The sequence below is a fragment of the Cucurbita pepo genome, chromosome 12 (genome assembly GCF_057944985.1).
Source record: "Cucurbita pepo subsp. pepo isolate OVF chromosome 12, ASM5794498v1, whole genome shotgun sequence".
NCBI classification, from domain to species: Eukaryota; Viridiplantae; Streptophyta; class Magnoliopsida; order Cucurbitales; family Cucurbitaceae; genus Cucurbita; species Cucurbita pepo.
This window is the reverse complement of record NC_141809.1, coordinates 11,253,288-11,397,466: the sequence shown is the minus strand read 5'-3', so window position 1 is coordinate 11,397,466 and position 144,179 is coordinate 11,253,288. Positions and strand designations below refer to the sequence as shown.

Here is a 144,179-nt window from a genome sequence, read left to right as displayed (position 1 = left end):
ACCTAGCATTCTTCTTACCTTGTTTGTTGGGTTGGGTAATGGCTTGCAGCTCCCCAGGTTCGTTTGGGTTGAGAATCCATGAGCGGTACATCGAGGAAAACTGAAAGGTAGAGTGAAAGAGTGCCATTTTTCAATTTTTGCAATGTCCTTTGGGTCGTTAGCTCCTTATAAATGGACTCCGTCTCCCAAAGAGAATCCATTATTTTGACTAACTTATGCATCAAAAATTTTTTTTTTGGTAGATTACTCTCTTTCCCTCGGCAATTTGTAAGACATGTCATCCCCAACAATATTGTTTCGGGATTTACTACAACATCATCCTTCAACATAAATATTTTGAAATTTTACGAAATAACTCAATAAAATGTACCATTAAGCTCAATTTATGCAAATTGATTTTCTTTTCGTGCTGAACTATTTCATGGTTACTAATTAGAATAAATGGAGCAACTAGTGAGAAAATGGTGAGTATATAAATCTATTTTCGGAGAGTTGTCAATTGCTTATGAAATTGTAATGGATGGTCTAATATCACATAACAAGAACTTATTTGAAGTTTGATAGACATACGAGCATGTTTACGAGAATATGAAACACTTTGTTGTTAGACGCTATATTACATTTGTTTAGAATCATCATTTTTATGGGGACGTAAATTGTAATGATTCAAGTTTATTTGATGCGGACAATAGAGAGAACAAATTCCTAATTATTTTTGTTGGTCGTGTGGGTAATGTACAATCGGGTGGCCTAGTTTGCCACATCCATTATGAAACACTCACTCTCGTGGTTTAAGAATTGAGGCACCGAGAAACCTTGGATTTCCTCTCGTAGACCTAAAGTAAGTTGATATTTCTACTCCTTGATATCAACAAACTTGGGAGCAAACATGGTAAGCTTGTTAGGTATAAAGATAATTGTGATCATGTTAATCTAGATTTTGTGTGTGTATTTATTATTTTCATTCGTCAGATTTGGAAGGTGAAAACATTGGAGCCCTGCGCATCTTGTCCAATAGTCTTTCTGATTATGATCAAGGTCGAGGACTGCGTGCAGGAGTTGCTCAAGTTCGTTTTGCAATCTTCCATTAACCAAACCCTAGACTTTGATTTGGGTCTCTCCACTGCCTTCTGCTCTGGTCTCCTTAAACATGATCCATCCACTTCCAATTCGTTACCAGACTCCACAGCGGGTAAAAATACACAACTCGCTGTTTATTTTCAGTATATTCTCTGTTTGTTTTGCTATGAAGAATGTGGATTAGTATGATCTTTTCTGGAAGCACCGTGGATTCTTTTGCTTAATTCAAACTTGAAATGCGTAATGTACGCTTGTGTAGCCTTCATTTATGTTTTCCCTTCAACTGCTATTGCAAGATTTGTGTGGTTTTATGAAGAAATTAGCGAAGGAAGATCGTTGAGAAGCTTTTTATAACTCTATGTCGGGCTCACTTGTTGCATTATGCTTATGAACCATCCCCCAACAAGAGTTTTAAGTTAGTAACTCGTCTTCATTTATCCCATGTAGTTTAAATTTTGTAATAACGTATTGGTCGTTTTGGTTTAAGATTAATAACGATTAGTTCTTGTTCTAGAAAATCCCACTAAGGTGCAAAAGGATTGTTTTCCATATGTAGATGAAGAAATCGATCAAGGACTACGCGTGTTTTAATTGCTACGTATTGAAGGTCGGTATTTCACCTAGATGGATTTTCTCAAATAAGGGTTTAATTGTAAAAATTTTAAACTATAGGGGATGATACAAAAGTTTATGGAGCAGATCATTGTTTCAATGCAAGTACAGGGACCAAATATGTTTTTTAATCCAGTCTGAACCAGTTCTAAAAGTTGAGGACGTTGATAATGTTTGTTCTTTAATGATTCGTGCGAAAGAAAATCCTACGGTTCTACGAATGAATTGAGCTCCCTCCTACTTTCCCTATTCAGGTGGGGATGGGATTGATGGAGGAGAATGGAGACGCTTACTTAAAAGAACATATTTCATGGCCTGTTCATATTGGCAATAACTCGTTATGATGACTTTTTGATTTAGCTCGATCGCACCACTATAAAATTGTATGGTTCTTTTTAATGAAGGAGTTCCTCCATATCCTTTATACAAGCGTTTATCATCAGCTTTGTGGGATTCCATCTGTTATGGCTCCTTCTGTCCAATGTATAAGAGAATGTTGATGACGAATGGAGAAAGTTCTTTAAAGCAGAAAGAGGAAGAATGGCTGAAGCTGATTATGGATAAGGGGTCTGAAATGGTAGAGGTAAATGAGATATGGAATTTCCTTTTTGTTAGTAACCGATAAGATTGACTTTATCCTTCATTAAAAGACCTTTTATTTCAGCAGATACTTAAAACTCTTACCCTTGAACTTCATGTCGATGAACATTTCTTTATGCAGCTAAAAGGTATTGTGAATTGAAAGCCAATGTTATTAGTCTAGAGCAATAGGTATATCCAAGCTTCTTAGTTTGTTGATTCATTACTTCGACATGGATTGTCTTCTAAATTTGTTTGTAGATGGCCAAAAATCAATCGAAGGAAAGTACGCTTTGGCCAAATATGATAGGTATTTATTTTTAATCACATGTTATCATACAATTTTGATTTCAACTCTCCCCTTAAATATGACAAAGTTAGTATGGTACCGTACCATTAATTATCCTAGACTATTTATTCTTTTTAATATTGCCAATTTCTAGTTTTGATTTTCCCTTTTCCTTTTTGGCTGCAGACTTGAACCAGGAATGCTGATTATCTTCAATAAGTGTCTTGTATTTGAAATCTCGGTAACTTGTGTTCTTGCTTTCTATTTTGTTTCCCTTTAGCATTATTCTTTGTAACTTGTTAAACTATTGAGTATTGAAGGATGTTCGTCGGTATGTGTCAATTTATGATATGTTGGAGTCTGAAAATCTTCAATGCATCCTGCCTGGAGTTGAAAGCATTGACGAAGGTAATTCTTGTAAATCTATACAGCTTTTCTTGACTATTTGAATATTTATTCAACATTTTCTATATCGGAAACTGTACTACTTTGTTATCTAATACAAACTTCTTGAAATTTTGATAAGATTTAAAATGATATATGAATCTCCGTTTGGTTCCTGATCTATAAACAGATTGTATTTCTTCAATCTGAATATACATTTGATAGCAGAGTTTGAAAGTAGTTTTTTTTTTTTTTTTTAAAAAAAAAAAACAAAATTTAAAAGACGAGAACTGTGTTTGTGATTGAATTTTGAAAAGGTAGAAAACGGAACATTTGTTTTCTACGATCTATTTTTCTTTAAGTAATGAAATGAATTCTATTTTTGAGGGGAGGTGGAGATTAGAGAGAAAATTTTATGCTGTTCGCCACAATTTAAAAATATTGAACTCGAAAACGAAGAAAATATTAAAAAATGAAGTATTAAAATATTGACTTACCTAGATTACTGTTTCTGGAAATATTTGGTGAAAAAAAGCATGCCAAATGCAAATTTAGGATACTTTTAGTATTTATTGTTTCCCGAACTTAAAAACAGAAGCTGATTAGATACCGAACAGTCACCGAGTTTTTGTAGAAACAGAAAAAGTGTTGCTTAGGACATGTTTGGTAGTTATTCTTATTGACTCAGATATAACAGGTTAACTGGATGAAGAAATTCATTAAAGAAACAACTTTTTTTGAGTTGCTCCTTTGATGAATTTCATGTTCTTCTCAAAATCCTGATTGTTGACTGGTCTGTTTAGTTCTACCGTTATTTGAGATGGAGAAATTGTTAAGAATTAAAACAGTGAATTAGCATAGTGAACGATTATGATGGACATATTTTCAGGTCTGCAAATATTGAACTTTTTGAACGAAGAAGAGGAAGAAATAGCTGACGGTGTTCTTGCTATATGTATTTCAAGTGTGCCACTTCAGCCTTACATTTCTTTAGCTGCAATAATCTCAGTGAGTTTTCTTTCTTGCTAAAATGCATGATCGAATACCGATATTTAAAAAATTTTCGTCATGTAGTCACAATTTCGTAGTTTTTGGACTAAATCTTGATTTGAACTAAATTCTTCATTCCAATGCTATACATCAATGCTACAATCCAGTCACCAAAGTTGTAGGATTTATAATATGAAGTTAACCGATTTATGACCTCGAGAGCACAAGTTTAACATAAGAACTTTTTAAGTGATAAGGAATATTAGAGTAGTATCAGTACACGTGATCAAATGGTACGAATTGCATTCAAGAAGCCCTTCAATTATATGTTGTGAACATTAAAGTTTTCGGTTCGTTGGCTGACATGAGACATGTTTCTGCATGGTATCTAGTTTGTATTGATTATCTAATTCTCTAGTCCAGGAGTTGAGTTATGAAGGCCTTCAAGGTCTTCTTGGTTTGACACATACCGCAGGAACGGTTCCTGATGTTCTTCCCCCACCAAGATCAGCTCTTTTATCTTCATTTATTCTTCCATATAAACCTGAGGTTAGTTTCTGTATTCCATGATGAGTTACATATAAACCGAAGTTTAAATAAGATATGATTCGATAATATTTTTAGCATTTTCAAACTATCTGAAAGACTCGTGTGGTCGATAAATATTGTCCTACCCTTTTTTCTTGTATGCGTTAAGTTTGCATTTATCGCAAACTTTAAAATTGACATGAAGATTAACTTTGGTGATTTGCTATGATTTGCTATGAGGGCAAGAGCTTATTCTTGTATTTTCTTCAGTTGGGTAGAGGGAATTTTTTTTTGTATATTCCTTAAAGGTAGTTCCTTACATTGTAACATTTGGTGAAAAAGTTTGTTTCTTTTTGAAAAGGAAACATTGAATCATGCTTCTCCTGCTGTTCCCTTGCCTCTAGTTGCATCCTCGTAATTCCTATGTCGCCCAGTTATGAAGGTTCGCTTTTTTTTATCAATCAAGGGCAAAGGCATAAAGTTAACTCATGGAGCTAAGGCATTGGCAAAGCATCACCATCGATCTAGTAGTAAATATTGGGGTACTTTTCATGGAAACGGTGAGCAGTTTCTTTCTTCTATATATGAAAGGGAAAAGATTGAAAGTTGATTTGATGTTAAATTTTTTTGACAGTGTACTTGACTGATCATCCTTTGTAAAACTCTTTCGCCAGATTCGGATAAGAATCGGCTTGCCATGAATACGATTGTTCACTTGATAGCTCATAGTTGCTGGTTGAATATTCATATGGTTGCACCACATGGAATAGTCTTTGAGATAAGGATAGCAGAAGGGTACGGTGCCAGGTGGTCGAATGATGGAAACAAGGTATCGTTATTATATGAGGCCCCGTTCTCTTATCTATAGATCTGGAAGTAATTGATATATACCAACTCAATTTGATGCATATTACTTGGTTTCACTGTTTTCTGCCCCTCTCCCTATCGGTCGAGCTGCTTCGCCCCTCTCCTCTTTGAGTTGATCTCCTTATTCCCTCTCCTCCTCTCCTCTTCTCCTCTCGCTACTTATACTTACTCCCTCTCCTACATTACAACAACAAAGAATTGTTTGAGGAGTGATAGTTTTTCCAACAACAAAGAATTGTTTGAGGAGTGATAGTTTTTCCATGGAGAAAGTTGAGTACTTTGGGAGATTTACAGTGTTGCTGTACTTTTTGCATCATTTCAGTTCATTGGATTTCTAGAGCCATACATGGAAGATGGGCATTGGAAGAGATGGAAGCACTAATATTTTCTTCTGGTAATGAACTAACTATAAATTACATTTTAATATTTACACACTGTTCTACTGATGTTCTTGGTCCGCTTAGCTACAGGAAATGAGATTCTTGTTGGGAAGCGGATCAAATACTTTGGTTAAAGTAGAATCTTTATATCACATGATCAGATTTTTATGCACAGTGTATGTATGCAATAATTCAACTGTGGAACTAATTATTGTGTCAGCTCAACTATATGAACACCATTTACATTCTTGCATTGTATGCATTCGTTTGTTCTCATACTTCATAGCTCGTATGTACCTTCAGTTTCTGGAAGCTGTTTCGATTTCGTACGATACGACTGTTTCAGCACGGTAACAATCTGCTGATCTTAGCTGTATTTAAAGAGTCCAGGTTCTTTTCATTACAATAACTGTTAATTGTCACAGTTTCAAATGGGTTAGATGCATCTCTTTCATGTAGTTGTTTCGATGTTATTTCGTTCTGGTTTATGAACCTTCAAATAGGGCTGTTCGACCCCAGAACAACAATATCAGATGTTCGGCTGGTGGCGTAACTTTGATCATAAACTTCAACATGAAACTCAGACCCATAAACTTTAAAATTTTGGCTTCATCATGATTTCATTGCTGGATTTTTCACCGATCTACATATATTGTTGCTTTTGAATATTAATTGTGACCTTCCGAGATTCTTCAGGCTCTTTCTGTATGATGATTGGTCGTGTCCTGCCAGCCTTTTACTGCTATAATGGGCATACTCGGATACGACGATTCGAGATTCTCAAGCTACTTGCAACAGTCTTGGTCAATTTTAGTCGATTGAGTAGTTTGCCCATTTTCTTAATCCTCTCATTCTTATTTTATTTCGGTTGAAGTAGAAACTCTTTTAACTCATCTTAATCAAAGCAGCTCCGTTTGATCACTCAACGATGTCTTTTTCTAATTTCAACAACACTATTACTAGTATAGGATGATATCTCTGTCAAACACTATACTTTTGATGTTTGAATTGTTACTTAGAATCATTTTTTTCGAGTTGTGATAACGTAGCTTGTAAAGACCGAGTTAATGGTCTTCGGGGGGGAAAAGAAAAGAAACAAACTTCAAATCTTCATGTACTAGAGGAAAAACAAGTTCTTAGAAGCATGTCATTGTGTCAAATATGTTTAAATCTCATATTGAATATTGTGTACTGGGAGGGTAAGGCAGCTGATTTGTCACAATCTGTTTCTTAAGTGGGCTTCAAATAATGTTGATCATGATGCACCAACTTTGGTAATTTCCACAAATTAGCCTTTAATATTATGTGTTCTTGGCTTATAACATCTTATCCAACTTGTTAATTCAAAATTTATAGAACAATACAAAAGAGAACAACTCATTAAGAAACAAGTTGATATTTAGTTAGCTCGCTGATGGGACGTATTCTTAATCTGTGCTAACTTTAAGAAACACCAACCAACAATGGTGAAAACAACCATTGGAGTTGGATATTTAGTATTGTGATTATTGTACTTTCATCTTGCCATTATTATTGCTTTGGGCGTGATTGGACTTGCAAACCAATCCTCAATTGCTTTGGTTTAGCTTAAAACACGCTCTTTCAAGTTTTCCTCGACTTACTTTTAAGTGATTATGGCGTAAATCTACTTTACAACAAGGTTTGTGTTTGGTAAATCTTATGGGTGTGTATTTAAAACATTTTAGTCATATCGAAAACAAAACTAACTACGAACTTACCTTACTACGGAGATGAAGAAGGCACACATATGCAAATATATTTTTATCTAACGGGATTTGAAATGATATATGAACTCTAATTTCATTTTCAATGAATTTGAATGCATTGTAGTTCTCTATATATGGCACATGCATACGTACGTGAATCTACTAGATGAATATCGTTCACAAAAACTCTAGGCTTACCTATGGGTTTGTGCACTCTCACACTACCAAAACCATATAATCAAATAGAACGTGAAGTAATATATCATAGGTATACGTCTATACAATACATATTGGAGAAGTAAATCCTTGATCTTATGAGTATATAACATACATGTGGATGTACATAAAACTTTCGTATATAATGTCTTGAATTCCTTATAAGACTAAAATACTTTTTCATGGTATAAATCATACATAGTCATAATAGTGAAGAACGAGTATATATGGAAGCACATACATTAAATAAATCATACATCATCTTAAAAACCATAAGAGACACTTAAAACTTAGACTATCTCTAGGGCCACTTGCTCGTTGACATCTAAAAAATAATAAAGAATTAGAGTGGGAATTAAAATTTTTAGTAAGTCACCTACTTATAGTTTCTTAATCGTGTCCATGGGCGCAACATCTAAGGTACTTTACACTTGATCATAAGCCATATGTATGATTTTTTTTTTCTCGGGTCTAGTTTTGAGGCCTTGATTAGTCTATTGCCTAAGCCCTAACTTATGTACCTATGTGGTTCCTCGTACCTTTCTAGACAAATTTAAGGATAGTGGATCCTATTAGGTTGTCTACTTCCTTTTACACACAAGACAAAACTCTAAACCCCTCGGTTTGTTTGATTTATTTCAGAAAAGTAGAACCTAAGTACTCTTCTGAATGGATCACAAGGTCACATGGCAGGTATTAAAATCATGAACCTAGTAAAACCTATATCTAGGATTCAAATTAGGTTTTAAAATCCATATTCGGTCTCTAATTGCCCTAACGTTCTTCTACATCTCCTATGACACAGTCATGTCTCATACCAAAGATTTGGATCAAGATTCAAAATTTGAATATGACATTTGTCGGTTACGACATTCTCTTGCATTCTTTACATAGTTTGAGCCTGAAATCCTGCTATTAAGAGTAGGGCAGCCCACCAGAGGTGACGAAAATATGTAACTACGGTGTGTCGTATGGTGTATCGAATAAGTGGGAGGTCTAAAGTGACTTAGTTACGTTCTAACCAAATTGAGTCTGTCTCATGGAGTTATACATAACTATCGAGTGTAATATTATATATATACACACCCCACTTTTTTTACTCTCCACAATTACCTCCATTTTCTATCATTTCTTCCCCTCTCCAATTTCCTCCCTTAACGATATATATTATATTATCCTCAATATATGATATATATTCTCACATCATAAAAAATTTTGGGTCGTTATAAATAGTATCAGAGTCAGACACTAGACGATGTGTCAGCCTTCTCGCTGTTCCACGAAGGGGATAGACATGAGTCAGTGTGCCAATAAGGATGCTGGCCCCAAAGGGGTGGATTTGGTGGGGTCCCACTTCGATTAGAGAAAGGAACGAATGCCAGCGAGGACGTTTGATCCCGAAAGGGGGTGGATTGTGATGTCCCATATTGTTTGGGGAGGAGAACAAAACACTTTTTATAAGGGTGTGGAAACCTTCTCCTAGCAGCGTTTTAAAGCCTTGAGGTGAATCAGCCAATTAAGTTCTTAAACATTAAAATTTCCTTTATGGCGGAATCAGCGAATTCTAGCTTCAAAACGTCAAATGTTGATTCCACACATCCTTATTTCATTCATTACTCTAATCAGCCACGATATTCACTTGTTCCAATCAAATTAAATGGGACAAATTAGCTTGGAGTAGATAAGTTATGCATTCCACACGAATCAAATTAAATGGACAAATTAGCTTCGAGTAGATAAGTTATGCATTCCACACAAATCAAATTAAATGAGACAAATTAGCTTCGAGTAGATAAGTTATGCATTCCACACAAATCAAATTAAATGGGACAATTTAGGTTGGAGTAGATCAGTTATGCATTCCACACATCCTTATTTCATTCATTATGCATTCCACACATACTTATTTCATTTATTACTCTGATCAGCCACGATATTCACTTGTTCCAATCAAATGAATTTTTCTGGAATTAATGCAACAATATGATATCTTGGTTAACTCATTCCGTTGAAATAGATATTGCTAAAGGTATTATTCACGCCAAGACAGCTTATTAAGTGTGGGTTGTTCTTCACGATCAATTCTCACAAAAGAATGCTCCAGCAATTTTTCAGATACAAAAGTCAATAGCAATGATGTCACCGGGAACCATGACACTGTTAGCATATTTCACCAAGCTCAAAGCACTTTGGGATGAATTGGAAGTGCACCGCACGCCATTTACTTGTAATCAACGTCAAATACATGTTGATCAACGCGAAGAAGACAAGTTGATGCAACTACTCATGGGGCTCAATGAGTCTTATAAAACGGTGAGATCTAACATATTGATGATGACTCCATTCCTTAATGTGAGGCAAGCCTATTCATTACTTGTACAAGAAGAGATGCAGCGTCAGGTAACTCCTTAACCTACCGAGAATTTCTCAATTGCAGCAGCAATGTAGAAGAAGACAACATATTCAAAATTCATCAAGGACAAATCATGTAAGCACTGCAATAGAAGTGGTCATACAATTGATGAGTGTCGAATTCTTAAGTTTCCTTGTAAATTTTGAGATAAAAGGGGACATACAGAAGATTCGATGTCGCCAGAAAAATAATTCTGAAAGGGCAGTACAAGTCAATCAACACAGAAATCATGGATATCAATCACCTGCAAATATGGCGATGTTTCTTAGCTAAATACAGAAGAACAGTCACCTAATTCCATTTCAAAATTTTCTTCTGAACAATTATAATAGATAGCACACACCTTATTTGTACTCAATCATCGTCCTTCTAGTAATTTTGACTGTTACATCAATGCGATAGGTTTTGTTTCCAGCAGTATTTGCATTATTCATTAACTCTATTATTAGTAATATGACACTAGGCCTTTATTTTTTATATCCACCCACCTAAAAGCTAGTTAGGAGTCATTCCTTATTCATTTGTGAAGCATATCAACCATTCTCTTTCGTCTTCAAGCTAGATATTACGTATCATTTTTTAAATGGCCTATCTTGAAGATAAACTCAACCACAAATTGCGCCATTGAAATAACAAGTTTTGTATCAATATTTATCACACTCTTAACATTCCTTCTCTTAGAACAATGATCTATTTGAGCCTTCTTTTAAGAATATTTTTGCTGAAGAATCTCGCTTATTTAATCGAGTTTTATTCAACCAAATATTGTTAAGCATTTTGCTTTATTCATGTAACTATGTCGGTGATTCTCGCAACCTAAAATTCTTTTCCATGCAACTTAAATTTGATATGTGGCTCTACTACCATTTTGTGATGCATGTTGCCCACCCACCAATATACTTATCCACTAATTATGATATCCGAGTAAAGGAGAGGTATATGAATAAACTAAAATCACATTTGAATGAGAGGGATTTTGAGGATAGAATGGTTAAAAAAGACTTTAAAAAATTGAAAATCACTATCTATACCAAGGTGCACCTTTCTATTTAGTAACTCTATCCAGAACTTCATAGTTAAGCGTGTTTTGTTTGGAGCAATTCTATATTGGGTGACCTCCTAAATATTTTTCTAGGATACATATGAGTGAGAACAAAAAAATCTAGAAGGATTCATACTAGTTTGTGGGGAATGCCACAACAGACATATGTTGTATCCAAATTTTAAATTCAGATCTAAATCCTAGATATGGGTCGTTCCCAAATAAAGTGGTTGTTATACTATCATTTTCACCGCCATTAGAGTTATTGTCCTATATCTATGTGTGGATAAAATATACATATTTACTTGAAATTTTTTCAGCCAACCAAAAATTTTCCCACAAACAATTAGGAATTTCTTTTGTTTGTATTGTAAATGGATTAATTATTGAGTGGGTCTCAGCTAAGTGTTTTGCATAACATCAACTCCATCTTTTCGATACCAATTTTACATTCATTCTAATCTAAAAACAATATGCAATGAATAATAGCTTGGTTGTTATGGAATTTTAGACACGACTTGTTTTAATGACTTAAGTTATAGTCAAACTTAGTCAGTAAAGTACTCAATCAACAACAATGAGTATATTCAAATTACAAACGAAAAAAAATGAAATATGAACATAATATGCCACTAGAATATAGAGTGTTGAAGACAATGCAACAAACTAGCAAACAACGTTGGAGCAAGCAGTCCAAATCAGTCTCCTATTTATAACTTTTAGCTTATGTTTTGATGTCCAAACAATTGGCCACCAAATTAGGGTTTCTTTGTGTATCAATAGCTAGAATTTGCTAATTTTGAAGAATGTCAAATAACTTATTATGTAACGTAACAGTCTAAGTCCACGCTAGTAGATATTGTCTTCTTTGAATTTTTTGGGTTTTCCCTCCAGATTTTAAAAACGCATATGATAGGAAGAGGTTTCTACACCCTTATAAAGAATGCTCGTTCTTCTTACCAACCAATGTGAGATCTCACAATCCACCTCTTTCGAGACCCAACATTCTCGCTGGTACTCGTTCCTTTTTCCGATTATAATTGAACATTTTTTTTTTTTTTGTTAATATTTGGTTGAAATTGAATAATATGATATAAGTTATTATAAAGTGATAAAAGAAGAGATGAGAGTGAATTATATATACGAAATGGAAAAAATGGAAAAACTAAGGATGGAGAGAGTTGTATGATTTGATGATATTATTTTGAGTGGAAGAATGTAACATCAAAGTGTGAAAGAAGAAATATATTCAAACCATTAATAATGGGTTTGGGGGACTGTCGATGCATTGCATCTCTCTTTCTAATAATTCTTCTCATTTATGGAACCAATCATTTGACCCATCATACCCTACTTTTTAACTCTAAATATTATTCTCATCTCTTATTTTAACTCAACCCTACTTGTTTTTTTTTTTTTTTTTTTGTTTTTTTTTTCAATGAGCAATTTAATCAACTTTATCTCAATTCTTTACCCATTTGAATAAATTCAAACTTGAAGACTATTCAATTTTGATTAGACCATTTATGACGAAAGTGGTCTTATTATGGGTTCGGTTATAATTGTATGTTTTGTGATGACACATGCTCGTAGCTTCACACTTATCATATTCTCGTATGTTTGAACGGTTATAAAATGATATGTGAATGTTATGCTATATGTGATGAAATGGTATATTTACGATATGATATATTGAGATATAATATGTTTGACGATGTACTCATGATATGATATGTGAACATTATGATATATGATATGACATGATATGTGTGCCTAATATGATTTGGCTTATGTTTGACATGATTGACATACAAAAAAAAAAAGATGAATTGGTACAAGATACAACCCCGATATACGCATGACAAGTTATGATAAAATGATATGATACAAAGGAAAACGCTAAGGGGTTGTTGTACACGATAATGAAAGGAATAATGAAAGGAAAAATGTTGGGAACTCATACATCATTCTGTGCTCATGCATCGGGGGATACCCCTTCTCCATTTACGATACGGACAGGAAAATGATCATTATATTATTATAATGCTACGACGGTCGCAATTCCTAAATGGGTGTCCGACATCAACAACTACCAGATAATGCTCGTTCGACAAGAAAGGGGCCCATGAGGTGTGTGAACCGACGGGTGAATCCATACTCGCACTTGTGGGTCAGTCTAGAATAGTAAATACACATCCAATTACCCTCTTAGGATATCTGCATAAGGAATATAGACTTATATGATAAGTCTTACTCACGATTGTATGTGCTTGCTTCTAACCCCAATAGTGGGGTCACTTACGAGTATTTCTTAAAATACTCAAGACACGTGCTACTTCTATTTTAGATAAAGGCAAGACAATTTTGTACAGCTGACGACAACATCGCAACTCGAGATCATCACACATGCATAGGGTAGTTGTATTTATTTTTATTATTTATTTATTTCATTTAGTATTTTGTTGTTTCGTTTTAAAGATATTTTCGAACACGTAAGTCCATGAAAGCGTTTTAAGATGAAGTTTAAATGCTTATTCACACAAATGATTACATTATAAGGACGATAGTGACTTTAGGTAAGTAGAAATTTAGAGTTGGGTTAGAAAATGAAGAATTGGGTTACAAAATGAGACCTTAAACTTTAAAGAGTAACAATTTAGCATTTGTATTTTATAATGTGTAATGATTTATTCTCTATGATGCAAAATATTACTAAGATTTAATGAAATTTACATATGTAAATTGATGGTAAGGATCAAAAAAAAAAAAAAAAAAAGGTTGTTGAGAAACATGGGCAAGAATTCTTATGACTCGCCAAAACTCTAGCACCCTCATCGTACACATTTCCCACGATGCCAAGAATACGCCAACGACCTTCAGCCTCACCTCATAGAATCCACCTGCAAGGAAAAATAACATGATATAGAGGGGAAACGAGGTAGAAGAATAAAAGATTGTTGAGTTACCTCACGATGAGCACGACGCCGACAATCACCCCGCTGAGACTCATGGCGCCGTATAGTGTAGATAACACCATGGAAGAGAGGATTAACAAGCTAGGAACACCATGACGCACATGAGTGATTATTATCGAATGGTGTTGTAGCTTTGCCGGCCAAGAGGATGAATTGATTGTCGTGCAACTCTTCGTGCCCAGGTTTGAACCTTAGTAGGCATAGAGGGAGATGAAGGGATATCAAAAGAAGAAATACTCTTTTTGAGCTAAAGGCAAGACATCCCGGCTGACAACGACAACATCGAAATCGGAGACCATGACACATATCATGGGATAGTTGTACTTGTTAAAACAAGGTCTTTTAATTTTAACGTTATTTATTTAGTTTTTCTTATGTCATTTAAAAGATGAATGTTTAATTCCGTACATGAATGTAGATGATGACGACGGAAGCGACTCTAGGTAAGTAGAAATTTAGGGTCGTTACATTGATAGTCCGATTAGGAATCAAATTTGTTTATAAACAATTAAGATTAGGATGTCATGTAATAAAAATTGATACTTAATTTTGATGAAATTTAGTACGATAGCTACTAAATTATTATAATTTTAAAAGTATAGATACTATAAATTGATAATTTGATTAGGAATTCTTGAATCTCACGTTCCCTCAGTTGTAACCACTAGATATCTTCTCCATTCGACTCCTAGCCTCGTATATTTCCCGAGAGAGAAGCCATTAATCCAAGATCTCCTTCATGAAACTTGTTGGCAAATCTTGGATCGTATGTAGTGATACTAATGTCTCGCCAAAAATCTCGAGTTTTCTAGCAGTTGATAAGCACCTGACTCTTTCGCTAGACAGTTAGAAACCACGACCCTCCACAATGGTATGATTATTGTCCACTTTGAACATAAACTCTCGTGACTTTACTTTTGGTGGAGATAGTATTCCTTACTTATAAATCATGTTCATCCTCTTAATTAATCAATGTGGGACTCCCTCCAAACAATCCTCAACACAGACGGCCAACTTGAAGTTTTAAGGAGGAGGGCATGTTCTTATTTTCCTTCACCGCTATTACGGTTGCTGTTGTGTAAGGGTTTTTGTGGTCATGCTCAACAAGGAGAATACATTCGAGTGAGTGGATGAATTTTTTGAAATATGAATGACACGTGCTTTGTTGTCCCTGCACGTACCATTCCTTAGGATTGTTTAATACATTTTTATTTTGTTAATATTGTGATGTGAATATGTTATGCTATAGAGCTAAATATATTATGTTATGTTGTAATTATGAGATATACTATGTTCTAGAATATCATATTGACATGTTATGATATGTAAAATTATGTTAGGGAAAGTGTTATACCATAGTATACCTTACATTATGAGATTATGAGATTATGAGATGACATGAAATTATTAAGTTATGTATGAAATGAACGAAGATATAACATGGATCATAGATACATATCATAATTTAAAGCTCTGGGACCTCATGAATCTTATATGTTCATGTGCATCGAAATGCTTTCCCGCTTTGATTAGTACAGACGCATACACCGATGTTATATTATGGTATTATGTACACCATATTACTATGTGCTCTCTTCCCTTCGTGATATTTTAGCAACGTGAGTATACGCTAGTCAAAGGTCAGGTCTAGCAGTACATATACAAGCCCACTTAGGGGTCCATGTCTGTATACGTGGGCTATGAAGAGAGAAGTATCACACATCCAACACGACTTAGACTACTTCACTAGAAGTAGGGACCAAGGTCATGTCATGATGTTTTTACTAAAGTAATAGTTCCAATATGATTGCTTGTATTTGCATTTCCCCAACCCAGAAGTGGGGCGGCATATTCAGTACTTTTAACTACTCAAGCCACGTGCTACTTCTTTTCAGGCAAAGGTAAGTATCCCTACACGGATGATAGTGTCGCACAATTGAGGCCATGAAGCCAAAGTTAGAGTATTTGCATTTTTTATTCAAATCATAGCCATTAGTATAAACCGGGCAATTTCATTGCACTGAATTTGATATTATGTCACTTCTGATATGCTTACCTTTAATTCAAAATGGATTTATGAACGTTTAAGTCCATGATATATTAGGCATGCAGTAACGACCTTGATTTTAATAAAAAAATTAGAGTCGTTACAAACTCGTTAGTATTTTAAATTACATTAATATCCTAATAAAATAAGCAAAATTACCTTTAAAAATAAATATTAGTTTTTTTCTAATTTTAAAACTAATATTGTTTTCTAATAATATTTTCTTCTTTTAAGATTCCTTCCTTGGTATCGAACATTATACACATGTGCGAGTAATTTTACTATATCACTCATTATAAATGTCATGTCACAGCTGAATATTTTGTAATATAGTTAGTATATGTATAATACTATATATTATAATGGATTGTTATCGTGTAGCCTTTTTAATAATACCTTGTGAAAGTTTCAAAGGGGGTTGATACCCTGTTGTATTGTTATTGGCATATGATTTCTTACACCATTGGCTTTAGCGACCACCTTAGCGGTATAAACGATCGTGCCGTACACTGTTCTTTTCATGTTCGATTTGAGCTTGTTTGTTTGATTGTTTGTATACATGAATGTGTTAATTTATGTTTACCGATGTTTACAGTTTTAGGTGGTTGATAGGATGTGTCCCTAATAAGCTGCCACAAATGTTTATAATATGTATATCATATTCTGGACGATCGATATGATAACCTCCCTATGCACAAGAAAACCAAGCTAAGCTTAGACTACTATAGTTAGAGCGGTTTACATGTTGACTTAGGTATGTATGTTTTCGATAAACTTTGCATCCCAAGATTGTTAGTGATCAGATGTTTAGAACTGTGTGCATCTAGAGATTGGTTTACTCCCGAGAAGCTAACCCCTGAACATCCAAAAAATGAGAGATGAGATTTTAACCACCTAAACGCCCTTAAGAACCTAATAGACATCTACATCAAGTAGGAATGACAAAGGTAGCTTTCTAAGTCATTAGCTGTATGTATGATGTCATTAGTTTAACGGAGCCATCAGAGTCTCTACTACCCTTTCCACTTTGATACCCGTATAGTTGAGTTTTACCTTCGTACCCGTATCATCAAGCTACGCATGAGGCAAGTTAGGATTGTGTAATCTAAAAATTTAGTTGGACCACATAGGTAATGCAAATTCGTTTATGGGGAGACATGGATCATGCATGTAGTTCTTGAGCTGGCACACACATGGGGTCTCACCCTAACTTTGGATGACTATATGGCCTTGTGGTATGATTTCCCAACTAACCTTCTATAGATGACAAGCATGCTAACCCACATCATACTTCCCCACGAGAGAGAGAGTTTTATGAGATATCGTCTTGACTTGGGACACCAGTTTCACACTGCATAAGCAAAGAAAGCTACCCAAAATCAAATAAATAAAAAAAAAAAGAAGAAAAAAGTGAACCACCTTCTCCAAACCCAAGGTGAGTTTGTGAGCAGCTAAAGTACCACTCGAAATTTTGAGACACGCTAGGTGCTAAGATAACAAGGCTCACTTTTTAGAGGACATGATAAAGTCCATGAATACTACTAGGTTAAGGATGCGACGAGAGCTTACAAGTAGGTAAGTAGGTTGATTACTGAATATTTCATTTTGTAATTCTATCCTAACCATTTTTTCTGATTTTATAAAAAGATTTTATTTTGTATTTGATATATGATTTTATTTTATGTTCGATCCTAGATATCAATTAATTTAGAGCATTGTACACTATCGCATTAAACCCTTTTTCGGTAACTTTTCATGAGTGACGATCATCTTAAAATTTTTCTATTTGGTTAAAACCCTTCGATCGAGTTTGGAATCATTCTAGGGATAGTTTCAATCTAAAAAACAAATGCTTAATGGTAGCTTGGAGAAAATAATTGCAAGGTTTGGACTGTTTTAATGTAAAAAAGATGAATTTGAATCAGAAATTAGTATGATGAAATTTTTAGCGGCCTCTTAGAATAAATTTTGAGCACCTAATTTAGTCGAACGTTTATATTTTAGCATTAGTACAAGTCGGTTTGATAGGTTTGATTTATACTATGTGATAAGTGATTGTTGAGGTATGTCATATGAGAATGCAATGTTAGTGCATGTACTATTATATGCATAGAAAAGCTAGTCATGCAACTATATCTTTGAATAATTATTACAACTAGGGTGAAATTACGCATTTAATATCATGAGGTGCTATGACACGATCTGACCTTACTACTAATTCTCATTAATTAGGGTGAAGTCTCCTAGAACTCTTACTTATTCGCCATCAGATTATTGGAGTATTTTAGTAGAATGAGTAAATTGTCTGCATTAGTCTCCAAAAAAATATAATATATTTTAAATATAAAAGTTTAGGTTCTAAAGATGCATGTTGTATATACACACACGACTAATCCTTTAAAAAAATTCTTTAATAAAAGCCCGAACATACAAAATGATTGGTTTGAGTATTTGATAATAATTTCGCGGGGTCTACGTCAAAATGCTTATGATTTGTATGGTTATGTGTTAGAACTTTATACTTTATTTTATCTTGAAATTATGTATTAAATGTCTTAAATTGAACCGTATTTCACTTTATTCAAATCTATGTTACCAAAATTGAAGCTTATAAAAATTCGTAGTGCATTATTTTATTTTACTTTTTTAAATAAAATTAATTTCAAAAAAAAAAAAAAAAGCTTTGAATAAGCCCAAGTATTAAAAAAAAAAAAAAGTGTTTATATAAATTTATTTTATTTTATTTTATTTATTTTTTATAATTTATTTTTGGGTTCAAAAGGGTGCTCCTTCCATCAATCAAAATTGTGAAACATAGCCTTTTTTAAATTTTTTTATTTTCTCCATAAGAAATTATGGACATAACTTTTTTCACAGCCAAAGAAGCCCCCACAACCTTCTTCAACCAAAGCCATGATCATCATCATCATCTTCACTTCTCCAACTTAGACATGCAAAGCTCCACCAGCCATTCCTCCGAGTACTCGCCCGAACAATCTCCGTCCGCTGCTGCTGCTGCTGCTGCTACTACTTTGGCCGCCACCGGAAAATGGTCCTCCACCCTTCTCAAGGAGTGTGCTAGAGCCATCTCTGAAAAAGACTCCAACAAAATCCACCATTTTCTTTGGATGTTGAACGAGCTAGCTTCCCCTTATGGTGACTCCGATCAGAAAATGGCTTCCTACTTTCTCCAAGCTCTCTTCTGCAAGGCCACTGAAACTGGCCTCACTTGCTATAAAACCCTTGTCGCCATCGCCGACAAGAATCATTCCTTCGACTCTTCTCTCAAGCTCATCCTCAAATTCCAAGAGGTTTGTTCCAATTCGATTAGGTTAACGTAAATTTAATATCTTGTTCGATTCTTCTTTCTATCGGTGAGTTATGTTATGATCAGGGGTTGAGTGAGAATTTGAACCTTCAAATTTAAAAGAAAAAGGTCGAATTTTTATGTCAAAAAATTTAAGTTAAGCTAATGGGTTATGGTAAATTTGAATTTTATGTCAGGCAAGTCCATGGACAACATTCGGGCACGTCGCATCGAACGGTGCGATTCTCGAAGCTCTCGAGGGAGAAACCAAGCTCCATATCATTGACATAAGCAACACCCTTTGCACCCAATGGCCAACCCTACTAGAATCCCTAGCCACGCGCAATGATGACACTCCACATCTCAAGCTCACCGTGGTCACAACAACAACCATTGTTAAGTCTCTAATGAAGGAAATAGGGCAAAGAATGGAGAAATTCGCAAGGTTAATGGGAGTCCCGTTCGAGTTTAACCCGATAACGAATCTCGAAAACTTAACCGACCTTACAAAAGAAGCACTCAAAGTAGAAGAAGATGAAGCCATTGCCATAAATTGCATTGGAGCTTTAAGAAGAGTGAGAATTGAAGAAAGAAACAATGTGATATCAATGTTGAAATCATTAAAGCCTCGAGTTTTAACAATTGTAGAGGAAGAAGCGGATTTCATTAGCTCAAAAAACAACTTCTTGAAGTGTTTTGAAGAATGTCTTCGATTCTACACTCTTTACTTTGACATGTTGGAAGATAGCTTTGTGACAACAAGCAATGAGAGATTGGTATTAGAAAGAGAATGTTCAAGAAGCATTGTGAGGCTTTTGGGGTGCGATGAAAGTGAAGAACAAATGGGGAGTGAGAGAAGAGAAAAAGGAAAACAATGGAGCAAAAGGCTGAAAGAATCAGCCTTTTCATTAGCTGAATTTAGTGAAGATGTATTGGATGATGTTAAGGCTTTGCTCAAAAGGTACAAACCCGGTTGGGCGCTTCTGCGTCGAGCCACCATCACCACCACTGCCACCGCCACTGCCACCGGAGAAGTACACGAAAGAGACGACCATTCATGTGGAGTTTACTTGACATGGAAGGAAGAACCAGTGGTGTGGGTTTCAGCATGGAAACCCTAGAGGAATATGTCATCTACTATTATAATACCACTCTATATTCATAAAGGAGTTCTTCATTTTGTATGAAAATTGTTATATATATGTCTAGATTTTGTATTCAAATTCTTAATTTCTTGGGGTGTTTTTTTAATGGTTTGCTTGGTTCTTCTTTTTTGTTTATGGATGGACTTTGCTTAGTTTCATATGAGTAGCAACTTCATACATTGTATGATACCAATATCAAGCAATAGGAATATTCTATGGAGTTCATATATAGACATACATATAAATTTAATCAACTTCAATATTTCAAGATTCCTTTGGTAATAATAACCCAAACCCATTTTATTTTTAGTATAATAATACACAAATTTAACCTAGGGCTTTGAAATTTCCTTTTTCTTAAAAAATAGAAACAAAAGAGAGAAGCTAACCAAACAAAATTGGTTTAAGCAAAAATGTAAAGTGGGATAATCATTATGTTTTTAAAAAAAAAAGTAAACTCGCTTAACCATAATTTATCTAATATATTATTATCGAACCAAATCTTTAAACAATCGAAACAAAATATCAGAGTTTGGTCGTTCGTGGAGGACAAAGGCTTGAAATTAGTGGTTGAAATGGGAAGATATATACACAAAACTTTATGATTCTTTTGTAGGTAGCAAATGAAAGGTGGTATGAATTTTTGTGGTTGGATTTATCAGTTTGGGAGATGGGAAAACAACATTCATATCCATATATATTAGAGAGAACAAGAGAGAGATCTAATAGCTTTCAAGTGTTTATAATATATGTTCTTCAATTATATGATATTAGTGCTGACATGTCATAAAAAGGGAAAGTTTGGGAACAGGGTTTCAATCATACATGTTTTGAGTTCTTCACTTTTACATATTTTAAATCAATTATTTCTTTTTCTTTTATTTATTTATTTATTGAGAAATATAAAAATATTTTCTTCCCAATTTTGAAAATATATTTGTAATATGTAACCATGTACCCAAAAAAAAAGTTAAAAAGATACCTTTTTTTAAAAGAAAAAAGGGGGAAAAAATAAAAAGGCAAATTTATATTAAATTTAAAACATGGTGATATATATTTAATATGTTACCAAAAACTATAATATTTGTAGATGAAATGAAAATTGGAGCATTCTTAAAGCTAAATTATTAATGATTGAGTAAATAATGTTGAAGTTAATGAATTTGGAAGCAAACTTTATAGAACAAATGGCTAATCATAATTTTCACTTTATGATCCAATAATGCACGAGTTGGGCGAGGCATCCAAGCAATTCCTTTAGGAACCCAAACACGTAAAAATGGGCGAAGAGATGACCAAGCTCACCGCTAGCCCGCAAATATTCTTTGTTTTGGCCTGTTATGTATTGTCGTTAGTCTTATGATTTTAAAATGCGTCTTCTAGGGAGAGGTTTTCATATCCTTGTAGAGAATGTTTTGTTCCCCTCTCCGACCAATGTGAGATCTCACAATCGACTCTTTTAAGGGCCAACGTCCTAACTGACACACTGCTCAGTGTCTGGCTCTGATACCATTTGTAACAGTCCAAGCCCACCGTTAGTAGATATTGTCCGCTTTGACCTGTTACGTATTGTCGTCAGCCTCACGGTTTTAAAACGAGTCTACTAGGGAGAGGTTTCCACACCCTTATAGAGAATGTTTTGTTCCCCTCTCCAACCAATGTGAGATCTCACCATCGACTCCCTTGGGGGCCAGCGTCCTCGTTGGCACACAACCCAGTGTCTGACTCTGATACCATTTGTAGTAGCTCAAGCCCGCTGTTAATAGATATTGTCCGCTTTAGCCCGTTACGTATCGAGTCAGTCTTACAGTTTTAAAACGCGTATACTAGTGAGAGGTTTCCACACCCTTATAGAGAATGTTTTGTTCCCCCTCCAACCAATGTGAGATCTCACAATCGACCCCCTTGGGGGCTAGCGTCCTCGTCGGCACATCGACTGGTGTCTGATTCTAATACCATTTGTAGTAGCTCAAGCCCGCCGTTAGTAGATATTGTCCGCTTTAGCCCGTTACGTATCGCGTCAGCCTTACAATTTTAAAACGCGCATGCTAGTGAGAGGTTTCCACAACCTTATAGATAATGTTTTGTTCCCCTCTTCAACCTATGTGAGATCTCACAATCAACCCCCTTGGGGGCTAGCGTCCTCGTTGGCACACGCCCGATGTCTAACTCTGATACGATTTGTAACAGCCCAAGCCCACCATTAGTAGATATTGTCCGATTTGGCCCGTTACGTATCGCCATCAGTCTCATGATTTTAAAACATGTATGCTAGGGAGAGGTTTTCACACCCTTTGAAAGAATGTTTTGTTCCCACCATTGATGGGTTAACAAAATAGGGTATATAAGTAAATTTTTGAAAGGAGAAAAAAGTGGGAGGTGGGGGTGGTGGGGGGCTAAGGCTCCAAGGGGAAGAAGTTGAATAGATTACTGAGAAAGGCAAATTGAAAATAAGTTGACATAAAGATGGGAAATGGACCCAAAAGGAAGGCTTTGTGGGAAGCATAAGTCCTACCGACTTGATCCCATGTTTGCCTTTTGGTCCATTGATTGGAATAGCATATTTCGCTTCAATTACCACACATTTGTATTGCCTTTAACCCAACATTATATAGTGGGAACCCAACTTTTTGTAGCTTTCTCTCAGATAAGGATTGGTACTACGACCAACCCTTTTCCCCCCCCTCTCCTAACTTTGCTTTGCTTTATCAAATTATATATACACATAATGTGCATTCTATATCTTTCCTCTCTTTATACCTACGCAAAACCCTTTACTTTTGGCTTTTTACTTCCATACTTTGCCCTTTCACTTCCCTCCCTTTTCATTTTTGTTGCTACATCTTGTTTTTTGGTTCGTGGAGTTTCATCATTTTTTGTTCCTTCATGTTTTCAAATGTGTTTGGTTTCAACTTAGTGGTAAATGAGAAGAATGCAAGAAAGAATGCAAGAAAGAGAAATTAATTACGCCCAAAGGCTTACGCTTGATTGAGTTAGGTCTTGCATAGTATATGGTCCGACTCTCTAAATTTTGATTAAGAATGAAGATTTGAATATACTGAGCTTGATTTTGTGTTCGAGTCATAGATAAAGGAAGTTCATTATGGGTTGTTGGGTCATTCTTTTCTGTCGAGAGAGATTTCACAAGGTAAGATTTATGGGTATTTTGACTCGATTTTTCCCTATATTTGAGAGTAATCTTTAGAGTTAAGAGTCCAAATTTTTTTTATATGATACCCTAATGGTGATTTCTCACAAGTTTCATTAAGAAACTCGACAAAGATTCAAGTCAAAACTTGAATTTTTTGGAAGTTTGAACCTTCGGTTAAGAACTCAATTTCATTTAAGTTTGTTTTAAAATATCTTAGTTTGCAATGAGTTTAACGTTATAAGAAAAATGCTTTGATGAAGATGAATAAAAACTCTTCAAACTTTTGAACCAAGTCGACTTGAGTATGATACAAGAAGATACAAATTTGTAAGATAAGAAAAATAGATTAAATCAAAATTTTGATGATTTTTGGAAAATCGAATGCAAGGGAGAGAAGTCGGAGCCATGTGTTGAATGGCAGATGACGTAGCGTGCTTAAACCAAGAGCAGACACATGTCAAACACAAAGAGTAGAGTTGCGTATGGTGATAGTTGGAGATCGATCCTACCTGATCCACATCCAACCTTCGGAAGAACCAAACCACACGCCACTACTTTAACCCATGGTCCAAAAGCCGCAAAGACGTTACATGAATCTCACGTTATGAACCAATGATAGAGACCACAGGATATGTTGACACATTTCAATTTCCCATTTACTATAAATATTTTCTCAAGAGATTCACCTTGATATTACCTCATGCAACCACATCCTCTAGGTCAATATCAGGGTGAACTCTTGAGAATAATTAGATAGTAATTTTATTTCCAATATTTGACCTACCCTTGTTGGAATAAAACTACAAGATTTAAGATAATAGGTTACATTTACAAATAGATCATTAAGGTTGTTAATGATGTTCTTGACCCAACTAATGGTAACTAAATATTATAAGAGTAAGAATTATTTTGGTATAATGTTTGATTGAAATTGTCTCATTTTAGTTAAGTAACACTTGACATATCATACAATGGTACTTGTTCTAAATCACTAAAATATCATAGCATTAGAAACGATAGGAGTCATTTTATAAAATTGTTTGTTATCTACGCTGAAATTGAAGAGATAGTTGATTTGTTTGTAATTATATATTTCAAATGTTAAGTTCATTTTCTCTCCATGGCTTAATTTTCAAAACTAATAAGTTAAGATTGAGAAAATTTTACTATATGATTGATCCGGTAACCAAAAAAGATAAGAAAATGAGAAAACATATGAGATGTTAAGTTAATAAAAGCTAAATTTAGATAATTATCTAAATGATTTAAAAATTAAGCTATAATTGGAAATGATTCCTAATAAGCTAGGACAGCAATCTTTTTATATATATATATATATATATATTGAATATTGAAATTATTCATGTAAATTTGATTTACTAGATTAGGTCTGTACTTAGTGAAAGGTTAGGTCTATACTTAGTGACTTGCACTTTATCCACAAATCCATAGACTTATCATATATGTGGGTCACGAAAATTAACTAAGTATGCACAGAGCTATCATTTAGCATCATCATATTCACGCAAAGTAAACATATATGCTCAACGGGGCGATAACATCCATCAAGCTCCCGAAGTGTAGAGTTCACAAATTATCATCCTCCTTTCGACATGAATTAAACATCTACATAGATAGCGAAAGCTTAAAACATAATTGAAAAACTAAGATAATTCTCATAATACTTCACATATTACATCAATACTCAAAACAATCAAATTACCTACATTCAATCATGGAAAGCTACCATCTAAGGTAAATACACTAGCATGCATGCATTTCAAGCGATCCCTACAAGTATTTCTTCCTAAAAATACGTACAGTGACTTACTTGATTGACGTGTGCCCTTCCGTTAAGCGTTAATACACAGGGTGTCCAAAAATATTGATTTTCCTCGATGAGGTCCTAAATCACACAAAAATATTATTAGAATTGAAATCAGGATGAAAATCGGGCAAACAGAACTTAAACGGGTTAAAAAATGCCATACACGTGCCTGCCACGCACTGTTCACGCGCCAGGAGTGTCCACTCATAGGTTCCACACGTGAGTGCCAAAGAGTAGATTTCTGCAGTCGCGGGTCACGGACCGGGTGTCAGGCGGCGTTTCGGGTTGGAGTCTGCTGCCTTGCTTGGTTGCGGGTCGGTACACGGGTTTGTGGGTCGGGTCAGTCACGTGTAATGAAAAGGACAAAGCTGCATTGCTCCACGTGGCGTACGAATCCACCCAAACTCGACATGTGTCCCTCTCTGGTCGAAACGTATTTCTCCTATCGCCGGCGGACACGTGGCTCATCGAAAAAACTCTCTTCTCTCCTAGCAGAATGCGAAATTCGATTTTCGATTAGATTTCTTTCCATTTTCTCTTTTTCATATCTTTTGATCCAGAATCCAAATCGATATAGTTTTTTCGGCAAAATTATAGATCGTGGTTCAAACTACATCTCGATATTTGATGAATTTTACTTCAATACAAACCGAAATATGAGCATTCAAAATAGGTCGTTCACCTCGTTACAGTTCTTGGAAAGAGCTCTCAGAATACCAATATTAGTCACGTTTTTCAACCAAATTTCTTCACCGATCTTTTAGAGTAATCCCCCTAGATGAACATATTAAAATATTAGATCACGAGTCACAAAAGATGGTCTCGAATCTGAAGAATACCCAAGAAATGGAAGAAATGGGACTCCAATCTCTTGAACCTCACTATTCCTCGAAGAAAGGGGTCAATGCAACTAGATCGAGGCTGAGGGCGAATTCCGGCGCCAGTCCGGTGAGTACTCCGGCGACTTTTTCTTTCTTCTCTCTTCTACTTCTCTCAATTTTCTCTCTCTTTTCTTTCTTTTGCATGATTCTGTCAAGACCACTCAAGAACCCCATGATGGGGAGAGGGGCAAAATGACTCGGCCATCACTACTCACTCGATCATGCCATCAAGAACCGACGCTCGCGTCGCTCATCCTATCGGGATATCTCAAACATTCATCCATCCGAGTTTTACCAAGGCATTGGCCCTCTAATGCCCATTTCATGTCATTTATAGATATCGTACCAGTTAGCGGGTGCATATATCAACTTCTGACATGGGGTTGAGGTTCAATACTGGAATACCCGTGCCACCCGGTGTGGTCCTTGAAAAACCTATTTCAAAGAAAGTTGTCCAAGACACTCATCTCGACATGCTCACCCTCACACATAGACGTGAGTCATGCCTCCCCTATAGTATATTTTGAGCCATTTTCAATACTCCACACATATACGTGATCTTGGCGAATGGTCATGCGATATCATGGAGCGTCCGTCCAAGGTTCAATTGACACCAAATTTGGCAAGCATTCATATGGACGGACTTAACTCCACAACTGCATGCCCAAATTCCTTCTAGATCTCTAACTTTCGAGGTTAAAGCCCGAGACCCTACCCGACCCTTCAACAAGCTTATCTTTTCCACTCTTGTCTATTCGATATCTCTATATTGCTTATGCCTCGACTAGTTTCAATGCCCATTGCACCATCCTTGTTGGTCGCATCATAATACTCATCTAAACCCTCGTATGGCCAAATGGACGCCACTTGAGAATTATCGCTTCTCTTGTCACAACCTGAATACCACAACCTACTCTTTTCATAATTGGGCTATGACACTAGTCAACCAGAGAAAGTTAAAGTGACTTTAGCCTTCGGAAAGTAAGGTCGACCTTTGCCTTGGGCAACCCTGCACATTTGTCATTGACCCAAGTTACATCTTCACTTAGGCCAAAATGAGCCCAAGGTATAATGAAACTTGGCCCAAATCGTTGGTCACATCAACTTGGGTTTATTAATAGTAGGCACAAGTTTCATTATTTTGGATATATATGGAAAGGAATTATTACTTTAGGAGCATTTTATTGTATACTATATTATATTTTTAGGACTTTCCAAATATTTTAGAGTTTAATTTGGAAATTTATAAGGCTTTCCAAATTTTCGTTATGGAACAATAAATAAAAAGAAGCCCTAAGTGCATCTTCTCCCACCACGTGCTAACATTTGGGAGTGTTCTTTTTGTAGCTATAGAGACCACAATTCAAATGGAGATGTAAAGGGATGAGGCTTTTGAGTTATCAAGCGACTTTCGGGAGAAAATGAAATTGAAACTCAAAGTGGCTCTGCCTCTAAAGCATTGGATGTATCGAACAAGAGAAACTTTGAAGCATTGCTTAAGCGTCATAAGCTTCAGTTAGACCTATTTACGCTATCTAATTTGAATGCAATAAAAAAGGAAGTGGATTGAATTGTTTCGTGTTCAAAATCAATACTCCTTAATCAAAGCTAACTTGAAGGCACAACTTGCTCAACTAAAGCATGACATAATTTGCGAAAATCATAAATGTTTTAGTGATGTTCTTATTCCTCATTATGTTTCCAAACATTTATGTATTTCATCATGCTTCCATGTTTCTTATTTCTTTCTTTATATTTTTAGTGGTCTTTATTTAATATATTTTCACTTTCGTCTGCCCATTAGGGGAAGAAATCGAACTAATTGAGATCTTGATTATTTTACATTTTATGTTTTATAAGCTCAACTTGTTCAAAATCAAACATTAAGTATGACATTGAATCATAAGATATGGTGCTGATGCATTCTTAACTGCTTAAAATATTGTAACTATTCAAACAGTTATCATATTGACCTCAAATACTTCCAATAATATCAAACAACCTTGTGCATGCGTTTGGAGGCAAACGACCTTGGCTAGTCTTGGCTTAACCTAGAAACGGGATGGACTCGCTGGGTTGCTTGGCTTCTGGGTGTGTGATGTCCGAGCCTACTTTACTTCCCACATGGACCAGCGGTTGAGGCTGGAAGATATGGGGAAGAGAGGAGATATTTTAGCGAAGGTGGGAGTATAATCTAACGGTTTCTAAACCTGTATTGTTATTAATGTCATTTGTGACTTTGTAGATTTTCCAAGCAGAGCTGAGTGTGTAGACTAGAAGTTAACAACTCGATAGGATCTGCTCTCCTTAAACATGTCCAAAGGTGAGGAATCACAGAGGTGCATTAGTCCAACACTAAGCATCAAACTCACCATGCTTTATGACCTCACAATATATCACAACCTAGGACTAAGGTTATGCCTTTTGCTCAAGTTTTAGGAGAGCCCATAGAATAAAATTTTCGGAAAAAATTTAAGATTAAATTCATAATGTTTACGATCAAATCTCTATATATTTTTTTAGATACTAAATTTAAATCTTTTGAAAATTCAAAAAAGAGCCATTAATATCATTGAAGAAATTTCCTGTGTGGTGAAGAAATTAAAGTCCTCAACCTTTTATTATAGAATTAAATTCAACAAGTTTTAGCAGAATCATCATATATGATCAAATGCCAACATCAACTTAAATAATAATTTTGGTCTTTGAGCTTCTTGTTGTACATAGTTTAAGCAGTTAACCATGCTTACTTCTATAAGTCCATTAAAAATTTCAAATAATGAAAGATACTGTCATTGTTCCATAAGGAAAACGAAATTAGTTTCAGCAATTTATGATTGGTATTAAATTCAACCAACTCTTTTAATTTTTCAAATCCTAATAATAATGATACCCTGGCAATGAAAAAAAAGTAACAATAAGAAGATAAGTGTTGAAAAGTAATTATTTGGATGTTAAATTATTAATTGTCAATACATAGTAACAAAAACTAATATAGAAGGAATAAAACACGATTTTAATAATTGCATGCGAGCACCATATAAATGTATACACCATTTAGACTATTTATTAATGTGTTTAATAGAATATTAGGTAAGAATAGAATTCAAGATAAGCATGTATACTCATGACAATTTCCAAGATTCAAACAAAATAGTATTTCTAAACTTAGGAGATGGAAGCCCAAAACTCATAAATTTGGCAAGTCTATGCAACATGAATGTAAGTTTGGAGAATTACAATAAAATTTCGTACAATTTAAGATTATTCGTCATTTTTAAAATTAATGAAAAATCGATTACATGTACATACGTTCAATTTGATCTTTTAAGAGGAAATGTGTCCTGACCCAATTTTCGAGGCTTCAAAATTTGGATAGTGACTAAAAAGACGAAGGCCAAAGCAATTAAAAAGAAATTAGAAGAGAGGTAAAATAAAAGATAAAAATATGGTTTAATTAAGAGAGAAGAAAGAGAAGTTTAATTTTAAATATTACAAAGGGGTTACAAATATAAACCGAAATACAAAAGACTCCAAAACAACTTAAAATCGACTCACGCTCCGGAATGACCCCCTCTGTGATCGCACAACTCTCGTATGCTCCTCCACCTCGACCGGCAGCCTATGAACACCTGAGAAAGATAGGTAAACAGGGAGGAGTACAAAAATTATACTTAATAAATCACCTACTCCTCGATGACTTGTCACTCTAACCACAAATTCATAGACTTATCATACACGTGGGTCATGGAAATTAACAAAGTGTGCACATAACTATCTTCTAGCATCTTCATATTCATGCAAAGTAAACATACATGCTCAACAGGGCAATAACATCCATCAAGCTCCCGGAGCGCAGAGTTCACAAATTATCATCCTCCTTTTGGCATGAATTAGACATCTACATATATAGTGAAAGCTTAAAGCATAATTGAAACACTTAGATAGTTCTCATAATACTTCACATATTACATCCATAACTCGTAACAATCAAATTACCTGCATTCAATCACGGAAAGCTACCATCTAAAGTAAATACACTAGCATGCATGCATTTCAAGCTATCCCTACAAGTATTGCTTCCAAAAAATACGTGCGGTGACTTACTTGATTGACACGTGCCCTTCCGTTTAGTGTTAATACACAGTTAGGGTGTCCAAAAATATTGATTTTCCTCAGTTACGTCCTAAATCACATAAAAATATGATTAAAAATGAAATCATGATGAAAATTGGGCAAACAGAACTGGGACAGGTCAAAAAATGCCTTACACACACCTGCCACACACTATTCACGTGCTAGGAGTCTCCACTCATAGGTTCCACACGCGAGTGCCACACGCGGAGTAGATTTCTGCAGTCGCGGGTCACGAACCAGGTGTCAGGAGACGATACGAGTTGGACCAGTCGGCTGCTTCGCTTGGTCGTGGGTCGGTGCGCGGGTTTCTGGGTCGGGTCAGTCACATGTCATGAAAAGGACAAAGCTACATTGCTCCACATGGCGTACGAATCCACACAAAACTTGACATGTGTCCCTGGTCGAGACGTGTTTCTCCTATCGCCAGCGGACACATGGCTCATCGGAAAAACTCTCTCTCTCTCTGTAACGCCCCGTTGGGTTTAATTATATATATATATATGTGTGTGTGTGTTAAAATAAAAATAACAACAAAATAAAGAAAAAGAAAAAAAAAACCTGACCACCTCCTTTAATCTGTCCATCCCCTAAAATACCTCCCTCAGTATCAATAACTCAGCCAAAAAAACAAAAAAAACAAAAACAGAAAGAAAATATTTTTCTGGAGGAAACCAGAAGGAAGGCAGATAATGGAGAGATGGTAGACAGAGGAAGAGAGATGTCATTTGAAAAGGTTAGTAGTGAGATTTACCTTTTTTATTTTTCTCCTTCTTCCTACAAAGCATATTAGCAATTATTAGAAATTTAGAAATTATCTGTTGCAATGATCTGAATTAGAAATTATCTATCCTAGCGAGGGTCCATGAAAATTGATCAAGAAAAATGAATAGATAGATAAGGAGGAGAGAAAGATAGAGAAAACATATTCAAATAAAAATAAAATCTGGCAATAGAATTAAAATATGAGACAGACAAGGAAAAGAGAAAGAGAGAAAGATTGGAAGACAGATAAAATAAAAAAATAAAAATAAAATCTGTCAATAGAATTAAAATATGAGACAGAGAAGGAAAAGAGAAGAGAGAAAGATTGGAAGACAGATCAAATAAAAATAAAAAAATAAACATAAAATCTGACAATAAAATTAAAATATGAGACAGAGAAAGGAAAAGAGAAGAGAGAAAGGAAAAGAGAAGAGAGAAAGATTGGAAGACAGATCAAATAAAAATAAAACATAATCAAAAGAGATTTTCACGGAAACAGAGGAAGATTAGATTTGGAAATAGTAAAGCTAAAGAAAATTTGGTGAGTAGAATTTTACTAAAGAAAATTTGGTGGGTAGAATTAAACCCCTTGTAATAAACTGCCTAGAATGAAACTAATTAAAAGAATTAAATTTAAATTGCTTAAAATAATTAGATATGGAAGTAGAATGGAAAGAAAAGAAAGTTAGAACAGTTTGAAGATGACAAGTATTGTTCATATAGCAATGGCAAAATTGAAAGGCTAAACAGAATTAGAGTTAAAAGAAAGAAGAAAAAAAAAACAAAAGAGAAAGGATTTTAGGAAAGAAAAGAAAGTTAGAACTGTTTCAAAATGGCAAATACAGTAAATAGAGTTAAAATATGACATAGAAGAGAAATAAGTGAAAGAAGAAGATATGAGAAATTGTTATAGTTGTATCTATAGGATATAACATTAAATGTTGAATTATCCAAGCCACTTGAAATATTAATAATATTGACATATTATTAATTTAAGTTTTAAGTTTTATTATCCTATATAATTTAGAAACAATGAAAACATGGAATTCGATTTTTAGAGCAGTTTTTCACACGGTTAGTTGAATTATTAATTAAAATGTGAAATACTAACAAAATGTGACGAATGATGCGATAGGAAGCAAACCTTGGCAACATTTGGTGTAGTTCTCGAAGAATGGGAGCTTACGTAAATAAATTAGGGAATTCTTCGGCTAAGGCCAACTAGGTAAGTGGTCTTACTATAGTATACGCTAAAAATTGTATGAGTTACGATGTTGTATGAACTATGTCGTACGATGCGGTATATGAGTTATGATGATATATGAGTTATGATGATGTGTGAGTTATGATGCTTGATGATATGCGTATTATATATATATTTCAATGATTGACGTACTTGATATGTTTGATGCACTTTGTGGCAATATGATGAGTATGATGATTGCGTGACGTTTACCTTAATATGATGATGTATTCCATATTGAGCATGTTATATGATGATGAGTGCCATATTGCATCATGTCGTTAGATCGACATAGGACACAACCCTTAGAGCGTGAAAATGATATTAATATAAATATCCACGAGTATGTGTTACCTAGAGTAACAAAGAGATGAGACTAGAGGGTTGTGTCAGAAGAGACATTATGATGGATTTAGAGGGACCTCATGCATATTGTATGTTCATAAGCATAGGGCTACTTCCCCTAGAGATGATGAGTGCGGACGCGCACCGTATGATGAGCGCGTATGCGCACAGGTGCGAAAGCACACAGATGAGGGTGTTCATGAGGTGCATGACACTATGGGGTTCCGCTGACCTCCGGACGTCGCTACAGATTAGCTTGACCAGAGGGTCCAGGGGGTGTGCGAGCGCCCTGGAGATTCACACTCGCACATGTGAGTCGTGTGTAGGGAAGTACTACACATCCAATTTGTCCGAGACTGAAGGCCACCCCTAAGATGATTAGAGATAGGTCCTTAAATCATGATTGCATGTGTTTGCATTTGCATGGCCCCCTATAGTGGGGCCACTTACTGAGTATTCCTTGAAATACTCAGGCCGTGTGCCACATCATTTTTTTTTTTAGGTAAAGGCAAGGCGCACTTGTACGGAGGACGGCGGCATCGCGAGCAGAGACTGTGGCACGTGCATAGGGTAGACTCATATTTGAATTTCTAGTCTTAAGTTGGTTGTTTTGCATTTTATTGTCTTAAATTATTTTGTATTTGTTTTCTCTAAATTTCAGTATTTCATATTTAAACACGTAAGACCATGGCTGTGTTTTTCAGAGAAGAAGTTGTTTTAAACGTTTTTTTTGAAGTTTACGTTATCAGTTATATTCATGTAAGAGTTATATTTCCGTATTATAGATGAGCATGAGACGTTAGTAGCGACTCTGAGTATGTAGAAATTAGGGTCGTTACACTCTCTCTCTCTCTCCTGGCAGAATGCGAAATTCGATTTTCGATTAAATTTCTTTCCATTTTCTCTTTTTCATATCTTTTGATCCAGAATCCAAATCGATATAGTTTCTTTGGCAAAGTCATAGATCGTGATTCAAACTACCTCGATATTTGATGAATTTTACTTCGACATAGACCGAAATATGAGCGTTCAAAATAGGTCGTTCACCTCGTTACAGTTCTTGGAAAGAGCCCTCAAAATACCGATATCAGACACGTTTTTCGACCAAGTTTCTTCATCGATCTTGTAGAGTAATCTCCTAGATGAACATATTAAAATATTAGATCACGAGTCACAAATGATGGTCTCAGATCTGAAAAATACCCAAGAAATGAAAGAAATGGGACTCTGATCTCTTGAACCTCACTATTCCTCCAAGAAAGGGGTCAATGCAACTAGATCGAGGCTGAGGGAAAATCTAGGCGGTAGTCCGGTGAGTACTACGGCCACTCTTTCTTTCTTCTCTCTTCTACTTCTCTCAACTTTCTCTCTCACTTGTCTTTCTTTTGCAGTGTGAAGACCACTCAAGAACCTCACAATGGACAGGGGCAAAATGTCCCATTTGCCCGTCCGGTGACTTTGACTCTTCGTTTTTTTTTTTTATTCGGGTGCTATAGAATGGGTTGTGGTCGACACTCCTCCAATCGAATACATATACGCCCTAGTTCGACACCCCTCTATGTTTACTCAATTTTGTCTCGATCTAGTTTTATATTACGTTCCCTTTATATCTTTACGCTCAAACTTATATATCTATGTATTTTGTAATATTTTCTGTGTTTAAATTCTTCTAAGTCTCTTGGTTTAAAAGAAAAATTTTTTACAGTGTTTTTACTCCTATAAATTAGCTCACGTCGGGATGCATGCTCGAGACAAGCTAAAAAAATAAACAAGTAATAACATAGGTGGTTGTAGTTCGAAGGTTGAAAAAAATGATTCATTCAAACCAATTGAGATTTCAGTTCAATTAAACTAGACTGGTTTGGTCGGATTAAATTTAAGTGATTTGGTTCAACAATTCTTTATTGCCTTCCATTAACGAGATGAATTGATCCTCAATTTCCCTTGTTTCAAGCTTAAATTTCATAGATTTAACTTATTTTACTATGTTTTGGTTAGTATTTGGGAGTAGCTCTAGCTAAAGGGATATTTTGAATGATTAGGAGGTTTCCTAGAATTGGACTAAGGCAAGGGATTTATCCGTAGGACTAAAGTCTTTTGTTTTTTTGTTTTTAAATGTTAGGTACGGTTGCTCATGTGATTCTATTTTATTTTCTTTGGATGAGATGATTACTATGATGAAAATTAATTTTATGGTAACTACACAATGTGCATTAGCCACTAAGGTTACAAGAAACGGTGATCCACGTCATCCAATGGAATGGACCTTAGTTGTATTGCTTAATTATGTAAGGGGAATCCACGCGTTGTCTTAGACCATTATTGATAGTCCATAATTTTTGAAAACTACTCATCAACAGATGATTTGGGTGATGAGTATCTCTACATGCAGCTCAGAATTGAGCTAGACAATTTTGATATAGGATAGGTCATGAATTAGTGACCCTACTTTAAAAATAAAATCAGTCGGGTGATTTTGGTCACAAAGTGCCATTTAAGTCGTTAGTTTCAAAATATCAAAGTATTTGGAAAGCTATATCATTGTTGTGTTATGTTCTTGGAGTTGTTGGAGGTAGCAAAACAAATTTGCCATCCGTGACTCCAATTTGTCTTCAATGGTAATTTTCTTTTTCCTTTTCTTTTTCTTTTTCTACGAAAAGTACTAAATAATTAACAAAGTTCCTTTTATTAATTTGTGCTATGTTCTATCATATTCACGAAATGAATGATAAGCATGCATAATATGCAAATTTATAGATAACGAGAATAAGAACTTTAGATCTAAAATATCAAAAAACTTCAAAGCGATAAGGAATCATCCTAAAGAAAATTAAGATTCAAATAATTTTGTTGATCAAATATCTCACGGTAGAAAACGTCTTTGAAACTCGAATCATTTCACAAGTAAGATTGATCATGTCAAACTTAAATGATTCTAAGCCTACAAATGCAACATACATGATCTTATAGAGCTTCAATATGAAACGAGGTGTAACTCTCCTGCTTTATGACCATAATTAATCATTATACAAATGTAACCTTGAAATAAATAAAATCTTCAGATATGTTAAAAAAAAAAAAAAAAAAAACATTATAACTCTAATTTGTAAACCTGCCGGAATAAATAAAGTCAATTAGAGTAGTTTGAATAATATTCTTCTTTAATATGGCATTAATTACTGTCTCAGTTTATCTTCTAGTAGTCTTCTTTGAAGTTCATATTAGATGATTGAGATATCTTAATTCATATCATGTTCTTTTTTTCTCAATGCCTATGTGATAAGATAGATGAAGATATTCATATCAATTTGAACATATTTCAACTATTTAAATTATTTTATTTTCTACCAAAAAATTACTCGTCACAATCTAATTCAAAAAGAAAAGTCTGTACATTAAATGAAAGTAAAAGAAAAACCGGTGTAAATGATGTTATGATCACACAATAATGCACATACTCAATATAGATCAACACAAGAAAATTCAATTAGTAATATTGGCTAAGAGAAAATCTTCAAAGCAGTACCTCACCCATATATATATATACCGTTTTAGTTTACTATATATAACTTAGGGTATATGTATGGTTTCAGTTTACTATATATACCTTCAACCCATATAACCATCTTCGGTATATAAATATCTATCAAATATATTTATTTTTACGGCATCAGGCTCCATATCCCAACAATTCTCTACTTGTTGACTATCCAGTCAACCAAAAATTTCATTCTCAAACGACTATAAGCATCTTCACTGCACTATACCAATTGAGATTTTGCACAAGCTCAATGTTCCAACATCAACACATTTTGTCATGGATTTTTTGCACCCTCTATCTTCTCTAAACACATCACCATCTTCCACTAACATGCTAGTAAAATGGTATCACCTTCTGTGTTTTGTCTTTGAATGATAGACTGGGTTCTTCGCCAATGATATGGCACTCTAACTATTTGTAAAGAATCTTCTTGTGCTGCTTCTTGCCCAATTCTTCTAGATAGTCTGTCATGTATATCATCTTCTTTCCAGCTTTAGCTATTGCCACGTACTCAACCTTAGTAGATGAAAAAGCAACACATTTTTTAAGCCTAGACATTCATCATCCATGACTTGCTTCCACTTGGTTGTATCCTCCCACTGTAGAGCCTCATTAAAGGGCTCTAGTTCCCCTTCATCAGTCAGCAACAATAGTGTAATGAAAGTACATACCTATCTAGTACTCTAATAGCTTTGGATGATCTTTTCAATGCCTGCTCAAGTGTCACTTGCACCACCTCTAGTTCCTTATCAACACTCTCAGAAGTTCCTTGAGTACCTGTTACAACATCACTAAGTGAATTTTTCCGCAACTCAACTTCAACTCTCACTTGCTTCGTTGTCCCAAAACCTTTCTTCTCTTTGTTCTTGTACATAACATTTTCATTAAAATTCACGTCACAATGTCTCAGGACGCTCTTGTTCTTAGTATCCCAAAACTTGTACCCGAACATGTCACATCATAGCCTATGAGGTAGCATTTCACAGGCTTAGCGTCAAGATTGTCACTCTTATTTGGATTAACACGAACATACGTAGTACATCCAAAAGTTCTCAAGTGATAGTACTTGAGTTCTTTTCCTGTTCATACTACTTCAAGCAACTTGAACTCGAAGGGTACTAACGACCTTCTATCGATCAAGTAGACTGCGTATCTATAGCATCGACCCAGAATGTCTTTGGCAGTCCAGAATGAATCTCATACTCTTTGTGCACTCATTCAATTTTCTTTTCATCCTTTCAACAACACCATTTTGTCTTGCTTCACTGGGAACTGTCCTCATAATCGAATTTCTTCAGCTGAACAAAATGCTTTGAATTCTAACTTGTCGTACTCTCCTTCATTGTTAGACCTCAGGAATTTGATCTTCAAGTCGGTCTGATTTTCAACTTCAGCTTTCTACTTCTTAAAGGTGACAAACACATCTGACTTGTGTTTCAGGAAATAAATTCATACCTTCCTACTGAAATCATCGATGAAGGAGATATAGAACTTTGATCCTCCAAATGATGGAATTGGAGATGGTCCCCAAACGTCTGTATGGATCATTTCCAATCGCACTTTCTTCAGTTCTCTAGCAGTCTTTGTGAAGCTAACTCGTTTCTGTTTGCTTATAACGTAGTTCTCACAAGGACCTATATCAACAGATTTCAAACCTTCCAAAACTTCTTTCGCAGCCAGCATCTTCATTCCTTTGATGCTCATATGTCCAAGTCTATTGTGCCATAGACTTGAATTTGAATAACTCTCAGCAACAGCAGCCATGTTCATGCACCCTGTAATGGTGTATAAGGTTCTAGATTTTGTGTCATGTGCTACCACCATAGCACCCTTCACAATCTTCCACGAACTCTTCTCAAACTTTGTTGCATAACCTGTGCTATCCAACTGACCAATAGAGATTAGGTTCTTCTTAAGACAAGAAATATATCTAATATCCTTTTAATGTCCACTGATTTTCTGCAAGAGTTTTTATGCAGACATCCCCATTTCCTTCAATCTCCAACGCTTTGTTGTTGGCAAGATATGCCTTCTAAAAATTTTTAGACTTGAAATTCTGGAACAACTCTTTATTGGGAGACAAATGAAAAGATGCACCTGAATCAAAAATTCAGAATTCAATAGGATTGTCTACGCTGAGGATTAGAGCATCCACAATGTCTTCTGCTATAGAATCATCATCCTCATATTTGTGATTCTGCTCCCTCTTTGGTCTTGTACAATATGTCAGAAAGTGACTTTTTTCTCCACAACTACAACACGTTATTTGGTTAGTTTGGAACATTTTCATGGTTCTTTGATTTTGATTGACCTTTCTTTGGGTCCTTCGATTTACTTCTTCCCCTTTGGTCAATACTGAGAGCACTACCAGATGATTCTCCAGTTTCTTGTTTGCGAAAAACTGATGATCCTTGAGACCTAATGTACCCCCTAAGACCTGATGATCCTTGAGCTTCCTCTGCTCCGTGGTCATAGTATCCGGCTTCACCCCAACAGAGATTCGTGAAGATCTTTCTAGTACAAATAATCTTCAATCTACATCTTCCAGAAACTGAAATCGAATCCATAAACTTCTCATTCCAATCTTTGAACTTTCAATTTTCACGGATCGTGATGACTCTCGCCTAGCTCTAATCCCAGTTGTTAGGATTGCACAACAACGCATACACTCGATCTAGATGAATACAAAAATTAGGAGAGAGAAATATTAGCTAAAGGTTTATATTGATGACTTCAGGTATGTACAGCAAGAGAGAATACAGTTAACATAGTAAGTACATCTTCAAAGCACTGCCTAAGTATGTATAGTTTCAGTTTGTTATAATTGCTTGGATAGATATAATCATCTCTATATATAAATATCTACCAAATATATTTCTTTTAGAGGCATCACGCTCTATATCAATTATTGAAATATCTCTGCTAGATATTTTATAGGCATCAGCTGTTGAAATATAATTTACTTTTACATCTAACAAAAGGGTAAATTTGAAAAAGGAAAACACATGTCAAAGATTAAATATTGTGAAAAAAAAAAAAAAAGGATTCACATAGCTAGCTGTTTTTAAAAACCACAACTCGAGCTCCTCCAATGGCATCCTAAGCGATCGAGTGGGAAAGATGAATAGACTCTCAGTGCTGTCTTTGCTAATTCTCACCATCTTCCATGAAGGCCACACTGCTGTAGGCGATAATCTCAGCTTCAGCTTGTCGGGTTCAAGTTCCAAATCTTACAGCAAATTCATTACATCTCTGAGGAACGCTCTTCCAAATGCTGGAAAAGTCTACAATATACCTCTATTACTTCCCACTCTCAAGGGCTCAGCACGCTACACACTAATGAAACTCTCCAACTATGAGGAGAAAACTATCACGGTGGCTATAGATGTAACCAACGTTTACATTATGGGGTATCTTGTCAATACAACATCCTACTTTTTCAACGAGCCTGCCGCTCAGTTAGCTTCTGAGTTCGTATTCCAAGGTACTAAGCACATTCTTCTTCCATACTCTAGCAATTACCAAAAGCTTCAAATTGCTGCAGACAAGGATAGAGATTCAATTCCTCTGGGATTCCTTGCCTTGGACACTGCAATTTCCGCTTTGTATCATTATGACACCAAAGCTGCTCCGGCGGCATTCCTCGTACTCATTCAGACCACTGCCGAGGCTTCAAGATTTAAATACATTGAGAAACAAATTATCGATAGAATTGGCAGAAACGAGGTCCCAAGTTTAGCAGCCATAAGTTTGGAAAACGAATGGTCTCTTCTGTCCAAACAAATTCAGATAGCGAACTCCAACAATGGAACATTTCAAACTCCTGTCAAGCTTATTAATGATAAAGGCCTTTCAGTGGAGGTTACTAACGTTAGCTCTCTTGTTGTAACCAATAACATCAAGCTGCTGCTAAACAAGCAAAATGTTGCAACTTTTAAGCCTGAAGCTATTACAATTCCTTAGACAACTTTCTGCTATGAAAATAAAAGCATGTTCATGTGACCTTACTATGTGAGTGCTTAATGTAACTGTGTTTTATTTCATTTCAATAATGAACCGAGTCTTTTCAGTTTTATACCCGCCCATGAGAGAGTTATTAATGTTAGATGAACACGACTCTCCACAATGGTATGATATTGTCCACTTTGAGCATAAACTGTCGTGACTTTGCTTTGGGATTCCACTAAAGGCCTCATACCCATGGAGTGTTATCTTTGACGGAGCGAATGTGAGGAAATCGCTATGGAGGAAAAAACGAAGAAATTGTTGGCAGAAGAAAATAAATGAGAGAGATAATATTTGCTCGGAAATGGAAATATGTGGGCAACTTAATTAAAAAAGATAGTAACTAAACATTAGGAATGATTTTCAACCTACAAATTTATCTAACATGGAAATAATATTTTTTTATTATAAACCCACGATCAATCAGTATTCTTAGATTATTAACTCATGATTATTCCCTAAATTAACGGACGTGAGACTTTCATCCAACAATTAATACGTGTAGTTTTGGCCGCTGCAACTATAATCTATGTTTGGGTTTATCAATTGGACAATTTTGTATGAGCTTTATATAGATGTTGACATATTGTCCTTTAATTATTATAAATCCTATTATTGGATATTAATACAAGCTTAAAGGAAGTTGACTCAAAAGCTATATGGTTCAATTTAAATAAAATTGAAAAAAATCCAATAGAAACAATTGCCAATTGAATCGTGCTACAAAAATAAAAACATATTCATGTGATAACATAGAAATATTCATTTAAACGTATTCATAAAACAATGTCATGAACTTACATGTTTAACAACAACAACAACAAAAAAAAAAAAAAAAAAAAAAAAAAAAAAAAAAAGTCTTCGAACAATACAACCGAAAAATTAAAATAGACATAAGAAGAAAGAAAACAGCAATGCCCTATACTAACCAAAACTTTTCGTACTTCATTGGTTTGGTGAAGGGAGTGTAGCTCATATGATAGAGCGTTTGCTTCACATGTGAGAGGGGTAGTTGTATTTAATTTCGTAAACTTTAGGTTAGTATACGACATTGTTGTTTTATTTCTACTTATGTCTATTTTACTTTTTCCGTTGTAATGTTTTAAGACCTTTTTTTCTTAAATATGTAAGTCCATGACATTGCTTTATGAAAACGTTTTAAATTAATATTTCCACACAATATGTTACGTCAGGCATGGGATAGCAACTTTAGATTAGTAGAAAACTAGGGTCATTACAGTTGGTATCAGAGCTAGACACCAAGTGGTGTAACAACAAGAACGCTAAGCCCCGAAGTGGGTGGACACTAGGTGGTGTGGAAATCTCAAGAAAGACAATAGAGCCGACTCTAGGATTCAGGTCTAGTTGGAATTTGTTCGGATTTATGCACTTGAACCTCGTAATTAATAATTTTTTTCTACATCTGTTAAGACTTTTTTCTTCGATTTTGATAGTAATCCTATTTTTACTCGAATAGGACCTACTAGAGAAGTTTGAGAAATTTTGTAGCTTCTAACACATGGTAAAACAAATTCAGGATGACACACATCATTCAAGTAACTACATGGATTCTAGAAAGTAATACTTGTAGGGATAATGGTTGGATAAAAGACAATAGTCACACTTGTTAATGACATGACTGGTCTATTCCTCATATGATGTGGTAAACTATTTTTCAAATACTTGCACATAATCGTGCTGAAACAGAGGATGAAATATCTACCCTTCGGGTGCTTGTCGGATAATATCACATCGTCGAGCATGTGTGACTATATGCATGATTGACTGTGCATTAGCTCCAGGTGATTGAATGTGTGATTCTCCCTATCAAGAATAGGTAGTAGAAACAATTTAAAACTAGGATGAGAGTGTCAGTTTGGCTACACTGTGACATATGACTCTAGTAGTTCGAATACAATAGAATCGTGAGAGATGACAAGAGGATGAGGCAGCTAGTGCTCTTAACTAATCTAGTGCTCTTAACTAATCCAGACAATGGGAGTCAAAACATAGAAACATGTGGGTACTTATCTCGTAATTAATTATTTAATTTTTTAATAAAAAAATATTTTTTTATTTATAATGTAATATTTATCAATTGTATGAAAAAACGAAGGTTATTAATGTAATCTTCAACGGTTGACATAAGGATCATTTTCCGATATAACTAAAGGGTTTATAGTATATGGATAAAGTTGGATGTGGCTCAACAAATCTTGGCTCAACCGAATATGTGTTCAAGTTCAATTCGAGAACAATTTCTTGACGTAGCAAAAGACAACCAACCGTATTGTTGTCAACTAGAGAAGCAAAGTACAGAGTAACAACTTGAGCCGCTCAAATGGTTCAGACAAGCTATTTACCGCCACTCATGTTCAAATTTTTCTTTGGTTTTTGAACCTTAGACTTGGATATGAGCTAACTTCTTTTTGTGTTATTTTGATTTGATTGATTATTGGCCTCTTTTTATGATGGATTTGTGACGCAAGTAGAACACAAAAACCATTTATTATTTATTTTTCTAACCCAAATCGAAACAAACAAAATAAAATTGATGGCTTTTTAAAATTCAAAATAGGACTTATCGGACATCGCTTGATTTTTATGGCGATTCTTGGTTCACTGATGGATTTACGTGATGTCAGAAAAGCTGTTTTGCAATTGGACTAATTGGGGAAGAGAGGAGATATCTTAGAGAAGGTGGGAGTATTCTGACCGTTTCTAAACCTGTTATTATTGTCGTTTTCTTAGGTTGTTACATTTACCAATCATGTGACTTTGTAGATCTTCCAAGCCAAGTTGAGTGTGTAGACTAGAAGTTAACAACTCGAAAGTATCTGCTCTCCTTAAACATGTTCAAATATGAGGAATCACACAAGTGCATTAGTCAACACTACGCATCAAACTCACCGTGCTTTATGACCTCACAACCTAGGACCAAGGTTCATGCCTTTTGCTCAAGTTTTAGAGGAGTTTATTAATGCGATTGAAGAAATTTTCATTGTTTGGGGAAAAATTAAAAAACAAATTCATGATGTTTACTATGAAATCTCTATAAAAAAATTTTAGATAGTGTATTTAGATCGGTTGAAAATTCAAAGAGGAGTCCATTAATATCATTGAAGAAATTTCCATTGTTTGGTGAAGAAATTAAAGTCCTCAACAGTTTATTATAGAATTAAAGTCAACAAGCTTTGGCTCAATCATCATATATGATTAAATGCCAACAATAAAAATAAAAAGAACATAATGATAAGAAGAAGAAGATAAGTGTTGAAAAATAATTATTTGGGTACCTCAAGTTAAATTATTAATTGTCAATACATAGTAACAAAAACTAATATAGAAGGAATAAAACACGTTTTCAATAATTGTATGCGCATAAATTTATATACTGTTTAGATTATTTATTTATGTGTTTAGTAGAATATTAGGTAAGAATAGAATTCAAGATAAGCATGTATCTCAACTAAGTTAGATCATGGCAATTTCCAAGATTCAAACAAAATAGTATCTCTAAACTTAGGAAATGGAAGCCCAAAACTCATAAATTTGACAAGTCTGTTAAATCTGCATGTAAAATAGGAAAAATGCATGGTAGCTAAAGATTTTTCTTGCAAGTGCAAATAAGATAAGAAATAAAAAACCAAGTGTCAAACTCCTCAAGCCAGGTTGAGACCAAAACATAATGGTATGCAACATGATTGTGCGTTTGGAGAACTACAATGAAATTTGGTACGATATAAAATTATTAGTCATTTTCAAAACCAATGAAAAGTTGAATACATGTACATATGTTGAGTTTGATCTTTTAAGAGAGAATGAGTCCTGACCTAATTTTCAACGCTTCAAAATTAGGATAGTGACTAAAAAGAAGAAAGCAAAAGCAATTAAAAAGAAATTAAAAGAGACTTAAAATAAAAGATCAAAATATTGTCTAATTAAGAGAGAAGAAAGAGAAGTTTAATTTTTAAATATTCCAAAAGGGTTCCAAATATAAAAAGAAATACAAAAGACACTGAAAACGGACTGACACTTCGAAACGACCCCGTCTGACTGCACAGCTCTCGAATGCTCCTCCACCTCGACCGACAGTCTGTGAACACTTGAAAAAGATAGGAAAACAGGGATGAGTATAAAAATTATACTTAATAAATCATCTGCTTGTAGTCTCTCATCGCATCCGAGGCTTAACAGATTCCCACGGACTTCTCATTGGCTCTAGGACGTATGATCAGGAACCCCCTGATCCCCCACGAAGCTATGACATCGTTCATACACTTGCAGCCTAAGGTACTCCTAAGGTGGTTCGTATGTGTGGTGGTTTGTTAGGCTTCTAAGGGAAAGGTTAGGTCTTTACTTAGCGACTTCCACTTTATCCACGAATCCATAGACTTATCATAAATGTGGGTCATGAAAATTAACTAAGTGTGCACAGAACTATCATCTAGCATCATCATATTCATGCAAAGTAAACATATATGCTCAACGGGGCGATAACATCCATCAAGCTCTCGGAGTGTAGAGTTCACAAATTATCATCCTCCTTTCGACATGAATTAAACATCTACATAGATAGCGAAAGCTTAAAACATAATTGAAACACTAAGATAATTCTCATAATACTTCACATATTACATCCATACTCAAAACAATCAAATTACCTACATTTAATCATGGAAAACTACCATCTAAGGTAAATACACTAGCATGCATGCATTTCAAGCGATCCCTACAAGTATTGCTTCCTAAAAATACGTACGATGACTTACTTGATTGACGTGTGCCCTTCCGTTAAGCGTTAATACACAGGGTGTCCAAAAATATTGATTTTCCTCGATGAGGTCATAAATCACATAAAAATATTATTAGAATTGAAATCAGGATGAAAATCAGGCAAACAGAACTTGAACGGGTCAAAAAATGCCATACACGTGCCTGCCACGCACTATTCACGCGCCAGGAGTGTCCACTCATAGGTTCCACACGTGAGTGCCACAGAGCAGATTTCTACAGTCGCGGGTCACAGACCGGGTGTCAAGCGGCGTTTCGGGTTGGAGTCTGCTGCCTTGCTTGGTTACGGGTCTGTACACGGGTTTGTGGGTCGGGTCAGTCACGTGTCATGAAAAGGACAAAGCTGCATTGTTCCACGTGGCGTACGAATCCACCCAAACTCGACGTGTGTCCCTCTCTGGTCGAAACGTATTTCTCCTATCGCCGGCGGACACGTGGCTCATCGAAAAAACTCTCTTCTCTCCTGGCAGAATGCGAAATTCGATTTTTGATTAGATTTCTTTCCATTTTCTCTTTTTCATATCTTTTGATCCAGAATCCAAGTCGATATAGTTTTTTCGGCAAAGTTATAGATCGTGGTTCAAACTACATCTAGATCTTTGATGAATTTTACTTCCATACAAACCGAAATATGAGCATTCAAAATAGGTCGTTCACCTCGTTACAGTTCTTGGAAAGAGCCCTCAGAATACCGATATTAGTCACGTTTTTCGACCAAATTTCTTCACCGATCTTGTAGAGTAATCCCCCTAGATGAACATATTAAAATATTAGATCACGAGTCACAAAAGATGGTCTCGAATCTGAAGAATACCCAAGAAATGGAAGAAATGGGACTCCAATCTCTTGAACCTCACTATTCCTCGAAGAAAGGGGTCAATGCAACTAGATCGAGGCTGAGGGCGAATTCCGGCGGCAGTCCGATGAGTACTCCGGCGACTCTTTCTTTCTTCTCTCTTCTACTTCTCTCAATTTTCTCTCTCACTTTTCTTTCTTTTGCATGATTCTGTCAAGACCACTCAAGAACCCCATGATGGGGAGAGGGGCAAAATAACTCGGCCATCACTACTCACTCGATCATGCCATCAAAAACTGACGCTCGCGTCGCTCATCCTATCGGGATAGCTCAAACATTCACCCATCCGAGTTCTACCAAGGCATTGGCCCTCTAGTGCACATGTCATGTCATTTACAGATATCGTACCAGTTAGCGGGTGCATATATCAACCTTTGACTTGGAGTTGAGGTTCAATACTGGAATACCCGTGCCACCCGGTGTGGTTCTTGAAAAACCTATTTCAAAGAAAGTTGTCCAAGACACTCATCTTGACATGCTCACCCTCACACATAGACGTGAGCCATGCCTCCCCCTACAGTATATTTTGAGTCATTTTCAATACTCCACACATAGACGTGATTTTGGCGAATGGTCATACGATATCATGGAGCATCTGTCCGAGGTTCAATTGACACCAAATTTGGCAAGCATTCATATGGACGGACTTAACTCCACAACTGCATGCCCAAATTCCTTCTAGATCTCTAACTTTTGAGGTTAAAGCCCAAGACCCTATCCGACCCTTCAACAAGCCTATCTTTTCCACTCTTGTCTATTCTATATCTCTATATTGCTTATGCCTCGACTCGTTTCAATGCCCATTGCACCATCCTCCTGGGTCGCATCATAATACTCATCTAAACCCTCGTGTGGCCAGATGGACGCCACTTGAGAATTGTCGCTTCTCTTGTCACAACCTGAATACCACAACCTACTCTTTTCATAATTAGGCTGTGACACTAGTCAACCACGAGAAAGTTAAAGTGACTTTAGCCTTCGGAAAGTAAGGTCGACCTTTGCCTTGGGCAACCCTGCACATTTGTCATTGACCCAAGTTACATCTTCACTTAGGCCAAAATGAGCCCAAGGTATAATGAAACTTGGCCCAAATCGTTGGTCACATCAACTTGGGTTTATTAATAGTAGGCACAAGTTTCATTATTTTGGATATATATGGAAAGGAATTATTACTTTAGGAGCATTTTATTGTATACTATATTATATTTTTAGGACTTTCCAAATATTTTGAGTTTAATTTGGAAATTTATAAGGCTTTCCAAATTTTCGTTATGGAACAATAAATAAAAAGAAGCCCTGAGTGCATCTTCTCCCACCACGTGCTAACATTTTGGGAGTGTTCTTTTTGTAGCTATAGAGACCACAGTTCAAATGGAGATGCAAAGAGATGAGGCTTTTGAATTATCAAAGCGACTTTCGGGAGAAAATGAAATTGAAACTCAAAGTGGCTCTGCCTCTAAAGCATTGGATGTATCGAACAAGAGAAACTTTGAAGCGTTGCTTAAGCGTCATATGCTTCAGTTAAACCTATTTACGCTATCTGATTTGAATGCAATAAAAAAGGAAGTAAATTAAATTGTTTCGTGTTCAAAATCAATACTCCTTAATCAAAGCTAACTTGAAGGCACAGCTTGCTCAACTAAAGCATGACATAATTTGCGAAAATCATTACGAGTGATAAATGTTTTAGTGATGTTCTTATTCCTCATTATGTTTACAAACATTTATGTATTTCATCATGCTTCCATGTTTCTTATTTCTTTCTTTATATTTTTAGGGGTCTTTATTTAATATATTTTCACTTCCGTCTGCCCATTAGGGTAAAGAAATCGAACTAATTGGGTTCTTGATTATTTTACTTTTTATGTTTTATAAGCTCAATTTGTTCAAAATCGAACATTAAGTATAACACTAAATCATAAGATGTGGTGTTCATGCATCTTTGAGTGGTGAGAGATCCAAAAAAATCTCACTAGCAATTTCCTATCTTAGATATAAAATAAAATAAAATAAAAATAAAATCCAAATAAACGTATTCCAAACCTCAAATTGGTCGAGGAAAAATGTTCGAGAGAAAAAATTGAAGAGAATGGAAGAGAACCTCTAGGTGCTTTTCCATCATTGTTTTCTCTCGTTTTTATGCTGCATTCTCTAATTGATGGTTTGTTAAAATATCTTAAGGAATGTTATCACTCTAGTGCTCAAGGATTTTACTCTTTGGACTCAAAATTGTGTGGTTTTTTCATTATAATTTACGTTCTCAGTGTAATTACAAAGGCTCATAGTCTATCTATCAAGTGAATATGGCTGGTCATATAGTTGTGGAGTATAGATACGTGGAACATATTATACAATGCAAGAAAGGATGGAGGTAGAGCCAATTAATATGTTATCGATTCAATTCGATCTAAAATTTCAAGAGACCCAATGAAACATGTATATAACTTACCTCTATGCCCAAACCTCATCCTTCATCCGCTACCTTTCGGAATACTTTCTCGCCTACTTCAAATTTTAGGTTTCGGCCCATTACATTGACATAACTTCTCTAAGGATCATACTCATACTCATTCTTGGTTTGGATTTAGGGCATATGAAGTTGAATCTAACATGGGTTTTTCGGGTTATTCTCTTTCGTTTATCCTCTAATTGATAGCAGTTGTAACACCATCGCTTGGGGACTCATGCCGCTATGGATGACACCGACATGAATGGTGAGCATAACCGAGGCTTGAATGAGAAGGTGATCATTGGAGGAAACAGTGTCGGGACACATGTAGGTTGTAACGCCCCAAAATAGGTTGAGGATTAGAAAAGGAGAAAATTTTTAATTTTTATTTTTAACATATTATATTTTTTATTAATTATGGGAAATGAATTTTAAGGTATCCAAGAAAGAAAAAGTGTCCAAATTAAGGGGAAGAATTTTTGCAAAAAAAATATTAGAATATTTGAGGTAAACTATTGGAAAAATAACCCGTAAGTTTGATGGGCGCCACAACTCAATTCACCCCGACTTCCATTGAGATCCTTGGAGTGTAATGAAGTTTTTTGAAATAGACCCCGAAGGAGACAAGTTTCAGGTGGTTGAGGTAAACTTCGGTCGCGTCTTCTTCTATCCTAAGGAAGGAGACGATGACATGACTCACTTGACCAAACTTCAGTTTTTTCTCAAAATCAACCTCCCTACTAATTAATTCTTATAGAAATATCTTTGGTTCTTGAACACAAACACAAGAGACCTACCCAAGATAACTAGCAGGCAAAATTGATCTTGTCTTGGAAACGCGCTTGAATATGTAAGTAGCCATCTCAAACTTTTCTCAAATAATACTAATATGGATCACTTGATATTGACGTAAAATAAATAATATTACTCATACATGAAAAGATGAGATCATGAACAACATTTTAAGGACCTAAAATTGGGAAAATAGCCATAAAACCGAGTAATCTATAAAATTGACCTACTTAATGACATTTATTGTACATGAAATTCTAAATTATAACCTAATATCATAGAATAAGGATACATGTTGAATTTAAAGGTCACACGAGGATATTTAGGGCATAAACCAATGTAAAAAATAAAATGACCATCTGTTACTATATTCTATATCAAAGTTTAATGGTTTAAAGGGACCACAAATAGGTTAAAACTTTATATTTGGCCCATTTATAAGGTTATAAATGATTTATGCATGGTTTCAAGGTTAGTAGGGCATGTTTAGGGTATAAACCAAGGATAAGGATGTGAGAAGAGGGGGAAGTTAAGCCCCCATTTCATGGGCCCATTTAAGATCTTGGAGCGTATAGGACCCAGGGCGTATAGGCTAGCTCTACCATTGGCACTCGTGGTGGTTCATAATATGTTCCATGTGTCCATGCTCAGAAAGTACACCATTGATCCATCACACGTGATTGACTTTGAGCTACTACCTCTGCAAGAAGACTTGAGCAACGAGGAGTGCCCCACAAGAATCCTAGCAAGATGTGTGAAGACTCTACGAGACAGAGAAATCAGTCTGGTGAAAGTGCAGTGGGGTAACCATCGACCCGAACGAGCGACTTGGGAGCGAGAGGGCGAAATGAGGGCCCGATACCTAAAATTGTTTTAGGAACTAGGAACTTTCGAGGACGAAAGTTCTTAAAGGGGGGAATGATTTGTAATACCCCGTAGTTAAAAGCAATAAAGGAAAACAAATATAAATATATATATACACACACATAGATATATAGATATATCGATGCATAGATACATAGATATATAGATATATAGATATATAGATATATAGATATAGATATAGATATAGATAGATAGATATATATAAAGTATGGCAGGTGCCACTGTACACTCGCCAACGATGAGTCATAAGCCATAGGTGACGTGATATGAACCAAGAGACATCATTCATACAATATACTTCAATGAAGATGTGAAGAAAATTTTGTCAAAATTATCAAAAGAGGTTGCAATTCATGTCACATTGAAGAGGAATGAAGTTTGATGGTTATAAATTTTTGGATGGGTTACAATTTAGAGTAATTTAGAGTTATTGTATTTTAAGACATTTTATTTACTTTAGGTTACATTTACATAATGGCTAATTATGGCCATTAAGTATGAATGTTACAACTTTTGGAATGCCTTTAATAGTTTCATTTTGAGACTATATAAAGCCATGTATGTTGTATTTGTAGGGTAGACTTGGAAAATATAGAAAGAAGCATTTGTGCTTTTCTTTAGCCAATGGCTAAGTTTCTTTGCAATTCTATGTAGTTTAGGTTGCATGTAGAATCATTCAAGCTCGACATGATCAATCTTGCTTGTGGAGTGATTCGAATCTCAATCAAGTGTTCTTGCGTTGAGATATTTGATCAACAAGAATCATTCAAGCTAGACATGATCGATCTTGCTTGTGGAGTGATTCGAATCTCAAACAATGTTCTTGCCTTGAGATATTCGATCAGCAAGGTAATCCGAATCTTACTCTCCTTGTAGTTGATTTTTTTATCTTATCATGACGAAAGACAGCTCAAGTCCAGCCATTTGAGAGTGGAAGAAGGAGATTTAAGGAGACGTGAGTCCCAACTTATAGTGTACTTTGTTAGAGGGGAGGATTGTTGAGGATTATTGGGAGTGAGTTCCACATTGGTTAATTTAGTAGATCTACCTGCTTGAAGAATCTGTCACAAACCCACATTTCGTTAGAGGTTTCGCACCTAAGATTTGCAAGCGTCCACAGCCGATTTGGGGAAAAAGTGTTAGCACTCCTAATGTTAGACTTGAAGCTTAAGGTCAGTGGAGATGAAGGTTGGAAGAGGTGAATATAGATATCATAAGGTACGTGACCATACTAATTATAACAGAAATGTATCATGATGCACACGACCTAGATAAATGCATGAGCTCCTCATATCATCGCATAAGCTTATGATGCAAGTCATACCTCAATTCATTCATGACATAACGAACCTATGAGACATACAAACATAATTCTTGTCATATCTTTCATCATTAACATACATGACTTCCTCATGTCTCATAGAAATGAAGTGAACATGTTAACATAGTTTACATGACATGGTATAGGGAGGTTTGTGCATCGTATATCATTGATATTATAGCATAGTTCCACGACAGGAAATTTATAACATGTCATAGCATAATATAACATAACATCACATAGCACATACTAACAGACATAATACATCATACAAGTCGTCCAACTAAGTCAACAATGAAGTCACTATACTTATTTGAGGTCGCTAAACTTGTTTATCTAGACCAGAGTCACTATACTTTTCTTAAAGCTAGCCTAAGGGATTCGAGGACAGATAGTCAGGACATATTATTGACCTCAAATACTTTCAATAATGTCAAACGACCTTGGCTAGTCTTGGCTTAACACAGAGATGGGATGGACACGCTGGCCGAATGTGGAGTGGACTGGACACGTGGGTTGCTTGGCTTTACTCGCACATGGACCCGCGGTTCAGACAAGCTGTTTGCCGCGGCTCATGTTCAAATTTTGCTTTGGGTTTTGAACCAAAGACTTGGAAATGAGCCTAACTTCTTTTTGTCTTATTTTGATTGATTATTGGCCTCTTTTTATGATGGATTTGCGACGTAAATTTTGTAGAACACAAAAACCATTTATTATTTATTTTTCTAACCCAAATCGAAACAAACAAAATAAAATTGATGGCTTTTTAAAATCCAAAATAGGACTTATCGAACATGCCTTATTCTTATGGCGATTCTTCGTTCACGAATGGATTTACGTGATGTCAGAAACGGTGGGAGCATTCTAACGGTTTCTAAACCTGTATTATTATTATTGTATTTTTCTTGGTTGTTACATTTACCAATCATGTGACTTTGTAGATTTTCCAAGCGGAGTTGAGTGTGTAGACGAGAAGTTAACCACTCGATAGGATCTTCTCTCCTTAAACATGTCCAAAGATGAGAAATCACACCGTGCATTAGTCAAGACTAGGCATCAAACTTACCATGCTTTATGACCACCAAGGTTCTTACATCAAAACCCATGTTATGTCTTTTGCTCAAATTTTAGAGTTCGGTAATCTTTCATGAGTTATGGACACAATCAAGAGCCTACAATTAGACTACTCACTTAATTTTGTACTCACTCTACTTCTTATACATTTTTTCAGGTAATAACTAGATGTTGGTCAAGTATGGGAGCGAATCTAAAGTAGGTACCATAGAGAACCAACCTAGGATCAATAACCTTTACCGGTTATGGTAGTTATGTCTCGGTCTAGTTTTGTATTACGTTCCCTTTATATGTTTACGCTCAGACTTATATATCTATGTTTACGATGTTTTGGTTAGTGTTTTGCAAGTAGCTCTAGTTAAAGGGAGATTTTTTTTTTTTTTTTTTTTTTTTTTGTGTGTGTGTGTTAATGTTAAGTACGTATGCACACATGTGATTCTATTCTATGGTTTATATGATTGTGATGTATCATAAAGCATGTTTTAACTTTGGTTACAGGTATTCGTATAGTGGTGGACCTTGTATTGCTTGATTATGTACGGAGAATCAACGCATGATTTTAGACCCTTATAGATGGTTCATAATTTTTGAAAACTACTCATCAACAATATGAGGTGGGTGGTGAGTATCTCCATGTGCCAGTCAGAATCGAGCTAGACAATTTTGATATAGGGTAGGTCATGAACAAATGACCATATTTTAAAAGTAAAATCAGCCCCGTGATTTTGGTCTCAATGACCATTTAAGTCGTTTTATTTCATTTTGAAAAGATATAAATAGAGAGTTTTTGGGATCAAAATAGGAAGAAAAATGAACATTGAAAGTGTATATACCAAAATGATCCAAGCTAAGAAAGTGTATAGCTCAATGATATTATTTCAAACTTAAATTTAAGTATTCCAGAGAATTACTTCAAAATTAAAGAGTTAGTGTATAGCCAAAATATCAAAGTATTTGGAAAGCTATATCATTGTTGTGTTATGTTCTTGGAGTTGTTGGAGGTAGCAAAACAAATTTGCCATCCGTGACTCCAATTTGTCTTCAATGGTAATTTTCTTTTTCTTTTTCTTTTTCTTTTTCTACGAACAGTACTATATAATTAACATTGTTAACTCTAGATTATCATCAACTCAAAATTTGTAAACACGCCAGAATAAATGAAGCCAATGGAAGTAGTTTGAATAATGAAGCTTGATTCTTCTTTAATGTAGTCTTAATTAACAATTCACCCCAATCGATGTGGGATCTAATAATTCATCCCCCTTCGGCGCGCGTAGCATTCTTGCTCGCACTTGTTTTTTTTTCTAATCGATGTGGGACCCACCAATCCACTCATTCGGAGCCTAGCGTCCTTGCTGGCACACCGCCTCGTGTCCACCCCCTTTGGGGGCTTTAGCCTCGATGTGGGACCTCCCAATCCACTTTTTTCAAGGCCTAGCGTCCTTGCTGACACATCGCCTCGTGTCCACCCCTGTTAGCAACTTAACCTCCTCGCTAGTACATCACCCGGTGTCTGGCTATGATATCATTTGTAACAGCTCAAACCCACCGCTAATGGGAAACTAGCTGCATGTAACAAACTAAGCCCACCGTTAGCAGAATTGTTCGTTTTGGCCTGTTACGAATCGTCGCCAACCTCACGATTTTAGAACGTGTTTGCTAGGGAGAGGTTTCCATATCCTTATAAGAAATATTTCGTTCCCCTCTCCAATTGATGTGGGATCTCACAATCCACTTCCCTTGGGAGCCCGCGCCCTTGTTGGCCTCGTGGTGTCTCTGGCTTTGATACCATTTGTAACAGCTCAAACTCACTACTATAGATATTATTCTCTTAGATATGTTATGTATCATCGTCAGCCTCACGATTTTAAAACGCGTCTGCTAATCAGAGGTTTCCACATCTTTATAAGAAATGTTTCGTTTCTCTCTTCAACCAACGTGGGATCTAACACTGCATTCCAAACTCTCTATAAATAAAATACCGAATATTGAGATGTCCATCCAAAACAATCGAATCGAAAAGATGAATAGCGTGTCGGTGTTTTGTTTGGTAATTCTGGCCATCTTCCATGGAAGTTCAAGTTGTGTTGCGGGTGACGTGAGCTTCAACCTGTTGGGTTCGAATTCCAAATCCTATAGCAACTTCATCGAAGCTCTGAGGAGTGCTCTTCCATCCAAGGACAAAGTATACAATATATCACTATTGCTTGGCTCGGCAACAGGCGCAAGTCGCTACACACAAGTGAAACTCTCCAATTATGACGGGAAAGCCATCACGGTGGCAATAGATGTAACAAACGTTTACATCATGGGGTATCTCGTGAACTCAACTTCCTACTTCTTCAACGAATCTGATGCCCAATTGGCTTCTAAATATGTATTCAAAGACAGCACCCGTATTACACTTCCATACTCCGGCAATTACGAAAAGCTTCAAAATGCGGCAGGCAAAAAAAGGGAAAAAATTCCCCTTGGATTCCCAGCTTTGGACAATGCAATTACAACCTTGTTTCATTACGACTCCACGGCTGCTGCTGCGGCATTTATCGTGGTGATTCAGTGCACGGCTGAGGCTTCAAGATACAGATACATCGAGGCCCAAATGATTAAGAGAATTTCCAAAGACGATGTCCCAAGTCTGGCGATTATCAGTTTAGAAAACAGCTGGTCTGCTCTCTCCAAACAAATTCAATTGGCACAAACAAATAAAGGAGTTTTTAAAGCTCCGGTTTTGATTACAGACGATCAAGGCCAACGAGTTGAAATAACCAATGTCAGTTCCAAGGTTGTAACCAAAAACATCCAGTTGCTACTAAACTCACAAAATATTGCAGCTTTGAGCTACAATTAGAAGAAGGCGGCGTTGAAGATTATGATAATTAAGGTTAGGACTCCACCTTCAAGAGTGTGTCTGTTGTTTGTATTTCCCGTGTTTAATCCTGCTGTGGAAATAAAAGCATGTTCATGTCATTTAACTGCGTGAATGCTATGTGTTTGTGTTTTATTTCTTTCTATAATAAAGTATTGTGGAGTCTTTCGTATCGTGGAGTATTTCACGTTGGAATAAACTTATATGCTGAAGTCTTTCGTATTGTGGAGTATTTCATGTTGGAATAAACTTAAATGTTGAAGCATAGTTTTGTCTAAAATAAATTTAATCTCTTAACTTTAGTAAATTTGTTAAGTTAAGAAAGATAATTTGAAGGAGGTAGGTGAAAGAAAAGACACAGAGCTGTTTTACTGAATGATGGTAGGGTTTATGAGCGTTTCTCTCACCCTGTTATTAGTATTAGAAAATGTATTAATACCTAAACTCTTACCCGTAAATTCAGCAAAGAAAAAAACGGAGAGCAAAGGAAGCACAGAGCAATAGAAAGGTTTTTTCAGTATTCTTTGTCTCCTTGTCTCTCCCCTCTCGACATCTCCTTCACAAATACGCGAGTAGTATTTTCACAAAGCGGTAACGGAGCGTTCTATCGTTAGTGTGAGATTACTTCACAAATTAGTGAGTCTTATTTTAACAAATTGGTATCAGAGCCAATAGCGAATATGATGGTCAAATTCCGCTACTGCGATTAACGAAGACGAACTACGAGAATTGGAGCATCCAAATGAAAGTTCTTCTCGGTTCTCAAGATGCATGGGAGGTGGTTGAAGAAGGTTTCGAAGAACCAAAGGATACCACGGGTTATACAGCGGCACAAAACAAGGCGTTAAAAGAATTGCGATCAAAGGATAAGGCAGCCTTATACATGCTATTCCGAGTTGTTGACGAGTCGGGCTTTGAGAAGATTACTAGGGCAACTACTTCAAAAAAAAAAGCGTGGGACACTTTAGAAAAAGTGTTCAAAGGAACCGACCGAGTCAAGCAAGTGTGTCTCCAAACTCTTCGTGCCGAGTTGGAGAGCATGAAGATGAAGGAGTCAGAAAATGTATCTGACTACATTAAGCGCATACAGATTGTGGTAAACCAACTAAACTGAAACGGAGAAATGTTACTCGAGACACGGGTTGTGGAGAAGATTTTGAGGTCATTAACCAACAACTTCGAGAATATTGTATGTGCGATAGAAGAGTCAAAGGACCTAGCGACGTTCATGGTGGACGAGCACTTCAAACCAAAGCATCAATAAAAGAAGAAAAGGTACTCTACTCTCAAAATATTCAAGGTAGAGGTCGTGGAAATCGCAGAAATGGTCTAGGTGGTCAAGGCAGCAGAAATGAAGGACATTATAAGGAGAAGAGATAGTCGAGCCAAGCAAATTGGCGTGGAAGAGGACGCAGTCGAGGAAGAGGCGGTCGATCAAACATTCAGTGCTGTAAATGTCAAAAATATGGTCACTATGCGAATAATTATAACTCCGACAAATGTTACAATTGTGGCAGAGTGGGGCATTTTGCAAGAGATTGTCGAGCCGAGAAAAAGGTGGAAGAAACGATCAACCTAGCTTTGGATGACGCAACAAACGAAGGCAATCTCTTGATGGCCCAAAATGAAGAGTTGAAAACAAAAGAACACGGCGGTGCAAAAGACGATGGCGGTAGTCATGAGGCACTGGAAACTGTTGGAAATGAAGTGATACACAGCGGATTTGGCGAAATCACGATAGCGGAGACAAGAAAATTGAAGAAGATGAACAACTGGATAACAGAGAGCTTGAGATCGAAGAGAGAGAGCTCCAATGGCGGGAAAGACAATTTGAGGAAGAAAGAAGAAAGAGGAAGAGAATGGAAGAGAAAATGGAAGAAGAAAAGAAAGATTTAGAAATGAAGATTAAAAGGTTAGAGAAGGAAGTGGTTGAGCTGAGTGAGAGTTTCTTCTATCTCAAATAGGAGAAGGAACAGAATGAGAAGGTAATCTCTCGGCTTGTGAAAGAAAATTGAAAAATGTGTAGAGAAAGAGAATGACTTGTTAATGGAGATTGATCAGCTAGTAGAAGAGCTAGTGAGGAGAGAGAAAGTATAGAGATACTAACTCAACAGAGAGACTCACTCGACGTGAACCTGAATCGGGTCCAACAGGAGGTAGTGAATTTATGACACACGATTGAGATAATCACTCGTGATAAAAGCCGAAATGGAGGAGGCAAAAATGGAAGTGGAAAATGTCGTTGTGGACTTGTGAAGGGAATTGAGTAAACCGAAAGAGCTATGACGTCTGAGTCAAGCGTGGCTGAGAACGAGAGAAATGAGGAGTTGGTGTCTCAAATGGACTATTCTCAAGAAGCTCCAAATGAAGAAGTCTCGTCAAAAAAGGACAAGCTTAGTTTGTTGCTCAAGGGCAAGAAGAGGAAATTGAAGAAATCACGACTGAGCTCGAGAAAACGAAACCGGCGCATGTGGAACCGTTGAATATAGCATTTAAGTTTATGGGAGAGTTTTGTTGGAATAAACTTAAATGGTGAAGGTTAGTTTTGTTTAAAATAAACTTAATGTTAACTTAGTAAATTTTTATGTTAAAGTGAATTGGTAAGAGACAGGTGAAAAAAAAAAAGCACACGGCTTTGTTACGGAATGATGGTAGGGGTTTATGAGCGTTTCTCTCACCCTATTATTAGTGTTAGAAAAGGTATAAATACCTAATCGGTTTGTCAGAGCAAAAAACAGAGAGCAAAGAAGTACAGATCAATAGAGAAGGTCATTCTTTGTTTCCTTGTCTCTCCCCTCTCGACATCTCCTTCACAAATACGTAAGTAGTATTTTCACAAAGCGATATCGGAGCGTTCTATCGTTAGTGAGTGATAAGCGCCTACAATGCTGGAATTTGCAAAGCTAGATGTCCTTCTAGAATCTTTGCAAAACGTTCATAGAGAAAGCTAACTTAACGGATTGATTCCAACCAAGAGCTGGTTAGAAGATGAATGACTCTTAGATCGAACTTGGAATCTATGATGGTCACTCTTAGATACCAAGACAATTCACTCCAGAATTAGCTTGATCAAAACTAATTTAATGAATTGGTTTAAACATCAAACCTAGAGCAATATTTGAAAAAGAATAACACTGAAAGGGTATCATGGAAACACAAAGGTTTTTTTACTGTATTCAACCATTCATTCAAACATAAATATTACATGTCTTTAAATAGGCCCGAAAGATAACCGTAACATAATAAAGTTCAGCCACCAACCACAAATCACTAATAAATGCGGTTAAATACAAATTGAAGAAAATGAGGCATTCATACACACTATTAATAAATGCTATTAAATGCAAATTGAACAAAATAAGACATTCATAAATTGTCTTAATTGGTAGTTCAACTACCCATGGCAATCTTCTAATCACTTTCCAACATCAGCCACTCTATTATTTTCTTGATTTGATTCTTGAATCTTCTTTGTATTGCTTCTTGTAATTGCAAGTTTGGGTACATGGAAGTGATCAGTTGTTGGATTCATATCATCCCCTCTTTCTTTAAAAGGATTTATCCTCAAATCAAATTCTTCGTTCTTTCTGGACAAGAACTGAATATTGTTTTTTTTTTCTCACTTTTTTTTCTCACTTTTACCTTAGTTTCTTCTCTCCACTGTTGTTCTTCATATTCTTTTCTTTTCTTCTCTAATTTCAATTGGTCACAATGTACTTCATATGGAGACAATGGAAGTAAATTTCTTCCCACACAAAGTAAAAGTATACTTGTTCGTCAAACCATCAAATGTTACCTTTCTATCATATTGCCAAGGTCGGCCGAATAAGATGTCCCCCGCATGCATTGGTACGGCATCACAAAGAACTTCATTTTTATATCTTCCAAGAGTAAAAGAAATAAGAGCTTGGGAGTTCACCTTAATTTCTTCTTTGTTTGTTAACCAATGAAGTTTGTATGGTTTTGGATGGGGATGGACAGAAAGTTGAAGTCTTTTTATAAGGAAGCTGCTTACCACATTTGTGCAACTTCCACTATCAATCACCAAGCTGCATGTGTTTCTTTGACCAAACATCAAGTTTTCCCTTTGATCTTCAAATTTTTCTTCCTTGATTTGAACATTGAGTACCTTTCTTGTGATCAAAGATATGGAATTACCTTCTTCAATATACTCATCATCATATGTTGCGATTTCATCCACAAGCTGTGAATCATGATCCTCACATTCATCATCTGAATCAAGTATATCATTCCTTATCACCATAACTTTTTTATTAACACACTCTTTGCTCATGTGTCCAAACTCTTTGCACTTCCAACATTGAATAGAACTAGACTTCTCCTTTACCGTCTTTGAAGCTTCATTCTTTTTACCATTGGAACTCTCAGCCTCCACTCTTTTAGCAGCCACAAACTTTTCTTTTGGTGACATTGATTCATTTCTATTCACAAAATTATCCTTGTTCCAAGTTTTAGAATTTGAAAAGGTGTTAGTTCGTGATGTGTACATTTTTTAATGCTCTTTTTCTTCCTTCAATTGGTCTTCAATTTTGAGAGCATAATGATACATGTCTTCCAGATATGGTGGTGGATTTCTGTCAACAAGATGAGCAATTTCTCGATTCAAACCTCCAAGGAATCTAGACATGGTATCTTCTTCTTCTTCTCTAACATTTGCTCTTTCCATCATAGTCTCCATCTCTTGATAATATTCCGCACACTTTTTGTGCCTTGCTTCAAACCTTGCAATTTAGTTTTCAAATTTCTTTCATAATGTTTTGGAACATACCTTTTTTCATGGCTTCTTTAAGTTCTTCCCATGTCTCTATTGGATCCTCATCTTTTCTTCTTCTCTCGGATTTGAGATGTTGGTACCAATCACCAGCATGATTGGTAAATTCGGCAATAGCAAGTCTCATCTTCTTATTTTCACTATAGGTGTTGCAATCAAACACATGCTCTATCTTTCTTTCCCACTGCAAGTATGCCTCATAATCTGCCGTTCCACAAAAGGGTGGAATTTTGAGTTTAACTCCCCCATCTCTATCTTCATGTACTCTTTCCATCCTAGGTTGCACAATAGTTGCATGGTTATTTCTTCCTCTCCATCTTCCTTCAGCTTGTTTTTCTTGTACTACTATACCTTCATCTTCTTGTATGTTCGTTCTTGTCTTTGTTGTTGTGCCCTTCTTTCTTGTCTATCTTCCATCATCATTTTCATCATACCTTGAATTGCTTGAAGAATGGTTGTATTAAGATCTGGTACTGGTGGTACTCCTTCTCCATTATGTGACATTTTGTTATCAAGGGTCCTCTCCGCACTTCTCACAAAAATTTCACTCAGGGACACTCGTGTTTAACACTCAAAAGTGGGCTTTTGGTACAAGGTCAATAATGTAAAGGCTGGTTTTTTTTTTTTTTTTTCGATAATCTAAGAGAGAAAAAAAATTAATACAAAAAAAATAACAATAAAAATATTTCACCTCTAGAGCGGCCAAAGAACGTCGACCAAAAGCTCTGATATCAAATGATAAGTGCCTACAAAGCTAGAATTTGCAAAGCTAGAGGTCCTTCTAGAATCCTTGCAAAACGTTCACAGAGAAAGCTAACTTAACGGATTGATTCAAACCAAGAGCTGGTTAGAAGATGAATGACTCTTAGATTGAACTTGGAATCTATGGTGGTCACTCTTACATACCAAGACAATTCACTCCAGAATTAGCTTGATCAAAACTAATTCAATGAATTGGTTAAAACATCAAACCTAAAGCCAGATTTGAAAAGGAATAACACCGAAAGGGTATCAAAGAAACACAAAAGTTTTTTTTTTCTGTATTCAATCATTCATTCAAACATGAATATTACATGCCTCTAAATAGGCCCAAAAAATAACCCTAACATAATAAAGTTCAGCCACCAACCACAAATTACTAATAAATGCTATTAAATACAAATTGAAGAAAATAAGGCATTCATACAAACTATTAATAATAAATGCTATTAAATGCAAACTGAACAAAAGAAGGCATTCATAAATTATCTTAATTGGTAGTTCAATTGCCAATGACAAGTCTTCTAATCACTTTCCAATATCAGCCACTCTATAATTTTCTTGATTTGATTCTTGAATCTTCTTTGTATTGCTTCTTGTAATTGCAAGTTCGGGTACATTGAAGTGATCAGTTGTTGGATTCATATCAGTGAGTGTGAGATTCCTTCACAAATTAGTGAGTCTTATTTTAACATTTCAATCTTATCTTCACCAAGCATGTTAACCTTAACAACTCTTTAACTTTGCGAGGATGATGAATTGTATTGTATAATTATAAGTTAATGTTCACGCCATTGAAATAGAAAGACAAGCTCGCATCTAACTACTAATACAAAATATACTTCTAATCAAATCTAAGATAAAATATACAAAATATATGCTAACCAAATTTTAAAAATAAGAAAAAATATACAAATACTACTAACCAAATCCTCAAAACAATATAAAATATATTAACAACTTATTCATAAAAGTGAGGGAAAAAAAGATACTAACGGATTACACCAGTATAAAATATATGTCACGACTAACTTTATATCTTAAATGAAATTTCATAATACTCCGGCTCAAGTTGGAGAGTATATATCAAGCACACTCAACTTATGTTTCATAAAATCAAATTGTTGTCTTCCAAAATCTTTAGTGAAAACATCTGCCAATTGCATTTTAGTCGAAACATAACATGGTTTGATGATTCCAACTTCTAACTTTTCTCAAATTATATGACAATCTATTTCAATGTGCTCGTATGTTCCTGAAAAACTAGATTGGTTGCTATATGCAACGCTGCTTGATTATCACACAACAATGCTGGTTCGGACAGAAGAACTTTCAAGTCTTGAAGAATGTATCTCAGCCATGTTAACTTTAAACAAGTATTTGTCATAGCTGGATATTCGACCCCTGTTGATGATCTGGACACATTGGATTGCTTTTTAGACTTATAAGAAATAATTGAATTTTTCATGAAAATGCTGAACCAGAGATTATTTGGTAGTTCAACAACCACCCCAATAAAAAACAGAAATTCCCTAAAAAAAAAATTCCTTTTCTAGATCGAGAAAATCCAATGCTCAAAAAATATTTTAAATTCCCTAAATCTTTGATAAGAAATTTGTCGAGTAAACAAGTCTTGAGATCTTGAATTTCTATGAGATCATTGTCGGTCAACAAAATATCGTCTACATAGATAAGAACGGTAGTGGAAAGAGTACCCCTAATCTTAGTAAACAAAGAATAATCGACTTTTAATTGAGTGTAGCACTACAAGAATGATAGTATATAATTGTCTTTCCTTATAGCGTTTTCTTATAGCATTTTAAAGAAAACGCTATAAAAAAAAAGGGAAGAACCTCGTGGTGCTTTTCCTATTTCTATGTACATTTTCATTTTCTTTTCTCATTCCTCTTTCTTCACTCATTTTACTTTCTCATTTCTCTCTTTTCCCCTCGACTCCCTCTACATTTCTCCCTTCTCCCATTCTCTCATCACTATTTTTCCCATTTTTTCTTTATTTAATTTTCCGTGATTTTTTATCTTCTCAATTTCATCACTATTTTTACTATTCATCAAAACTATGTTCATTCACAATATCTATCGATCCTAGGGTTTCGAGATTTACTTTCAAGTTCTAGGAACTTAGAATTAAAGTTTTTATAGTTGTTTTTTTTTTCTTTTTTCTTTTTTACATTTAATAGTCTAGTTAGGATTTCATATTTAATTAGCTTTACATTTTTGTTTTTTGGTTAGGTAGAAAGGTGGCTCTTTCAATTGTAGAAATTTCATTCCTTTAGTTGTTCTAGATTGATTTAATCTTGTGTTTATTTATTAATTTTATTTTATTTTATTTTAAATCCAAACTTTCCCATTACATTAATTCAAGTGGTAGTTCAATTCAAATATGATTCTTTTTTATTGAATCGTAAAACTTCTTTTTTGTTGAATTGTTTTTGTTTTGAAGAAATGGGAAAATTTTGAGTCCAAGCCTGTGGAAGAAAAATTGGCAAGTCAGTCAACCTAGTGAGACAAGAAAAGTTGGGTGTCTAGTTTATACAAGGTAGCTCTATATCCTGTTTATTTAAATCCGAGAGTTAACTACTTAAATTCCAAAGTGAACTATATGTATTTATGTTATGTATGAATCCCAAAGCGAACTATATGTCATATGTTATGTATGAATCGAGTAGGGAATGTAAAACTTGATGAAAGGAAATTGAATGAGGTAAATAAGACTATTGTATCTCCAAAAGTAATAAAATAAGGACAGCGTATACTTATTCTCGGCAGGTTCACAATTTAACTACTTTAGTCTCTTTGTAGACATTTGATAAGATATATGTAATTGCTTTAGATTTTCAATTACTTGGTCAAACTTAAATATAAGCTATAATAGCCGGAACAATGGACTAAATAACATGGTTGAAAAGAGCCTCATGTGTGTTGGATATGGTTCTTTTGAGTTATTTTCTATTATTTATTTTAGCTTGGTAACCTTTTGTTCTTTCTAGATTTCTTTAGCAGTTTAGTTTAACCCTAAACCATAACTTGTCTATTTTATTCTTCACCTTGGGGCACGGGTGGACCTCTCAACTTGTCTTACATTAAGAAAATTATATAACACTAAAATTTCCCTTACAAAAATTCTTGGTTACAATCTCATGGTGTGGGAAGGTAGATTGAAATAATACAGCAAAATTAACTGTCCCCCATGGCTGACCTTTAGTGACATTAATACATGTTATCCACCTTTGTGTAGAAAGACTACTTCGAAATATTTGGCTGGAACACAAATGGGTAAAGGAAGAGATGTTGTCCAGGTTCTAAATAGTTTAGCTTTTCATGACACCCCACCTCGTATATAATGGTGATTTGGCCTACTTTGAAAGATCTTGGACTAAAACCGTTAGCTCTACATTGAGTACCTTACTTGTAGTTATTGCTTAAGTTGTAAGTTATTGTATTATTTTATATATTTCTTTTTTTTTTCTTTTTTTTTTTTTCTTTTTTTTTTTTTCTTTTTTTTTCATAGATAGCATTGTCCAAGCCTTTACATGAAACAATTCTCCTTTCAAAAGTGTAGATATAAATTTGCTCTAGTTGTCTCAAACAAAGCATCTGATGTCTTTGGTGCATTAAGAAGATGAAATTCCCCTCTTCTCCTTACAATTTTTAGTTGATTTCATATAATTTGATTGTTTCATAATTCTCTGTGGTTTATGGTATAACATTTGTTCTTTACTTTTTCTTTTAAATGCACCTTAGAAAGAAGTAGATTAGTTTGTTTTGTGGATTGTTGATCTGGTTTATGAATTCTTTGATCTTGTCAACCGGTGGTAATGTGAATATATTTTAGATTTATATGGTTATCTAATTATCTTTGTATTATTGATTACTTACTTAGTTATTCAACTAATAATGTACATTTGATGCAGGTATTTGACTAAAGATAGGCCATGACCAACACATATTGGTACAAATGCTATACCTTTTTATTATTATTAAAAAAAAAAAACAAGTATTTGTATATAAAGTTAAGATTGTTGATTATATATAGGAAATTAAAGATGATAGAAGACTTGCACTACAAAGACGTGATAGCGGCCCCCGAGGCGTTCACATCATTGCAAATAATGGATAATAATTTATCTTGTATCGTTTCAATAACTTCTTTGTTTTAGGAAATGTTTGAATACTACTATTGTAATAAAATTTCAATTATGAATAGAAGTCATAGCATTTAATGTGTTACTCCTAAGTGTGTTTATTTGGTTAAAAATGAGTATTTGAATTACATTTTATTAAAATATAATTATTAAAAAATATTTAAATAATAAAATAAATTTATACCATGAAAAATAAATGCTACCACGATAATTATAATGATTATAAATGAATAAATAACTTTGTTATAGCATAAGATTAAAGCTATAAATACTATATTATAGTATTAAAAAAACTATTACCTCCATAATATTTTAGCTATATTAAATATATTATAGTTTTAATAAAATGCTATAAAATATTTTCATAGCAAAGTATATAAGCTTTAGTTTCATATTCTATTATAGCATCTATTATAGTCTTGAAAAAACGCTATAAAAAGTCTATAATAGCATTTCTCGTAAGCTATCGTATTCATTATTTCTTATAGTGAGCCTGCATTTTGTATAATGGTAGAGAATATGGAGAACCAATTGCGAGAAGCCTGTTTTAACCTATAAAGAGACTTATGTAGCCGACATACTATATTCTCCCCCTGTTGGCGAAGACGGGTTGATATGAACCAAGAGACATCAATCATACAATATACTTCAATGAAGATGTGAAGAAAATGTTGTCAAAATTATCAACCAATTCATGCCACATTGAAGAGGAATGAAGTTTGATTGTTATAAATTTTGGGTGAGTTACAATTGAGAGTTATTGTATTTCATTATTGTATTTTAAGACTTTTAATTTAAGTTACAATTATGGTCATTAAGTATGAATGTTACAACTCTTGGAATGTCTTTAGTAGTTTCATTTTGAGGCTATATAAAGCCATGTATGTTGTATTTGTAAGTAGACTTTGAAAATATAGTAAAAGAAGCATTTGAGGCTATATAAAGTCATGTATGTTGTATTTGTAAGTAGACTTTGAAAATATAGTAAAAGAAGCATTTGTGCTTTTCTTTAGCCAATGGCTAAGTTTCTTTGCAATTCTATGTAGTTTAGATTGCATGTAGAATCATTCAAGCTCGACATGATCAATCTTGCTTGTTGAGTTATTCGAATCCCAAACAAGTGTTTGAGATATTTGATCAACAAGAGTCATTCAAGCTAGACATGATCGATCTTGCTTGTGGAGTGATTCGAATCTCAATCAAGTGTTCTTGCCTTGAGATATTCGATCAACAAGGTCATCTGAATCTTATTCCCCTTGTAGTTGATTCCTTATCTTATCACCGGTGGTAGACATGTAGACTTCCTCATCTAGATTACCATGGAGAAGGGCATTTTAAAAATTCAACTGATGAGTGAACTATTTTCGAGCAGCAACAATAGTGAGTAAGTAACAAAGTGTAGTAAGTTTCGTTGTAGAAGAAAATGTCTCTTTATATATAATCAATACCTTCAACCTGAGTGTATTCTTTTACTACCAACCGAGCTTTATAACGTTCAACATAACCATCAGAGGTATATTTAATCTTGTACACCCTATGACAGGCAATAGCTTTATGGCCAGGTGGTATATGAACGTGAAACCAAGTATGATTACATTCCAAAGTTGCAATTTCAGCATTCATATCTGTTGTCATAATGAGTCACACCACCTACCTCATCATAGGTTTTAGGTTATGTCTGGGTTGTAATAAGAGCTAGAAAAGCACGTTGAGTAGGAGAAAAATGAGAGAATGAAAGGTAATAATGAAGAGGATACCTGGTGTGGGTGCTGGGACTTAAGCTAGAGGTTAAATGATTGGCTGCATAAGATATCTCATAATCATTATGCCAAGCTGGAGGCTGTTTGGTACGAGTAGAACGTCGGAGTGGAACTGATGTATCAGGTGGGATAGGATTAGAATTAGTGAGTGAATCTAGAGAAGGAACATTAGGTGAAGGAGATGACGAAATAGGAGGAAAATGAATGTTTAAGTAAAATGGATCATAGAGTGGTAAAATGAGAGTTTAAGGAGCTAATGTCAAAGTTGGTGAAACTTATGAAAAAGGAAAATCATCTTCACAAGATTTAACATCACGGCTAATAAAGAATTTGTGAGATTGTATGTCATACAACAGGTAGCCTTTGTGACCAATAGGATATCCTACGAAAATACAAAGAATTGCCCAAGATTCAAATTTTTGTTTAGAATGCACTACAGCTGCATAACGTTTATAGCAAAAAACTTTAAGATGATGAAATGTAGGTGGTTGTTTGTAAAGAGGTTGAGAGGTGTCTTGTTAAATAACAATAGTGATGGTGTTCTATTTATAAGAAAAACAACCATAAATGAACTCTCACCAAAAATTAAGTGAAACTTGTGACCGAAAGAGAAGAGACCTAGCTAGAATTAGGATATGATGACGCTTACGTTCTACGACTCAATTTTGTTGTGGAGTATAGACACAAGTGCGCTGAAATTCAATGCCCCAAGAAGTAAAAAATGGTTGCAAAGATAGAAACTTAGTCTCATTGTCTTATCGTACTATCTTGATAGTAATGTGAAATTGGGTTTGAACAAATTTAACAAAGTTTATGTACTTCGGAGTTTTGTTGCATAAGAAAAACTCAAGTACATCGAGTAAAATCATCAATAATAATGAGGAAAAAACGCAAACTAGAATGGGTAGAAATTTTATTAGATCCCCAAACATCGCAATGTAACAAATCAAAGGCAGAATGTGTTGTTATTGAGCTTCTTGGAAAAGACAACCGAGTTTGTTTTGCTAATTGATAAATACTGCAGTTACGAGGAAAAATAGCATTATTAAGATGCAATTGATCAACTAGAAATTTAAAACGAAAAAATGAAGGATGGCCTGGGTGTAAATGCCACAAATCATATGACTGAGATACTTGATGAGCAGAATATTTGATTGGAGATGAAATGTGATAGATACCTCCGAATTGTTTACCCGAGCCAATCATCTTCCCCATAGCCAAGTCAACACATGAATCAAGATAGAAGATGACACAACATTTCAAGTCATTGATAAGTTTGGTGATGGATATTAGATTTAAATTGAATGAAGGCGCACATAGAACCTTGTTAATTTAAGGTCATGATTAAAGGAAACATTGATAGTATGTGACAAATGTGTTGTCCCTCCATTAGTCAAATTTATTGTAGACATGATTGCAGCATTTGGTTTAGTCATAACAGAAGTTTCAAGATTCTTAATACATCCTAGACGAAAAGCAGCTCTCTAAATCAAAGAAAGAAGGGATAAAGTCAGACAAACCCTTAAGAGAAATAAATTCGATGTCTCCTCTTATTGAAAATGGGAAGAATCAAACAATCACTTCTACCTACCTACGTCTTACCCTTCAATCAAACTGAAGATGTGGATATTATATGATATATACTTTCACTATCGAGAATCCATGAATTAGAACTAGTAGAGTTAATGGATAATACAAATATTGGAAACAAACCTGTAACATTGATGTAACTGTAAGAATTATTATCACAAGAATGATGATTGAGTGCAATTAAGACTTGTGCTACATGTTGTAACTAATCATAAGAAAAATTTTGAATGAAATTAGGTGACTATTCTTCTGTATTCAGTTGAGAAGCATTAGTCATATTTACAGATGATCGATATCCAGAATTGATGCATTAATTGACTTGTACTGTCTTTCCATAATTATTTTTCAGTCGACATCGATCTCCTATATATCCTCTTTTATCAATATATTTACAGTGAAATTTAAGGGTTCAACACTGATCAATTGTATGACCAGTTCTATTGCAATGTTCACATGATTTGTCATAGTGCTTTGAGCTTCGTGAAATATGCTGACAGTGCCCTGGTTCCTTGTGACATCATTTTTATCGACTTTTGTACTTGAAAGACTACTGCAGCATTCTTTTGTGAGAATTGATCGTGAAGATCAACCCACACTTGATGAGCTGTCTTAGCGTGAATAATATCTTCAGTGATATCTGCCTCAACTGAATAAGTTAACCAAGATAATAGCATATTGTTACACTAATTCTAGAGCTGTCTTAGCGTGAATAATATCTTCAGTGATATCTGCCTCAACTGAATAAGTTAACCAAGATAATAGCATATTGTTACACTAATTCTAGATTCAAATTCTTTTGAATTTGCATCGTGAGATGGTTCTTCAATTGTGTCATCAATAAAGTTAAATTTTTTTTTTTTTTTTGGCAATAAAAGCATGCACAACTGATTTACTACCGTATTGGTAACTTGTCTCATTTAATTTGATTGGAACAAGTAAATATCCTAGCTGATCAGAGTTACGAAGGTAATAAGGATGTGTTAAATCAACATCCGAAGTTTTGAAGTTGGATTTGGCTGATGTACTCTGATATCATGTTAAAAATGAGAAACATATAAGTGGGATTGAAAGTATAATCTTCATTCACAACCTATACAAGCTAACTAATTCCTAGAAATAAGGGAAAATATACTACTAACCAAATCTTGAAAATAAATAAAATATACAAAACATACTACTAACCCATTGTAAAAAATAAGGGAAAAATTCTAACCGATTACACGGGTATAAAATATATTCAACAACTAACTTTATAGGTTACATCAAATTTCATAATATATTTGAAATTCAATATTATCGTTTGAAAACTCTAGGATTATTAGTGTAATTTTTAATAATAGGTTGATAAGGAGGGTCATGTTAGTAACTTGAAAGGTCTAAATATATGAATAAGAGAATTATGTTAAAGTAATAATCTAAAGAGTTTATAGTATATGGATGAGGTTGGATGTCTTACCTTGGTAACACGGTTGCTATGGCAACTTTGTAATTGTCACAAATGATTTGATATGATCGAAATCGTTCGTGTGGAGACATGTGAGTGGAATATCCTATATAATGAGTTTGTATAAGATTGGACCAAGAAATATTTAATCTCTTTTTATAAATTCATTAATTGAGAAGATTAATATTTCACATGGTGATTATATGCGACTTGATCTTAATCTTGAGTGAGTTATGAACTACTGCCAGTGAGGACTTGTCCTTTGATTTGCATGGGTTATGATGACTCTTGTAGCCGATTCAATGTCTGCAATTTTGGGGACTTGACCAAATAGAGAGCTGGTAACATAATATCACGAGATGAAATTTACTTCTTTCGATATAAAGAAAGTAGGTGAGTTGTTCTTTTAACTGCTGATTTCGAGACTTGAACAGCGAGGCCCCACCCTCTCAAAATAGACGAGAAGCATGTTATGAATTTCATATTGCATTATGAGAATGATTTCATAAGGACACAACCCTAATTAATATTAATGATGACGAAAGGAAGAAGACTAATGCATGTATATTACTAATAGTAATATAAGGATAGAATTAGGATTATGTCATAAAGATGTTTTTAATGATGAGAAGTCATAGGGACCTCATGCATTTCTGTGTGTACATAAACATCGAGATACTTTTCCTTTTACAATGATAAGTACGGATGTATACACTACGATGATGAGTTAGTACATATTTTTGTCCATTTATAACCCGGAGTATCTACCTAGATTCAAAGTTAGACTTCTAATGTCTGTAGATCTTTTTTTAAAAAAAATAATCTTAATCGATCTCTAACTGAATTTTGTATGAAATTTTCAATCAATGTTTAAATATTTTATACTTGAATTTACACTAAGATTCAATCCTCCATGTTTTCTTGGAAATTCTTAATTAAAATCACATAGATCTAACACTTTTAACCATTTTTAAAATGAGACTATAATTATATTAATACTTGCTCTAGCTCATACAAGTGAAAATAAGCCAATAGTGATGAGTATCTTGAAATGTCACTTGTAGATACATGTATAAGTACATGTATGAATAGATACATGTGTTGAAGAGTCACTTGTAGATACATGTATAAGGACATGTATGAATAGATACCTGTGTTGATGGGCCACTTGTAGATACATGTATAAGGACATGAATGAATAGATACAGGTAACTCCATTAGTTCATAATTAATTAGGTACATGAATGGTATCGAGAAATCTCCCAAATTACACGCACATATATAACTAAGCATTCCTCCATAGTAATACAAAGTTCTCTTCTCCCAAAAATTCTACCAAATATCTGTGTTGTCACGGACAGACTAATCATAACTTTGTATATACAACAAACGAAAATAAATATTAATCAAAGAAAAAAGAGTTTAAATCTAATATTATATTAAAATTATCAATAAATAAAAAATATTAAGTGGGCCAATAGAACCCAACATATTGAAGTGGAGACATGATCAAGAAAATGAACACTTTTATCTCTTTTGTCAGATTGGTAGTCAAAAGTGAGCTAAGAGCGTAGATTTATCGAGATAGACAAAGGGATGAATATCAAAGAGTATGGAATGAGTATCATCGCCAATATGTTCTACACAATAATGTGCTGCTTCATGACAAACAAAATATCAAGAAAAAAAAAACAATTATTGGAGTACACGTGATTGATTTTATGGTTGCACTGTACCACCATCTCGATCTACCCCAAAAAAAAATTATATATTAATACGACACGACAAAAAAATCGTCTTAAAAAATTCAGACGTCTGCAATCACAATATTATCATCAAATATTATCATCAAGTACATCAACTAAAGTTATTTATCAATATTTCATTAGTGTGTTTTTTAATACATTAAAGATGAAATTAAAAATTTCAATAATTGAGTTCATGGGCAGTACCCACGTTGATATTCATTTTGAAGCAAGTTTATTCCATGGATTTGTCAATAGCTAGGATAAAGTTAGATCGTTATCGAGGACGATATTGAGATTAGTGAAGGAGAGTGTCACAATTCATGGAGTGATTGTGCTTCCATGTAAGGTCAGAGAATTCGATGGCTAATTCAAACGGAGAAAAATGTCATATTATACTATAAAGAGAATAGGTTGTAACCGTTACGAGTACCGAAAGCGAAAACCCACGAGAGAATCTCTTAGATTTGTAAAGATAACGATAGCTTTGCCATCTTTTCGATTTTTAAATTTAATATTGGAGAAGGGAAATTATTTGTGGATGATATTTCTTTGTTTGCTGGCAAAAATCTGAACACATATTTTTAGCAATTCTATATTTAATTTATTTGAAGCTGTTGAAGCATGCAATTACTTATAATTATTTATTTAAAGTTTACAAAGAGGAAAAAAAATCGAACTTGTCCGTTTTTCCTTTTCAAATTTTAAAAACCATCGAAGTTGTGTTTAGTAAGGTCGGGAGGATCGAGTTTGGAGGTCAAAGTAATGCATGAAATTGATTAAACCATCTGTCTAGTTGAAATAAGAAAACAAGTCATCTTGTAGCCGGTGTAAAGTTGGAATGGTTGAATGTCAATACAAGATATTGATTTCAATAAAGAGCCTATGCCATAAATCACGATCTAAGCTCTAGACTCGTCTCTACACATAATAGTAACTTTTTAAGTCGCCACAACGCACCATCTTATTTGACCTTGGTCAAGATGGACAGTATAGGATTTTGGATGCATATTGCTTGGCAAGGGCACTACTGGGTTCGACCTAAGTTATCAAATAATGCTACTGACGTACTAGAAAAAATAGGATGCTATCAAACACTGAAGACGGTTTATGTTGTCGTGGAGGTTTACTAGGTTCTTAGAGTTCCTACGCATTTCACATTTTTAGAACGCTAAGGATTTTATGCTCGAGTATAACCTAATTTTTGGGAGCACTAAGGTCTTCACCATTGATCTCTGTTCACGATCCTAAGGTGTTCGGTCGACAACGTGAAACTGCCCAAACTCTAGCACCCTAAACTTGATTTGGTAGACTCATGTGTGCTTTGTTAGGGAGATAATCCTATTGATCACCTAAACACGTTATTCATAAACTAAATATTCATGGAAGCTCAATGGGAAAATAACATCCATCATTCTTTCTACCAAATCAGAAAGCATTAAAATCAACATGCATCTTAAATTATCATTCTAAGGGCATTTCGGTAATTTTTTATAACATACATCGCATTCTCATCCAAATTCTCTTACAAAGTCCTAAACATGCATGTTCTAACCATTTAAGGCAAAATATGCTCGCATGCTAGCACGCCCTAGCGACCCCTATAAGTATTTCTTGAAAAAGGTCTGAGTGGCTTATTACTTGAGTGATGTGTGGCTTCCCGAGCTTGTTCTTCTCCTTGCCAGGAGCTCAAATTTTTTTGAAATTTCTTTGGTAGATTCTAATCAAGGTCAGCTCGAAAATCAAGTCGCTTACATGTTGGGGGTAAAATTTATTAAAAAAATTTATAAAAACTACCCATCTATCATCATGGCACCTTAGCTTAGAGTGGCTTGACTCCTTGACTAGTGCAAATTTTCATTAATAGGAGTAAGATTGCAACACCGGCTCATCGGAAAGTATGGTGATCTCAATTTTCGGGTATGTATGTAATACTCGCTCTCTGTCATCATGTCATCATTTAATCTGACAGTCAAGAATTCTCATTGTCCCTAACTTAGCACACAGTGCAATGGTCAAAAATGTCACTGGAATTAATAGTCTAAAAATACTCATATATAGCACATAACATAATCTTATAAGCATAACCGAGAATCATAAAATAAGTGAGTAACTTGTTTAAGGGTCTCCATATACTACTTGCTTAGTCGTGTAGTTTACTCTTAGTAGGGTAATATTACCGTAATTTCTCTAAATTGGATCAACATTTCATAATTTTCAAGATAAGTATAGATCAATCTTGATAGAACAGGTCAATAAGGAGATCAAATAGAGCTCACACGCACCCTCACGTGCCCAAACAACCAATCCCACGTGTTTCCGCCCTCATCTAACCCTTCTCTTTGTAATCACCATCTCCATTTCTTTTCTTTTCTTTTATTCACACACACACACACATATATATATATATATATATATATATATATATATATATATATTATTTATTATTATTATTATTATTCATTTGTTTATATACAAATAACTTTATGATATTTACTTTTCCTATTTTTACATATACAATAAGTTACAAAGTCCATCAAGTATGATCAGAAAATTGACACATTCACTTAATTAATTAATGCATTCGCACTTGTTTAGGCTAAGATGTACCTATATACAAATGATATAGATATGTTATAGATATACCTAATACAAAGTAAATTGTAGATGTATTATGATGATTATGACATGTTACATTAACGTATGATTTATGATATATGATTTATGATGATGTGTATGAGTTATATGATGACGTTTGATGATGTTTTATGATGATTATGACATGTTACAATAACGTTATATGATGATGACAATGCATGATGGTACGATGATGTAGATGATGTTAATTTCTTATATGACGTTATTTTCCATATTAAGTTGAGAAGTATGTTGTGAATGTCATACTTCAGTATGACAATAATTATGCCTAGGACACAATCCTAGATAACGCTAATGATAATAATAAGATGGAAAGTTAATGCACATATATTACTTATAGTAATACAAGGATGGAACTAGGGTTGTATCATAAAGATGTTTTAAAGACGAAAAACTATAGGGAGTACCTCATGCATTTCTGTATGTACATAAGCATTAGGATACTTCTTCTTTTATGATGATGTGTACAAACGTGTATGCTACGATAATGATGGTGATCGTGTCAAGCATGAAATTTAGAAGTCTGCTGACCTCTCGGACGTCTCTACAGACATCTAGCTCGACTATGATGGGTCCAGGGATGTGAACCGTCTGGGTGATTCACGCTCACATGTGCGGGTCGTGTGTATAGAAGTACTGCACATCCAATTTAGTCCGAACTAGAGGCCACCCCACGATGTTTTTAATGATAGGTCTCTAAAACATTATTTGCATGTGTTTACATTTTTACGGCACGTGTAATGGGGTCACTTACTAAGTATTACTTGAAATACTCAGGTCTTATGCTACATCATTTTTCAGGTAAAAACAAGACGCTCCTGTAAGATTTACGACAGTATCGCAATTAGAGACCATGACATGTGTATAGGCTAGTAGCACATTAGACACATTGGCTTTGCTTTTGAAACATTTATTGATTTCCAAACTGAAAAGGTGAAAAGAAACACTCATCCACTTACCTTTTATTGTTTGTCCCTTGGATTTCCTTCCTCCAACTCAAACACTTCCCCCACAAACACATATGATCCAAACCAATACAAAATTAACACACCAAACCCCACAAGAGCTTACACAAAACTCAAAGTGGCAACTTTTCAGTCTCAAATTTATAGTCATAAGTGGTGACACCCCTGAATATCCCATCCTCCAAACGATGGCTCACCTGCCTTCCATCCTTTAGAGTGTCCTTTTGAGTGTACGAGAAAGGCACATCACAGCGAGCCTGAGTTACCACTGCACTGAATTTCACCTTTGACATCGGAGGTATGGTTATGGTTTCAGCTGTCTCTACAAATGACTTCTCCTCCTCCGTCGTTGCCTCACTGCTGCCCTTAGAAACCTCCATCGAAAGCTCAAATTTTAACTTCCCAACCGTTGGAATCTTCGCTGAAACCTTCGTGGAAATCCCAAATGTCGACGACACAGATGAACTCCAACTGGTTTCCACCTTCTTCTCGTACCTGAATTTCATAACTACCTTGTCAGCAACCTCCGTGTTGTTAATGTTGGAAAGAGGGATAGTGAAAGAGATAGGAATAGATGAGAATAGATAGAAGCTGCAGTGCTTTATTAATGTCTACTGACTTGATGCTTAGAGGGTTACACAATTCCCGTATTTATAGCTAATACAGTGGACCAGAAATAGTAAATCATAGAAATCTAGATAAACTCAAATCTAATAACAATCTCCTAAAATCTTGTTAGTTTGAATATTTGAATCATATCTAACTACTCTAAATCATATCTTGATTTTGAATACTTTGAATCATATCTCAACACTCCCCCATGATTCAAAGTTGCAGATGTAAGTACAGAGCTTTTCTTCTGACAAGACCTTCGTAAGTATGTCTGCTTTAACCCGTACATTGTCTGTCTCAGCTTGTATACCTTTGTTTCTTTGTCTTCCTTTATGAATCCCTCTGGCGGTCTTACATAAACCTCTTCTTGTAAATCTCCATAAAACTTTTCGTTTGGTAGGTAAACCATATCCCATGTTTCATCTTTCTTAAAGGACTGCATCTCTACTGTCATGGCTTTCTTCCCGTCTTCAGTTGCTTCTTCATAATTCATAGGGTCTGAAACAGTAAGAGCAAATTGACATGATGCATATATGTCAGCTAAAGATTTATACTTCCTTGGAGGTGTCTCATCTGAAAGTTCTTCAAGAGAGGAATTGCTGTTAAGTGATTCTGAAGATGATGAATTTGACACACTTTGTGTTGCAGTGGATGCACTGGGAGATGCACTGGAGTTGACCCTTGTCTCTTCATTTGGGGAAACTTCAACTGTAATCTTTTGCTGCTCCTGTTCTTTACTCCAATCCCAACTCACGTTTTCATTAAATATTACATCCCTTCTAACTAAAATCTTTTCACTAACGGGGTTGTATAGTTTATATGCCTTTGATTGAGTACAATAGCCAATGAAAATGCATTTTTCAGATTTTTCATCAAGCTTTTGACGAGTTTGAGGATGTTTCAAAGCATAAGCAACACAACCAAAGATTCGTAAATGACTTACAGATGGTTTCCTTCCATGCCATGCTTCATAAGGAGTTCGATTCATAACCGCCTTTGTTGGTGAGATGTTTAATAGATAAACAGATGTTGCTACGGCTTCGGCCCAAAATTGGTTTGGAAGTCTCCTTGCTTGTAACATACTTCTTGCCATCTCCACAATAGTTCGATTTTTTCGTTCAGCGATTCCATTCTGTTCTGGAGTGTAGGGAGCTGTTAATTCCCTTTGGATGCCCTCTTCTTCACAAAAGAGATTGAAATCTTTAGATACGAACTCGCCACCTCTGTCTGTGCGAAGAACTTTAATGTGACAGCCACTTTGGTTCTCTACCATAGCTTTAAAAATCTGGAACTTCTGAAAAGTTTCTGACTTATGTTGTAGGAAGTAAACCCAGCTCATGCGACTATAGTCATCAACGAATAGTAAAAAGTATATACTTCCACCCAAGGACTTCGTTTGCATTGGCCCACATAAATCAGCATGAATTAGTTCTAGATAATGTGAAGCTCTTTTAGCTTTTCCAACAGGAAAGAACTTCCTAGTCTGCTTGCCATAAATGCATCCTTCACATAAATTAGTTGAGTCAATTCTTGGTAATCCGAAAACCATACCTTTATCCCTGAGTATTTTCAGGCCGTTCATATGAAGATGTCCATATCTGAGATGCCATAATGTTGAATCATCTTTCATGCTAGCAGTAAGAGCAAAATCCTCCATGTTAGAAACATCAAGTGGAAACATCTTATTTGAAGTCATGGCAATTTCAACTTTATGGCCTGATTTCTTATCTGTGATGACACATGTGTTATCATCAAATAGAACTGAGTGTCCTCTGGTCATCAATTGTCCAACACTCAATAAATTGTACCCTAAATCAGGTACAAATTGAACATTATCTAATTGTTTTATCTTACCGTGACTGGTTTCGACTTTCACTGTACCTTTTCCTTCAACTTGCATCTCTTTTGTATTTCCAAGTTGCACCTTAATCTTTTGCGTCTCATCAAGCTCTTTGAATAAGGATTTGGTGCCTGTCATATGGTTCGAGCATCCGCTATCAACAAACCATAAGTTACCTTTTTCTGGATTAGTATCCATGCACGCCACAAACAACTTTTCTTCTTCTTCTTCATTCTCTGCTGCAAAATTCATTCGTTGATTTTTATACCAACAATCAGATTTTGTGTGACCATACCTTCTACAATGGTAACATTGTATGACATTCCTTTGTTCATTAAATTGTCTCTGTCCATCACTTCTCCACCTGTTATCACGACCACCATGGAAGTTGCGAAATCCTCCTCTTCCACGACTTCTACCTGCTAAATGAATATTTTCTCTTTCGTTATTGGTTGTCTCCTTCACTTGTAGTGCCTTTTCTTCGTTTCTTTCTGATGCTCTATTGATTCTTGCCTCATGAGCCTGAAGCGAGCCCATCAGTTCATCAACGGAGAGTATGGATAGATCCTTAGCTTCTTCTATGGCGGCCACCACATGGTCAAACTTTGGAGTCAAGCTTCTCAACACCTTTGCAACAATTGTTTCGTTTGAAATTTTCTCTCCATAGGTACGCATCTGACTGACTATTGCCATTGATCTTGACAAAAAATCAGCAATTGATTCGCCATTCGTCATGAGTAGAGTTTCAAAATCACGTCTTAGAGATTGCAATTTCACTGTCATGACCTTTGAGTCTCCTAGAAACTCCTTCTGTAGAATTGACCATGCCTGCTTTGATGTGGTTGCTGCTGCAATTCGTGAAAAAATAGTCTCATGAACTGCTTGCTGAATAATGAATAGAGCCTTGGCATCGTTTTTCTTGGTTTCTCTTAGTCTCTCCTTTTCTTCTATTGTGGGTTCTAATACATCAGCAAACCCGTGCTCCACCAAGTCCCATAGCTCCTGCGATCTGAGCAAGGTCTTCATCTTGATGCTCCACCACTCGTATTTCTCACCATTAAATATTGGTAACAACGGTGCAGAGGAAGAAAAACCAGCTACTGCCATTTTTGTTTTGTGAAAGAAAATAATCACTCGCCCTCGTGTCGAACGAACCTGGCTCTGATACCAAAATTGTTGGAAAGAGGGATAGTGAAAGAGATAGGAATAGATGAGAATAGATAGAAGCTGCAGTGCTTTATTAATGTCTACTGACTTGATGCTTAGAGGGTTACACAATTCCCGTATTTATAGCTAATACAGTGGACCAGAAATAGTAAATCATAGAAATCTAGATAAACTCAAATCTAATAACAATCTCCTAAAATCTTGTTAGTTTGAATATTTGAATCATATCTAACTACTCTAAATCATATCTTGATTTTGAATACTTTGAATCATATCTCAACAGTTAATGGCTACCCCTTTTGACACAGTGAGTATCTTCTTCCCATAAACCCTCGCATCATTAACACGATACTCCACATCTTCAATGCTTCTAGCAACAACAATCTCCACCACTTCCAAACGTGCAGTGTCTGTAATGGTCACAACGGCAGCATTAAGGCAATTGGTCTTTCCTTCCGTTGTGAGTCTCTTGCAGAAATGGTTGTTGCCTTTGTTGCGAAGAGCTACGATGTTGCTGTCCACTTTGACAGGCCAAAACAGAGCATTGGGGTTGTCCTGTCCTGGGTTTGTCGATTCACACCATATCCAATTCGGGTCTCGAACCCAATACTTACCGGAATTAACATGTTTGATATGAACATACCCATCTTGTTGGGATATGATTTCAAACACGACTGATGAATCCTCCACGTTAGAAGCAGAGAATTTGAGGTATTTTCCAGAGGGTTCGAGATATTCGCCGTTGTTACCCTTGAAAGCTACGTATTTTGGGAGTATGAATATGGAGTCCCAATCCATGGCGGTTAAGAGAACAAGATTGTCGTCGATTGTGGATATGTCTTGAATTGTTGCTGCTAGGCAATCGTTGTAGGGTGAAGGGTGTGATTCGGCCAGACATAGAAAGGTATTGAGTTGAACATGTCGGATGTAGTGTTGTTTTTTGTCCGGTAGGAAAATGGGTTCGAACAGAGTGCAGGACCATTTTGATTTGTCTTCTTGTTCTTCGTTGGCAATGGCTGCAATGTAGTTGGAATCCTCTGACAAACGAACCCAGAATTTGTTGTTGTAACAGCATCTTATATGAACCAATCCTGGCTCTGTTTGGGATGCGCGAATTGCAAATTTTGAATATGGGCCGACAATGTTGTTGCCGGAGAATCGGAGAAGCCCGTCGGTGTCGTCGCTTTCACTAATGTAGCGAAGGTATTTGTTGTTACGTGTGGATTTGAGGGAGAAATTCTTGGGGATTGCCTTCGCAATGGCTTCGTCATCGTCGTCGGAATCGCCGGTATCGTCTCCCACTGCTCTGTTTTCATCGTTCATTAACTTCTTCTCTGCTTCATCTATATCGTTGTCGTCGTCGTCGTCGTCGTTAAGTGGGTCGAAACCTTGTTTTGGGTTATTTTCATTCCTGTCAAATACTTCTTCTCCGAAGTCCTCAGTTTTCTCGCCGATGTTTTCGATGGCCTGTCCGGTAGCCTCGACGACAGTGCCTACACCACCGACGATTGGGGCCTTCTCGGCAACGTCCCCCACGGTTTCGACCAGCTTCCCGGCTCCTTTCATAACTCCCCCGAGAGTGTCCGTCCCAGCTTTCCCTAGTCCTCTCAAAAGATTCATCTTTTTTTGCTTCTTTTTTGTGAATGGAATGGTGCAATTGGTGCAATTGGATGTGGATGTGGATGGAAGAGGGTGTTTATAGGGTAATGGGATGAACAATAATTGTATGGATTTTGGGTGCGTGTCCATATAATGAGTGATGGGTCAAGTAATAATGCATCAATTATTATTACTACTCTCCATATCCATCACGTGTTCAAACGTTAAGGCCAAAAGTCGACTTTGGGGGACCTCTCACCCTTTAGATATAATCACCCTTCATAAAATTCAAAAAATGACAAAACAATGCAGCTGGCTACTTCAATAATTTTCTTCTTTTTTTTTTTTTTTTTTTTTTAAACAAAATTGGAATTTAATTTGGATTTTAAAGAAAGGTGAAAGTCGTACGTCTCCTGATTTAGGGAATAATCATGAATTTATAATAAAATAATATCAATATCAAATCATTATGGAGAATCGTATTCTTGCATGTGGTGAGAAATCCAGATGTAGAAATGATAGTCTTCCATCTTTTTCTCTCGGCATCTCGTGCAAATAAGGTCTGTCGTGGGTTCGTTGGAGGCACAGGTTCTTTAGCTAAGATATCCTAATATATATTTAACTAAGTTGAATCTCCTCCAAATTTCAAATATAATTTTATTTAAATGTATCTAATACATGTATCGAATATAATAAATATTTTTTTCTCTTTTAATATATATCTAATATATTAATATTAGTTTGAAGCCCTTTAATTTAAATCTTTTTTTTTTTAATTTAATAAATCTAATATATTAAATAAATTAAATCTATTTTCTCTCTATATTTAATATTAGATTGAATCTTTTAGAATTAGTATAAGCGGGCCAGAGAACTTTATAGATCTCTAAATAATTAATTAAACTCTTTAATTAATTAATTTTCGTTCATTAACGGTAGGTTACTCTACTATAGACTGAATTGCACTCAAATGCATTATAGGACAAGTTATGTTCATTTATATAATCATTACAAGCAAGTTAGTCGTTCATGAGTTGTTTATAATTTTACAGCTTTGTCAAAAGTTCGTTTTACTCCTATAATTACATCTTTCACCTTAAGTACCATTGATTCTCTAATAAACAATTTGTTTATGATCCAACCGTAAACCAAGTCTCTCTCAAGCCAATAAGAGAGGGAACCCATAGTTCAAGTCCTCGAAATCAATACTTAAAAACAACTCATCTACTTTTCTCATATGGAAATGAGTGAATTCCATCTTGTGATATTATGTGCTCAACTCCCTATTTGGTGTTCCCAAAATGACAGACATTTTTAATTGGCTACAAGAGTCGTTCTCACTCATGCAAATCAAAGGACAACTCTTCACAAGAAAGAGTTCATAACTCACTCAGGATTAAGATCGAGTCACATATGATAATCATGTGAAATATTAGTATTTATTAACAGATTTATAAAGAGAGATCAAATATTTTTGGTCGAGTCTGGTACAAACTCATTTTTAGGATACCTCACTCATATGTCTCCACATGAACGATTTTAGATCAAACCATATGTAAAGATTACAAAGTGGGTCGTGTTACTAAGATAAGACATTCAATCTTATCCATATACTATTGATCCTTTAGGTTATTACTTGAACATGATCTTCTTGTATATCAATCACGTACTATTCAAGATGACATTAATAACTTTGAATTTTCATACAATTGATAATATTAAATTGTTAGTAAGATAATAAAAAATAAATAATTAATTAAGACCGAGCACAAATCACAATAGTATCTCTATTTTATTAGAAATAGAGATATCTTAAATGAATTCGGTAAACGTTTAAGTCTCTATTTTATTAAATGAATTCTGTAAACGTTTAAGTCTCTATTTTATCACAAATCACAAATCACAACTTTCTTTTTTAAATGAATTCTGTAAACGTTTAAGTCTATGACCTCATTTATTAAATATCTTAAATGATTTTTTTCCGTGCATATTAGCATATACTAGCATCTCTATTTTATTAGAAAAAAATATGTATGCATGCGTGAACCATGCATAGAGTAAGACTCCCATGTACAGATGACTACGAATAAGACAATGTAAGTTGCATTACTTACCCTCTTTGGAATTTCCCTTATTAAAGTGGAGAATACACAACTGAAAGTTGTTCAAGGTCCAACAAGCCCAATAATTCAGAACAATCCTAGTGTGGGTTAACTCGAGCCCACCCAACTCTAAGGCCCAATTGAGCCCTGACAAAGCCAAACCATGGGCCACTGCCCTATGTTGGGAACCACGGTCGGTCCAAACACCTTTCATGTGTGCTCACATACTTCTAAGAGTAAAAACTATCCTTACAGACCGACCCTCACGCATATGCTTGCTAAAAAAAATCTTAAAAGATCACCGGACGTAAAAATGCTCCAAATACATACTTAACTTTAGAATCTATATAATTTAGGTCCTATGTGCAACTCGGCAATTATTAATTTTTTAAAATATTTTTTAATGATTAGCTCGTGAAGAGAATATAGTCTTTATTTCATTCACATATTCCTATTTTACTCCACCCTCGTACTCCCTATAAATAAGATAACATACACGGGTGTGAGTGTAATTATTGAAATCCATCAACTATTGGCCGATGAAAAATAAACATTGGTTATTATTATTAAACTAAATTAGTTAATAATGATTTTTTTTTTCATTAGTAATGGATGATTTTTGAAATAATACTATACTTATGATAATTTTATTACAAAAAATAAATTTATAATAATGTTTATAAAAAGAAATATATATTTATAAATATTTTGGAAAATAGAGATATCATTTATTATTATAATTAATTGTTGCATAAATAAAAACGTGGGGTAATTGTGGAAGAAGATACGTGAAGGACACGCCACCTCAGCCAAACATGTTTGAGATTAAAAAAGTAAAAAATAAATAAATAAATAAAAATGTTCTAAAATTCATAGGATTTGCATATGATGATGATGAGCTTTGTGGCCTTACTCAAAAATGAACAATTAAAGAAGTGAAACTTGTGGAAGGATAAGGAGAGAAAAAGTATTAGGAGTTGGCCAATTTTGGCCCCTTTTGAGTCTTTTTTTTTTAGTCCCTTTTTGCTTCTTACCCGACACCCCCTCTGTTTACGTAGGAGCGCTTTATTTAAAAAAACAAAGGTAGCACGTAACATGAGTATTGTAAGAAATACTCGATAATTAATCTCGCGGTTGGAGTCAAGTAATGTAAACATACACATATATATATATATGATGAGACCTATCTTGTGAAACAACGTAACATGATCTTGAGCTCTTTCCAGTAGAGGAAGAGTTGGATGTATGGTACTTCCCCACACATGATTCACGCACGGGTACATGAACCTACCAGGCAAGCCGCATACGTACCCCCTGGGTCTGGTTTTGTCGGACTAAACGCACTAACGTGTCGTCGGACACTAGAGAGGGAAAGACTAGCATGATATCATGACAAACGTAAATATAGAAGGCAACCTTAATCCTCAACCCAACGATCAAAGGGATCCAAGCTTTTAATGAAGCAAGAACCCTTGGATCAAAGAAATTAACACCTCCTACAAAATTAATTAACTAAGATTTAAGGTCATTTCTTCACTTTGCTCTCCATTTCTAAGTTCTAAGTTCGTAACCTTCGCAGTAGCTTCATCGATGTTACTTACCAAATAAAAGACTTGTTCGGGAAGACCATCTAATTCTCCGAAAAGGATTCATTTAAACCCTCTAATTGTTTCTGCTAGCTCTATTTCCCCAAGGAACCCATAAATACTTCTGCTACAAAAAAAAGGTTGTGATAAGAAACGCTCAATTTTTCGTGCTCGTGCTATGGTTAAGCGATCCTCTTCGGATAATTCGTCCAACCCAAGGATAGCTATAATGTCCTGCAGTTCTTAGTAACGTTGTAAGGTTTGTTTAACTCTTTGCGCAGTTTCATAATGTTTTTCACCAACGATCCGAGGTTGTAGCATAGTTGACGTTGAATCTAAAGGCTCTACTGCTGGATAAATACCTTTGGCAACTAATCCTCTTGATAGTACGGTAGTAGCATCCAAATGTGCAAATGTGGTGGTAGGAGCAGGATAGGTCATAAGGCTAGAATTAGATTACCTCTTGCAATTAGAAATCTATAAACAAGATTTTGAAACTTGTTCTAAATTTAGTCTCTCTAGATAGAACTTCATTAAAACTTGATTGAATGTCTCGGATGCAATCTACCACAAAAATTGCTTGAAACTTAGAAATCACAAAGATGATGCTCTGATTTCTAACGTGAACATCTCAACTTGAGAGATCAATTTCATTCATCACAAATCTGATTTTTACCTCATAATTTGTGGGTATTTATAGTCTCCCCGAAGTTAGTGGTCATGGTTTAATCCAATCCCCTTAAATGTAAGTCAATTTAACTGTTACAAACTTTATGAAATTAAAATAATAATAATAATAAATAAAGTTTTCTAACAACTCATGAAATGATGCTTGCAATTTCATCCGCTACTTCAACCGTGCAAATATTCACTTCTGAAGCTCCAAATGGTCCTTGCTCAATCAAATCAGCTTGTAACACATGAAATGATGGTTGAACCGAGTCTATCCAATTTTGTAGATGAAGAATGAATGTTTGTTGAATCTTCTTGGCATTGGATCGTGTAATAGGTCCAGTTTGAACATTTGAAACACCATGATTCTTATCAAATACCAACATGATATCATGACAAACATAAATATAAAAGGTACGCATCTGTACCAACATAACATAACGCAGAAGTATCCCGATGCACATGACATACATAAATGCATGACGTCTCCCATAGTTTAAAATCGTAGCATATAATAGGAATCATTTTGTTCTTCCTTTCATCCATGTCGTAGTACACATATGAGTCATGTATGCATAGTAATTATCATGACTTTCATCATGCATCATCATATAATCTATAATATGGCTTCACATGACAAGACATAGTATTTCATTTCATCATATCATAACATAATAGAACATCACATGCATACATAACATGACATCATACGCATCACATAGCATAACGTAACATTATGATGCATACAAGAGTCATGGGGCATGCGTCATCATACATCATACAATTCTTCCAACACCAATAGTAAAGTTACTTATTCGTTTGGCCATGGTCGGACTGCCTGATTATTTTATTCTATTTTTTTATTATTTTAAAATGACTAAATCTCAATTAAATAATTCTCTATCTTATGGGTAACCTTTAATGTTAAGCATAAGAAAAATGATTAATTGAGAGGTAACAATTCCTTGTCAAGTGTTTAGGTAACAATACTTAGTATGCAAATGTTTTTAAATAACTCTTTTTCAATATCGAAATTATACGATGTTTTAAAATGTCGAGATTCTATTTTTGAGAAAAAATGTCGGTGAAAATATACATAATATTTCAAAGTCCATAACTATTTTTTTAAAAAATATAAGTATTACAAATTAGTGAATTTTTAATTTTTTTATTTAATAAAATCTTGACATTATTCTAAAATTATTAAAAAAAAATTGATCTTTCGAATGTAAATTTAAATTTTATATTTAATGGTACCTTAAACTTTTAATTTTATATCGAGGATTTACGAAAACAAAATTAAAAAATTAAGATATTTATTAATTTAAGTTTAAATACTTATTAAACTTTTAAAAAATAAAAAATGTATTAAAATACATTTTTTAAAACATTTTTTTTATGCAAACAATTTAGAATTAAAACACTAATTTCTTTTGTTATTTTTTTTTTAAAAAATACTTTTTGTATATATATATTTTTTAATTTATTGTACACTCAAAATACTTCTACAAAATGTCAAATTATTACCAACGATTGGTTGTCCCTAAAGCTTATTATCCAATAAAAAAAGAAGATAAATGGGAGAATATTTTAAGTCATATTATGGAAATTTGTTAAAAGCACCAAAAAAAAAAAAAAAAAAAAAAAAAAAAAAAAAAAACATTCTTCTAAAATTTGGATTTAAGTGTTTCACTAATTTCTTTTTCTTTTTTAATCCTTTTTTAAAATGTTATTTCATGTTCTTGCCAAATACGAGTGAAAATTACTTTTGTTTAGTTGAATCGACCAAAGTTAACCATCGACATTTGATGGATCTAAGTGTTAGAAGAACACGACTCTCCACAATGGTATGATATTGTCCATTTTGAGCATAAACTCATGATTTTGCTTTGGGCTTCTCCAAAAGGCCTCGTACCAATGGAGGGGGTATTACTTGATTATAAACTCTGATGTGGGACTTTCATCATCCAACACCTCCCCTCGAACAAAGTGCGTCTCTTTACTGGAGAGAGTATTTCTTAATTATAAACTCATGACCATTCCCTAAATTAGCTAATGTGGACTTTTATCATCAAACACCTCTCCTTAATCGACGCTCGGCTCCTTTGGAGTCTTAGTCATTTTTTACTGCCTTTGAGGAGGCTTGACTCCTTTCCTTTTGGAGTCTTTTGTTCGATATTTGAGGATTTACCAATCTATTGATACGACTAAGTTTAGGGCATGACTTTGATACTATGTTAGAGGAACTCGACTCTCCACAATAGTATGATATTGTTCACTTTGAGCATAATCTCTCATCACTTTGTTTTGGACTTTCCAAAAGACCTCATTCCAATGAAGAGAATATTCCTTGATTATAAACCCATGATCATTCCCTAAACTAGTAGGACTTTTATCATCCAACACTAAGCTACATTGAAACGAACACTAATGGCGTGTTGAGAGACCAACTCTGCTTTAGAGATGGAGACACCAAATTAATGAAGAAAAAAAAAAAAATCCCCATTAGAAATTGAAGGGAAGAACCAGTGGGTGAAGTTCAAATTTGTGAAGAACTTGTATGTTGTATGTGTATGGTGGGTGTCAGACACTGACAGCTTCTCTACTTAATCATGTCTTACTTTTCTGTTTTCTCTGTGAGATTTTCCATTTCATTTTTCACCATCCCCACACCCCATGTTCTTTGTCTCAATCTCTTAAAAAAAGGGTTTAAATTTCACCAGAAATTCCCAATTTTTTCCTTTTCTTTTCACATGGTGTTTTTGTTTCTGCCTTTTTGTGTAAACTGCCAAATGGGTTTGTAAGTGTAACTCGTTTTCTCATCTGGGTTTGTGAGTTTTCCTGTTCTTCCCTGTTCTATTCGTTCCATTTCTGAGAGCCATGTTTTTGGGTTCTCTGCGTTTTCTTCTAATTTGATATATAAGCTTTGTGTTCATCTTATTTGCTGGAGATTTGTTTGTTTCAATTTATTTTTGGTAATGATTTTAATTTCTATCTTAAGGGTATCCATTCATTTTCGTTTTGATTTGAGATTTCTAGGGTTTTTAGAGTGATGCCTTCTGAAGGTATCAACAATGGCGAATCTCGTTCCTGGAGTGCTTCTCAAACTGCTACAGCACATGAACACAGATGTGAAGGTTGCTGGAGAACACAGGTCGGCGTTGTTGCAAGTTGTGAGCATAGTTCCGGCATTGGCCGGCGGCGATCTCTCTCCGAATCAAGGTTTTTATCTCAAAGTCTCTGATTCTTCTCATGCCACATATGTGTCACTCCCTGATGAACATGGTGAACTGATTCTTAGTGATAATATTCAATTGGGTCAGTTTATTCATATCGAACGCCTTGAGGCTGCTTCCCCTGTCCCCATTCTTCATGGTGTTCGACCTGTGCCTGGTCGACATCCTTGTGTGGGTACCCCTGAAGATATTGTTGCTACTCATTCTCCTGGGTTTCTTAACAATAATCCTAATCTGAAACCTATGGACAAAGTCAAACCAACCCCAAAAGTTGGCATTGGCGTTAGTGGGGAGAAGGAGAAATCTGTGGCTGAGAGGCTCAATGGCAATGCCAAGGAGGATAAAATTGAGAAAAGAGCCTCACCCTTGTGTAGATCCAAGTCTCAGTTGTCGTCGAAATTGACAGTGAATATAGATGTGAAGAAGAAGCCTTTGCGGTCGATGCCTTCATCTCCGACGAGCTGTTATTCGTTACCTTCTTCATTTGAGAAGTTTTCGAACAGCATTAAGCAGCAGGGGAAGGTTAAGCCATTGGCTAATGTAACAACCAAGGTAGGAGCGGTCGAAAAGAACTCGATTCGTTCAGCTAGTCCTGTTGCCAAGAAGATGGGAATGGGACATCAGATCCAACATTTGGTTCAGGGCATTGAGGTTGGAGCCAAGGGTCTGAGGAAGAGTTGGGAAGGGAACAACATAGAGACAAAAAGAAGAGACAATTCGATATTAAGAGCTAGCAAACTTGATGCCAAGCCCGAAGCTCGGGTTACTGTAAGTTTTAGTCTACCCAATACGATCGTTGTTTCGTATTTGATTTGATGAGCTTAAAAGATCCAGCCAAGTCCATTGACTTAACTTATTTATATTTTTCAGACTCCTAGAAGAAGTACATTGAGTGACAAGGTAGCAGCAAAGTCATCTAAAGATGATTCTTCAAAGAAGAATGCTGCCAATGGAGCTCTAGATAATGAGGAAAGGTCGAATAGGAAAAAATGTTCGAATGGAAAGAAATCATCTTCAAGTGATGCAGTCGGGTTCCCCGGGAACTTGGTGAAGGTTCCTCTTAGTCATAGAAGATTGACTGAAGGGAGTGGTTCATGGGCTTCACTTCCATCATCTCTTGCCAAGCTTGGAAAGGTATGGAATATCTGATGTTTTGATAGCCAAAGATAAGCTCTTTTATAAAGTGTTAATGTATGTCTTCTTTTTGTGTTGCTTCTTCCCATTGTTCTTCTGTGTATGCTACAATAGGAAGTAATGAGGCACAGAGATGCTGCACAAACAGCATCAATAGAGGCTATGCAAGAAGCTTCGGCGGCAGAGAGCTTACTACGATGTTTAAGGTATGAAAGCTTAGTTGGTGCTTCACTTGTAGCTCTATCTGCGTTGTAGTTCTTTTGTGAGATCCCATGTCGGTTGGGGAGGAGAATGAAATACCTTTTATAAGGGTGTGGAAACCTCTTCTTAGCAGACGCGTTTTAAAAACCTTGAGGGGAAGTACGAAAGAGAAAGCCCAAAGAGGACAATATCTGCTAGTGGTGAGCATGGGCTATTACAAATGGTATCAGAGCCAAACACCGGGTGATGTGCAAACGAGGAGGCTGAGTCCTGAAGGAGGGTAGACACGAGGTAGTGTGCCAGTAAGGACGTTGGGTCCCGAAGGGGGTGGATTTGGTGGGGGTCCCACATTGATTGGAGAAAGGAAAGAGTGCCAGCGAGGACGTTAGGCCCCGAAGGGGAGTGGATTGTGAGATCCCACATCGGTTGGGGAGGAAAAGTGTGCCAATAAAGCCGCTGGGCCATGAAGAGGGGTAGATTGTGAGATCCCACATCGGTTGAGGAGGAGAAGTGTCCCGATAAAGACGTTGGGCCCCAAAGAGGGTAGATTGTGAGATCCCACATCGGTTGGGGAGGAGAAGTGTGCCAGTAAGGATGCTGGGCCCTGAAGAGGGGTAGATTATGAGATCCCACACCAGTTGGGGAGGAGAAGTGTCCCAATAAGGACGTTGGGCCCCGAAGAGGGTGGATTGTGAGATCCCACCTCGATTGGGGAGGAGAATGAAACACCCTTTAAAAGGGCGTGGAAATCTCTCCCTAGCAGACGTGTTTCAAACACCTTGAGGGGAAGCCCGTAAGGAAAAGCTCAAAGAGGATAATATCTACTAGCGGTGGACTTGGGCTATTACATCTTTATTCGAAATGCTCGAAATGCAAGCCAAAGTTCTTTGGCTGAAAGCTGCTAGAGCTAATTAGAAGACAGAAAAGATTTGAAACATTCTTCTGTTGCCTTATGTTGTTTGTTTTGCAGTATATTTTCAGAGTTAAATACTGCTGCGAAGGAGGACAACCCACAGCCTGCGGTAGAACAGTTTCTGACCCTTCATGCTAGCCTAACCAATGCTCACATGGTAGCTGAATCACTTTCAAAAACTACTCCATCTGGTTCGACCAATGAGACCGAAGAAACCGCTTCGGAAGAACCAACGAAGGTCACATTAATGGCAAGAAGACAGGCATCTGCTTGGGTCCAGGCTGCTTTAGCTACCAACCTTTCATCTTTTGCAGTTTACAGCCGTGATCCACCCTCGACTCTAAACCCGACCTTACATCTATCTCAAAACCAAAAGAATACATCTGCAAATCATCCTATAATGGTTTTAGAAAACTCATCTAAGAACAGCTCGTCAAAATCCCAAGGGAAGATCCGCCAGATAAGCGCTAAACCCGTTGGATCAGGAAATCCAAGTCGAACAAAGGAAGGAGCAACGACACTCGGTCAGAAGGTGCAGCCTCAACCTCCAGCAGAATGGATAAGAGGAAACGGGGTTGACGATGCAGTCGACTTGGGTGAGACGTTACGAGTGCAATCCCAGGACTGGTTCTTGAGATTCATGGAAAGGTTCTTGGATGCAGGGGTGGACACTGCAGCCTTGTCGGATAATGGACAAGTAGCAGGAATATTGACTCAGCTGAAGAGTGTAAACGACTGGTTAGATGGAATAGGTTGTTGTAGCAAGGATGAAGAAGACACAGCTCACATTCAAACCGAGACGATCGACAGGTTGAGGAAGAAGATCTACGAGTATCTTCTGTTGCACGTCGAGTCTGCAGCCGCTGCACTGGGCGGGGGATCCCAGCCAGTGCCACAGCAGATCGAGGCAACCGAAACAAAAGCAAGAAGGTGAGTGTTGTTTGAATCATGTACATAGCAGAAGCTAAGTGGCTATTTGTCTTCTCATCTTCTTAATTTATGTGATTTGATTACTGAAAGTATACGGATCTGGGTTTGTTCAGTTCAGGATTATACATACATTCAATTGTACATTCAGTTGTTAGTGAGAGTGCATATTGTTGATGTTCTTGAAGAAGCACATAATTTATTCCATTTGTTTTTTCTTTATCTCTCTCGTTTGGCCCGCTAGTAGGTATTATCGTCTTTGAACTTTTCATTTCGAGCTTTCCCTCAAGATTTTTGAAACACGTCTGCTAGAGAGAGGTTTTTATACTCTTATAAAGAATGCTTCATTCCACTCTTCATCGGAGGTGAGATTTCACCATACACCCTTTTCAGGGCCCAGCGTCCTCGCTGGTACTAGTTCCTCACTCTAATTGATGTATCTCACAATCCACCATTCGGGTCTTAACGTCCTCGCTGACACTTGTTCCTCCCTCCAATCACTGTGGGATCTCACAATCCACCCTCTTTGGCGCCTAGCGTTCTTGTTGACACTTGTTACTCTCTCCAGTTGATGTAAGACCTCACAATCCATCTCATTCGGGCTCAGCGTCCTCGTTGGCACTTATTCCTCTCTCCAATTGATGTATCTCACAATCCACCATTCGGGTCCTAACGTCATCACTAACACTTGTTCCTCCCTCCAATCAATGTGGGATCTCACAATCCACCCCTTTGGAGGCGCAGCGTTCTTGCTGACACTCGTTACTCTCTTCAATCAATGTAGGAACTCACAATCCATCCCCTTCAGGCCCCAGTGTCCTTTTGGGGTGCAGCGTTCTTGCTAACACTCGTTACTCTCCAATCAATGTAGGAACTCACAATCCAAGGCCTCAGCATCCTCATGAGATCTCACAATCCACCCCTTTTGGGGCGCAACGTTCTTGCTGATACTCGTTACTCTCTCCAATCAATATAGGAACTCACAATCCATCCCCTTCAGGCCCCAGCGTCCTCATGGGATCTCACAAATCCACCCCTTTTGGGGCGCAGCGTTCTTGCTAACACTCGTTACTCTCTCCAATCAATATAGGAACTCACAATCCATCCCCTTTAGGCCCCAACGTCCTTGTGGAATCTCACAATCCACCCCTTTTGGGGTACAACGTTCTTACTGACACTCGTTACTCTCTCCAATCGATGTAGGAACTCACAATTCATCTTCGGACCCCAACGTCTTTGTTGACACTTCCTCTCTCCAATCGATTTAGAAACCCACAATCTACCTCTTCGGGGCCCAGCGTTCTCGTTGGCACTCATTACTCTCTTTAATTGATGTGGGATCTCACTAATAGTTATCCTGAGCATGATTACAATTACTAACATACCCTTCCAATATTTTTAACTAATTAAAAAAATAACGAATAAAAATTAAATTTTTTTTTTATGATTATTTTATTTGATAGCATTTTTAATTTAATAATTATTCATTATTAATAAATGTGTCTTTTATAAAGGGAAATAAATAAATAAATAAATAGACAAAATAAGAGAGAGAAAAAAACTTCAAAATTACATTTTAAACCCTTCATTTCATCATTGAACTAAAAGGTTGTAAGCAACGAAGGGCGTCTAATATGGTAATTTTGTCATCTTGCTGAACAGCCAAACCGTTCCCCCAAATTTCATTTCCAAATCCAAATCCCTATTTCCCTCTGCAAAACCTAACCCTATCTTCAATACAAGAATTCTTTCTCAATCTCAACCTCAAATCCTCTCTCTCGTCGACACATTTCCTTTGCACTAATTCATTCGCTCTGCAAACTCGGTGACAAAAGCCCAAAGGTGAATTTAGTCTCTGTTTCTTCGTTTTTGATTACAATGCCGCTTCCTCCCAAACTGAGCCGACCACTACTGCACAGGGACTCGGACGTTGCGGAGATGTCTTCCAACAGCTTATGGGTTGGAAACTTGTCCATGGATGTCACCGATGCGGATCTCATGAATTTGTTTGCGCAGTTTGGTGCGCTTGATAGTGTTACTTCCTATTCCTCCAGGAGCTTCGCTTTCATCTACTTCAAGCATATGGAGGATGCCCAAGCGGCTAAGGACGCTCTTCAGGGTTTTTTTCTGCGTGGGAGTTCTATCAAGATCGAGTTTGCGAGACCGGTTTGTTTTTGTTCTGATCTCTGTGTTGTGTTGGGTTTTATTGGATTGGCGTATCTGTATAACATGACTGACGTGCCATTAATTACTCGCTTTGTTTTGCAATTTCTTGATTTTGATTTTGCTCTTCATTTGGACCCTTCCCGTTTGATAATGCGACAACCGTCGAGATAGGCGTTATCTTCCTATGATGAAGGTTTTTCCTTTTGTTGATATTCAATATCGAATATAACAAACCCAACACCGACATTCATGGCATAAATAACGATCAAATACGCATGTTTGAAAGAATCTTAATAATTGGGAGAACATATCAATAATTGATATAGCTCAGGAGGATCATACGATATAAACCTTTCAACCTGATAGCATTCGGCTACGTTAAAACCTTTCAACCTGATAGCATTCGGCTACATTAAAACCTTTCAACCTGATAGCATTTGGATACATTAAAACTATGTATAATTTAATCACCAAAACGATATAAACCTTGCAATTATATCCAACCTCGGGAAAATCTGAATTTCTTGCTTAAGTTGTGGTACTAAAATTACAAATTCTTCAAAAGTATTATATGATTCCATTGGTATTAAATGTTTAGAAGTAATGAGATTGGGGTGGGTGGGTGTGTTCTCTGGTGGCCTTTGTATATCCTTCCCTCTTAATTAAACATGTTATTGGTACTATCTAGAGAAGATATAGGCTTCATTTTTTATGCTTAGCTTTTTCTTTGGTTTACAATAAGAATTTTCAGAAGGTCAACTCATATGATCTATGGAAGATGGTATCAGTGTAAAGATCAGGAAGTGCTAGAAATCAGTCTAGTAATGTTATATATTGGAGCAAATATTCGAGCTCGTATGTAGTGTTTATTAAGCGTGAAACGGATTGAAGAGCAAGCGCTCAAGTGCAACTTGGGGAAAAGAAGATACGATGGCTCCAACGAGGTTAAGCACACAGTGAAACAAATATGAACACCTATATACATGGTATTCAAACTAATATGAAGCTTTGGCCTGAGAGAATAACAAAGAACTTTTTCAGACAATCAAAAACAAGTTTCTAAGTATCATAGGATTTTCCATAACTAAAATCCATTAAGCCACGAAACTACAAAACGATGTTGCATACCTACAAGTTAAAACTCATTACCACTAATTAGGTCATTATCTCAATTTTCCTCATCATTAAACTTCTTCCTCTTTAGCATAGTTCCTTTTTTTTTTTTTTTTTTTTTGGACAAGATATGTATAGAGAAGCATATTTCCATGTTTCTCCACAAGTATTGGAAGGGGGGAGAGAGCTTTGAGTAAGGTTAAATGAAGGACATGAACAAACAGTTTCTTGTTCAACTTTTTCTTCTTTTTATTATGCTATTTGCAGCTTTAGTTCATTAATAAACATTGCCCTTAAGCATCATGTAAGAGACCACAAGGATGGGTCAATTCTTCTCTTTATTTAGTTGTTGCCAATTCTACTAGTTGATGGATAATGATGAGAAGAATTTCAGGATTCAAGAAGTACCAAATTTATTAGGTTTAAGGACTTATTAGAATAGTAAGGGTTATGTATCTAATTGTGTTAAAATAGAAATTAGTCTTGGTGTCTTAGCTCTGCTAACTGTCTGCCTAAAAAGACATTTGACATGTTCCTACTTTGAGAGGAGTTCATTTGTGCAAGTGTTTTTAATTTGGAACACTTAAGTAGATAAGCTACTCCTGTTTGGTAATGTTTTCTGGGCATGCTATGCCTTCAAGCTTGATATTTATGCAAATAGCCTTTCCTCTTAATATCATTCATTGAACAGCACTTTGACCTTGACCTACTGGCTAAAAATATAAACGAGATCTCCATTGTTTTGATGATTCCAGGATGAGACATTAGTGAAATTCTGGAATCTGTCTCCCTTTAACAAAATAAAAAATAATAAAGATTCAAGGATGACACCTACGATTACTCGTGTTTTTCAATTTTGAGAGATTTTAACTTTGAAGACAAAAATACCATGAGGAAGCACTAAAGAAGACATCTTATATTTCATTAAAAAATAAAAAATAAAAAAATTAGAAGAAGAAGAAGAACAACAAATCTTAAGGGCTAGGGGTAGAGACAACCCTTCCCCCAAACAAAAGAACTGATGCCAATTTCTAATAATTTAAGGAAGGCTATCGGTACCACCAAAAATCTTTGTGGTTTGAACTCTTCCAAGAAGCCAAGTGTTATATACTATAGATAAAGGAATCTCCCAAGCTCCTCCTACCTTCAAATAGTCTATAAGATTTTGTTCCTTTCATGTCGTCCATATAGTAGATTTAACAGTGCAGCCCTATAGGATATTTGTTTTTTTCCCTAAAACAAGTTCCCATCAAAGCCTCGAGCAACATTTTTCCAACCTTTTTGAGGAGGCATATTGAGAGACCAAAGTATGAAGTACCCCTTTAATTTATTACTAATGACTATTTTATTTGGTTTGTGTGTGGTGGCAAATTTTTGATCAATAGATAATACTCCAGTAGGTTGTGTTGAAAATGTCATGTGATGCTTGTTTAGGGACCATGTTGGGAAAAGAGTATGACTGTACCTGTCTCTTTGGGCTAAATTTTTTCTCAATGTTCTCATCTTTATGATATCGATTAAAAAAAGTAGTGTTTGTATTTTGGATCGGTGACATTTCTAGTCAACCCTCTTGGTAAGTACCTTCTCTTGAGTTTCCCAATAAAGTAGAAAAAGGAAGAATGTTTATGAGAGATTGTAATCTTTATTCTTTTCAATTTTTCATATTTCTTTTGGAAAGCCACACTTGTTTTTGCGAAATTTTCTCGTGTAAAGACTACTGATATATATGTATGTTATTCTTTACATATGTTGATGGATTATTCATGATTAATAAACTTGCTTTGATTTACAAGTTATGTTACATTATAAATTGGGAGTGTGACTATTTCCCTTTGGGATTGCTAAGCCATTGGTGAAGTTTACCATGCTTATACAATCTCTTTCTAATTATATTTTCCTTGGGCTTCTAACCATTGTGACGTTTGCTGCTCGTATCCTTTATATTTACGTATGATTTAACAGCCATATTTAACCCAGCGATTGTAAGTAAAACTTGTTAACTTAGATCTTTGGTCAGGTTGTGCCCGTCCTTTTTCTAAAACATCAGCATTCTGTGGTTTCCATGTCTTCTGATAAAAATGTAGGATGTATGGTAGTTTCATTAGGTCAGTCAATATGTGAAAACACGTTTTTGAATACGCTATTAGACAAAACTTCTTTAGGTCTATTGGAACGCAATATTGTTTTTATTTTTTAAGAAGTTTTGATGTTGAATAGATGTTGGGTAGTTTCTAATGAATCCTTCTTGTTTGTATACCTTGTCTAAAGGAATACATTTTTTTAAAATAAGAAAAATGATCATAAATAATTATTTTTATTATTAAGTTCAATTAATCACTCCTCAGCCTAATGGGCCTGTCTAGTAGTTCCATGAATCACGTATATTCTTGGTGGTTCTATCAATTCAATTTCTCATCTTCAACTTTGTGTTGTATTGCCTTTAGTTGCTTAAAGTTAATCTTGTATCTTTTGGGTATGTTATTGAGAAAAATTCTTTTATTTATTCTTTAATTTTATGCATGCATGCATGTCATTGAGACGCATCCATGCATTAGGTTTCTACTGGTTAGTTCTAGAAACTGGAATTGACAATTTTTGTTTTCAGGCCAAACCTTGTAGGAACTTGTGGGTGGGTGGTATTAGCCCAGCTGTTTCAAGGGAACAACTTGAAGAGGAATTTTCCAAATTTGGTAAAATTGATGAATTTAAGTTTTTGCGAGATCGGAATACAGCATTTATTGAGTATGTTCGATTGGAAGATGCATCACAAGCTTTGAGAATTATGAATGGAAAACGCATTGGTGGAGACCAGATTCGAGTTGATTTTCTTCGGTCACAGCCAATGAGAAGAGTAAGCATGTTCAGAATCTCAATGAACATCAATGTGCTCTATTAAATATGTTTGCAGCATTTACAACTAGTTAATTACTTTTTGTATTGACTTTACCCTTGGTTTTTTACTAAACCTTTTGAGAAATTTTTTTTATTCATTTTGAAATTAGTTCATGTGACCTCTTCTTTCTCTCGCTGATGTAATTAATCTGAATCTCTTTAGGATCAGTGGCCTGACACCAGAGATGGGCATGGACAGCTTCAGGGTAGAAATGTGGGGATGGGTGATTTCCAATCTGGTTATAAAAGACCACTGGTGAGTCTTATTGACATGTGGCCTTATGTAATCATTGATGTTTTACCACTATGTATAGTTGCTAATACTTTACAAATACAAATATGTGGAAGCTTTTACGTACCTGTGCACATTGTTTGTGATAAAGTAACTACAAATGTACCTGGGTCCTGATGTTATTTTCTAAGTTTTGTTCTTAAGATATGATAAAAGACTAATTCTACATCGGATAATCTTTTTCTCACTTTTAAAAGCTTCTCATGGATCAAGATCATCAATACAATGAAATTGACCCTTTGATTGACCATCTTAAGAACCATCACATATGGGGTATTCTTCTCACTCCTACAGATGGAAATGAGGTAGCCATTTTGTTAGCCACCCATGCTTGTTGAGCGATCCATTTAGAAGTTTGGTTAGAATCATATCCATTTTGGTCCACCGTTCTCCACCCTCTCTCCCACGTGATGCCAGTGGATTTTCTGATTTTTGCTTCATTTTGTTCTTGTATTCTTCCTCAAAAGGAAAAAAAAAAAAAAAAAAAAAAAAAGAAAAAGAAAAAGAAAAAAGCTCACTTTATGAATTATAGTTAGTTTATTGTTATCATAGCAATATAACCATTTGATAATCGTTGCAGCATGCTCAATCTTCGGAATTGCGTAGAGATGGACCTCCCAGTAAGGTTTTGTGGATTGGTTATCCTCCATCTGTTCAAATTGATGAGCAAATGCTCCACAATGCGATGATTTTATTTGGTGAGATAGACAGAATTACAAGTTTCCATTCTAGGCATTTTGCATTTGTAGAATTTAGAAGTGTTGATGAAGCACGGCGTGCAAAGGAGGGTCTACAAGGACGGCTTTTTAATGATCCTCGGATTACTATTATGTTTTCAAACAGTGATCCGGCACCTGTGAAAGAGAACCTTGGCTTTTATCCTGGTGGTAAAGAGACTAGGCCTGATATGTTTTTCAATGAGCATCAAATCCGTCCTCCACAAATGGACCTGTTGGGACATCCTCACCCAATGGTGCAAAATAAGTTTCCTGGACCACTGCCATCTAGTGGCATTCTTGGACAAAATACGGCAGTAAGACCACCACCCTTTGGTCCTCCACAGGGTATCTCAGGCCCCCCAGAATTTAATGACTTGATGACATCTCATAGTTTTCAGGATGCAAATTCAAAAAATATGATTGGTCCAAATTGGAGAAGGCAATCTCCTCCGACACCAGGGATACTTTCTTCTCCAGCTACTGGTATTCGTCCACCTCCACCGGTCAGGTCCACTCCAAGTACGTGGGATGCTTTGGATGTAAATCAATTCCATAGGGATTCTAAACGTTCAAGGATAGATGGTCCAACATCCTTAGATGATGCTGCTTTTCCTCCAAGAAAAATGGATAACCGGAGCATGGGTTTTGATCAGCAATATGGGGTTCGTCCAATAAGTGATGGAGGTTCTTCTCTTCCATATGCCAATGCTCCAGCAAAGACTCCTGCTATACCTATAGTTGCAAGGGCTCCAGTTAGTGGTCGTGGCCAGAGCCATGCTGAAAATGATTTTGTATGGCGTGGAATAATTGCCAAGGGAGGAACGCCTGTTTGTCATGCTCGTTGTGTTCCAATAGGCGAAGGAATAGGAAGTGAGCTGTAAGTATCAATTTTCTTTCTGATATTTTTTAAATAAAACTTTCGTATTAATATTAGCTTCTCACTTCCGTAGGATGATTCTCATGCCATGTAGTTGATTAATTCATGCGGTATCTGGGAACAAAATGTTTTGGTGCACACCGCTTGTACAAATATTTTTGAATGCTGTCTATTTAAAGTATCTTTTATCTTTTATCTTTTTATTTTATTTTATTTTTATATATAGAGAAACTGTATTTGTACAAAAAATGGGGCCTACTTACATGGGATTAATAGAAATTATAAAAGAACTCGAGGACATAGTTGTACAACCTACAAAAACAAATCATGTTCAAGTAAGCTCGTGGTCAATTGAAATTATAGAAAAGAGCACCAATTGTTGATAATATGAAACAAAGGATAATCACAAAAAAGATTTGATGAGCCAAGTCCTGAAGGAACCTTAAATTCTCCCGTTTCTTTCTAATTATAAATTCCACACAAAAACAGGGAGTCTACCTTGCCAAAGTGTTTATGATCCTTACTGGAAATGGAGATCCACAGAAGTTTCCTAAATCATGGAGATTATTCCAATAGCGTGCTTAAACCAAGACCCTATCTTAGAAGCTAAAGGGAAACTCCACATTCTTGGTTTCTTTAGAATTTAAACCAAGAATCCTGAAAATAACTGTTAAATGAATTAGCAGATATTATAGAACAACCTATACAATTGAATGAATTTAAACAAAACAGATCCTGTTCAAGTAACCCCATGATTAGTACAAATTGTAGAAACGAGCCCCAATTGTTGGTAATAGGAAACGAAGGATGATTACAAAAAAATTTGATGTGTCCAATCGCGAAGGATCTTTAAATTCTTCCGTTTCTTTGCAAGCATAATTTCCTCACAAAAACACAGAAACTACCTTTTGCCAAAGGGGTATATGATCCTTACTGGAAATGGAGGTCCATACTTGTTTCCTAAATAATAGAGATTATTCTGATAATGCTTAAATCAACACCCCATCTTAGAAGCTAAAGGGAAACTCCACATTCTTGGGTTCTTTAGAGTTTAAACCAAGAAATCTGAAAATAATTATTAAATGAATTAGCAGATGTTTGCTGCATAGCTTTGTTATGAACGGAACATTGTTAGAAAAGCTAGTTTGGATGTGAACTTAAAAATTCCAACTAAAGATCAATTTCTAGTTGGTACAGGTGATGGTGTTTGGAATCTTATATTCTCACTAACCATCTATTTTGATGTTTTTGTCTACTATTTGGCAGTCCTGATGTAGTCAATTGTTCAGCAAGAACTGGGCTGGATCAGCTCACTAAACATTATGCTGAGGCCACTGGATTCGACATCGTCTTTTTCTTGCCAGATAGTGAGGATGATTTTGCATCCTATACCGAATTCCTGCGTTATCTAGGTGCAAAAGATCGTGCAGGTGTTGCTAAGTTTGATGATGGAACTACAATGTTTTTGGTTCCTCCTTCAGAGTTTTTGAGAAAAGTCTTGAAAGTTTCTGGTCCAGAACGGCTTTATGGTCTTGTTCTCAAATTTCCTCAGGTGTCTATTAGTGAACCTACTCACCAACAATCATATCTACCCATGCCTACATCTGACTATGGTGAGAGACAGCAGGTTTTGTCTTCACAAACTGAATATGGGTCAGTGCCTTCAAAGCAGGAGCAACTTCCAATGGATTATAATAGGGTTTTGCATGATGAAATTAAGGAGCCCCCCAAAACACTTCTGCCCGCAAGTGAGCCATCAGCAGTTCAGCCATTGCCTCAAGAATATGTTGCTAACAATAATACGGCTGCAATCTCACAAGCTGGGTTAACATTAACACCCGAGCTTATTGCTACCTTGGTTTCCTTACTGCCTGGTAAGTCACAGTCATCTAGTTTAGAAAGTGCCAAACAACCGGCAGCCTCACCACAACCTCCAGTTCCTCCTGTTGTTTCTAATAAAGGGGCTACATCTGAGGGATGGATGGTAGGTCATCAATCTTCTGATCAAACCGGTCAGCCATTTCAGCAAATGGGAAATCATTATAATCCTCAGAGTCACAGCCTTTCTCAATTTCAACCTTATCCACCTCTCCCTCAGACACCTAACCAGCTTGCACCACAGGCCACGGGAACCACCCAAATCCAAGAAGCTGCTGTCAGTCTGCCACAGCAGCAGCAGCAGTTACCTATTCCTTACAGGCCTTTATCTACGTATTCTGCCCCTCCTGAAAATGCACAAGCTTCTGGTCTGCCCTTGGTCAATCCTCAGTATCATCATGATAATTCGCAAATTAGCCAGAGAGGTTATGGGTCGGTCAATGGAGTTGACACATCTGGCTATGGTGCACCAGTTATGCAGCAATCAGCAAATACTGTGACCTTATCTAATCAAGGTCAGGGTTCTACGACACAGTCACAACCTATTACTCAATTAGCATCTGATAGGGTGAATTCCGAGCCTCCTTATCAGATGCAGCATTTGCAATCTGCAAACCTTGGCACTGGCACTGGGAGCAGTGATGCTGAGGCAGGCAAGGACCAGAGATATCGATCTACACTCCAATTTGCTGCCAATTTACTCCTCCAGATTCAGCAGCAGCAGCAGCAGAAGCAAGCAGGCTGGGGTTCAGGAAATCAATAATGAGCTGCCCCTTGCTTAGGTAATCCCTCATACTTTACTTTTATTCTTTGATGGCCTAGCTCTTTTAGTAGATATTTGCATGAGCTCTGATTGGTTTATGATTTTCTATTTAAATGCAAGTTTCTGTTGTTGGCTGAAATAGAGTATGTTTTAATTCGTATGACTTCGGGTTCTTTAGCATCTTTTATTATAGCTGGTATATGATACATGATCCACTGCTTTAACTTTTTGTGTAGGTTGTTTAAAAGTTGTGCTAGTGTTTAGGATTTTAATTAGGTGTTATTGTTGTCATTCTGAAGTTGCTGATTAAAGAGTTTAGAATGACATTGCTGATTGAAGAGTTTCGTGCATGATCTAATTATCTTCATCGAGGTTATTTCTTCCTAATCCTAGGCATTTGTTTAGGAATTTTGGGGGTATCTAACTTCCTCTCATTTTGTGCTTTTCAATATAGACTTAGGTGTGGAACTTTTTATGGAACAAAATAAAACTAGTCAGTAGGTGACGGGAGTGATAAGAAAGCTCTCCAAGTTCTCCTTCTAGATACAAGAAATAGCTAAATCCTGAATTTGGAACAAATTCCAAGATGTACAAGTTCCTACCACCACCTAGGAAATTGACTTATGTAACCATAAAAACTTTTAGATTTTAGTTTCCATGCTTCTGGAAATTTCATTCAGCAAGTAGTCGGGAGATTGATTGATGGTTTGTTCATTGTTGCTCTATGGTTTTTGGAGGTCATTTTTGGATGTGTGTTTCCTTATTTTCTTATACATATTTAAAATTTTAAAATCTAATCTAGATTTCGTGAACTGATTTTAGAAATTAGCAAATAAACCCACAATGTTGTTACTAAAAATACTTGGGCCCCATTTGATAACCATTTGGTTTTTCAAAATTGAGCTAAAAAATTCTACCTTCATGTATTGATTTCTTGGGTTTGTTATCTTGTATTTTTAAAATCCAAGCCAAATTTTGAAAAAAAAGAAAAAAGAAAAAAGTACTTAAAAAAATTTCTTTTTTTTTTTTTTTGGAATTTAGCTTATGGTTCAATATTTTCTTAGGAAAGATGAAAACCGAATTTTTAAAAATCAAATGGTTTTCAAACGAGGCTTTAGTTTTGAGTTTATAAACATTACTTCTGTCTAGGAGTTTCTTTGTTTAGTTATCTATATTTTAAAGATGTTTTAAAAATCTATTCCAAGTTTTGAAAGCTACAAAAATTACTTTTTATTTTTGTTTTTGGAATTTGGCTTAGAATTTAAATCTTTTCTTAGGAAAGATAAAAATCATGTAAAGAGATGTAAGACAAAAAAAACTATAATTTAAAAAAAATCTAAGAGTTAAGCAGATGGGCTTAGTTTCTTTAAAAGCAGAGAAATGACATAGAAAGTGGTTAATGAAACGAGCTCTGGTCAACTGGGTTGGTTGAGTTAAATCAGATAACGGATTGAAGCTGGTGGCAATGACATAATCTTTAGATTCAGTGTGATAATTGAAGTTTAGGAACCGGTAGATGGTTAAGTAATTTGATTTCATAGAAGTCCAGTCCGTTGTGCATATAATGAATCGTAATATCACAACCGCCTCCTGTTATTTATTCTTTGAGATATATGTTATTATTTCTCTCTTGAAGGCATCTTGATTAGTATCATGCATTCATATCTTTATTGGCCATGTCTGACACGCTTAGTTTTACTTATTTGTGGCCTATTAGCTATTTTTCTGTGAAACCTTTTGCCTAGTTTGTTAGCATCTGTAAAACTTTATGTAAGCAGGATTTTGTTTTGAGGGTAGTAAAATGTTTAGTCTTGTACAATACTTTTAATGTGTAGCTGACATTCTTTTCCATTACCTTTATGAACTATGATCCAAAATGCATACAAATGAAACATAAAAGTATTTAAATACCAATTTTTGAAGGATACATGTTACTTTATATCTTAATCGAGAAGCTCAATATGAGAAGTTATAAAGTTCCAATTTTCGTTCCACCCTTAATACCATTACACGTTGGCCCAATGGTCGTTAAGATGTAAGCTTAGTTTCTTTGCGGTTATGGTACAAACCGTAGTGACACCTACGTTTGATTTCGAAATATCTTGAGTTTCTTGATACTAAATATTATAGGTTGAAACGAAGATTCATCAAAATTCACGGAAATTTTTATCATTATTTTGTAAGTCTTGGTGTATATATATATTCATCACTCTTAGATTGAATCAACTCAACCAGGAGCACTATTTTGATCTCGTGTAGAATCTTTAGCTTGACAGCCTTACCTTCGTAAACCAACCTCCATTACTCTATATCCTAGAAGGCAACAGGACTTCCTTTCACAATGATTTACGTAACATGAATTAAAAAATATCGATGCGAATTTTCAGAATTTCGACTGCTAGTTCGTGAGAGTTCCGTGTAAGCATAAGATCTTCTTTGTTCACAGTTGGCTAGTTTTGACAATGCTATCTCGTTGTTCTGACTTGTTGATTTACATTAAACAAAAAAACAAAAAAGTTGATAAAATTTGTGTTAGCTAGCTGCAAGTTTTCGTTTGCAATTGTTCCATTGTATTGTGCAGGGGGCAACCGTTTTTCCTTGTTTTTATGAGGTAAGGTTTTAATGCATCAATTAGCTGTGGTAATTGCGTACGAATTTTATGGAGGATATCTTTTGCGCCCATCGTTATTAGCTGTTTCTTTTTCTCCTCTGTTTTTTATGCTGAAAAATGTGAGATTTTGTGAACATTTTGGAGATCTTGTTTTGCTTCTGAGCAGGACTTGGTTCTACCTGGAAGGGAGAAAGAAATAAATCCCTTGAAAACTAGGAAACATGGACTTTCTCTGTTTAGAATAGTGTTCATTGTATACGGTGCACACTCTGAATGTTTTGAACATTCAAAGTCGAGACGAGTATTAAACCGGGTTAATGTATAGCAAGTGTTGAACTATCTTTCGGGCCTAACTTCTCTGCTTTTGAATCTCGAAAAACATAGCATTTAGGAGTAAATTTTCGATGTTATAAAAAGGGTATTGTATCGACCTTTAATTTAGGTAGGCATGTGCCTGTTTGTAGTGATGAAACTGTGATTCTTTTACCTATCAAAGTTGAAATGGTTCAAATGTTTTTTTTTTTTCTCCCTAAAATGAAGCGAAAATGCATGTAGGTAAATTGCGAGGGTGAAAGGGAAACAAGTTTAGTTATGGAATTCGTTTCAGAAGAAGTCGATGGCTGGACGCACGTGCTCGTTCTTGCACACCTTCGTTTTCTCCTTTCAAACTAATGTACGTACGTGTCGCATCGTGCCTTTCTCATTTGCCCGTTCATCAACACCTCGTGCGATTGTATTATCAATTTTTGGAATTTAAGTGTTCTACAATCTATGTAGCATAGTTTAGTAGTTTTTTCAAACATTACTCTTAAACTTCCACAATTAATTTTGGTTATTGCTGAAGATGGCCTGAAAACCCACTTTCTAAGTTGTTATTTCATGCTTCGCCTACGCCACCTAACCATACCATTAGTGTTTACTTTATTTTTTTTTTAATTTTATGGAAATAGGAGTTTTTCTTGGTTACCTATTATTGGTAAAGGATATGTGAAAAGTGGAAGAGTTTGAAAGTTAGTAGATGGGTGTAGTTTGTGACTTTTAGTTATTAAAAATTTTAGTCTATTTAGTTCAAAATTCGTAATAGTTTAACTCATAAATTTAATTTATAACAATTTGGTTTTTAACTTGACACCCATGGTCAGTACTTTTTTTCGATTTAAAATTCTCATGGCGATCGACCCATTTTTTCTTTCTTTTGAATATTTTTCCTAAGTACGATTTACTTTGAAGGTTTGTCTCCACATTTTGGTGAAGTTATTGGTTTGGAGTATGTTTACTGCTACAAATAAACTAATAGAGTAGTTAACCTAGTTCTAGTAGTCACACAATAGGAAGGTGACACAAGAGGGAGCAACCCTCATGCTTGCTGACTCTATGTGGTCCCTTGAACTGCTCCGACTAACAAGTTAGTTGATAACTTCTTAAACGCACCCACATGGTGATCGTAGGGCACTATTAAGTGCATCCACATCCTACTAAGATTGTACATGCTATAGTGGTTCTCATAACTAGTAGTGAATCTATTATAGAAGATTGTCTAACAATCCACCTATAACTATCATAACGTACAAACATATGACATACAAGAAACATAATATAACACCTTATATCATATGATTTATTTAATTGCATGCTATAGCATGAATCATATGAACTATACTGACACCAATATGTTAAACTTAAAACTAGCATTTTACTATAGTTGATATACTTAATTAGTCCAACCAAGTTATTTAAGTTCAACTTCTAACATGGTCAAGACATGGGAATGTTGAATTAAAAATGAATGGATATTACCGATCCTTACCATTTAGAGCTGGTTTGTGCATTTGACTATTAATCGAATTTCATAAGCTTGAATTGAAAGATGGTTACTCAAATTAAAAGTTTGGAAGTGTCATTACATTAAGGCCCTATGTTCCCATCCAATTTTTGTATTCATTTCCCCTCAAAATGATTGAAAATGTGAAGAACTACATGAACTACTCGATTGCCTTTGAAAAATTTATGAAAGGTCTCTTAATAGATCCCCGAATGAATATATCAAAAAATGGCTCAAGACGAAACTAAAAGGATACATCAAACACCTCTAAAGTTTAGATATCTATTACATTCAAATAAAATTTAATTACATTCCAAACATTTTATATAACCTTAAGCAAACTAATGAACATTTAGTAACAGCGCAAACATTTTCAAGTTTAACAAAACTATAGGAATTCTAACAAAAATTTTGCAACTATCCAGACACCAAATCAAAGCCAAGCTCTGACTCTCTATATGCTAACTAGACACGAACATAGTAATTTAACCTTAAGTTCATAAGGATGTTTCGCCAATGACTAGAAATGCATTTAATTTGGAAATTTTGAAAGAAAACAACTTGAAAACACCATAAAAGGAACCAAACTATTCCCACTGAAAAGCCCTTTAAAAATCATCAAAAACTCTAAACAAGGGAGCTTGTTGCTAGGAAATGATATCAAATGTTGAACAATAATCCACACAACACTTGGCTAAACTACAAGAAAAGGGAATAAATAAATAAATTAAATAAATAAGCAAAGATGAAATTTCAGCCTCAAGCAATGCAAATTATGATACATATGTGAATGACAAATTAAATTTCTGTATAACTTCTTGGCTGGACCATTGTTGTTAATCCATACAACCGATAATCCCCAGTCAATTCAATCCCAAAGAATGGAAGAATTGCACACCAGTAATCATGATAAAGCCTTGCTAACTTGAACAGATCTCAAACAGAGGGCATCTCGAGACCGAATATATTATCCTGGCACAAACAACAGGATTCAATGGTCAACTTCAACATCTTAAGTATGCAAATGACTCCTAAAAATTCATACAATCTCGACATCTCCTGTTGGCAATGCATTCATCTGCAAGGTCCTACCATTTCCAGCTGAAAGAAATCGAACAGACGGCAATGAAGGGTCCGTCACAGATTCAATCTCCAGAAAGTCGAAGTCGTAGGTGTTAGATTTCTTCAAGCTAAATATAAAGACAAGAACAACCCATCCTAGCATGGAAAGTGCCCAGAAGTTATTCATTCCGTGGATCAAACCCCAAGCTATAGCATATCCAACAATTATTCCAGATAGATGTCCAAGAAAACTTGCTTGTGGGACAATAATGGAAGTGAAGATCAGTGATTCAAATGGTGCAAAGCTGATGGGTAGCGAAAGGAAGCCAAAGAGTTCCAACTTCGAAGATGGTTGCTTCATAGAAAGTATAGTCATCCACCCGAAAACAACACAAGAATATCCAACAGCGGTAACTCGTCGAAAGTATTCGAGCTTAAACTTTTGAATTAAGAGATGGTACATTCCTAACACTAGGATACCAGAGAGTATGACCAGAACAAGAGTGTAGTGGAGATAATATGCAACACCTAAGCCCATATGCCCAAGCTGTTCTAAGACCCCAAGACTCCAAAGAGCACTCATGTTGAAAACCAAATGAATAACACTTATATGAGAAAAGGCAGAAGTTATTATCCTCCAATGGTGTCCTTCCATGGCAGTTTCATAACTCAGCCCCACATGTGAATATCCAATGTTTTTCTTCTGAATGTAAAACCATATAGCACAGCAAATCCCTATAATCCCACTTGTGGCTGGTTTTTCAAGAATCTCGTAAAATAAAGGCCTCCCCATCTGAAAATTGCCCTTCAAAACTCCCCTGTTTACACAATTCCTAAATCAATACTACTCATACAGAGACTGAAATTTCTTCATCAGAATCAGAAAATGAACAAAGATTTAGTACCAGCCATTAAGTAACTTCTTGAAGTATATCAGATCAAAAAAAAAAAAAAAAAAAAAATTCTCGCAATTTCACAATTTCACAATTTCTTCATCGAAGCCCAATCACGAAATTAAGAGACTGAAAGGCAACTAGATCGAGAACAGAACGATAAAATCAAAACAGAACAATATCCAAGAAATAAAAGGCACCACTCGAGAAATTTCTGTCGGTGAGAAGAAATTCAAATCTGCGACAGAGGAGAACCTGATCGGAAATTGGAGAGTTGAGCAATAAGCGAATGCGAAGATTCAGATTGTACTATCGAGGGTGAATGATTCGAGGAAAGGAGGAAAATTAGGGTTTCGGGAAATTTCTTACTTGGGAGCACACATTCATGTTCGTGAAGGCTCTGGAAGACTTGGCTTGCTCCCAAATGTGCATTTCTCCCTTTATTTCACCTTTTCTTATTCCTCATATTAACATTCTTAATACTCATTTATTTATTTATTTCTTAAGTTCATATCGTGTCATATCCATTTAGGCATGCTTCATTGGATTTATTAGTCATTTCCTTATATTTTAATTTTGATCCAGTGAGAATTTACGACTATTTTCTATTTATTACGTATATTTTAGAACGTTTCAGTTAAATTAGTATTAAAGCAATCGAGTTTTAGATGTTGTAGACTTGTCTAGGTAGAGAGTCGTACATTCACTGTGCCCTAGCGCTACGACATGCCTAGTTTTGACTCGGTAAGTAAGTCAAAATTTGAACAGTGGTTAAGTCTCATGAGATCGTACTTCAATTTTCATTTTCTCGATTAATTGACGTGTTAGGATGAGTTTATTGTCTTTTAATAGACCATGGCTCCTAAGAGAAGGATCGATTGACGGGTAATACCTAAAAGGAGTAGAAAGAAGGTGGCAGTTGGCACTACAAAGAAGATCTCTGAGGTTGAAATGATCAAACCTCAAGAGGCAATGAGGGAGAGCCTTTAGGTGTCAATGCCTACCCCAGAGGTGCCACCGACATAGCCTATTGTGACTTCCATGCTAAAGTCCTTATAGTCATTTATGAGGTTTACATTGGAGACCCAGACCAGCCAACTGTTACAAATCATGGTAGCCAGTTAGACAATTTCGGTCCCCAAGAAATCAAGAGGAATGACAATAGATCCAATTATGCGAGGGACTTCTAGAAGTACAACTCACCATCTTTCGACAGTGAGAAAGTAGATCAAGTAGCAGCTAAAGCATGGTTAGAGGTCATAGAGACAACCTTCCAATATATGAACGGCTCAGAAAAGTAATAGGTGCACTGTGACATGTATATGCTAGAAGATAAGACGTAGAAGATGCTCAGTCTTGATAGAGGGCTAGTGATTTCGTCCCAGTTTAAAGAGGCATATTTCCTGAAATAGTATCTTGTTCTTGCCAAATACAAAAATGAGATTCTAGCTATGAAGTAGGGAGATAGAACGGATGAGGAGTACAATATGGAGTTTAACAGGTTGGCCAAATTTGCTTTAGACATCGTAGCCATAGAGAAGAAGAAGACAAATTATATTATCTAGGGTCTCAGAGACAAGGTCTAGAGCTTTGTGACAGTCCAAGCTTCCTCCGATTGCAATGTTGCGTTGCTACCCTAATGGACATGCACATGCATGAGGGAAAGCAGACAGAGATGGTTCAAGCTTCCTCAAGTTAAAGGAGGAGATCAGATAGGAACTGCTCTAGGTTTGACCGACATTTTCACGGACATTTAGGTAATTATGGTCAGACACTAGATGAGGTAGAGAAACATGAACGTGCCTGCTAGCACAATAGAGTATTTTGGATGTGGCTAGTCAGGCCACAAAGCTGCAGAGTGTCAATACCAAAAAAATCAAGACGCCAACCCACCAACCCATTGGTAATGTAAAACTGAGAGGTTGGGAAGCTCAGCAACATAGCCCAGCAATAGCCCCTACGACTATGACTAAGAAGGCAGATGAGTCCGACACAGTGGTAATAGGTACGGTGCCCATCTTTGATCATTTAGCATTTGTGTTGTTTGATTCTAGTTCCATGCACTCTTTAATCTCTAAGAGATAGATTGAACATGTTCACTAAGAACTAGAGCTTTATAAATCACCCTATTAATTTCCACACTTGTGGACAAGTTGTTGTTGGTCACTCGTAAAGTTAAGTAAGATAGTGTGACAGTTTTAAGATGAGTCCTAAAGGCAACACAAATTGTCCTGAGTATGCAAGACTTCGAGATTACCCTAATGATGAGCCGACTAGATGAAAACTACGATTTGATACACTTAATGCTTGAGTAGTAACCTTTAGACCCTCGACAGGGGAGAGCTTCACGTACAAGGGATTAGTTCCAAGAGTACCATTAAAGTTATTACCTTCTTGAAAGCCAAGAAGATGATTAGCTACGATGCATGGATGTTTCTAGCTAGTGTCACGAATATCAACAAAGTACAACGAACAATATCTTTAGTACCACAACTTTGGAATTGAGCTTGAACTAGGAATCACATTGATCTCAAAAGCACCCTATAGAATGGCACCCGTGGAAATAAAGGAACTAAAAGAATAGTTGAAGGTGTTGCTAAATAAGTCTACATATGACCTAACATATCATCTTGGGGAGCTCCCGTGTAGTTTGTAAGAAGAAATATGGATCTAAATGTTTGTGCATATATTAGAGGGAGTAAAATAAGGTCATTATCAAGAATAAGTACTCTCTGTCCGTAATAAATGACTTGTTTAACTAGTTTAAGGTGTCAATATTCTCTAAGATTGACTTGAGGTTAACTTATCATTGGATGGGAATTAGAGAGGAGTGTTAAGTTATGGAGTCCGTGTATATGGTAAATGACATGGATAGTAAATGACTATATCTGGTAAAGTTATATATATATATGGTAGATAGTTATATATAGCATATACCTATACTATATATATATATATAGTAAATTGAACCATATATATATATATATATATATATATATATATATATATCTACGTAGTGTTTTGAAGATGCACCTTCTTGCCTTCTCTGTATTCTCTATTACTATATATATATTTAAAGTCATTAATATAAACCTAAATTTGATATTTCTCATTGCATTTTCTCTCTCATATTCTTTGTGTTCATCTATATCGAGTGTGAGTTGTTGTGCTGTCTTAACAACTGATATCAGAGCTATGCAAAATTCACCACAACCTGGGAAGATGAAAAGCTCAAAGGTTGAAATTGAGAAGTTTGATGGATCAAATTTCAGTTTATGAAAGATAAACATTGAAAATTATCTGTACTAGAAGATCAGATGGAAACTAAGCTACATAATCGAAGTAAATAAGTTATGGAGCTATAAGGATCGAGATAGACGAACGTCTCGCTTGAAGGAATTTGCCAATATCATAATCTTTTGGTGAGTACCTTTTCTACTTGGTAATGATAACAAAAATTTTACAACATGTTGAGAGCGAACCTTCGACTTTGTTTTTGGTGTCTTTCACTTATATATCCATACTCGTAATTAGTCAACGTGGAATTCCAACCATTCTTAACGTTACACGATATTTATCAAATATTTCGTTAATAGATATAAACATGCCCAAGAGGGCAGGAGTGTCAAACATGCATTGGACGGAAAACTAAATCCATGATTTAAAGTCCCCTTGTTGATTTACCAAAATTAATATATTTAATTATTTAATTACAATAAATCAATAGTGATTTATTTAAATATATATTTTAATTCATTTGGACATAAAAATTTATTAAATAAATGAATTAGTTATTTACTAAATTATTAATTAATTAGCTAAAAATATCTTAATTAGAGTTAGTGGCTTTTGAATAATTATAATTATTTATTTATTAGCACTAATTTTAATTAGCTCATTCATTAGTTTATCATGTCTTTAAAACATAATTAATTGGTTCGATTTAAAATTAAAATTAGTAATAAAACATATAATTATTTTTTATTTTTTTAGTAATAAGTTACAATAGTTATATAGAATTAATCTGATTGTAATATAAGTTTGTATTAAGTAAATATTTGCAATCAAAAGTTTATATAAATTTATTAAAATAATTTATTTGAATATAATTATTAAATTTGATGACAGACTAAACTCAAAAATCTAAAATATGGTAGATATTAAATTAGTTAAAATTATTTAATAATTTAACAAACATTAATTATCTAAAATTAAATAAAGTAATAACAGAAAAAAAATATATATATATTATGATTCCAAACATATCAAACAAAGCTTTAAACAAACAACCCTTTTAATCTTTACAGCATGAGTCACCATTCTTTAATATAATTTTATATTTTTCATATAAGATCCAAAAGTTATAATAAGGTAATAAATAAGGTACAAAAGCAAAAGAAAATGTTACAAAGACTGAACGAATATTCTAGCCACAAGATCAGAGCAAACTACTATAACGCATACTATCAGATGTCCATGTCGATAATACTATACATAAACATTTTGTAAGATTATAAACTCTATTTTTCACAGGCATACCAATTCAACATCTGTGCATTTCTTGGTTCATCCAAGATCAGGAACTGTAAAAAACTCCTCATCGTCTACCATCTCGATCCTGGGCTTTTTGTATGACGTGCTCGACTTCGTCGGTCTGCATGTGAATGCACTACCTGCGTGTGAAGTAGGAAGCTCCGGAACTTCAGCAGCAGCTAAAGCTTCTTCAGGAACCTGCTCGCCAAAGAGGCCCATTTCTGCTAGCCATTCTAACTCCCCAAACTCTAGTTGTTCTTTCTGCTGCAGTAATGAAACTTGGGGATAAGTGTGACAACCCAATAATCATGATTTCAAGAAGTAACTATAAATCAAGTGATGTAATGCAATTCTTCGTGAAAAGTTTGCCTCTGTGTTAGAAACGGTAAGGAACAGAAATCTCTAAAGAAACTACAAGGCATGGATCCAAACTAAAGCCAGCCAATGTTCTATTATTGTTTTGGAGATTCCGCTTCCCATTGGAAATACAGTTTTGCATCAGAATAACCAAATTTTGGAAAACGGTGCACGATATGAATTTAAACTAACAGATGTTGTGAGATCCGAATGAATCAATTTTTATAAGGGTGTGAAAACCTCTCCCTAACAGATGCGTTTTAAAAACTTTGAGGGAAAGCCCGAAAGGAAAAGAAAGCCTAGAAAAGACAATATCCAATAGCAATGGGCTTGGGCCGTTACAAATGGTATCAGAGCCAGACACAAGGCGATGTGACAGCAAGAAGGTTGAGCCCTGAAGGGGGTGGATTGGGGGTCCCACATTGATCGGAGAATGGAACGAGTATCAGCGAGGACACTGGGTCCAGAAGGGGGTGGATTGTAAGATCCAACATCTAGTTTGGGGAGGAGAACAAAACATTCCTTATACGGGTGTGAAAACCTCTCATTAGCCGACAGAGTTTTAAAAACCTTGAGGGGAAGCTTGAAAGGGAAAGGCCAAAGAGGACAATATGTGCTAGCAGTGGCTGGCCGTTACAAATGCTTAGAAACTTTATGCTAAACTAGTTTCATCTTTGGGAGAAAATGCCAGAGTACCTCTGAACATATGCAGGAAGGTTCAAAAGGTTATGGTTTCTAAATATGTAGAATTAATTAAACAGGAGATGTTGGTATAAACTACATTTCACTTCATCTCCACTATTTTTCATCCAAAGAAGAACAAAAAGCTCACTTCCTTTGTTGCAGTATGATCAACAAAAAACAAACAAATGGATGCGTAGAAGGTGAAGTATCTAGCTTTTCTTTACCTTGTCAGAGGACTCAAGATCAGAGAAGTGGAGAAAGTCATCAACAGCCCATGGGGATGAGAAGTTAGGAACTTGTTGTGGAGGAATTTTAGCAGGAACCTGAGGGTTCTTCGGATTCGGAGGTTCCATCTTCACCTTGTCGACGTCCTTCATGCAACTTGAGCTCATAGCCACTCTGATTCCAGTGGCTAGGAACCTCTGGTGGTTTGCTGAAAGACTACCAGTTGAGTGAATTGGTTCATCACAATCTTGACAAAATAGTGCTCTGTCTTCAACACAGAAAATGAAAGCCGCCTTGTCCTGATACCGAATGAGATATAGAACACTCAGCATACCGAACGACATCCCTCAAGCGAAATTTGAATATTTCAATACCGACTCTCTACAATTAAACTACTTGAATCTAACAAACAATGATGATTTATAACAATCAAAGTATCATAAGAACAAAGTATGATTACGTATTTGATTTTCTTGGTTATTCAAAACAAATACCAATTCTGGATCTTGAAGCCGTTCAAAAATCAATCTCATTAGCATAAACTGGCAATCCAGGAGAGTTAATTAATCAGATACCAGAGGAAATGATTATCTAGGCAACAGCAACCACGCAGTGAAATGACTAGACTTGAATTGATATCATATCATGTCATATGTTTAAGAAAAAATTTGCCATAACTTATAAGCTTAAATCTTTTAGTATAGAGATAAATTAACATGGCATCGGTATCAAAGATTCTAAATCCGAATCCCTGTTACTAAAATTGAAGTAAAGACTGAAGATCCTGTGTTCAAACTTCTTTCACTTGTTGAGGCTCTTACTAAATTTCAATCTCACAAATAAACTTAAACCTTTGGATTTAGTAGTGATTTAAGTAAATGCTATTGAGATACTCATCGACGCTCCCGAAATCGCTAATCTACACTCATTATATCATACCAAACACCATGAGATGAACGAAACTAGCAAATAAACGAGCAATAAATCAAAAGTAGAGCATCAAAAGATCGAAATTACTTGGCATATATCGCATTTGGGGAGCTTGGTGGAGAGGCACTGAAGGAGAAGCCTCTGGTGTTTACTCGCAAGCTTATTCGCAGCATGAACTTCAACATCGCATTTCGCACAAAGCGCCGCTTCATCCGCACAACAAATCACAGTAGCAGGAGCTTTCTCACAAACATCACACTGTATTTTCATCTTCACACTCCAGATTACCACCGCGATTCAGAATAGATTCCCGGAAATCCCTCTTCTCCCGTTTCCTACTCCAAGATCATCAACTCCACGAAATTCGGAGGAAAAGCAGCAACTCAAAGCACCGCAGTGCCGGTAAAACACTGCCGCCGGATAAATCCAAGAGAGAATCGAAGAGAAGAAAAATCGGGAAGGAAGGGGATAGAGAAAGAGGAAGTATATGGTGGAGGATTGAAGAGAAAAGAGGAAGGGCAGAGATTTTGGGAAATGAAGATGAAGAAAGATGGTGAAGACAACAAGGCGGAAAGGAGTGGAGGCCATTTGTGTGGCTGTGGAGCTTGATTGGTGTGTGGGTGTGGAGCTTGATTGGTGTGTGGCTGAGGAATTTGGAAGGCTAAGACATTCCTTGTCTAGAGATAAACCATCTTAAAAAAAATTTACATAATTAGGCCTACCTTATATGCTATGAAACTTCCATTACTGATAAGTTTATATGAATTTTCTTCGGAAGGTTCATGAACTTGCCAAAATCAAAACGAGTTCTTCTTTCTTTTCTTTAATCATAATATGGAAAAGAGGTGGTGGGACATCTTTTGTTTGTGCTTGGTGCTAAAATTTCCTTGGGTTTCCTCGCTCTTCGTTCTCTTGCTCTTTTATTCTTGAACTTAGCATTCTCGGTTGGTGGAACGTACTTAACCGAGATATAGCATGTTCATCCATGACTTTTGTGAATCCCTTATATTACATCCTTCTCCATATCTGAAAAATCTTAAGGAATCACTGACTCTTAAGAAGGGAAGGTAGTCCATAGAATCGACCGCCGCTTGTATTTCAAGTATGAAAGTATAGATTTAATTCTTCAACTATTCGATAAGCATATGTTGTTAAAGTTTTTTTTTTTTTTTTTTTTTTTTCTCGCTAAATGAATAACTTTTGTAGAGTTTCTAACTTGATTAGCTACATTAGTTGGATCGATTATCTCGTGATTGAGTTTAACTATAAGGCTCCACTTGGTTCATTACATTTTCCAAGATGGGTGCAAAAAATTTGTTTGGTTGTTTACAATAATATACGCAAACATATGCATTCACACGTATCGATAAAGGAATGATTGTCGTTTGGAGAAACCATATTTTCAATTTTTTTTTTTTTTGTTTGCTTGTCAATTTGCACCAATTTGGTTAGTTATCTCGATTTGGATTAGAAGTATAAATACCAAAAACTTTTGTGTTCTAGGAAATATTATTATGAATTGACATCAAAAGGGTCGAAAATCGATCAAAAGTGGCAAAAAATCGGCCACAAATAGAGGTAAAAAAAATCACAAAAGAAGAAAAATGAGGAAATTTTGGCCATAACTAGCTTTGAATCCGAAATCGAAACGTGATTTAATGAATATTAGTTCCAGATGGTTGAGTGTGTGATCTCCCTATAGAGTATAAGTAGCAATAACATAATAAGACTAGGGTGTTAGAGACAATTTGGCTAGATGATGACCTAAGACGGAATGCCTCCAGTAGTCCCTAATGCTCTTCGATCAAGCTAGAATAAATGACTCATAATATAGAACCCTGGAGACATGAATCCACGTCAAAGCTACCAAGCCACCCTAAGGGACCTAGAAGACCACCACAACAACCTAGGAAGACAAAGGTAGCGTCCAAGCCAATAGTAGTTGGTACGACATCTACAAAGCTTCCATTTCCCTTTCCACTCTAGTTTCAGTATTGTCGAGCTAGGTATAGGACCAATTAAGGGTGTGTGACCTAAAAGTTCAATTGGATTACCTTTCACGGCAGTTCCATTCTAAGACAAATGTGGATGAAAGGGTGGCAACCAAATCATGTAACGTCTTTCTATTATAGAAATTATAAACGAGAATATAATAAAACTTTTAAAAATTATAGAAATTAAATTTAAATTAAAGTTAAAATATGAAAATTGGTGGCTCAATCTTTCTTTCCGTTAGTTGATTCTACTTTTTGGGGAATCTTGGTCCAAAACACAAAATATCTTGGAATCCTTATCCATTTTGTTTCCCACTTGCCAAGTGTGGTGCCCAACTTTGCTGCCCACTACAAAATTTCTTTAAGCTATAACTTTAATAAATTATGGAATCGGAATCTAAATTCGGCACTAGATAACTTCAACATTTTCTTACGATATGGTCACGATTCAGAATTTAGATTCGGGATAGCCTCGACGTTCCTTTGCAACATGATCATACGGTCACATTACTTAACCTTAAGGTTCTAAAAGTAGAGACTATTCCCACAAACCAGCTACATAATATTCTTAAATGGATCAAGATTCAGAGTTCATATTTGGCACGTGATGGCTCCGATATGCTCACATGATCACGTCATTTAATCCTCACTTTTAAAAGCAAAGCACGTTTAACCTTAGAGTTCTTATAATTGAGTCACTAAAAAGGAAGATGCAACTTGTTGACATAGATAGTAACTTTCAACTCTTTTAAATCTTTTTTAGTCGTTGTATCCTAAGGTTTGCTTTCATTCGAATATAGTTTCGGTTTATTCATGTATCTCTTTCTTACTCGCGTATCACATGATTTATGTCTGACTCGATTATTTATACAAAACTTGATATTATGAAATTACTCGATTAAGATAATAAATAAATTGATAGTATTTGAATGATGAATGAAAGAGAACAAAGGTAGCATATAAGTTGTAGGATGCTTATCCACAATAAAGGAAGTGCAAGAAATTAAGAGGAAAATGATATAGCAAAAGAAAAAAGAAATGGAATCTTTTTATATGCTAACTTGAAAAAGAAATGGAATCTTTTGTTCCCGATAATGTTATAACTTTAACCTCAAAATTTGTGTTCGAGATTTAAGAACTTTTCGTCAAGCGGTAGAGTCTGATGTTTAGTTATGGATTGAATTTGTAACCGCTAGCAGATATTGTTCTTTTTGAGCTTTCCCTTTCGGGCTTCCCCTTAAAGCTTTAAAACGCGTGTGGTAAGGGATGGTTTTCACACCCTTATACATGGTAGAGTTTGATGTTTAGTTATGGATTGAATTTGTAACGACCCAAATCCACCGCTAGCAGATATTGTCCTTTTTGGACTTTTCCTTTCAGGCTTCCTCTCAAGGCTTAAAACGCGTGTGGTAGGGGAAGGTTTCCACACCCTTATACATGGTAGAGTCCGATGTTTAGTTATGGATTGAATTTATAACGACCCAGATCCACCGCGAGCAAATATTGTCCTCTTTAGGCTTTCCCTTTCGAGCTTCCACTCAAGACTTTAAAACACTGGTAGGGGAAGATTTCCACACCCTTATACACGGTGGTTTGTTCTCCTCACCAACCGACATTACAGAATTTATTTGATTTGTAATTAATTGAAATCAGCTATAAATAAATTCTACTAGTCGTGAAGTTTTCCATTCCGGTGTCTTCACTTATATGTCCCCTTGCATCTTCTCTCTCTTATTCTTCATTCGATCTCTAAACTCTAAAAATATTTAATAGATTATGAACTTTTTGTTGTACTGATTTGGACATTATCTCGATTTTAGCTTATATTATTTACATTTGTAAATTAAAGTTATAAAACTTTGTGTGTGATCATGTGAAAATGGGTGAAAGGTAGTCGAAATAATACAAGAATGAGACAACGAAAAAGAAAAGACGTAAACTTTTGTCATCCAACACACAAAGTTTAAACTAACTGTGAGTAAGTAATACCTAGGAGGATATACGTATAAACCAATGCATTCAAAATCACAACTTTTTTTTCGTGTGCACTAAATAGTAACTTGTACGAACACAGATTTGTTGGGTATATATGAATGAAAATAGACCGACACAATGAAAATAATAACAAAATGCGATGAAATAAATTAACAATGATATTGAGGTCAAGATTCGGGTGTTAGTTACCTTGTGCTACACTTGTTTTGATGATGAAAGATCCTATTAAATCTCCAATGCATTTCTCACAAAATTAGTTATTGTAACGACCATAATTCTAGTGTATGTGAGACTGGATCGTTATTACATGCATATCATGACCAGCGATGTGTCGCTTTAGAAGCCCGACATCCATAGAGCAATACACTGTATAAGTACATCAGTCTTCTAATTCTTTCATTCTTTGCTACTCACCTTTCGACTTACCTCATCAAGATTGACATGAAAATCTCACTTATTTGCTACTTAATTTCGCACTTTCGTTCTTCTTCATTTCAGCTCTAGTTTGCAGTTTCATCGCCGGTTCTTCATTAAACTAAATTTTTTTTGAACAACCTAACAGCCCAACTCAAACCCAACCCAAAAATTAAAGATTGAGTTGGGATACCGATCCAACCATCCTAAACTTTTAGATTGGTCCAAGAAAATCCCTCAACCCAATCCGACCTGACCCATGTACACCTCTACGAAAAGTATCGATGAAAAAATAGTCTTCCATGGTCCCCGCAAAAACCAACATCCGACCAAAGATCTCCTGTCTTTACCTAGGAAAAAAATGAGTATTTCATTAAATGACTCATTCTTCTCCGAGCCACATACAATAATCAAGTCATACTACATTCAACATGACTTATGGGACCCTATTTCATGATCGGGACTCTATTTTCATTTCTGAGTGTAGCTAGATGCATAATATTTCTCTACGCATGATTCATATACATGTGCATGAATTCACTAGGTCAGCTTTTAACTTACTCCTTAGGCTTGCTTATGGGCTACCATACACTCATAATTAGAATCAGCCGAAAAAAAATATAAAACAGAAATAATATATCGTAAATGTACATGTTTGTATAATGAATGATTGGAGGAGTAATCTATAACATCCTCTTTCTTTAAGAGGGACTGAAGCCACGTATATAAAACACGAATATGAGTGAAATAGTTACATATATTAGTACCCAAAAGAAATACGTGACAAAGGCTACATAAGCATGAAAAATATAAGGAAAACAAAATAAAAACTGACTTGGATCTACCCGTCCTCTATAATCGCACGACTTTATTGCAAAATGAAATACAAAAGATTAGACGAATTGACTCCCGAGAATGATGTCATCTTTAATTATGCAGCTCTCGAACGCTCCCCAACTTTGATGGGTAACATACAAACACCTGAAAGAGAAAGTCTATTTATATATTTTATATATTAGTGAGAGAAAAAAAAAAAAATTAAAATATTGTCGGTCGAGCATTACATACATGCATGTGTTAAAAATGAGGTAAAAAAAAAAAAAAGAAAAAAAAAAAGAATATAACCAAACAAAAATGAATAAATAAATAAATAAATAAATAAATAAATAAATAAAAAGGCTACTTTATTTATTTATTTATTCATTTTTGTTTTGTTTGATTGTTATTTTTAAGGCTCAACTCACTTTCTCCCTTTCGCCTCTTCTTTTCTTGACGTTTCTGTGGTTTTGTTTTCAGGGCTTTCATCTCCTCTCAAGTTGGCCGCACATGCAAAAGAGAGAGGTAATCTTTCTTCGATTAAGCTCTGTTCGCCTTTCTTTTCCACCGATTCATTTCGATTTTGCGCTCTTTCTTTCTGTGCCTCGCATTCTTCCAACGAATATTTTGAATTTTCGTAGTTTGAATCTCCAACGACCATTTTTGATTCTTGAATTCAAAACTGATGCATGGAATAATAATCGATTTTCACTTGCAAGTTTCCGATTACATGGCCTTGGGTTTGATCGTATAACTGTGTATGCTTCAGATAATTTATTCCCGTTTCTGTGTTCTGTGTAAATGATATTCAATAACCCTTTTTCCTTTTTGTTTTTGGCGTTTTCTCCTCATACATTATTCTTTATTTAGATTTTCTTTTTCCGTATTCATATAATCAAATACAATCCGTTTTCTGGGTCGGAAAGTTGACAATTTTTACCTTTGTTTACACTTCTTGCGTTGCTACTGCTGCTCTAGATATATATATATCCCTTATGTCGGAGCTCTTTTGGTTTATCTTTTGGATTTTTACTGATTTGGCTATGATTTTGTCTAACATGTGTACGGAATTATGATTGAGCAACCCAATCGTGAATTTAGGGATTGGTTTCTGTTACATTCATAATATGTGTTCTCTTAGCAGTGTAATTTAACAGTGTTTTGTTTACTTCCCTTTTGTTTTGTCAGTTGTATGCTGTTTTGTTTAACCGTTTATTCCCTTCTTAAGGTGTGTGTTTCATCATAATGCTTCGTAAAGATCCTGTTTCGAGATTTGTATTATTGTGGTTTCTTCCACTGGCTATTGATTGCCTTCGCAGTTTTACCATTTCACCTTGTTAATAGCTTCTCGATTCATAAGAACCATAGAATTCCACATCTAATGTGCCTTAAATATTTTTCTAGAGAGGGAGGTCTCATTCAGCTTGTTGTTATATGTACTAAATTCTATTTAAACTATAAATAGTTATCAACAAGTTTTTTCGTTCTTTTTTAGATAACAAGAAATGTAATATTTTTAATGATCAGTTGAACTTTCACTGAGAAAAAAATGAAAAATACAAGGACATACAAAAAAAGAAGAGAATTTCACCAAGGGGAAGCCAGGTCTGAAAATATGAATAAGGGCTCTGATCCCATATTATAAGGTCGAGCAAATAATTAGGGAATAGATCAATATAGTCATCTGAAGATTCTATTGTTCTCTCACATAAAAAAACTCCACAAAAGGGAATAGACAGGCTTGCCACAGAAAACAGCCATTTCACACATAAAGGCAAGTAAAGAAGAAGCTCCACGGTCTTCTTCCTACAATTTTACAAGCTAACAAAGTTAAAACTGAAAACCTTAAGGAAACCACCCCAAACAACTTTGGGAAATCACACCACCAAAGTAATAATTAAGATCCTCCTGGCCCTCTTGCAAAGCATACAACAAAGAAGCCTAACCAAATAGGAACTGGTTGACCTTTGATCTAAGGTGCAAAATCTTCCATGCATAACTTGCAACACAAATAACTAACCTTCCACATGGAGGAAAAAATAGTCCTTTGACTGAGAGGGGCTAGCCATACAACAAAAGGAGCTGCAAAATAAGCTTTTCTAGGGGGCTAGGACTCATAGACGGACATCCCCTATATGAAGCATGAAACAAAAGTCTGCAGGATAACAAAGCCAACACATCTGTCATTTCTCTATTAGTCAATGGAAGACAAACCCGAAGAAGGAGAACTGGAGTCTCAGCTAGAGAGAGAATAGAGTTTGTTGTATGATTTGTCGATGAAGACAATTGATATAAATGGGGAAACAAAGGACATGAGGGTCTATCCCCAATCTCCTAACCTCCCAAAACTAAGTATTGGTCCTATCTCTGATCACGTTAAAGACAAAGTGGGACACAGTAAATAATTATTCTCATATGTAATGTCAATAAGTAAGGAGCATGGTACGTGCCAAATAGACCATGCCATTTACAAGGAAGGAAAAAAAAAAAAAAAAAAGATTAGCTTAGTCAAATTGCTCTCTGATTAAGACAATATGATCCTCTGGAGAGAATGGTTGAACCTCTCTCAAATTGGCTCTTCATTGAATCATTCCCAACTTTTGTAAAGATTTGGCTCTAGAGTCATTGATCTTGTTGAATGTTCTCCTTAGAAGCTAGAATACTTTAGTTTGGCTAACATGTCCGTGCTGACAACTTGGACACTCCAACACTTCTTCCTTATGTATCAGGCTTGATAGTGCAATAGATGTGTTATTAGATACTAGTTATGCCAAGTGAAAATAGGTCCAACATTTGTTAGACATGCATTGAACACTTGTTAAGTAGTCATTTTTCTTTTTGATAGTGAAATACATCAAACCATTTTTCTAAGCATATAGATACATAAACTCATTTCACGTCGAATTTCCTATTTTTGTATAAAAACAATATATAGTTTAATAAATGTGTCCTTGCCATATTTATATCCTAAATTAAAAAAAATAAAAAATGACGTGTCGCCTAGTCTATACCGTGTATTATATTTGTATCTGTGCTTTGTAGATGTTCTTTCTTGCTCACTCTATCAATAGCGCATGCTGATTCCTTTTCTTTTCTTTCTTTCTTTCTTTTTTTTTTTTTTTTTTTTTTTTTTTTTTTTTTTTTTTACTATAATGAGTACCAATTTTACAAGCTAACAAAGTTAAAACTGAAAACCTTAAGGAAACCACCCCAAACAACTTTGGGAAATCACACCACCAAAGTAATAATTAAGATCCTCCTGGCCCTCTTGCAAAGCATACAACAAAGAAGCCTAACCAAATAGGAACTGGTTGACCTTTGATCTAAGGTGCAAAATCTTCCATGCATAACTTGCAACACAAATAACTAACCTTCCACATGGAGGAAAAAATAGTCCTTTGACTGAGAGGGGCTAGCCATACAACAAAAGGAGCTGCAAAATAAGCTTTTCTAGGGGGCTAGGACTCATAGACGGACATCCCCTATATGAAGCATGAAACAAAAGTCTGCAGGATAACAAAGCCAACACATCTGTCATTTCTCTATTAGTCAATGGAAGACAAACCCGAAGAAGGAGAACTGGAGTCTCAGCTAGAGAGAGAATAGAGTTTGTTGTATGATTTGTCGATGAAGACAATTGATATAAATGGGGAAACAAAGGACACGGGGTCTATCCCCAATCTCCTAACCTCCCAAAACTAAGTATTGGTCCTATCTCTGATCACGTTAAAGACAAAGTGGGACACGGTAAATAATTATTCTCATATGTAATGTCAATAAGTAAGGAGCATGGTACGTGCCAAATAGACCATGCCATTTTCAAGGAAGGAAAAAAAAAGAAAAAAAAAAAAAAAAACAAAAGATTAGCTTAGTCAAATTGCTCTCTGATTAAGACAATATGATCCTCTGGAGAGAATGGTTGAACCTCTCTCAAATTGGCTCTTCATTGAATCATTCCCAACTTTTGTAAAGATTTGGCTCTAGAGTCATTGATCTTGTTGAATGTTCTCCTTAGAAGCTAGAATACTTTAGTTTGGCTAACATGTCCGTGCTGACAACTTGGACACTCCAACACTTCTTCCTTATGTATCAGGCTTGATAGTGCAATAGATGTGTTATTAGATACTAGTTATGCCAAGTGAAAATAGGTCCAACATTTGTTCGACATGCATTGAACACTTGTTAAGTAGTCATGTTTCTTTTTGATAGTGAAATACATCAAACCATTTTTCTAAGCATATAGATACATAAACTCATTTCACGTCGAATTTCCTATTTTTGTATAAAAACAATATATAGTTTAATAAATGTGTCCTTGCCATATTTATATCCTAAATTAAAAAAAATAAAAAATGACGTGTCGCCTAGTCTATACCGTGTTTTATATTTGTGTCTTATGTTTGTATCTGTGCTTTGTAGATGTTCTTTCTTGCTCACTCTATCAATAGCGCATGCTGATTCCTTTTCCTTTCTTTCTTTCTTTCTTTTTTTTTTTTTTTTTTTTACTATAATGAGTACCTATTTTCCTATGGACTTTTAAAGGGAAGTGTGATTGATATCTGTTAGACCAAATAGAATCATGAACCTCTTTTATATATATCAATGCTTGGCTATCATTTTAGATTTTTTTGGGGGAAAAAGGCAATGAAAGTGCCTATAAAAGTTTATTAGAATGAGAAAAAGTAAAGGCATCATTTCAAATTTCCAACATTTTTCAAGCAGAACAGAAAAAAAAAAAAAAAAAAAAAAAAAAAGAGAGAGAGAAAAGAAAATGAAAAAAAGGGGGATTTAAGAATTTTCTTAATAAATATACTATGCTTCCTTCCGCAATATATATTTGGTTTTCTCCTTCCAAAATATTAAAGGTGAAATCAAGTTATTGTTTAATCTCACACAGTGTGCCTACAAGAAACCCAAAAAGTCTGACACCTCCATATTTCTTTGCACTCATTTTAGCTGTACCCTTTTTGCCTATTCTCTTCCTTTTTCAGGGTATATCAACATTTTACTAAGGTCTCTCGCTTTTCCTCTGGGTGTTCTTTTTTGTGCTCTTGTCTATTTATTTTATCATATGGAATCAATTTCGTTTTGCTGATGCTTAGGCTTTTGGGGATTCTTCAGATATTCGTCCGCAATCCCTTTTTGGATAATCGTATTGGGTGTTGTATTTTTCATTTTTTTTCCTGAGTTATTATTTTTTCTTATCTCTAACATGAATTGCCACGATAGGTCGTTTGTCGGAGAGTATTTGGTTTACATTGGTTGCTTTGTTGATTTGATCGAGTAATAATGTTAGGTTTTGGCCTTTGAGTTTCTTTATTGTTATTTTGTTATGATACTTTTTTCCTTGTTCCTTAAATTCTGATTTAGTTGTTCTTTTATTCTTTGTCGTTGCTGAAAATTACTCTCTTTGTTTGCATTTTTAATGAAGTTCTGCCTCTAATATAATGAGATTTATGTAATTCTTTCTTGATCTGAATGCCTGAGGATGGAAAAAAAAAAAAAAAAAAAAAGAATTTAGCTGCTACCTCTTTTATTTCTTCTTCTTCTTCTTTTTTTTTCTTTTTTTTTTTTCTCAAAAATGATACTCTATAATAACTAAAGAATATGTTACATAAACTATAAGGGTAGGATTTTATAAAAGGGGGGTAGAGTAGATTATTAACATTGAGCTTTGTAGTTTGATCAGCTGAAGAGTAGCTCACCCAGTAGTCTTAAACTTCTATGCCTTTATAGGAGATGATAATTTTATTAGGAGAGTTGTCTACTAGGGAATACAACAAACTCCATGTAGATTGCTTTAATTTGGATTTTGAACGTAAACTTATTGATTCTCCAACTGCAAATCCCTTCTAGTGAATTGAATATTGTAAAATTCTATTTTACTATTGCAATGCTCTTTATGCAGGAAACTGAATATCCTTGCTCCAAAGTTTCTTTTAATAGAGAATTGTGAGTTTACTAAGGAATCATGCAATGTTTGCTATGTTCATCTTTATGCATTTCCAATTTCCATCATTATTCTTCTCACCTGTCCTCTACGCTTGTTGGTCGGTTAAAATTTCTGTTTCTGTCAGTACATTGATTGTTTTCCTCATGCGAGTGCTGTGTTTGGGGAGGGATGTACTAGGGTTAGACAATTATCCTGTGAGAATAGTCCAGGTATGTCCAAGTTGGCCTAGACACTCATAAATATAAAAAAATTGTTAGAATTACATGTTTACCTAGTTTTTTTATGGTGCTGTTAGTCCAATGAGAAAACGGACCCTTCTTCCTGTTCATTTCCCTTCCCAAATTCTGGCATTTGAAGCAAATGATATTTGATTCTACTTTAGTGCTGACTTAATAACTGCATAAAATTATTTTGAGATAGTAACTAGGTTAATGAATTTTGATCAACAAACAATATGCGCTGCAAATTACATTGGTCAATGGTTGTTAAAATAAAGTACATTTCACGATTATGGTATCCCATGTATATAGTTTGCATTAGTTTCCGTGTAACTAACCAATATCGTTATGAAAACTTAATTGCATAAGAGTGTTTCTACTGTTGGATCCTTTCAAATGCATTGCTTGTGAAGGATGTGTTTGTATCTTTCCTATAGATCTCCCCGTCTTTTTTATTGGAAATCGGAAATGGATAACTTATTTGCATGATCCGAAGCACCAAGTTCCTTTCGAACTGCCTTCTGCCTAATGAAGTTCTTTGGCATGTTGAATTGATTTTGAAAGTATGATTTTCAGTGACTTTATGTTTTTGTAGTTCAAATTTCCTGACTGATTGTTCTGAATGCGTTTGATTTGTATCACGTTTCTCACATTTTTTTTTCTCAAATCTTTACCTGTGTTTTTACACTTGAAATCCCTTTGCAATGGTTTGTGGGTGAATTTATTTTATTTTATTTTAAAATTACTAAGGATTTGTTTTAAGTTACTTTGGATTGATGGGGTAAGGGATGGAATGTTAGGTTTATATATGTGATGGAATTGATCATCCTTTCAGCTGCCTTAAAAAGTTGAGAAGACATATTAGTCTTATCATGAGCTAAATGAATCATGATGCATTGTTAAGTTATACATGTAGTAGGCATCGTTCTCATCTTAAATTCTTGTAGGATTAAGAATACTATTCAGAACCGAGATTTTATGCCCTTGCCTATGAGCCTATCCATGTAAATATGATTGTTTTAGCTCGTTAGTTTGTGTTTCATATTTTTATTTCGATATCTTTGAGTTCTCCTTTTAACATCTTTTCTTATTGAATCTCAGATGGAAGTGCAAGATCATGGTCACATAATTGAAGTATGTGGGGATGTGCAAGCTGTAGGGCCTAGCATTGTGGGAAGTAAAATTTGTGGGGATGCACCCTCTTGTGGATTTTCTGATGCAAAAAATAGTTCAAATGATGCAAAGGAGCGAGCTGCATCCATGCGGAAGCTTTTCATAGCAGTTGTTCTCTGCATTGTTTTTATGAGTGTAGAAGTAGTGGGAGGTATTAAAGCAAACAGTCTTGCAATATTGACTGATGCTGCTCATTTGTTGTCAGATGTTGCTGCTTTTGCCATTTCTTTGTTCTCACTCTGGGCCTCTGGTTGGGAGGCAACTCCACGTCAGTCATATGGCTTCTTCCGCATCGAAATTCTTGGTGCTCTCGTTTCCATTCAAATGATCTGGCTTCTTGCTGGAATCCTTGTTTACGAAGCTATTGTCCGACTTATCAATGGTCCGGGTGAAGTCAAGGGGTTGCTCATGTTCGCTGTGTCTGCATTCGGGTTAGTTGTTAACATAGGTATGGCTCTGCTGCTAGGTCACGAACATGGTCATGCCCATTCTCATGGTCACAGTCATGGACATGGCGAGCATGACCATGGTCATGGCAAACATGAACATGGCGGTGAAGGTCATGGGCATCATCATGGGATAAGTATTACTACGCACCACCACCACCACCATGAAGGAGGAAAGGGAGCTGCCAGCGATCATCATGCTCACAAGGAACCAGTAACTACACCCTTGCTTGAGGGTTGCTGTGAAGATGGAAGAAGTCATTCACCAAAGGTTATCAAGATGCAAAAGAAGCAACGAAATATAAATGTACAAGGGGCTTATCTTCATGTACTCGGAGATTCGATCCAAAGCATTGGGGTGATGATCGGCGGGGCAATCATATGGTATAAACCCGAATACAAGATTCTTGATCTGATATGCACCCTGATTTTCTCTGCAATTGTGCTGTGCACAACAATTCAAATGCTTCGAAATATCCTGGAGGTACTAATGGAGAGCACGCCGCGAGAGATTGACGCAACAAAGCTCGAGAAGGGTTTGTGCGAGATGGATGAGGTAGTTGCAATACATGAACTGCACATCTGGGCCATAACTGTTGGGAAGATTCTATTGGCATGCCATGTTATAATAAAGCCGGAGGCTAATGCAGACATGGTACTGGATAAGGTTATTGATTATATTAGAAGAGAGTACAACATAAGCCATGTCACCATTCAGATAGAGCGTCAGTAGATAAATGGTAGTAGGGATCTGTTTTGGATTCTCAAGTATTAAATGTGTTCATCTTGGTTTCTTTTTCATCCTCTTCTATCTCATAAGAAGGAAAATGAGTTACTATTGAATGAAAGTTTATTATGATCGTTTAGATGTGCTTGTACAACTTGATATTAAAATAGCAACGGAGGAAGACGACTTGGGCACTTGTATAGTTGTACGTGTCTTCGATATTGATAGTGGTTCTCTCCATTTGAAAAACAAAATAGTGGTTCCTACAAATACAAATGGTTCTCAATTTGAAAAATGAAAGATAATTCTAGGGTAAGCAACCATCCAAGTTTCCAAGTTTCAAAGATGTAATGTAGGGTCTGATACCAAATTGATAAGGTAACCATAATCGTCAGCCCAACGATTCAAGTTTTTGTTGAAGCAAGAAGCCTCGAATCAAAGAAATTAACACCTCCGAATACAAAATTTGGATTAACCAGCCTCGAATCAAAGAAATTAACACCTCCGAATACAAAATTCGGATTAACCAAGAGATAACGGTAGAATTATATTACCTTTAAGATCAAAGATGTAAAAGTAAGATTTGGAATCCTATTCTAAATTGAGTCATCCTAAATTATATTACCTTTAAGATCAAAGATGTAAAAGTAAGATTTGAAATCCTATTTTAAATTGAGTCATTCTACCATCGAACTTGATAAAGGCTTATTGAATGACTCACATGCAATCTAACCGATATCTCAATTTCATTCCTCCAAAATCTATCTTTTACATAATAGTTTGTGGGTATTTATAATCTCTTCCCTAAAGAAACTTAAAAATGTTAAATAAAGTTTTCTCACAACTTATTAATCAAGTACAATTTATAGCAACTTTTGAAGCTCAAAATGGTCATTCCTCAATCAAATCAACTTGTAACATATGAAATAATGGTTGAACCGAGCCTATTTAACTTTGTATATGAAGAACGTATGCTTGTTGAATTTTCTTGGTCTTGGATCATGTAATAGGTCACGTTGGAAGATTTGGAACACCGTGATCCTTATCATCTTCCCCCTCTTTAAAATGATTCGTCCTTGAATCAAAAAAATCATCATGTACATCAAAAGGACTCAAGTCAGCAACATTGAAAATAGAATGTACTGAAAGTTCTCCCGGAAGATCAATTTTATAGGCATCGTTATTAATTCTTTCAAGAACTTGATAATGGTCATCCCATCTTGGATGGAACTTTGTTTTCCTTTGAGATGGGAATCGCTCCTTGCGAAAATACCGGGTTGAAAAATACTTCCTTCCATCCTTTGTTAATTCTCGAAGCAACTTTGAAATTTTGTTCCTCAATTCTCTCCTTCACCTCTTGGTGCAATGTGAATGAAATGTTTTGATCCAATCAACTTTACTTGTGACTGCTTCACTCACAAAAATATTAGAAGGAATAAGAAGCAAATCAAGAGGCATGAGTGGATTAAATTCATAAACAACTTCAAAAAGAGAACAATGAGTGGTACTATGAATTGTTTTATTATATACGAACTCTGTAAATGACAAACATTCGTTCCCAGACTTAATATTCTTAGAAATAATAGCCCTAAGCAAGGCTCCTAATGTTCTATTAATCACCTCAGTTTGTCCACGAGTCTGAGGATGTCATAGAATTGAAAACAACAATTTAGTACCTAATTACCCCCACAATACTTTCCGGAAGTGACTTAAAAATTTAACATTTCTATCCTTAATAATTATTCTAGAGATTCCATGTAATCTTACTACTCTCCTCAAGAATAAATCAGCAACATATTTTGCATTATACAATAAAATAAGTCATTTTACTAAATCTATTTACCACAATAAAAATACTATCTTTACTTTATTTAGTGTGCTCCAAATCAAGTACAAAATCCATAGAAATATTAGTCCAAGGTTCGTTACATACATTCAAAGGAGTATACAATCTGTTTAGTTGTGATCTAGATTTAGTTTCTTTGCCTTTAAAACATCGGCTACAAACTTATGAACATCATGCTTCATTTTCGGCCAAAAGAAGTGTTCATGCAACATATTATAAGTTTTATAAATCCCGAAATGTCCGCTACCACCATGTGTTTCTCTTAAAAACAATATCTTATAAAGCAGTTAGGAACACAAAGCTTATTTTTTCTCAAATAAAGATTCATAAAACACATAATAATAATCCTCCATAGTTTTTTTTTTTTTTTTTTTTTTTTTTTTTTTTTGGCAAGACAAGATGTATAAATAGTTCAAAAGTTTTGATCATCTCTATATAATTCTTTGATATGTTTAAGTTCAAGAATTTTTGTACTAACAGAACTAAAGAGATTTACCTTCTACATAATGCATCAGCTACCATATTATACATGCCTTGCTTATATTTGATGACATACGAAAATATTTCAATAAACTCTACCCACTTTGCATGCCTACGATTCAGTTTGCTTTTACCCTTAAGAGACTTCAAGCTTTCATGATCAGAGTGGATCACAAATTCTTTAGGCCATAAGTACTGTAACGTGCAAACTAAAACAAACAATTCTTTATCATAGGTAGATAGTTCAATGCTGCCCCATTTAGTTTTTTCACTAAAATACAGAGGGAGGGTTTTCTATCGTGCATCAAAACAACACCTATGTTTAAACCATTTACATCACACTCGATTTCAAAAGTTTTATCAGAGTGAGGCAAGACAAGTAATGGTATATTGGTTAATTTCTTCTTAAACTCATTGAATGCATTCTCTTACATTTCTCTATTTAAAAACAACATTCGTTTTCATTAAGTCATTCAATGGTGTAGCTATGGTGTTAAAATCTTTTTGAATCTCTGGTAGAAAGCTAGCTAACCCATGAAAGTACTGAGTTAGGACTTAAGCTTTCTCTTTATATATTTCACTCCATTCTTTACTAATATGGAGTCAACAAAGTTAACTTTCTTCCCATGCAAAAACTACACTTACTAAAATTAGCAATCAAAAGAGTGCGTGCTCCACATTTTTAACATAAATTAAAATATCATCAAAATAAACTCTTACTAAAATTAGCAATCAAAAGAGTGCGTGCTCCACATTTTTAACATAAATTAAAATATCATCAAAATAAACTGCGTATCTAGGAATATTATTAGCATAGTAGCATTAGTTAACGCAAAAGGCACTATTCATACAATTTACACTTAATTTTGAAAGTTGTTTTCCATTCAACGTTGTTTTCCATTCATTTCCTCTCACCATTCATATGTTTCCATTATTTCCTGCATTCTAATTTGATAGATCTCAAAAGTTAACTCTTCTTTTAATGCAAATAAAATTTCTCTTTTCTAAATATAATAAAAACCGTCATGCCCACATTTTTCGGTAAAGTCTTAGAATAAATTAAAATATCATCAAAATAAATTGATTTCCTAGATATTCTCTCGAAATATTATTCGCACATCAATGTACTAGTAGTAGCATTAGTTAGTACATCAATGTACTGGGAGTAGCATTAGTTAACCAGAAGGCATAACAAGCCATTCATACACTTAATTTTGAAAGTTGTTTCCATTCATTTACTCACTGCACTCTAATGGGATGATGTACAGATCTGAAAAGTTAACCCCAAAAACTACACTTACTAAAATTAGCATAAAATTTCTCTTTTCTAAATATAATCAAAACCGTTATGCTCCACATTTAGGTAAAGTTTTAAAATAAATTAAAATATCATCAAAATAAACTGCTCTCCTAGATATTTTCTCGAAATATTATTCACACATAAATGTAGTGGTAGTAGCATTAGTTAACCCAGAAGGCATAACAAGACATTCATACAATCCACATCTAATTTTGAGAGTTGTTTTCCATTCATTTCCTCCACATTCTAATTTGATGATATCTAAAAAAAAATCTTTATAAGTAGACATTAACCATGCAATTCATCAAGCATATCGCCTAGGAATAGGATGTTGATACTTTGTGATTTTGTTGATGACTCTATTGTTCAAGCGTGCACCAAGTTTCATCTTTTTTTTTTTTTTGGCTCCAATAAGATTGATACAGAACATGGACTCAAACTTTCTTGTAAATAGCCCTTCTCCATGAGCTTTTCCACTTCTCTCCCACTTGCCTTTGAATTTCTTTAGTCTCAGTAGGATTGACTCTATAAGCTGACTTATTAATAATGACAGCTGACTTATTAATAATGACAGCCGTGAAGTCTATTTTATGTTCAAATTCATGTAAAAGAGATTGAAATACACCAGGCAAAACCAAGTTGTTATAGTTAGAGATCCAACATCCTTTCCTGTACAAAGATGATATTTTGTGAAAACAGTGCCTTTCTCACCTCTCCAACTCTAGCCAAATAACTCACTTCCTTTCTTTTTCAATTACATTTTTTTTTTCATTCTTCTTTTCACAATTTTTTTCTTTTTTTTTTCTCTATTTTTTCACTTAATTATTGCCTTTCTTTCAAAATTTTTTCCTCAAACTTCAGTTGATTAGCAAATACATTGACAGAACTCAAAGGTACAAGAATAATTTTTTCTACCATATTTTATAAAAGAATACCTATTCAAATAACCATCATACATGACCTTCCTATCAAATTGGCAAGGTCGACCAAACAATATGTCTCCAACAAGCATTGGTAACACATCACAGAGAACTTCGCATTGGTAACACATCACAGAGAACTTCATATTTATATTTTCCGAAGTAAAAGATATTAAAGCTTGGGAAACTACTTTCATTGTACCACTATCATTGAGCCATTGAAACTTGTAAGGTTTAGTATGGTGTTGGGTTGAAATTTGCAACCTTTTGATCAACATGGTACTTACTATTGGTGCAACTTCCACTATCAATGACAAGACTACATGGAGTCCCCTTGACTAAACACCGCGTGTGGAACAAGTTGTCTCTTTGATCATCAACATCATTCTCAGTATCTTGAGTTTTAAGAAGTCTTCTTGTAATAAGTGTCAAATGACTCTCATCTTCCAATTCCTCATCTTTCTTATGGATTTATTCAATTAACTCATTGATCTCCCCTCCATTTTCCTCGTCTTGGTTCATGATTGTACAAACAATAGTTAAATATGCTTAGGATCTCACACACTCAACTCACTGATTTTACACTCAGGAACACTCGTGTTTATTCCACATAGAGGTAAGCTAATACATGGATAAAACAATTCTTATTGTAGCGAGCTATTCAAGACAATCAAGATAAATTAATTATGAAATAACATCAAAATAAAACAAGAAATGATCAAACAAATAAGGGATATTGGGTAGAATTGCACATTGAAAATGAATTTGAAAAGGAAAGATCATTATGATTTTGACAAAATTCCCTTCTTAGTTGTAAAATATAAGGATGATCTAATTTTCCTTTTTATGGAATTTGGGAAAATTCAGAAGACATCTTTGAGCTTAAATTATGAAAGAACAATATAAAACACGTTACGGATTTAAATGGTTTAAGAAAAAAAATGTGAATTAGAGTTTATTTGATCTTCAAATAAACATGTAAATTGTTTGGATTTATAACCAATATTAAGAACATAAGAATTTTTTTTCTTACCAGATCTAAATATGGAAGAAAATAAGAAGAAAGTGAGAAGATGATAAAGGAAGGTGGAAATGGCACGAACCCTCATCCTCAGTTTAATAATACAAGCTTTTATTGAAGCAATAACCAATCAAAGAAATTAACACCTCTTTTTACAAAATTCAGATCAACCAAGAGATAACATAGAATTAGATTACCTCTTAAGATCAAAGATCTAGAAGTAATATTAGGAATTTTACTCTAAATTGAGTCGCTCCACAATCAAACTTGATCAAGACTATTGAATGAATCTAACATAAGAAGTGTATGAAACCTAGAAATGACAAAAGATATGCTCAAATTTCTAAAGGTAAAAGTCTATCTCAATTTCATTTCTCCAAAATTTGACTTTTACGTGCCCATATTTATAGTGTCCAAAAAAAAAAAAAAAAAAAAAAAAAAAAAAAAAAAAACTTCCAATTCTTTATATGCCCAACTAAAAATTTATAGCCACAATTTAATTATAATCCCCTTCCATCTTCACAAACAGAAGTCAATTTGACCAATAACTTCCACTCTTTAGCCCGTTTTAAGAATTATGAAATTAAAAATGATAAATAAAGTTTTGTTAACAACTTATCAATCAAGTGCAATTTATAGCAACTTCATCCCCTATATTTTACCGTGCAAATATTCACTTTTGATGCTGCAAATGGTCATTCCTCAATCAAATCAGCTTGTAACACATAAAATAATTGTTGAACCGAGCCTATCCAATTTTGTAGATGAAGAATGAATGCTTGCTAGATCTTCTTGACCTTGGATCATGTAATAGGTCCAGTTAGAACATTTGGAACACCGTAATCCTTATCACAAGGTCCATCAAGTCTTTCGTGCAACGTGCGCATAGGTTGGGATACTCTCATATGTCTCAAGCTCAAAAGTAATCTAACAAGTATTGCAGCAGCTTTCACTCGCAATAGGACCTCTCAATCTACCTATAATTCCATACATGCCTATTACTAAGGTCTAGTTGGGTCTCTTAGTGGCACCTAACAATTCTCCATCTTGCTACATCATTACATCGTTACAAGCTAGAACAGTGCGAGGTCAACTCTCTAGTACGCACAAGTAGAACTTTCTTAAGTATCTTAGTGCTAGTTGGAAGCTCCCTTAATGAAACCTAACAATGCTCCCTATTCTTACGCCATTCCAAATTAGAATAGTACAAGACCAGTATCCTATTAGGTTCAACCTGAGCTACTTTAGTAGTACCTTCTAATGTGCTACGATCTTAAGTTGGTAACGTTTCATACCTATATACTAAGTAGACCCTTACTAGTCAAGATGAGTTCACGATTAGATATTTCGTCCCAACCGTCCCTACATAGACCTAGTCGACCATGTCATCATAACGAACTCTAAATGTAGTTCCAAGACCAAAGAAGTAAAACATAGGCTAACGCTCGCTAATAGGTCATACATAACCTCTTGGACACATAATATCTGGTTCATACATAAATTGAGGCACACATAGATATTCCAACCTCCTAATATGCTTAAGGGATATAGTTGGTATTAAATAATAAACTCATATCCACACATCATACATGCAAATCAAGTAAAGTACGGTAAATCATAGCATACCATAGTTCTAACAAAGCATTCAAATCAATCCATATCCACACATCATACATGCAAATCAATTTTACATGCAAATTAATTTTACATAGCTGAAGTCCTAAAACATGTGCTCTAACTAATTCATCATTAAATCATAATTTAGGACTTAGCTAATCCTTTTCTCATACTTAATTCATCCTTAAAATATGCTAAAGTTCATATGTTCGAGTCCTAGTCAATTCCTACCGGTATTTCTTTCTTAAAAATTCAAATGGTTATTTACGTGGTTCTCCCCACTCCTAGTAAAGGCAAAAGATGAACTTGAAGAAGCTTCAAATTCATTAAAAAAAAAAAAAAAAGAAGGATATCAGTCGAGAAACTAACCATTGACTGTGTGTAGTCATTCTTCCGAACTTTTGTGCATGTCATTCTGTTTTCATTTTTTTTTCTTTGAAAAAATATTTTATTTATTTCTTAAAAATGTAGAAGCCACCACTTGTGACCCAAGCTATATTTTATTTATTTCTTAAAATGTAGATGCTTAATATTCCTCTATTCAAAAGCTCTCTCATCAAGTTTTTTTTCGTGCTTCTTTTATTTGTTTCGACATATTTTGATCGTAGGCTATTTTCAACAAGAGATATACGGAATACAACCTTTCGAACAAGATATGGCCAATATGAGTTTGTAGTGATGTTATTTGGCCTCACCAACGCCTCATCTGTGTACATGGAGTTAATAAATCAGATATTCAAGGAGTGTCTAGACACATTTGTTATCGTGTTCATAGACAACATTCTAGTATACTCAAGGACAAATCAAGAGCACTAGGAACACCTCCGAAAAGTTTAACTATCTTGATGGGAAACAAGTTGTACACCAAGTTCTCCAAATATGAATTTTGGCTTTGACAAACTCATTCTTAGGACACATGGTGTCAAAAGATGTGATTTCAGTGGACCCCACTAAGATAAAAGTTGTCACTTAGTGGGAATGCTTGACTACAGTTACAGAGGTATGGAGTTTCCTGGGGCTAGCATGCTACTATTGAAGGTTTGTACAGGACTTCGCTAGAATAGTCTCACCTCTTACACAGTCGATAAGGAAAGATGTACCTTTTGTATGGAGTGAAGTGTGAGACCAACTTCTAGGACTTGAAACAAATATTAGTGTTAACACCAGTGCTCATGATGCCAGGAAGCTCATGGGGATACGTAATCTACAATGATGCTTCCAAGAAGGGATTAGGGAGCGTACTGATGCAACATTGTAAGCTTGTTGCATACCTATCTCGCCAATTGAAAGAGTGAGAAAAACTATCCCATGCATGTGCTAAAAATTTTTGCGTTGGTGTTTGCATTAAACATTTGGCGACACTACCTTTATGGAGAAAAGACCAAAATCTACATTAACCACAAGAGCCTAAAATACATCTTCACCTAGAAAGAATTGAACACGAGGAAATGAAGTTGGTTGGAATTAGTGAAGGACTATGATATAGATGTCCAGTACCACCCTAAAAAGGTACCATAGTACAGATGCCCTAAGTCGTAAAATGACACTTTCATCAGCCTGATCACTAGGGAGTCACGAGTATAGGCAGATTTTGAGCGAGCAGATGTAGTTGTAGTAATTGAGGGAGTCATAGCACAAATGGCTCAACTCACAATGCAATCCACGCTCAAACAAAGGATTATTAACTCCCAACAAGAGGATCCCAATCTAAATAAGATATTGAGTCAACTAACAACGAGACCATTGGACAGTTTTTCCAAGTCATCAGATGGTGGACTACTCTCTCAAGGACGACTATGTGTCCCAATGGAGGAAGAATAGAAATAATATATTGACTAAAGCACACAACTCGCGATTCTCTGTTGAGTTATGGAGTCTGCTCCATGTATTTATAGCTTGGTCAATGGCTATATCCGGTAAAGCTATATTTGGTAAAGCCATATATGGTGAAGCTATATCCGGTAAAGCTATATATGGTACATAGCTATATATAGTAGATGGTTAAATCTGGTAAAGCTATATTTAGTAGACTGAATCATATATATATCCCGTCCAGTAAAGCTTTGAAATGTACTTTCTATTCTCTGTACTCTCTCTTGTTGTACATACCTGAAGTCATCAATAAAAAAAAATCCTTTTAGCCAGAGTTCTCCTTGCAATTCTCTCTATCCTTTTCTTTGTGATCATTTAGATCGAGCGTGTGCGTTGTTGTGCGATCCTAACATTCTCCACCATAGATTCAGGTGGTACCAAGATGTACCAAGGCATAAAATAACACTTTTGGTGGTGAAGTATGAACAAGGATACAGAGAAATTGATGAAGTGTGCGAACAAGTAAAAGCTTCTAGGCAGAAAACAGCTGGATTATTGCAACCTATAATTATACGAGAGTGGAAGTGAGAAAATATCACTATGGACTTCGTGGTGGGATTACCTAGCACACTTCCTACAATAATCAAGGTAATTGTCGACAAACTAACAAAGTTAGCACATTTCCTACTGAGCAAGGCGACATATACAGTTGACAATTGGGCTCAATTTTATGTGAAGAAAATCGTGAGGTTGCATGGAGTTTCAATGTCGATTAGTCAGACTAAGACCCCCGCTTTACGTTGGCATTTTGACGTGAACTCCAAAAAACATTGGGTACTCGCCCTACTTTAGACTGACTTCTACCTCCAAACGGATGGTCAAACAGAGCAGCAGTTGAATTAAATTTTAGAAGACATGCTATGAGCATGTTTTATGGACTTTACTGGAAGTTAGGACAACAAGCTACATCTGATGAAATTCTTGTACAATAATAGCTTCCAAGTAACTATTGAGATGTCATCGTTTGAAACGTTATATAGATAATGATGTAGATCTCCACTATGCTGGGAAGAAGTAGGCGAACGAGAATTAATGGGACCCGAGTTAGTCCATATTGCGAATGAGACTATACTGAAAATCAGAGCAAAGATGCGCACCACACAAAGTAGACAAAAGAGCTACACCAATGTAAGGCGTAGGAACTAAAATTCGAGGTAGGGGACATGGTATTCTTGAGAGTGGCTCCTTTGAGGGGTGTTCTGAGGTTTGGACGTAAGGACAAGCTAAGTCCTCATTTTATTGAACCTTTCAAAATCCTAGAGCAATCGGTTCGGTAGCGTATAAGTTTGCCCTACCACCCTCCCTCTCAAGCGTACACGATGTATTCTAGGAAATACATGACGGACCCGCTTGTGGATTTATATAATAAAATGATGTAAAATTCACAAGAATAAGTGCAAGTATACACCATCACAAGTAGCGTAAATTATCGATTCCACAGGGAACCTATCTTTTTGGTTAATTTAATCGCTGTAAATTAAGTGAGTTTTTAGGTAACATTCAAATGGGTGTTGGGGATTTTAATCAATTAAAAAAATCTAAAATAGAGTGCCAGTGCTGTCGAAAAACAGAAAATGATGAGAAAATCAACTATAATGAGGAAGGTTCTACTAAGAGAGATTAAATAGATAAGTTGTCGAGTTTTGTGGTGGATTTTAGTTCATTTTAATAGACTCCCAAGCCCACTTAGAAGGGTCATGAATGGTGATTATTTTCATAATCGTTGTAATTTCTATTAACAAGGCTATAAGAGAAAAATTCTTCCTAACCCTTCTATTACCCTTCAAGTCTCCTTACTATGGAACTATGGAACTAGAGTGTTAAAAAAGATTTCATTGCTCCCTCTCTTCTCCCGAATAAGAGAACAACTATATATGTAAAGTAGTTAATTAAACACACATGTAAATCATTAACAACAACTCTTTAATAAACTAAAATCATACCGTCAACATACTTAAACAATATAAAACTCTCTTGCCTCCCCTATAAAGTTTAGCTCTCCATACAAACTGAATTAAATAGAGGAATCCGTATCTTCATCATGTAAAATTGATGGAATAAGAAAAGAGAATAAGGAAATAGAGAGTTATCCCGGTTTGTTGCCGTTCGTCAATGGAAGTTCCCTCCTCTTGAGCTCTCACGTCCACCTCTTTGCCCTAATCAACATCGGTTGGATTAGGGTTTGGTTTTCTTCTTCTTCTCTGGTTTCACAGCAGTTCACTGCAGCAGAGGCTGCTGCTGTGTAATTCGATCTTTCTCCCAAAGTGTGGCTCCCCTCCTCTTGGTCTTCCTTTTCATTTTATATTGAGCATGAGTTCCCCTTAGGGCTGAAAATGAATAAGTTGTCCACGTAGGATGTTCTTCATTAGATAATCAATGACTTACCTTGACCTACTAATGTAGATTTAAAATTTCTATGTCATCCCCATTTATTTCCAGATTTGCTACTCCCTCATGGTTCAGCATAAATGTCTGAAATTTTACCACATAACTCAATTAATTATATGTACAATTAAAATCGATTTATGTCAAATCATATTTTTTTTTCATGTTTGACGGCAATACGATTTCATGCTCACTAAGTAGAAGAAATGGGGTAAATAATAGAAGAAGGTAAATACGAGTGACATATTAAATACAAACAGACTTGAAATGACTCTACTTTTAAAGAATTATCACACCCTACACACGTGACAGACTACAAACCTCTTCATATTGACAAAGACCTGAGCTACGGAGAAAAATGGTAAGAATCTTGGCCCGAGAAGTAAAGGCCTTATGCAATAGGAATATTGGCTTTGTCAAAGTACTTTGGCGGAACCACCAAACAGAGGAAGCCACATGAAAGTTCAAGCAAAAAAAAGTTCCTTTTAGGGGTATATAATGTAATGACCAGTAAATTTAAATAAAAAATTTAGCGAGGTCATTGTAAACCCGGGCCAAAATTCTCGTTTCCATTCTCTAGCAACGCTCAAAGAGAGCTTCCCTTGAATCCCACAACATAACCAACCCTCAACCGTGCTCCGGAGATCACCTTCAAGGAAAAAGAGAAGGAACAAGAGAGAGAGAGAGAGAGAGAGAGAGAGAACGAGAAAGGTGAGTTTATCCAGTGAGAGGAAGAGAAACATTGCCCTGCGAACCACGAACAAAATACTTAAGGAATAACCGGCCAAAGCTCCCTAGTGCACTCATGGTAGGGTTCTCAATCACAAACATTCTAATCCTCCTTGGTTGCGGTCGGATCTCAAATTTTTGTCTTATATACTCTAACACAAAAGAGCTACACATATAGGTACGTATGAGGACCATGGAGGTTGTGAGCAAGAAGGGGGAAGAGATGACAAGATTTGAGACGGAAGAACAATGAGAAATAGATGTCAGAAATGACTTTTGGGAAAAGAGAGAAATTCGTCCATGTTTTTGCAAGAATCGGGTAAGGAAGACGAAGTTCGTGGACTTCAGGTCGGATCTAGATTGGATATCCAAAAACCAACATCCTGAGAATCATTTTGCCCTTGGCCCAGTTCCCACGCGCTTGCAGTCCAAAACCGACCCCACGCCATAGTACCCATCCGTAGTCAGCATCCATAACCCGAGTTCCATTTGCCTCCGCCAAAACCTGCAGCAGCCAAACCTCAAGGCCTGCGACTCGCGTACCTGTAACAACTCATGCCTCGACCCGACTCGACCTGCACACACATCAGTGTCTTATTGCACCACGTGTCACACCTACAGCCAGACACCCCTTCGGCTTACATGGCTTAGTCGACTTAGCTTCGGCCCGACTTAGCTTCGGCCCAACTCAGCTCAAGACACAGTCCTTCAACTCGGTAAAGGATAATTTGTCCATTTTCCACTTATCCAACCATCCCAAAGCTGAATTTGACAAGGATGAATTTGACATTGTTTAAGGTAGTTGATAAGGCAACCCTAATCCTCAGCAACCATCCAAGCTTTTGTTGAAGCAAAAACCCTTGAGGTAATTAACACTTCCTTATATGAATTTTGGATCAACCAAAAGACTAGAATTAGATTAGGTCTTAATGATGGAAGATCTAGAAGTAAGATTTGGAAACCTTGTTCTAAATTGAGTCACCCCACAATCTAACTTGATCAATGCTTGATTGAATGACTCGGGTGCAATTCGACCACAAGAATTGCTTGAAACTTAGAAATGACAAATATGATGCTCGGATTTCTAAGGGAAACGTCTCAATTTGAGATCTGTATTACATTCATCCACGAATCTGAATTTTACCTAACATATTGTGGGTATTTATTGTCTCCCGATAAAAGACGTTTGTGGACGGGATTTATTTCCGATCCCCCTTTAATCTCTACAAAAGAATAACTCAAATTGACCATTTGACTTTTACATAATTTATCAAATTAAAAATAGTTTTTTCTATTAAATGTTATAGGCTTGGGTGGCTAATGTGACAGGTTCAAAATCAATTTAGCTTTTTGTGCGTAAGTAGATCCATTTGGAACCCCTGAATCGACATTTTTTTTAATCTTCTTGGCGATAGGTCTGAATCGACATTTTTTTTAATCTTCTTGGCGATAGGTCTGAATCGACATTTTTTTTAATCTTCTTGGCAATAGATTCTGAATCGACATTTTTTTGAATCTTCTTGCCAATAGGTCCATTTGGAACCCCTCTTCAAAAGGATTCGTCCTCGAATCAGATCAAATTTGCCTGATTCGAAGGAGTATACAATTTTTTTGCCTGATTCAAAGGAGTATACAATTTTTTTCTTCACCTCCTTTTGCAATGTTTTGATCAAATTTGTCTGCTTCACTCACAAAAATAATCAGAAAAAATCATCACCTCTCTGATCAAATCTGCCTGATTCAAAGAAGTATACAATTTTTTTCTTCCCCTCCTTTTGCAATGTTTTGATCAAATCTGTCTGCTTTACTCCGAAAATACCTAATTCAAAAGAGTATACAATTTTTTTTCTTCACCTCATTTTGCAATGTTTTGATCAAATCTGTCTGCTTCACTCACAAAAATATTAGAAAAATTTTGTTTCATAAACTGTATTAATCATGAGATGTACCATTAAGGCACCACCATGTGCTTCTCTCAAAAGCAAATATTTTATAGAGCATTTAGGAATACAAAAATTTATGAAACAAATAATAATCATCCATAGCTTTCTTTTTTGCAAGACAAGATGCATAAATAGTTCTGAAATCTTGGACATCTCTATATAATTTGGTAATATGCTCAAGTCCAAGAATTTTTGCACTAATAGAAGCAAAGAGATCGTACCTTTTAGATAACACATCAGCTACCATATTATCATTACCTTGCTTATATTTGATGACATACGGAAATGTTTCAATAAATTCCACCCACTTTGCATGTCTACGATTCAGTTTGCTTGGACCCTTCACATGCTTCAAACTCTCATGATCAAAATAGATCACAAATTCTCTAGGCCATATGGTACTAAAATCGTTTATAAATCTTTTATAGAAGCTAGCTAACCCATAAAAACTTGTAATTTGACTTGCACTTTTTAGTGTTAGCAAATCTCTAATGACTTTAACTTCTTTTTTATCTCCTACTACTCTATTTGTACCAATTATAAAGCCATGAACTTTTTTCATGCAAAAGCTACCCTTATTAAAATTAAATTTCTCTTTTCTATGTCTAATCAAAACTAACTTAACATGCTCCACATCTTCAAGCAAAATCTACAAATAAATTATAATATCATAAATATAAACAACATGCTTTTCAGATATTTTCCCAAAATATTATATATTAAGCGCATAGGTGTACTAGTAGCATTAGTTAACCCAAAAGGTATAACAAGTCATTCATACAATCCAAACTTAATTTCGAAAGTTGTTTTCCATTCATCTCCTACATGTATTCTAATTTGATGATATCCAGATTTCAAAATAATCTTATTAGACACGAATCATGCAATAAATCAAGCATATCGTCTAGCCTAGGAATAGGATGTCGATACTTTACCGTGATTTTGTTGATGACTCTATTATTCATGCATATGCGCCAAGTTTCATCTTTCTTTGGCACCAATAAGTCTCGTATAGAACATGGACTCAAACTTTCTGGTACATAGCCCTTCTCCATGAGCTCCTCCACTTGCCTTTGAATTTCTTTTGTTTCGGTTGGATTGACTCGATAAGCTGGCTTATAAGGAATGACAGTC

At 35.4% G+C, this 144,179-nt stretch overlaps 10 protein-coding genes across 21 annotated transcripts; 7 read left to right on the top strand and 3 right to left on the bottom strand.

Moving 5' to 3' along the window:
- The first annotated feature begins 734 nt into the window (after positions 1–734).
- On the top strand, positions 735–5,962 carry LOC111807196 (RNA-binding ASCH domain protein). 3 transcript variants are annotated; one of them, XM_023692799.2, is made up of 12 exons: positions 735–892; positions 973–1,192; positions 2,097–2,275; positions 2,357–2,420; positions 2,533–2,581; positions 2,747–2,801; positions 2,881–2,968; positions 3,834–3,952; positions 4,358–4,483; positions 4,929–5,022; positions 5,137–5,291; positions 5,652–5,962. In XM_023692799.2, the coding sequence occupies exons 1-12, from the start codon at positions 890–892 to the stop codon at positions 5,709–5,711; spliced, it is 1,212 nt and encodes a 403-aa protein (XP_023548567.2). In that variant the 5' UTR covers positions 735–889; the 3' UTR covers positions 5,712–5,962. The 3 variants fall into 3 exon arrangements, with proteins under 3 accessions (XP_023548567.2, XP_023548573.2, XP_023548570.2); XM_023692802.2 differs by having other exon boundaries at positions 736–892; positions 2,360–2,420; XM_023692805.2 differs by lacking the exon at positions 5,652–5,962 and having other exon boundaries at positions 5,097–5,235.
- A 12,961-nt stretch (positions 5,963–18,923) lies between these two features.
- Positions 18,924–20,680, top strand: LOC111807327 (protein SHORT-ROOT). Its single transcript, XM_023693001.2, has 2 exons — positions 18,924–19,440; positions 19,634–20,680. Exons 1-2 carry the CDS (start codon positions 18,985–18,987, stop codon positions 20,555–20,557), a joined length of 1,380 nt encoding a protein of 459 aa, XP_023548769.2. The 5' UTR covers positions 18,924–18,984; the 3' UTR covers positions 20,558–20,680.
- Positions 20,681–39,525: 18,845 nt separating this feature from the next.
- On the top strand, positions 39,526–40,544 carry LOC111806531 (putative ribosome-inactivating protein). The gene has a single exon (XM_023691884.2). It carries the CDS (start codon positions 39,590–39,592, stop codon positions 40,430–40,432), a length of 843 nt encoding a protein of 280 aa, XP_023547652.2. The 5' UTR covers positions 39,526–39,589; the 3' UTR covers positions 40,433–40,544.
- Positions 40,545–54,627: 14,083 nt separating this feature from the next.
- LOC111784385 (ribosome-inactivating protein luffaculin 1) lies at positions 54,628–55,682 on the top strand. Its single transcript, XM_023665092.2, has one exon. It carries the CDS (start codon positions 54,639–54,641, stop codon positions 55,494–55,496), a length of 858 nt encoding a protein of 285 aa, XP_023520860.2. The 5' UTR covers positions 54,628–54,638; the 3' UTR covers positions 55,497–55,682.
- Positions 55,683–79,285: 23,603 nt separating this feature from the next.
- On the bottom strand, positions 79,286–80,629 carry LOC111784387 (uncharacterized). The gene has a single exon (XM_023665094.2). The coding sequence runs from the start codon at positions 80,627–80,629 to the stop codon at positions 79,286–79,288; it is 1,344 nt and encodes a 447-aa protein (XP_023520862.2).
- A 6,815-nt stretch (positions 80,630–87,444) lies between these two features.
- LOC111784393 (protein CORTICAL MICROTUBULE DISORDERING 2) lies at positions 87,445–91,601 on the top strand. 5 transcript variants are annotated; one of them, XM_087129395.1, is made up of 5 exons: positions 87,445–87,544; positions 88,008–88,972; positions 89,075–89,338; positions 89,453–89,544; positions 90,510–91,601. In XM_087129395.1, the coding sequence occupies exons 2-5, from the start codon at positions 88,043–88,045 to the stop codon at positions 91,384–91,386; spliced, it is 2,163 nt and encodes a 720-aa protein (XP_086985521.1). In that variant the 5' UTR covers positions 87,445–87,544; positions 88,008–88,042; the 3' UTR covers positions 91,387–91,601. The 5 variants fall into 5 exon arrangements, with proteins under 5 accessions (XP_086985521.1, XP_086985520.1, XP_023520872.2 ...); XM_087129394.1 differs by lacking the exon at positions 87,445–87,544 and adding an exon at positions 87,557–87,768; XM_023665104.2 differs by lacking the exon at positions 87,445–87,544 and adding an exon at positions 87,557–87,799.
- A 1,386-nt stretch (positions 91,602–92,987) lies between these two features.
- LOC111784392 (flowering time control protein FPA) lies at positions 92,988–105,570 on the top strand. 3 transcript variants are annotated; one of them, XM_087129068.1, is made up of 7 exons: positions 92,990–93,221; positions 93,299–93,545; positions 97,264–97,509; positions 97,714–97,806; positions 98,423–99,438; positions 100,705–102,098; positions 105,246–105,570. In XM_087129068.1, exons 2-6 carry the CDS (start codon positions 93,318–93,320, stop codon positions 102,077–102,079), a joined length of 2,958 nt encoding a protein of 985 aa, XP_086985194.1. In that variant the 5' UTR covers positions 92,990–93,221; positions 93,299–93,317; the 3' UTR covers positions 102,080–102,098; positions 105,246–105,570. The 3 variants fall into 3 exon arrangements, with proteins under 3 accessions (XP_023520869.2, XP_023520868.2, XP_086985194.1); XM_023665101.2 differs by lacking the exon at positions 105,246–105,570 and adding an exon at positions 104,857–105,225 and having other exon boundaries at positions 92,988–93,545; XM_023665100.2 differs by having other exon boundaries at positions 92,989–93,545.
- A 1,657-nt stretch (positions 105,571–107,227) lies between these two features.
- On the bottom strand, positions 107,228–108,933 carry RBL13 (RHOMBOID-like protein 13). 3 transcript variants are annotated; one of them, XM_087128864.1, is made up of 2 exons: positions 108,837–108,933; positions 107,228–108,722 (listed from the first exon to the last, which is right to left on the bottom strand). In XM_087128864.1, the coding sequence occupies exon 2, from the start codon at positions 108,365–108,367 to the stop codon at positions 107,552–107,554; it is 816 nt and encodes a 271-aa protein (XP_086984990.1). In that variant the 5' UTR covers positions 108,368–108,722; positions 108,837–108,933; the 3' UTR covers positions 107,228–107,551. The 3 variants fall into 3 exon arrangements, with proteins under 3 accessions (XP_086984990.1, XP_023520866.1, XP_023520865.1); XM_023665098.2 differs by having other exon boundaries at positions 107,228–108,392; positions 108,723–108,921; XM_023665097.2 differs by having other exon boundaries at positions 107,228–108,392; positions 108,837–108,906.
- Positions 108,934–112,786: 3,853 nt separating this feature from the next.
- LOC111784396 (B-box zinc finger protein 24) lies at positions 112,787–115,887 on the bottom strand. Of its 2 annotated transcripts, none has more exons than XM_023665106.2 (3): positions 115,284–115,887; positions 114,266–114,565; positions 112,787–113,261 (listed from the first exon to the last, which is right to left on the bottom strand). In XM_023665106.2, the coding sequence occupies exons 1-3, from the start codon at positions 115,464–115,466 to the stop codon at positions 113,034–113,036; spliced, it is 711 nt and encodes a 236-aa protein (XP_023520874.1). In that variant the 5' UTR covers positions 115,467–115,887; the 3' UTR covers positions 112,787–113,033. The 2 variants fall into 2 exon arrangements, with proteins under 2 accessions (XP_023520874.1, XP_023520873.1); XM_023665105.2 differs by having other exon boundaries at positions 112,787–113,264; positions 115,284–115,881.
- Positions 115,888–120,797: 4,910 nt separating this feature from the next.
- On the top strand, positions 120,798–129,071 carry LOC111784388 (metal tolerance protein 1). Its single transcript, XM_023665095.2, has 2 exons — positions 120,798–120,940; positions 127,688–129,071. Exons 1-2 carry the CDS (start codon positions 120,926–120,928, stop codon positions 128,936–128,938), a joined length of 1,266 nt encoding a protein of 421 aa, XP_023520863.2. The 5' UTR covers positions 120,798–120,925; the 3' UTR covers positions 128,939–129,071.
- Positions 129,072–144,179: the final 15,108 nt, after the last annotated feature.

Coding starts and splice junctions, on each gene's coding strand:
- LOC111784385 (XM_023665092.2), top strand. CDS start 54,639: ATGTCCATCCAAAACAATCGAATCGAAAAGATGAATAGCGTGTCGGTG.
- LOC111806531 (XM_023691884.2), top strand. CDS start 39,590: ATGAATAGACTCTCAGTGCTGTCTTTGCTAATTCTCACCATCTTCCAT.
- LOC111807327 (XM_023693001.2), top strand. CDS start 18,985: ATGGACATAACTTTTTTCACAGCCAAAGAAGCCCCCACAACCTTCTTC. Junction 19,441..19,633: donor TCATCCTCAAATTCCAAGAG/GTTTGTTCCAAT, acceptor ATTTTATGTCAG/GCAAGTCCATGGACAACATT.
- LOC111784396 (XM_023665105.2), bottom strand. CDS start 115,466: ATGAAAATACAGTGTGATGTTTGTGAGAAAGCTCCTGCTACTGTGATT. Junction 114,566..115,283: donor CCAAATGCGATATATGCCAA/GTAATTTCGATC, acceptor ATTCGGTATCAG/GACAAGGCGGCTTTCATTTT. Junction 113,265..114,265: donor ATCTTGAGTCCTCTGACAAG/GTAAAGAAAAGC, acceptor TCATTACTGCAG/CAGAAAGAACAACTAGAGTT.
- LOC111807196 (XM_023692799.2), top strand. Junction 2,421..2,532: donor TTTCTTTATGCAGCTAAAAG/GTATTGTGAATT, acceptor ATTTGTTTGTAG/ATGGCCAAAAATCAATCGAA. Junction 4,484..4,928: donor TTCTTCCATATAAACCTGAG/GTTAGTTTCTGT, acceptor TTATCAATCAAG/GGCAAAGGCATAAAGTTAAC.
- LOC111784393 (XM_087129395.1), top strand. CDS start 88,043: ATGGCGAATCTCGTTCCTGGAGTGCTTCTCAAACTGCTACAGCACATG. Junction 88,973..89,074: donor AGCCCGAAGCTCGGGTTACT/GTAAGTTTTAGT, acceptor TATATTTTTCAG/ACTCCTAGAAGAAGTACATT. Junction 89,545..90,509: donor AGCTTACTACGATGTTTAAG/GTATGAAAGCTT, acceptor TTTGTTTTGCAG/TATATTTTCAGAGTTAAATA.
- LOC111784387 (XM_023665094.2), bottom strand. CDS start 80,629: ATGAATCTTTTGAGAGGACTAGGGAAAGCTGGGACGGACACTCTCGGG.
- LOC111784392 (XM_023665100.2), top strand. CDS start 93,258: ATGCCGCTTCCTCCCAAACTGAGCCGACCACTACTGCACAGGGACTCG. Junction 97,510..97,713: donor GGTCACAGCCAATGAGAAGA/GTAAGCATGTTC, acceptor GAATCTCTTTAG/GATCAGTGGCCTGACACCAG. Junction 99,439..100,704: donor GAAGGAATAGGAAGTGAGCT/GTAAGTATCAAT, acceptor ACTATTTGGCAG/TCCTGATGTAGTCAATTGTT.